Source organism: Mugil cephalus, chromosome 1 (genome assembly GCF_022458985.1).
Source record: "Mugil cephalus isolate CIBA_MC_2020 chromosome 1, CIBA_Mcephalus_1.1, whole genome shotgun sequence".
Taxonomy (NCBI): Eukaryota; Metazoa; Chordata; class Actinopteri; order Mugiliformes; family Mugilidae; genus Mugil; species Mugil cephalus.
In genome coordinates this window covers 6,789,629-6,911,524 of record NC_061770.1, presented here as the reverse complement: position 1 = coordinate 6,911,524, position 121,896 = coordinate 6,789,629, and the positions used below count along the sequence as shown (strand labels likewise).

The 121,896-nt window shown below is 43.2% G+C and overlaps 5 protein-coding genes, 1 long non-coding RNA gene and 1 other non-coding gene across 17 annotated transcripts in view; 5 read left to right on the top strand and 2 right to left on the bottom strand.

Annotated features, from left to right (window-relative positions):
* Positions 1-235: 235 nt before the first annotated feature.
* klhl21 (kelch-like family member 21) lies at positions 236-13,547 on the top strand. Of its 3 annotated transcripts, none has more exons than XM_047572548.1 (5): positions 236-392; positions 5,704-6,787; positions 8,480-8,885; positions 9,574-9,646; positions 10,798-13,547. In XM_047572548.1, the coding sequence occupies exons 2-5, from the start codon at positions 5,761-5,763 to the stop codon at positions 11,125-11,127; spliced, it is 1,836 nt and encodes a 611-aa protein (XP_047428504.1). In that variant the 5' UTR covers positions 236-392; positions 5,704-5,760; the 3' UTR covers positions 11,128-13,547. The 3 variants fall into 3 exon arrangements, with proteins under 3 accessions (XP_047428504.1, XP_047428511.1, XP_047428496.1); XM_047572555.1 differs by lacking the exon at positions 236-392 and adding an exon at positions 2,978-3,053; XM_047572540.1 differs by lacking the exon at positions 236-392 and adding an exon at positions 4,961-5,109.
* A 181-nt stretch (positions 13,548-13,728) lies between these two features.
* On the bottom strand, positions 13,729-21,196 carry zbtb48 (zinc finger and BTB domain containing 48). Its single transcript, XM_047572565.1, has 11 exons — positions 21,054-21,196; positions 18,787-19,544; positions 18,379-18,689; positions 18,203-18,308; positions 18,035-18,127; positions 17,867-17,953; positions 17,614-17,768; positions 17,127-17,263; positions 16,527-16,691; positions 16,356-16,444; positions 13,729-15,108 (listed from the first exon to the last, which is right to left on the bottom strand). The coding sequence occupies exons 2-10, from the start codon at positions 19,465-19,467 to the stop codon at positions 16,356-16,358; spliced, it is 1,824 nt and encodes a 607-aa protein (XP_047428521.1). The 5' UTR covers positions 19,468-19,544; positions 21,054-21,196; the 3' UTR covers positions 13,729-15,108.
* Positions 15,581-15,653, top strand: trnar-ccu. The gene has a single exon. It is a non-coding gene; the product is annotated as a tRNA-Arg (tRNA).
* nol9 (nucleolar protein 9) lies at positions 21,103-29,037 on the top strand. Of its 3 annotated transcripts, none has more exons than XM_047572519.1 (13): positions 21,103-21,212; positions 22,071-22,588; positions 22,710-22,920; positions 23,046-23,176; positions 23,268-23,403; positions 24,390-24,486; positions 24,652-24,749; positions 25,926-26,093; positions 26,175-26,427; positions 26,509-26,623; positions 26,985-27,159; positions 27,931-28,064; positions 28,140-29,037. In XM_047572519.1, the coding sequence occupies exons 2-13, from the start codon at positions 22,124-22,126 to the stop codon at positions 28,257-28,259; spliced, it is 2,103 nt and encodes a 700-aa protein (XP_047428475.1). In that variant the 5' UTR covers positions 21,103-21,212; positions 22,071-22,123; the 3' UTR covers positions 28,260-29,037. The 3 variants fall into 3 exon arrangements, with proteins under 3 accessions (XP_047428475.1, XP_047428466.1, XP_047428484.1); XM_047572510.1 differs by lacking the exon at positions 21,103-21,212 and adding an exon at positions 21,267-21,673; XM_047572528.1 differs by lacking the exon at positions 21,103-21,212 and adding an exon at positions 21,809-21,930.
* Positions 29,038-31,577: 2,540 nt separating this feature from the next.
* On the top strand, positions 31,578-96,426 carry plekhg5b (pleckstrin homology domain containing, family G (with RhoGef domain) member 5b). Of its 6 annotated transcripts, none has more exons than XM_047572435.1 (21): positions 31,578-32,274; positions 52,302-52,378; positions 73,693-73,834; positions 74,724-74,823; positions 75,044-75,104; positions 75,311-75,402; positions 75,483-75,619; positions 77,479-77,645; positions 88,480-88,671; positions 89,786-89,956; positions 90,770-90,865; positions 91,154-91,354; positions 91,635-91,745; positions 91,837-91,986; positions 92,068-92,205; positions 92,291-92,410; positions 92,567-92,699; positions 92,827-92,942; positions 93,045-93,199; positions 93,703-94,773; positions 95,085-96,426. In XM_047572435.1, the coding sequence occupies exons 1-21, from the start codon at positions 32,193-32,195 to the stop codon at positions 95,092-95,094; spliced, it is 3,522 nt and encodes a 1,173-aa protein (XP_047428391.1). In that variant the 5' UTR covers positions 31,578-32,192; the 3' UTR covers positions 95,095-96,426. The 6 variants fall into 6 exon arrangements, with proteins under 6 accessions (XP_047428391.1, XP_047428382.1, XP_047428402.1 ...); XM_047572426.1 differs by lacking the exon at positions 31,578-32,274 and adding an exon at positions 42,220-42,996; XM_047572446.1 differs by lacking the exons at positions 31,578-32,274; positions 52,302-52,378 and adding an exon at positions 61,932-62,200.
* Positions 63,289-72,422, bottom strand: LOC124998403. Its single transcript, XR_007111055.1, has 2 exons — positions 70,653-72,422; positions 63,289-64,070 (listed from the first exon to the last, which is right to left on the bottom strand). It is a non-coding gene; the product is annotated as an uncharacterized LOC124998403 (long non-coding RNA).
* Positions 96,427-102,457: 6,031 nt separating the features above from the next.
* The window catches only part of LOC124998357 (ankyrin repeat domain-containing protein SOWAHB), a 21,075-nt gene continuing 1,636 nt past the window's right edge, over positions 102,458-121,896 (top strand). Inside the window, exons 1-12 of one of the 2 annotated variants that reach the window (XM_047572695.1) lie at positions 102,459-102,823; positions 106,606-106,667; positions 108,182-108,379; positions 109,027-109,113; positions 113,676-113,732; positions 114,050-114,151; positions 116,191-116,203; positions 119,025-119,029; positions 119,496-119,582; positions 120,833-120,835; positions 121,244-121,246; positions 121,456-121,528. In XM_047572695.1, coding sequence (XP_047428651.1) covers positions 102,691-102,823; positions 106,606-106,667; positions 108,182-108,379; positions 109,027-109,113; positions 113,676-113,732; positions 114,050-114,151; positions 116,191-116,203; positions 119,025-119,029; positions 119,496-119,582; positions 120,833-120,835; positions 121,244-121,246; positions 121,456-121,528 — 823 coding nt within the window. In that variant the 5' untranslated portion in view covers positions 102,459-102,690. Of the gene's footprint in view, positions 102,824-106,605; positions 106,668-108,181; positions 108,380-109,026; positions 109,114-113,675; positions 113,733-114,049; positions 114,152-116,190; positions 116,204-119,024; positions 119,030-119,495; positions 119,583-120,832; positions 120,836-121,243; positions 121,247-121,455; positions 121,529-121,896 lie in introns of both variants that reach the window. The other variant, XM_047572704.1, reaches the window with a different exon arrangement.

Sequence of the window (121,896 nt, the reverse complement as noted above, 5' to 3'; positions counted from 1 at the left end):
AGAACGATGTATTATAATTTTGTGATGTGACCTTTACGTGTCCTCGGAAGACTTATTATCTGCTCCCAGAGGTAGTAGGTAAATGGCATACAAAATCAAATTTAGTAAAGGGTGAATTGTTATTATTAATATTATTATAGTCATAGTTGTGGTAGTAGTGGCGACACTGTGGTCGGTGGAGAAGTAAAGTTTTAAGATTGTCTTGGTTTTCAGTTTGGTGGAGTATTTACGACAGCACGTGAAGGCAGCATTCCTTACAGTCCAGGCTGTCATGGCGCAGAGACCGAGGCCAGACACATCAGCGGCATCAAACTTTAATTTCGGCTCAATTTGTACGATGCTGACATTTTATGCTCTCTAAGCTCATCGTCGTCCCGTCAGGACGCGTATTGGTAAGTTGTCTGCATGGGAGCTGATCTGTTTTTGAAGGTTGTTGTTTGCTCTGGTCGCAGGACGGTAAAAGGTTAGCTGGAAAATAACGTCAAAAAGCTTCGCATAAATGGGACTTTTATGCTCTGGGCGCGTTTTTAACATGTGACAAGACTCATAATGCATCAAAATATTGTTTTAAATGCTGACTGCATGCCATTATAAACACGTCGACGAGCCAATAAACACGTATAACGTTCATTAGCCGGGCTAAAGTTGCTAACAGTTTTCAGTCAGTAAACATTAGCTTTGACTGACTCTATATTTGTGTGTTTGGTTCTAAAATTGTGTGTGAGGTACGATCTAAAACTAGCTGCTGCACTTGTACATGAACACCATGGCCAAGCAAGGCTTTGAAGAGGGAAGAGTGACTTGAGGACTGCGGACACGTAAGGCTGGGTCCAAAAGGTCCAAATATTTATAATATCTTCCAACTGTAAGTCTTGTTGCAGGAGAAGAGTTAGTTGGAGGAATGCAGAGACAGATGAAAGAACACTGCTGGGTGATTGAAATGATCCGTGGTGGTAATGGCTGAGTCATAAGACGGAAAGAAACCTTCTGGGTGGCACTGGAATTCTTTCTGCCTCACACAGGCTAGTTATTCATTGGATAACATCTGGATTTAATTCACAAAATGTCCCACAGTACAGTAGTGGGATATGGTGAGAAGAGCTCATTTATTTAAGTTATGGTAGTAACACAACAGCATAAAAACACGTTAATCCAACTAAAAGTGCTACAGAATGCACTAAAACATTAAATAAGTTGTTTAATTTAAAACGGCATGAGTTAGAGTTATCGTTATATACTTGTTAGTTTGACTTTTCACACAGGCAACATTTACATGGACATTGATATTCCACTGATAACAAAGACAAAATGCTTCATGTCACCACCTCAGTCAGAACAGACCGGTCTGATCAGCAAGATCTTTGGTCGTTCATTCATTAGGAAAGAAATAGCAACTGGTAACTATTTAATGGCTCGATCCAACCATTTCTGCACGCATTCCTTGTGCACATCTTTGACCCATGTAGGAATAAACATCAGGTGATGTAATGAGTTCCCAGGACAGAAACACGGAGGTAGCTATTCAGTGAGTTAGAGAACAAGTGTTTGGAAAGATGAACGGAGCCAGAACTGATGTCAGCAACAACACTGACGACACGTCCCTGTGTGAATACGTGTCGTGGTAATATTCTTTTGAATGAACTCAGTGTTGTTAATTAAGTTGAATTAATCTTCTTTGAGCAGTTTTGATGCTCCGCAGCCGCCCAGTGTCCAGAGCCACTTTGTTAATAAAGTTCTGCTGTGAATCATATTGATGACTTGTAAACACATATATCTTAACTTTTATTCTCTGATCACCATCGTGGAGATAACTATGCCTGTGAAGTAATTACATACAAAATCAGTCAAAAATCTTTCATTCATTCATTTTGGTTTAAAAATCTGGATATCAGTGGATTTATTAATAGCATAAATAGAGTATAAAGGATTCCTTAATATTCTCTAAAGCTAACAGCACACTTTTGCGTGGACTAACCTAGAACTTAATCACTCCTTCACCGCCTCTCATCTGAGTGTCGGTGTTACTGGTGGCCACGTGTTGGCCTCCCTCTGTAGAGAAGCAGGTTAGTGTGATGTGGTTGCCTTTTTATGGCCACGACAGGCTCAGCTGTGGAGGATCAGGGGTTTATCTCGCTCCACTCTGGTGGCTGCCCGGAGCGACAGCAGAGAGAGCAGCTGCCTTCGCGTGGCTGTTAGCCTGCTGGTTGCTGGTCAGCACCAAACTAGGAACTGGGTCATGATGTTGATGGATGGATGGCTTTATTTTTTGCAAAAAAGCCTTCCTTATATGCCTCTTTCCAAATTCTTTGTCGTGTGTTAATCTTTTTGCCAGTCAAAGTAGCATAACCGTAACACATGCAAACTAAGATATTAAATACATAGTTGCAAAGGTTGGGGCCAAGTCTCGTGCTCATAGTTAGTGTTTTGTACTGCATACATCAATAAAAATGATAGATTATTTTTTAGTATTTGATTGCATGCTGTCAGGAGACATTGGGCACCTATTAAAGGGACATTTTTGTTTAAAAAAAAATGTTGTGCTAAAGGAATTTATTTATTTATTTGTTGATTTTTTTAGTTTGTTTTGTTTGATTTTTCTGTAATGAGAGTCTGTGCAGTGTTGACCGATGGGTTAAGTTAAGGTAAATGCTGACTTAACTTAACAGTTAAGTTGACCTAAGGTCGCCCGGTTATAAATGAGAGAGGCGAGAAGCTACTTTAAGTGACGTAGTTGTTTGCACAGAGGAGCAGTTCTGCTCTTGATACTGACATGACAGAAATGCAAAACAGTGTTGAAGCCACTATGTAAATTGTCTGTGGTGCTAATTGCAAGTTTGCACCAGCAAGGGGCGACGCTGGCACTGAAACCTGGAGATGAGAATACACTGTGCCTGGACTGGCCTATAAACCGAATCTGTTTTTTTCTTTCGTGCTCTGCTCACATCCACAAAGCAGCCACCAGAAAAACATCCCCTCACTGGAGAGTGCGACTCCTGGAAGCCACAGAGTCGGGTGAAGCTGTCGTTTTGTTTCCTTTGCTTCCATTTTTCAGGGTATGGAGAGGTTGCATGATTACTCCACTACTGTACTTCAGGTTTAAATGCCTCAGCAACTATATGAGGGACTGTCACAAAACAACGATATTTACAGTTTTCTTACTTTCATATAGGTGTTTTGAGATCAAAATGCCACTGAGTTTTAGCTATATGTCTATTTTGTCAGTGTTTTCCAAATGATGAATCAAAGTGAATCTGATAAAAACTTTTAAAAAAAACTTTTTACACATTAGTGGATATGAGCAGAATCTCTAAACTACTTTTGATGATCGTTCAAGGTTTTGACCTCTTAGTCATCTGACTAACAGCCTTGTCCCTCTCTGGGTGTTTTGTTTTTGTCCTGAACATTACTGCAGGTCATAACTTCAGGTATGGGGCGGACAGGCCAGTGTTATTCACTCATACACTGCCCTCTCTGTTCTCTCCATTTGTTTCAACACCTTCAGTGCTTCCCTCTCTCCCTCCCGTAGAGAGTATGAATTTCTTTCAGCTATTCTTAGAACTGGTTGGTAAACACTGCGGTTGTAGGTTGCTCAATGCTCCCGGCCGTCGGAGTACAAAGCCGCCGTTAACAGATCTGTGTTTATGTTTATGCGTTGTTAGCAATCTTAAGTGATGTAGATAAAGATGAGATGTGACATGTTTTAAGCCTTTGTAGTTGAACATGGTGGGACTGAGAAATTACACATTCGATCCACTGAAAGGAAATCTCATGAGTTCTGTGTAAGGGAATCCCACCATCCCCTCAAACTTAAAGAGAATCACTTACACTGAAATTAGGAAGACAAATACTTTCTGTGGAGGTCTGGGTTTTGAGGCCCCGTCTGCCCTTCAGAGAGCAGTTCGATCCCTCACAGAGTTATTTGGACGGCTGCATTGTTGAACCCCGGTGTGGAATGTGCGCTAAACCCTTTGGCCAGTGCACCAGAGGCTTTATTACAACCTTTAAACAAATCTCTGTAAGGAGATACTCGCATATTTTAAGACAGAACGATCGTCCCCAGATATTGACAAGTAGATCACATGGACATTTAATCCAGGTTGCTACTAACGGCACCGACGTCTGTTCTTGTTCTCCCGGTGATTGGAGTGGAATAACTGGAACTGAATCCCAGTACAACCCTTAAAATAAACTTTACTTCTCAGAAAGCAGCGATTAGAAAAACACATTACGTGACTGCCACAAGTAAAAAAAAAAAACCAAACATGTTACACTACAGTAAATCCATTAGTCACATTAATAATTTCAATATTTATTAAACTGACGGATGTTTACAGATTATTTTCTCAATAATTGATGTCTTTGGGCTAAAACTTCTGGGTAATGGTGAGAAATTAGTCAGAGAAACAGTCAGAGTCCAAAAGCCCAGAACCAAATATAAAGTTCTGGTCACTATGTTGTGAATAAACTCATTCAAACATTTAGTCCATCAAAGCTATCAGCTCTCTGATGCTCTACCGCAGTGTAATTCATTTTACACTTAAAGTATTTAGCCAGGACAAATTAAACCTTTAAGTCAGTGACAAATAGTTTCGTCGAAGTCTCTTTCCACCTGATGGTGACTGTATAGGAAAAGTCAGTGGACCAAAGTCAGTAGGAGTCAGACTCTTGCGCACCAGTTTCCCTCGGGATAAATCTATCTAATTATGTCTCGGTCCGGTAAACAGACTTCTGAATATCAGAAACACAGGAGGCTATATTTTGATCTGCTGCATGCTGAAGGTGGTGAGGAGGCCCAGGCTCAGCTGGTTCTTCTCTCAGAGACTACTTACTCACTGTGACTAACCACAGAGACATACCATCAGAGGGGTTGTGCTCCCCACTCAGCGTCAGCCCGCTGCGCGTTAGGTGTTCTCCCTAAAATCCCCCTCCCCTGTCTGGAAATGGACACTGCTAGTGTATTTATAGCCCCGGCGCACAAGCATGCTTTCTTTCTTAAACAGCAGTGGGGAGCTGGTCATATTCACCAGTGCTGCTCTGCCATTCGTATATATTGTAGACAGCTGCACGCCGTGGCTTTACACGTGAACCGTGCCTGAAGGGGCTCGTCAGGTAGGAGAAAAAACTCAAATATGGGCCTTTTTTTACAGGCTGAAGTGTGACTTTGTTGTGTTCTGGTGCTTTAATGCTTTATCGTATAATTTCTAAAATAAAACTGCTTGCTAGTGAATTAAGTTTGGTCGGTTTCCTGTAGACTGTTCATCTGTCACTGAGGTTCTGGAAATGCAGTTCAAACTTTTCTTTTGTGTTTTGTAATTGATAGGATGGTTTAGACTCTACTGTGAACCTAGAATGTTGTTAAAGCTGTTAGCATGTTTATCTTTATAGACAAATGTGCCTGTCAAGTCAGTTGAGTGGACATCTTTAACTCTTCTGATGATCAGTAAATATCAAGTGAATTTTCATGCGTAATGTCATAGTCCTTGTGGGAAATTATTTGATGAATTTTACCTTACATGGCAGACAACAAATTAACTTTATCTTTTTTACTGTCGATCTATCAAACAAGAAAAATCTTTTAACATTTAATAAGCCAAACTGTCATTTTGAAGTATCAATCAAGATTGATTTAGGAAATAATAATATGTTGCAGCCGTACTTGGTACCATGTTTAATGTATGTTTCTGGTGGTGTTATGTTTTTCAGATGAAAACGGCATTCTGAGCCAACCACCTGAAACTGAAACACAGCGAGAGAGGAGCGATGGAAAAGCCAGTCCTGCAGACGCAGCCGTCCACCCTGCCGTTTTTTGACACGGCCCACGCCTTCAACCTGCTGCGGGGAATCCACGAACTCCGGGCGGAGCGCAAGTTTTTTGACGTGACGCTGTGCGCGGAGGGCCGCGAGTTCCACTGCCACCGCACGGTGTTGGCCGCCGCCAGCACCTACTTCCGGGCGATGTTTGCGGGGACGCTGAGAGAGAGCGCCATGGACCGAGTGGTTCTGCACGAGGTCTCAGCGGAGCTTCTGGGTCTGCTGGTGGACTTCTGCTACACAGGACGGGTCACCGTCACTCAGGATAACGTGGACCTCCTGCTGAAGACGGCTGATCTTTTTCAGTTCCCCTCGGTCAAAGAGGCCTGCTGTGCTTTTCTGGAGCAGCGGTTGGACGTTTCAAACTGCTTAGAGATCCAAGACTTTGCAGAAGCCTACGCTTGTAGAGAACTGGCAAACAGCGCGCGCCGCTTCGTCCTCAAAAACATAATGGAGCTGGCTAAAGGGATGGACTTTGAGCGGTTGCCGTGGAAGCGCCTCCTTGAGTTTGTGTCCGACGATGACCTTTGCGTGGACAAGGAGGAGACGGTTTACCAAATTGCAGTGCGCTGGGTGAAGGCTGATCTCCAGCGGCGCTTGCACTACTGGCCCGAGCTCCTCCAGCAGGTCCGACTCCCCTTCGTCAGGAGGTTCTTTCTGCTGGCCCACGTGGAGAGCGACCCGCTCGTCTACCTGTCGCCCACCTGCCTCCGGATGGTGAACGAGGCCCGCAGCTTTCAGTCCTGCGAGTACGACCGCCACGACAGGCCCTGCCACCGCATGCGGCCGCGGCCGTCCACTGGGTTGGCGGAGATCCTGGTGGTGGTCGGAGGCTGCGACCAGGACTGCGACGAGCTGGTCACCGTGGACTGTTACAACCCTCAGACTGGACAGTGGCGCTACCTGGCTGAATTCCCCGACCACCTTGGAGGGGGTTACAGCATAGCCGCCCTCGGAAGCGATATGTATGTCACAGGTAAGTTGTTTGAAGGCGTTCAACAAAGAGCACAAAGAGTATACATTATTATTTAAAATGATTTCAGTGATCCGTTAAAGGACACTGTATTTGAATTACCGTAACTCACAATGGTTTGCGATATTGACAGTTCAAAATGTGGCTGGACACTGGGGAGTTGTGCTTTTGTCTGGAAGACCTTCATGACATCTCAAATGTATAACTAACTTAGCTTTCACCAACAAATTCCTCCAAACAACTCCCTTCCTTGGTCTCCCCAGTCTTGCGTCGCTCCCCTGCAGCCAACAGCCGCGGTGCGTCATCATTACCGTAATGGCAACGTTTTTTCCAGAAAGCGCAACTTCTCACTATTGTGATTTTTAGGTCTTAAATGGTTAATAAAAAAAAAAAGCTAATCACATTCATGCTTTAATAGATGAATTGATTGGTTCTGCTAAAAAGAGTGGATGCTGTAAATACACAAATCAAAGTACAATTGACTCATCGTTACTCATGATTATATGGTGTAAATTACGAGAGTCTGAAATAGAGTTGTCTCATGTCCCAGTTAGAGTTCAGCTTCATCACAGACCACAGACGCGGTCACATTAGCTGCGCTTCAGCTTGACTGCAGTGAGATTTCCAGGCAGTAGATTTCCATTCCTGCTTCTTCATCTTATGAAACGGACGCCAGGCTGTGCTTATAAATAAACTGCAGGCGCTTTGGCTACTGTGTGAACAAGGCAAAGAGAGGCAGGACATGATGTACTGCCAGGATAACAGTGGTGTCATCATCATCATCATCATCATCACCACCATTATCACCAGTGGACTGGCCTCGTCTGTGAAGCGTGTTTTCATTGAGAAGCCGTGTTAAACCCTCGCTTTTAGGCTGTGACGCTGTCTGCTAGACGCTGATGGTGACCCATAATTTTAGTAGCGCCAGCTCACTGACCAAAATAACTGGCGCTTATGGTTACATAATGTCGACCGGCACATTGAGTTTTTGTAACCTTACCTTTTGAGTCATATCTGACTTATTAGATAGTTATTAGGTAGTTGGTGTTAGTGCCACTTCAAATTTAAATGAAAAATACATTGAATGTTTCAGTCACGAGTGAAATTGACTCATGGATAACACCAGGAATTCATTGAAGGGTTTCTTAGTTGTAGTTGCTTTTATTTATTGTTGTCTTTACACGTAGAAAACAAAGTTCATGTATATCTGATGCGACGGTGCAATGCTGCTATATCCAGTGCACATTGTACACGTCGCACCCTTCCAAACAGGCATGATGTACACCGCTTGATTATGTCATTACACGCTTCTAAATACTAGTCTTATCGGTTTGTGGAAAATGTGTAATTACACTGCAAAACCAATCACTCTGGGGAGCCATTGCGAGCTGACTGAGACCAGCCTCTGTAACTCTCTCAGCGCGGTGTATTTGTTCTGGCATAGTATGATTGCTGTGTTCTCACCAGCCCAAAGAAACCAGCCTGGTGGAGAAACACTTGCTTTCGTGTTTAACAGCGATATGCTAATCAACAAACAGACATGGGGCGTGTAGACTGAGGAGGGGATTTCATTATAAACCCCGGAGGAGTTGAGTAGAAACTATTTGTCTTTGTAGTGTTCACCGGGATGCTGAGCACCTACCTGCACACACACATCCTCGCTGCGCGGTTAAACTTCACGTCTGCGTCCTTCAGGTGGCTCTGACGGCTCTCGTCTGTACGACGGCGTGTGGCGCTACAAGTCCAGCGTGAACGAGTGGACCGAGGCGGCGCCCATGCTGAAGGCCCGCGAGTACCACAGCTCGTGCGTCCTGAAAGGTCAGCTCTACGTGGTGGCGTCGGACAGCACCGAACGCTACGACCAAGCTCTGGATTGCTGGGAGGCCCTGCCGGCCATGCTGCACCCCATGGACAACTGCTCCACCACCGCCTGCAGTGGACGCCTCTACGCTATAGGCTCTCTGACTGGGGAGGACACCATGGCCGTCCAGTGCTACGACTCGGACACCAACCGATGGACCATGGTCAACTGCGGACAGCTGCCTCCGTGGTCCTTCACGCCGAAAACAGTGACCCTTAATGGACTCATCTACTTTGTCAGGTGAGAATTCAGTCATTTATCGTAACCTAGACTTTAATGATCCATAAGGGAAACTACTTGGTCGTAGTAGTTTAGTTGTTACAGAAAGATGAGCTGTTACACATCTGGATAAAGTTTTTATATAAAAGAAGTTCTGTAGCGTTCACTATGGGAGCCGAGCTGAATCAATTCTGCTGGAGAACGAGCTCCTCTGTCCCTGTAGTGTTTGGTGTAGTGGATGGGATGGATTGTCAATAATGGAGAGCAGTTTATCCAGTGTCCTCTTGTCCCTCACTGGGACGAATATCTCCAACTCTCTGCCAATCACATGTCCAGCCTTTTGTACATCTTCCTTACACTGCTGACACCTGCAGTTACTAAAAGCTTAGTTATTTGTTCTTTTTCTTCATGTCTCTTTGTGTCGTGATTCCTGATGCATCATAATAATCCTGCAATACACTATATTACATGGCATCTTTAGGTAGATTATTCTTAAAAGGACAAAATGACTTCATACCACATAGATTTATCAGTCTGAATACTAATTATGTTGCTTATAGATGTCTTTAGATATAGAACACCTCAGTATTTTGGAAGTAATTGAGGATTTGCGCATTTTTAAGAGCATTTTATTTCCAGTTCAAAGGTGACATTTGAAGGTGGTGGTGTTTTGGCGGTGACTTCAAATTCTGTCTCTTTCTATTTGCAGGGATGACTCAGCCGAGGTCGATGTTTATAATCCTCAAAAGAACGAGTGGGATAAAATTAGCCCGATGACCCAGGTTTGTATTTCACATCAGGTGCTGTTGTGCTGGCCAGCGTGCTTTATTAGCCATCATTTGTCATCACTAATGGCGAAGTTATTCAAATGCAGTGCACTTCATCAGTGACAGATTCCAACATTATCTTCTGTTATTCCTTCATCCATCATCTGTCATCACTTAATCTCGATAAGGTCACAGGGAGATATTTGTTGTTGTTTTAAACTTTATTTTTATTAAACAAAGGAACACAATACACAACATTCATTGACAACATCACAGAGCATGTATGACAGTGTGAAAAATACTGGGTCCCAGAAAGCTGAATAATAATGAGTGGAAAATAAACAAATAAGTGGACAGTTAAGACATCACCGCATAGTGTGGGTCCCCCTCAGTTAAAGAGGGATGTTGCTATAGGTAACCACCTCCTCGCAAAGACAGTTAAAGCTCCATACACCTCCCTCAGCCTCTGTTTCCATTGTCCCACTGTAGGTGGCTGTGGATTACTCCAGTATTTGGTTATTTTTCACCACATTTGTGTGCGACTTTTATTTATCTATCTATTATACAAATAAAACTGTATTTCTCTGCCTTATATGATAACTAAGTGTGCCACCTGTATTGACCAGGACAATGGTTGGTCCAGGGCTTGTGTGTCAATGGGACTCAATTTAAATTATTTTCTCCTTTTATACTTTAATAAGTGTTTTATTGTGATTAATTTTGGAATTCAACACACAAACCAAATAATATCTTGTTTTTTAAACTTAAGAATTTATGTTTAGGATAAAAACAAAAGTAGAGAGCGAGGGACGTTCTCTTTGAAATAGGCCAAATGGGCCGGACTTCGTTGTTATGTTGAATGGTGTGACGAGGAAGTCGCTGACTCCCTGTGCAGCAAATGCAGATCAGACTGAAAATCCTGCCAAATTTTCTGGAGCTGTCATAACATGAGTCACTTGTTTAAACAAGATGAAGCTCTCTGGGCTCACTAGCAAAGTGAATCAAGCTAACAAGTATATTCTTGACATCAAAATAAAGTTTGGGCCGTCCGCTTGTTTTTTTTTTTCATTCCCGCTGACTTACTTGATCGTTTTACTTTTTGTCTTGGGTTTCTAATGAATATGTGCCGTGACATCACATATATTAAAGTGTAATTGTTTTTCCAGGTTCACGTTGGTGGCAGTGTGGCAGCCCTGGGCGGTAAATTGTACGTGTCCGGGGGCTACGACAACACGTTCGAGCTGTCGGACGTGGTGGAGGCCTACGACCCGACCATCCGCACCTGGACCCTGGCTGGACGGCTCCCTCAGCCGACCTTCTGGCACGGCAGCGTCAGCATATTCCGCCAGTTCATGCCCCTCGTGTCCAGTGCGTTCGAAACCGCCGACACGCCCGAGTTGCACAGCATTCACCTGCACCGGCACCAGCGCCACCAAGCACTGCATAATCTCAACAACAATCTCAATCAGAACCAGGATGTGAACCCGGCGCACTGAGGCTCGGCCTCAAAGCCCTCGTCACACGTAACGAGTCTGTTCTCCCTCGTCGTGCCGTCAGTAGTTTACTGTGAATTTACCTCATCACAATGCTGAAGCTGTAAGGGAGGAGAGGAGACTGAGCTCGGTGTGATCTGCTTGACTGTCGTGCAGTGATGATCAGTCGCAGCTGTTGAAAGGCCCCGGGACCAGATGCATAAAAACGACTTAAACTGTGTGTGTGCGCAGAGGTAGAAATATGCATATACGTTGTTTTCATCGGGTTTGTAAAGCTGCACACACAGCTGCCTGTTTGGTTTTTGGAAGTGGCCACAAAAGCCTCGTTTCCACAAATCATAGGTGGACAAACAGTGGAAACCCCTTAAACGTTACGTAACGTATAGTTATATACTAGGGACTTTTTTCTGTGAGGAAGAAGCACAGTTTCACAGACTTTCTTGGTCTTCTTGGGCAGTAGTAAACAGCCATGATGGTGCATATTCCTCTTTTTACTGGTATATGTATGTTTGTAGTTTTTTGTGCACACATACCGTTTAAATACATCTGGTCCCTGGTGTTTCTTAGCCCCATTGTGGACTAAACTATCGACTTGGGGGACAGTCCCAGCTGGTCCCTGAGAAAAGCTACAGGAAGCAGCCGCTAGTCACCAGGAGGTTAACTCTAATAATCCATACTTGCAGTCCAGCTTTCTATAGTCCACCTTTGTGTCACTTGTTGTCAACAAGTTAGATCCGTTCTTGTCAGACTGATGATGAGCTCATCGCTGCCCCCTGCAGCCTGAAGAAGCAGAAAAGTCCCAGTGAAACTTGGGTTGTTGGGAACCTTTGCATGTATTTAGAAAAACTGGATACCTGACTGCAGATGACTCAGCTACAGTTTTAAGTTAACAATATTAAGAGTACAGTCTGATTTCATTTCTATGGGCGGTTTCACAGATACTTGCTCTTGATAGCACATGAGGAAGAATGCTTATTGGCAGTTTTTAGCAGTACCAAACTCCTACCGCCTCCTAATTTTAGACCTGGTATCATTTAAGCAGATGGGTGATATAAATATTCGTACATGCAGTTGCAGTGAACGGATTACTCACCAATAGACCAGGCTTTAAACGTGTTTATTTCTGCAGCAAAGTTGGACATTTTACAAAGGAGGTCTGTGGGGATTGACTCACCTTTGCAGCCATGTTCCACTAGTCATTAGAGCATCTTCAGTTTTTAGTACTTCTTCACTGAAATCATTTTAAGTTCTCTTTATACTGTATATCCATGTCAAAGCAGCAGCTTTGCTTGAAGTTGTTTCTTCGGGTGGTCACCAGGGGCAGCAGTGAGCCCATTACACACTTGAACAGTGACACAAAGCCGAATTGTTTTTAAACGCCGTAATTTGTTGATAAGAGAGAGGCGATAAGCTTTTCTGAGGGAACCATCTGGGACTGTCACCTGCACAGAGGATGGGAGAGTCGGCAGCAGGTGTTTCTTTATTTGGATATCTGTGTGTTTCTTTTAAAAATCAAACTCAGCGAATTCAAATTTAAAGGCTTCAAAGGGAAACTCCACCACGTCGAAGTCCGTTTACAAGTTTTGAAGAGTCTTAATGCGTATGGGGAAGAGGTTGTTGAGGCTCTAAACCAGATGAAATGGCAGCAGCTCACGGATACATGAGCCACCACCGGCATAACAAACCGGACCTGAACTGTGTGTGGGTTGTGGCTGTAATAATTTCATACAAAGAAAGGATGGGAAACAAAAGATCTCTCCCTTTTTTTCTATGTCAATTTCGGCCCGAGTTCAGTCTACATCGGTGGAGTTTAATAATTTATTAGACATAAGCAGCAATGATCCGTTTACATTCCAAAAAACGACGACAATCACGACGAACCACTGATATCCAGCACAGACACACACCTGTACAGCGAGAGAGGACGGGTTGAATCTCACCAGGAGAAGTAGTTGCGCTGAGTAAATTCCTGTCAGCATGGTAGAACTCAATGTGATGTCAACTTACTCTAGTGCTCATTAGGCCGTACAACATCTCCTCCTCACACTCCTGACCCTTAAACTGAGCTTTTATATCCGCCGGTCGAATGTGCATGAAGAAGTTCTCCTTTAAAAATCTATATTTATGAATGTTTTTGCTGTTTATTTATGGGTATATTTGTGCAGTGGTTGCTTATGACGTCCCTGCCTGTCCCGCTGCGAGACGATCAGTGGCGCTTGGTAAATGCTGGTGAGGAGGCGGCAGTCACAACTGGAAGTGCAAAACAATCTCAGTGTGCTCTCGTGTACGGTTACTCTTGCTTTAATGGAAATATAATTTTTGAGTGTTTCTATGCTCCTGTTAACGCAGCACTGTTTTCTTAGTTTTCATCCAAGTTTGTGATGTTGAACCCGTTTTGTAAATACAGTTTATTCTTAACCCTTTGTGCTGTTTCGTGTGTAATGCTTCCAGTACGGTAGAAACAAATGAAAGCCCAGGTAGGCTGTATTTGATTAGCTGTACGCAAGGCTCCAACAAATATCTGTTTACTGACAATCAATGGACAGTGAATGCACCACACTGGACACATTTAGTTTTTGTAGCAAGAGGAAGCTAATGAGTCCATTTGAATGAAAAGAAAAACCTTTAATGTGTGTGTAACATACAAATAATAATTTTTGTAATAAGAAAGCCCACATTACGTTGGTCTGCAATCTATCAGAATACATGTGTTCATCAGACAAAACCATTTCCTTTCTAGTTTTATTCCAACATATCGTATTGCTCACTTACTCATGCTCACTCTGCATTCTTCACTTCCACTTCAGATATTTGATGAAACAAGATATCTTGTGTTAAAAAAACACGTTTACACCTATTTATCCTGCAGCCTTCCAAAAAACTCCATCCAAAATGACTCTTACAGGATAAACAATTTACACTTGCTCTAATAGCTTTAGAATAAATTGGAATTATCTTTTCAACACGTGCAAAGCGAACGTATTAAGAAGCATTCTGCGTTCTTAGTTGCTATTACTTGTGCAGTCCAGGAGCTCTGCCAGTATTTCTACTTTTTCTTCCTCTTGCAACACTTTTCAACCCAACATTGCTCCACCAACCTCAGTAATAAACCTGCTGTCAACAAAAATTAAGAATGTTAAGGCTCTTCCGTATGTTAGCAACAGAGCTGTCTGGTTGGATTGTGAAGATAAATGTCAAACTAATGCCTTCAGCAACAAAGAGTCACACTCAGCTCCAGCTGCTGTAGGCACATTCATTAAATTAGGCTTAATAAAACCAGATAGGAATTATTATTTCTCATTCAAGCATGCAGTTTAATTACTACATTTGCTTTCCTTGCGTATGTGGAAATTCAACAGTATCTGGCTCTGATGCAGGTTCTTTAAAATCAGATCCGGAAGCCCACATGCTTTACGCCTCGCCATCATTTACACCAAGAATTAATCATGCGGTCTGAATCTGGCTTTGGATCAGCAGCCTCTAAATAAATAGCATTGGTTCCATGTTGAAAGGAGGGAGGCGGTTCTGCTCACATCCTGTGGTCCTCAGTCCTCAGGTCTTACCATCTGATAAATTCCCGACGATTCCCCCCATGTCCATCGTGGCCTCGTAGGCCTCGCTGACCAGCTGCGTTACCTCCGGCACAGAGAAACCCTCTGGATCCGCCTCGACGTGTCCCAGGTTCTGGTTGGACCCCACCTCCTCCATCAGAGGAGCGCCCGTCTCGATCACCACCCTCACTATGCAGCCGGGGGCGAGGGCTGTGGAGGGGGCGGACTCCGGGTTTGTGGAGCTGCGCACGACATCCGCCTCGGCGACATAGTCTGTCTCATCGGCGTTCAGCGAGGCCTCTGCTGCTTGAGCAGCTTCACTCTCTCCAGGACTTCCATCCACGTCCTGCACGATCACGTTCCTCAGCTTCCTTTGCCGTGGGTTGTAGTTCTCGGTGCGTTTGTGGATCTGACTGTGTCGTCGCAGGTGTGCCTGGAGGGGAAAATGTAAAGGTAGTATTCAGCCAAGGTAGTGAGCACAAAATTAATTCGAATACTTAGAATCAATTAAATAGAATTAAGTGGAAAGACAAAATAAACTTCCCAGTTTCTCAGGCAAGACATTTAGTTTTGTGAATAGAAATGTGATTTAGACTTTTGGAGGTACAAATCAAACATCTTTACTATACTAAACCAACATTATTTTCAAGTTTAAGCTTCCATGACAAAGTAAAACAGGTTCATTTGGAGAGCTCAGTGTGTGTCAAGAGTTGTCAAATAGTCTGACGTACAAAACATATTTTTGAAATACAAAAGAGTTACTGATTCTGTCTTGTTAAATGTAACTAATTGTGTTTGTTTCTTTTTCACAACAGTCTGCTACACTGAAATAATAGTTTTCGCTCAGGATGCCACCAGGTAAATAATGTTATTTTTGATCTGTGACTCATCTCAACACATTCAGAGCCCCAGTGGCCTAATGGATAAGGCACTGGCCTCCTAAGCCAGGGATTGTGGGTTCGAATCCCATCTGGGGTGCTCTCCAGCAGAGTGGCGCAGCGGAAGCGTGCTGGGCCCATAACCCAGAGGTCGATGGATCGAAACCATCCTCTGCTACATTAACTTTTCTCCCAGACAAAACTGGGGACTAAAAGAGTTACAGACAACAGCACGCACACTCATAGTGAGAATTGATTTGACTGTTTTATGGCTCCTATTTAAACATAATCTCTCTGGTGTATAGAATCATTTCTGTGGTAGGTCAGAACAGCGTTCTACAGAAGTAGACGTGAAACTTAATTGATTTGAATATTATCAAGTTAACACTTCATTTTCTTTGTAAAATGTTCAAAATAGTAAGACATGACTGTTGTAGTTTCCCAGAATCATTGCAAATTACTTTCTTTTTTTTTTAAGAAAGTTACTGCCATGTTTTGTGACACACACAGGATGTTTGAGGATTCTGATTCGGGAACGGGCCTCTTTTTGTTGTTGGCCTAAACAGTGGATCAGACCATGGCCCCTTAAACCAGCGCTTGTGAGTTTTTGTATCTTTGTCAGCATGAAGCAGAGTGGTGCAGCGGAAGCGTGCTGGGCCCATAACCCAGAGGTCGATGGATCGAAACCATCCTCTGCTACATTAACTTTTCTGGCAAACCACCTGCATATCAGTGTGTTTGGACCTGTTGACCTCTCTGTCTCTACCTCTGACTGGGCCGTTTCTGTCAGATCTGAACCAACCTATCGGGTGAACATGTAGCCGCAGTCCTTGCACTCGAACTTCCTCATCCCTTTGTGACGCCGCAGGTGGACGCGCAGTTGCTCCCTCGCTGTTGAAGAAAAGAAAAAAAAAAAACAGTTTTCCTCTCGGTACATTTTATTTGAAGCATAGTCGGCAGCGGTTCGTTTTACCTTTGAAGGTTTTGCCGCATATGTGACAGCAGTGTGGACGGCCTTCCTCGTGCTTGCTGGCCTTGTGGCGTACGAGGGCACCCTTCTCCGTGAAGCGCTGCTCGCAGACATCACAGCCGAAGGGACGCTCGCCGGTGTGCGTCCGGTGGTGTTTATCCAGACTGGCTGGTGTAGAAATACAGACATTAACACTCCAAGTAATATCTGCTTGGAGTGTGATGCTGGGACTGCCCGGAGAACTTTTTTTAACTGCTCAGTGTTAGAAACGGGCCCATGGTTTTCATCCTGCTATTATGGCTCTTGTATTTTGAAGCATTCTCTAAAATGTGTGGGTGTAAACAGGAAGTACTCCAACTGACCAGCTTATTAGTGATACTGACAACTGACATGCAAAACATGCAAACAGAGTTTAAAGCTGAGCCGGTGAGTTGGACAGTACTAGATATGTGCGTAAACAAACTATAGATATTCAAATGCAACATTTTCATGTTCTGAAGTGCTAAGGAACGTCTTTATTTCTATGAGTTCTAAGGAGAATTCGGGCTGTTTATTGGTGATGCTAACTTTGATTTGTGTTGAGAGCGTAACCAGTCTAATTACCTTGCGTCCTGAAGGTCTTCCCACAGAGGTGACACTGGTAAGGTCTCTCACCACTGTGTATGCGCAGATGCATGTTGAGGTTGTTCTTCTGAGAGAAGGCGTGGCCACACAGGTTGCATACGAAGGGCCGCTCGTTTCTGTGAGACAGATCAGAGGGAAGATGAAATTCCCAGAGTCCCACTTTAATCATCTGTTTGACAAATGATGTGTTTCTCAAGGTCAGATCCTGCATTAGAGGAGCCGATCACAAGTATCCAGCCTTAAGAATGTGCAAACACCTAGCTAAGCCAGGGACTGTGTGTCCTGTGTGTGGTGTCTGCTACACCTTAATGTGACCGAGGACGCAGCATGAACACTTAACGTGTCCCAGACCTTCTTAGGCGCGTTCACACCTGTACTTAAAGATGACCACTTGTTATTGGACCGGTCTGAACAAGGCCCTGCAGTACTGTAATAATAATAAAAAATAAAAAAAAAAACGCTCAACCTGTGAATAGCTTTGATGTGCATTTGGAGGCCGTTTCTGCTCGACGCTCGATGGCCACACTCCTCGCACACGAACGGCTTTTCACCTCGATGTTTGGCTGCTTCGTGCACTCGCAGCTCCGTCCGAGTTAAGAAGGTCTTCGGGCACTGTGGACACTAAGAAAAGAATCGAAGGCACAGTCTCAAACCTTAGTGTTCGAAAGTAACTGATTTTTTTTTTTCTTTGAAAGCTAAATGTGGGCTAAAGTACTCACTGCATGAGGCTTCGGATAACCATGAACCTTCATCATGTGGATTGTCAAGTTCTTCTTGTACATGAACTGCTCAGGACACGTTGAACACTGAAAAAAATATCCACAGTGACATGGACGTTCAAAAAATGCAAATGTAATTTACACTCACCCGTGTTTGTGCGGCTGTACCTTGTGAGGCATGTCCCCTGTGTGGGACACAACGTGCATACGCAGCTCTTCCTTCGTAGTAAAGGTGGAGGAGCACGTCGGGCAGGCGTACGTCTGGAATCACAACAGTACAGTCGCTGAGGATCCTCGAAGCTAACGACAGCCGAAGCACGTCTTCTCTTCACTCACCTGTACTCTTGTGCAGTCTCTGACCTCATGCACCAAAAGGTTCTCCTTCCTGAAGTACCTCTTCCCACATTTAAGGCAACCGAACGGCCTCTCCCCTGTGTGCCGCCTGTGGAAGGGACCAGTTAGTGGCTGTTCCTTCAACGGCAAATTTGATGAAAGACGATGAAGCCTTGTACCTGTTGTGGACTTTGAGGTAGTATTTGCTCTTGAAGGATTTGTTGCAGATGGGACACTGCACCGAGTCGTTCTTGGGGTCTTCCTCCGCAGCCTCACCCTTCATGTTCTTGTTTGTTTTAGCCTGGGCCTTGCGCTTCTGTGTCGACGAAGTGGATGCTGGCGGTGATGCTGGCTCCGCGGTGGGCACATACTCCTCATCGGTGTCTTCAGTGATCCCCTCAAAGTCGCCCACGTCTTCTTCTTCTGCAGCTTCTTCTCCGGCCACCTGGCTGGCACCACTGTTGTTTATGTCTATATGCAGCTCTGGTACCTACAAGCGTCACAAGACAAGGTTAATAATAGCCACTATATTCTCTATAATCATTTGCCTCGTCGGTGTAATTCATTTTAATGTTCATGTATTCTACCTCAACTTGCAGATCTGGGTTTTGGTCCTCCACACTGACTTCACCGCTTTCTTTCTCCAGAACATTTGCGGCCTCCTTGCTGTCAGAGATGTGGCTCTCGTCAATAGTGACCAGTCTCCTGGGGCCCTTCACCACTCGGCCAGAGCGCGTGGTTGTGGTGGTGGTGGTGGTGGTGGTGTTAGTAGCTGTGGTCAAAGAGCCAGCGGCAGGATCAAAACTGGACTCATTTTTTGTGACAGCGAGCAAGCTCTCCTCTTTAACTACAGCTGCCTCTGACTTCCTAGGTCTCCCTCTTTTACGCTTCGCGGGCACAGCGTCCACGGAGGTTTCCCTGAACTGCTGACAGAGTGCGAGAGCTTCGGGCACGCACAGGCTGCTCGCCGCGTGCTGCACCTTGTCCAGGTTGTCAGGCTCCAGCTTCAGTTCTCCAGTGTAGATGAAGTTCAGGAGCAGCTCCAGGCCGTCGTTGGGGCATCCTTGCAGGCAGAACTCCATGCAAGGGGCAGAGGTCACGCTGGACTGCTGGAGGAGCTCGCTGAAGCAGGCGAGGATGTTGCGATGGGCGAGGTAGACCACTCCACCTCCCACATTCAGCACTGCATCACAGAACCTGCCTACTGCCCTCTGCTCGTTCAGGGAGGAGAGGATGCGCTGTGCGTGTTTGCTCTCTGCTGCAGGCATCCCTCCGACTTCACGGTAGACTGAACTATATGAGTTTGGTTGGTTGTTTGGTCATTTGGTCAGAAACACTAGGAGCACTAAAAAAAGGAATACATGATAGATCTCAGACTTAATCACAGGCAGGAGTCAGAATAAACAAGAGGGCACTGTCGTGGTTTCTCACACTCTAATATCTTCTGATTACTTTTTAATCTGTTTTATGTGTTAGACGTTCAGTTTGCTACCATGTTTTCACAAAGCAGAGCGACAAATACTCACATGCGCCAAGAGTAAATTGAATCAAAGGCATATAAGGACACTTTGTGCCTTGGGAAACTGGTATTTGCATTCTTCTTTTATGATTTGTCATGGATCATACAATGGACAAGGCACTGTCGTCCTAAGTTGCGTCCTATGAGTCCCTGCAAAAGTTTGGTTTTACTGGGATTCACTGGGAAACTGGGAAACCGTGATGTGCATTTTTCTTCAGTACAGATTAAACAATGGGATTAAACCTCTTAACGAGGGGTTGTGAGTTCCCTTGCATGTAAAGAGCATGAAGCAGAGTGTCGCAGCAGAAGCATGCTGGGCCCATAACCCAGAGGTCGATGGATCGAAACCATCCTCTGTTACATTAACTTTTTTCTTATAGCAAAACTGCATATTTTGGAGTTTGATCAGACAAAACAGTATGCTAAAATATTTCCAGAAATCATAATAACAATAATCTCTATGTATTCCCAAAATGCTTCAATCCAACTCACTTTGGGTTTCTGTTGCAAAAAAAAAAAGAAAGAAAAAAAAAGTATCTATGTGGCCAAAACCCCAAGGAAATTCAGTTTACTGCCATATATATGACCGAAGAGGTTTTGGCTTCTGTTCTAATAATGAGTCTGTATGCTACATAATACATAATTAATCCATAAATAAGATGAGGTAAATAGTCTCTTTAAATACAAAACAAAATACAGACATATGGGCCTCCATAACAACAGGTTAGTTTATTCACTTTTCATTTGAAAAATCCAAATATGTCATGTTTCCATCTCCTCATAGGTGATTCACTACTCTTCTTTGTTAATAAGTGTTATTTATTGTTAGTAATTTATTGACCTGGATTATTGACTGGACAGCATTTATGTTGTGAAGGCTTCATTTAAGGACAACATTTTCATTTATGTGACAAAATATCTACAAATGATACCTCAATGAAAACAATCAGCAACATCAGTAATCAGATGATATAACACATAACAACCCATGTATGCAATTTTTCTGCATTGTCTAATTTTATTTTGTTGTTTTATTTTCCTGGTTATACATAGATACGTTTACTTAAGTAGCATTTTAAAAGTAGAACATTTTATTGCTCCCAATGTAAAGATTTAAATACTTCTTCCACCACTGCACAATGTGTAAAGCTGCAAACACTAATAATGATTTTGAATGTGTACATTAGACTTACCTAAATATCTTAATAACACGTCTATAAATCAAGTGATCGACTTACTTAAAACTAACTGTGCCGATATTACAAATAAAACCAGAATGCATTCAAGTGCACTTTTCAAATGGTCGTGTTTCATGAAATTATTGCAAACCCTTACCTACTTGCGCACTTCGACGTTTATTTCCTAGCACATATCTTTAAAGACGCTCCCTTAGCGCGGTACGCACCAGACAGCCGCACGGGGACTGGCATCTGCAGTATCGATACAAACTGATTATTTACTCCTAATGTTTGGACAAGCTACTTCTGATCAGACGTAAATGCATTAGATTAAATAAAAATAGCAAAGCTTAGCTATCTGCGCCTTGTTTTCGTTTCTTGTAGGCCCCTAAAAACTCGACTGGTCGCTTTTACAGGATGTGACGTTGTTTAAGCGACAGAACTTCGGAGCATTTTTTGTTGTCCAATATTAAAAACTAATATTCACAAAAATAACACTACGCTTTCTAAAAGCAAAATAGCCATTTCTACATTAGTAACTGTGTGCTATTTTTAATTTAAAGTCACAAAGGTATAAACGCAATTAAAATTGGTTAAATACTTATTCGTAAATAATGAAACTAAGGTAAACCCTATGATCGACCATCCACAGGCGGCGTTGGTTTCACATGTATGCTAGCCTGCTAGCTTGTTAACACACTGTGTAAACAGCTGACCAGCTCCTTGGACACAGTTTCGCAAATTATAAACGCCTCTCATTTAGTAGAGCCGTTGAAGGTGAGGTCTAGACTGCCGCACCGCTTTCTTCTGTAGCAGGGGGCACGTGTTTTGTTTGTTTGCTAGCAGCTACCGCTAGTTTCTGGTAAAGGCTGCGCTAGGTGACGTTAGCCCTGATAGCTTCAAGTTTGTATTGTTGTCAGACTGTGGGTTTGGTGAATGTATTCATTACTCAGATGTTGAGAAATTTGATTGTTAAATGAACGTGTGTAGTGTTTTTACTTGTTAACGCGATAAGCTTGGCTTTCATGCACTTGGTACGTGGTTATGAAGTGAGGTTAGCTACAGCCGAAAATCAATAGCAGCATCATGTGTGCATGGTTTTGTTGTTGTACGCTGTTCTTTGTGATGAAATGTGCCTTTTCAGATGCAAACATTGCTGCCCTTCTCTTTGCAGGCTCCCCCTTTGATCCCCAAGCTCCCACGTGAGTGATTCTTGATCCGAGGATCATGAAGGTGAACAAAACCACGCAGGTCAAAGGTAAATCTCAAAAGTGGAAGGACGTGAGGGGCAAACGCTCCAGGACCCCCATCACCTCCACTGATCTGAACTCGAGTCCTGTCGCAGCCACGGTGATAAAGGAGCATCAGATCTCTGTAAAGAAAAAACCCTCGGTGAAAAGGCTGAAAAATAAAGCAAAGTGTGTCTCTGACACCAAGGTAATCCGCCCCGAGTCTGGAGTAAAGAAGTCACACAGTCAAGCTAATGGGAGTTCAGTATTTACTGTGGACAATGAGTCAGATGACTCTCAGGACTGGAAGGAGTATTCACAGTCCGTTTGTGGGAACGGTGTGGAGGTTTCACGTAAAACGAAAGACTTCCACCCGGGTAGACTGGAGGGAGAGGCTCTCCATCTGTGTGCGCAGAGGACGGATGGACAAAACCGTGTGGTGCTTGTCATGCAGAAAGATCAGGTATGCTTCAGGACAGGTTTAGTCAAATCAATAGATTTAGCAACAAAGAAGCACATGTAAACCATGTTTTCGCATTGTAGTCCATTTCTCTTAAGCATTGCATTACATCACTTTCCTGCAGACGCTGTGTTTCCGTGGGAAGTGCTTCTTGACGTGTCTGTATGGACGTATAGAAGTGATGGGATTCACCATTGAAGGTGGCCAGCAGTCGTATCCACTCTTCTCCCCAGCTTCACATTGCCCACTGACCATTAGGACTTTGGAAAACTCTGAAATCTCCGGAGATGAGAGAGCAGGAGCTTTTCACATTCTCCAAAAGTATCTTCCAGCAGGTGAAAAGTTCACCTTGATCAATTATTAGTTATACACGACTGACACGACGCTGCTCTGCTTTTAACAAAAACCTTTTAACTTTTAAAATCTGTTTTTGGGATTCCCTTTAATGTATTTTTTGCAGCATCGCGGAAGAAGTTGCAAAAAAAGATAATCTCTCACTCATCCATCATCCTGCTGGAGCCCATGGAGACGCCCCTCACACGGTTCCTGTCGAGCTTCACGGACCTGAGTGAATTGTTCAACCCTCCCGTGGTAAGTTGGCCGATAATTTCACCACACCATGCAGTGTTCAGTGAACGGTAACCTAATCTTGAAATGCCTTGTCCTCCTTGCATGTTTGTAGAGTGAATTAATGTCAGCCGTTCTCGACACTCCACTCAACGGTTTGGGTATGATACCCCTGGCCAGCACAATCGAGGGCCTGAAAATATCAAAGAGCTGCAGAGAGGCACTAAACACTGTGGTCAGCGCCTGCAGAAGTAAGCCCCTTTCAGACACACATGTTGTTACATAAATGCAATTTGACATGTCGGTCACATGACAAAAACCACTTCACCTTTATCTGAATATGTTAAATGTTTCAAAACGCATTCTAATACTCTGAAAACAGTTTACTCAACACCAGCAGCAAACGTTTCAGTTTTCATAGTTAGTAGAAGCATATCTTGTTCTGTCTCTTGTTCTGTCATATCTTGTCGCCCCGGGGGAGTTGTGGACTATTTTTGATGCACTGTACACCCTCCATGGGTTAAAGATTAAAGAGTCTATCCCAGCACACCCTGGACAAGTGGCCTATCTATCACAGGACTAACACACACAATCATTCATTCTTTCATGCACACCTGTGGCCGCTTTATAACCAGAATGTTACTACTACAACTGATAACATGTAAATATATAACCCCTGTAACTCATTTATTAATTTTATTCACACAGCCAAGTTTACATCCTCCATGGGATTGTCTCATTTATTTATAGCACAGTTTTGTGTATTGTTTTTGTTTCTTTAAAACTGTCTTATTTTCTACGTCATGCTGCTCATGTGTGCTCTAAATTGCCCCTTAAAAGTTTTCTGAATATCACACATTGCAGTGCGGAGCAGTGGAAAGAAGCCAGGACACCTATTAAAGGAGAAAACACCTATTAAATATATTACATACAATAAAAACCTACTAGAAATCAATGTTTTAGGAAGGGATGTTAATATGTAGCTTCTCTGATCTAAAGGGACACCCAGACACACATGGAGTCAATAAGTCCTGATGTGCTGTCATTTAGAGCAAGCATGTTTAATGTTTTAATTGGGGTCACGAGTCCTTAAATACGGAACATAATGGACAGTTGTGACAATGTTCTTAGTTTGAGTACTGTAGTAAAGTGACCTTAGCTGGAAACATTTAGCTTCCAGGGCACTGCAGTAACAAACCGGAAAACCTAAACTAGGGGCTATGACTTTCATTCACAGGAGACATTGATGGCTCTGCAGTTATCCTTGTATATGGGAGCAAGAACGTGGGCAAATCAACGTTCATTCGCGTCCTCATCAATACTTTACTCAATCAGTGAGTTCTCATATGTCTTCTCTTCATTTGTACATATATACAAGAGTATATGCAGATATTTTCCACTGTTCTTATACGCTGAAGATTTTTTTGTCATCATTTTTTTTGTTCCTTCTTACAGTTTGCTGTGTTCCAGGATAATGTTTTGTTCTGTTTCTCCTGCAGTACCACTAGTGTAGACTACTTGGAGGGTGACCTGGGTCAAACAGAATTCACTCCAGCTGGTTGTCTGTCTATGCTGACTGTCAGACAACCTCTTTTGGGTAGGTTTCAATCCACTCGTTGCTTCACGCCTTTGTTTTTTGCTTGATTACATTTCTGGCTGAATTCTTATATTTGGTCCTCGTGGGTGTAAATTTTAGAGTGGCTTAATTTATATTTCTTCAGCCTGATTTAAATAATTACATGGATACATGGTAACAAAAATGACCTGATTAGATAAATTTGTGTACATGCCCCAAAATATCAACCACCAGAGAACATGTCTGTGTTTCTATCCACTGTGTAGTGTTGTGTTTGCTGGAAATACGACAGGAGATGTTTTATCCAAACACTGAATCCATTCATCATGAGAAAATGACCAAGACACATTTCAGTAGAAGTGCGCGCATCAATTTCTGTTTCTGAGTGTGTCAGTCATTAATCGTCAATAATCATCAACTCTTAAGGTCTCCAAAAATAATGTTGTCACCCAATTTTTACTTCATGTTGGACAACCACATGTCAGAATAATGTATTTATTCTGAGTGTTTACATGGTTATTAGGCACTAATATTTTAGTTTTTTGAACACATGATCAGATGATTACACCAGCCCTCACAATCTGAAGTACCTCCTCCTGGCCAATCTATTCTGGCTGACATGGTTGAATTGCATTTTTATTCCGATTATTAGTGGAATAGTATAGTCCGTAGGTAGTGTTAATCTGTAGCTGGAGGCGGCAGTTACTCAGTTTGCAGACTAGAACCTGGGAAGAATTCAGCTGTGTCCAAAGGGACTGTTAATGACACATTATATCTTGTTTGTTAAATACAAAGTAGAAAAAAATAACATTTTATGGAGGATTATGTTCTGAGATACATCTTAACATCCTTCCAGTCACTTCCTACTGTGTGCTGGTTTCCATATTAGAAAAGTCTGGTGCAGCTTGAAGTTTTTAAACAAACTGTAGGTTTTTGTCCAGAAGGTAATAAGTGAATTCATAGAGGTGCCTTCAAGATGCTAGGAGGCAGATTTAGTTTCCTTTGGACAGATCTGTTTCTTGTATTTATGCTAAACTAACAAGCTGCTGACTCTAGCTTCTTATACAAGTACTGACTACTAATCTTCTAGAAAACCATTTGCTGTATTTAACTATTCAGTTGAGTGTAAATATAAAATGTGAGAAGATGTGAGAAAGGTTGAAGGGATTAGTAGACTTATACTGCGTTATTTTTCAGGTCCTCCTTTCACACATCAGCACACTCCAGACCACATGATCTACTACGGTCAGTCGTCATGCGAGTCGGACTTAGACCGCTACCTGGAATGTCTTAAGTCCTTGTGGCGTAGACGCTCCCAGAGCCAAGAGTCTCCCATCATCATCAACACCATGGGCTGGGTCAAAGGTCAGCTCAGACTCTCCTCCGTGACATTATAAACACAACGTCAAATCTGTACTCTCCCTCTGAACTTGAGTCTGTCCTCAGGTTTTGGATTACAGGTGCTGGTGGACATGATCCGCTTCTTCCCCGTCTCACACGTCATCCAGCTCGGCCACAGCGGCACCACCCAGTGTCCCGGCCTCACTCCTGAATTTGTGAGGACGGCGCAGGGATGCCAGACGCACCCGCCTGCCCAGAGCGCACTAGACGAGTTAACAGAGAGCCACAGTCCACCCAGGAGCTACTCTCACCTTGTGGTGCAATCAGAGTTTCAAGGAGTGGCACGTCAAGGAACAGCGTAAGCACAGAACTCTCTAGTTTTAACGTACAGTATTAAAGCTTCCTTTATGTCACTGTTCTGTGATGATGTGTTTGACAGGAAACATCAGCGCAGCAATGAACACAGAGAGCTGTCTCTGCTGGCTTATCTGAGTCAGCTGCAGTCTCCTGAGCTTGGACCAGTTAGACCTTTGAACAGCCTCATCCCGTACCAGGTAACATCAGTGTTACATGAACATGTAATGATCGCAGGTTTTTCAGAATTTTTAATTCATGGCAAGTTAAAAACTCACAGTAATAGACAATTGGAATTTTAAGCATGCACAGGTGTTGAGGAAGCGTAAACATATCCTTCTTACCCTGACATTTAAAGACACTTTGACATGTTGGAATATGGGCTAATATTTTCTTTATAGTTCGATTAGATGAGGAGAGGGAGAGTGAGCAGGAAAACAGCTCCACAGTTTTAGGTTCAGCATGCCACCAGTCAAACTACGAAATTATCTTGATTACACTTGTTGACAACAGAGAACTATTATTTATAATGACCTAATGATTCTCCCGCTGAACCCACAGGTGCCTAACACAGCGGTGGCTCTAGGTGTGATCCACTGCGAAGTGATGCCCAATCACATGTTTTATGCGGCCAATGCCAGTCTGGTGGGACTCTGCTGCCTGGCAGAGAAAGTCGCAAGCAGGGGGGGTCCAGTCCTGCTGTCCCAGGCTCCCATCTGCCCGTGTGTGGGCTTTGGTACGTGCCTGAATTTTATGGTTGACTTTGCTTTACTGAATCATTCTTTGGACGTGGTAAAATAATTCTAATTGCAAAATGAGCATTTTTTTAAACCTTCTCTAACCTTCCCAATATGTTGAACGAGTTTCCTGAAGCTGTCAAATACAGAATTGATAGAGTACACTGATCAGCCATAACATTAAAACCACTGGCCAGAGAAGTCCTGGCATTCATGTGGATGTTACTAAGACATGTAGCACCCACCTAGACCCCCCACCCCATAGCAATGACACTACTTGATGGCAGCAGCCACCCCCAGTAGGATGTAGCCTGACACAGGCACACACACAAATGGTTTAGGAAAAACACAAAAATCATGAAGAACACCACAAGGCGTTCAAATACACTAGATCCAAACTGATCAAGTGTCTGTGGGATGAACCACAGAGGCCCCTCCCCTCAACCCATAGGACCCACAGACCCCCACTAACAACATTCTGTTACTTGACACCACAGGACACCCTCAGGACACCATGTCCATTCTCTGATGAGACACAAAGGAGACCTACACAGTATTAGCAGGGTGGTCATAATGTAATGCCTGATCAGTGCATTAAATTATAAGTGGGGAAAAAAAATGAGTTTTTACATGAGGCTTTCTTGTTATGAATGAAATATTATTCCGAATATTAGTGAAATACTGTAAATGTATAATTTTCATTTGCTTAAAAACGACCCTCAATTGCTTATTTTTAAAATTTGCCTCATTTTCCGGTTAACGTCCTCCAGGTGTGCTTCGAGGTATCGACGTGGCACGAGGTCTGTACTTTTTATTGACGCCCGTAGATCCAACCGTCCTTCGGAAAGTGAACTGCCTCCTCTTGGGAGCGATTTCGTTGCCTTCATGCATCCTCACAACACAGGTGAGATGCCAGCTTATACGCAACACTCTCCAAATGCCAATACAGCATGTAACAGTATGTCTGTCTCTGTTTCAGCCTGGCTTTGACGGGGAGATGCCCTATGTCACTGCAGACTACAGCTTTGATCTGACCGGTGCAGGAAAGCTGCGAGTCTACAAGGGATTGGCGAGGCCCAGTCAAGCGGGGGTGCAGTGACATTTCTAAGCAGAATCTGTTAATGCCCATTTCTTGGCTGGTGTGTTACTACTAAACCAGTCAGCACTGGCCTTTGAATGTACAGAACTGAGGTTAAGCTGGGACAGTTTTTTAAAAGAAAAAAAAAAATCCATGACTGTGCAGGTGGAGATGGCTGCCATCCTCTTACAGGATTTCCTTTTTGAAAACCCTGGGTGTTCTCATCGTGTCTTACAACCTGCTACTGTACATACATTTGGTGGTGCTGTGAAGGAGTTTTGTGTTTTCTGTCTGATGGACGATAATATAATACATTGCCTTGTAGTTAAAACTCTTGTTTGATGTCTCTTCTTTGCGGGCGACATTCCAAAACAAAACACCTGCCAGACTTCTGTTCAGATTTCTTGCCTTCAGCTATGTCTAGAACCCATAATCTTATCTTTGTACAGATTTCAACTAGACTATGTCAATTTTAACTGCCACAGTATTCCCTATGGTCCATGTATTTTTTACAGTTGTATTTAAGGATAAAATGTCCGCTTCCAACACTTGCCACACTTATATTATACAATAGATTTGAGAAGAGGGCTAGGTGGGGCAAGGAGGACATTTTTTTCTTGGGTCAGTATTGTGTTTGTTTTCCAGTCAAAGGTTTTAGTGAAATGTCTCAATTTGTTATTGTTCTGCTTTACATTTTGTCAAAGGGACGCCACAGTGTTACAGCACTTAAAGCTCATTCACGCAGTGTTTCATCTTCTGTTGTGGGATTTTAAAGATAAAAATAAAGAGCTTGTTTCTAGGTTCTAGTTTTTCTCCTCAAGGGGGCGGCAGACATTTAAATTGTGGTTTTGCTTTGAACAAGAGCAGATGTTTGCTTCCCAAATGTCTCAAGGGCAGAAAAACTGCAATAAAAACTGTCAAGACTTCAGCCTGCACTACTAAAGATTCATAATGGTTCAGAGGCATATCAAGACCAATTTAAGAACCAGAGTGGAACGACTCGTCAGCGCATGCAGAGTGTCCTTTACATTATCAGACTGCAGGGGTTGAAGGAGGACTTGGTTGTAAACAGCCTCCCATTCAGCTGAGAATTGCTAATTTGTTAAGTGGGCTGTTTTAACATCCCCTCTCTGCCCCCTCGCTCTTCTTTGTTTGCTACTCGCCGCCTCTTTATTGAGGGTGGGAGCAAACACAAACACAGCACGGAGCATTTTGGCAGAGTCATTGTTTTGGCTTTGTCAGGTCAGATGTTGTCCCAGGGACCTCGTACAAACCAAAGAGAAATCCCTCTGTAGAGGTGCCATGAGACAGTTTACATGGAGCTGATGTGAAACACAATTCAATATATATTTATATGCAGTATATTTTTTACATGCCCAACATTTCAATTCCCAGCTTCTCAGTTGTGCAGATTTGCAGTTTTTATTTGACATCTGTGATGATAAAAGTTTTAATTCTGGGGTTTTGGACTGAAGATCGTGTTTAAAGATATTATCTTAGTTTGAGAAAAAAGAACTTTACACAATAAATAATTACTTCAATATCAGTTTTTAAAATAACTGGCACAAATAATCCTTAGTTGCAGCTCTGAGACGATACAATAATTTAAGCGTTGTTCGTGGGATGCTATTGGCAATATCATGAGGCTCTTTGATCTGGTTAAAGCTTGGAACAAAATTACACAAAACTATTAAAGGCACCTGCCAAGAGGCAAAGCCAAGCAGAAATCTCAGTTGTGTAGCCCTACTTTAGTTGTAAGCTTTGTGTTGGCAGTGAATACTTTGCTTCTCTCAAGTAATCTGTGCCACACGTTTGGGATGTCTGATCATCTGCTGCCTGAAATGGCAACTGTGCTACTAAACCCTAAAAATGCAGAGGCAGCATGCCGTTTTTATAAGCACTCACATCCCTGTTTATTTCAAAAGGTTTAGACAATATTTAAGGCTATTTCGACATATCGTGTTTGTAAAAAATAATATATTGTCACCATGGTTGGATTAATGTCCCAGTAGGCCACATAGAACAAAAATACCATGTTCCTCCAGCTTTGTGTGCATAACTGACAGCAGGTTTACTGTCTGATTTAATTTGGGGAAAGGCACCAGGAACATCATGCACTGAAATAATGGAAGAATTGGAGCGTGTATATCCTAAAAACAAAAAACAAAAAAACAAGCCGAAGCCAGGACAAGTGGATTTGCAGGGTTTTGTGGAGAAGTAGATGTTTTAGTTCTTAAAGACCGGTGGGGAATTGGGGTTTAAAGTGGAACTTTTGTGGGCACTGCTGTATCTTAAAATACAGGTATTCCAGGTCTTTACTGGGATTGAGGAAGTCAACACTCAAGCCAAACTTTGGTTCACTAGTGTTATTTTGTCAAATTCATTGTTTATATATTAGCCTCCAATTATTCTCCTTCTTAGGAGTGAAAATTCAAACACTGATGCTGAAAACTAATTTTAGTTCATTTTTATGTTATTATATGTTAAAAAGCAACAGTCTCAACAGACAGCTAGCCAGCTAATGGGAATAACTCAACAAACGAACTACTTTTGTTGTACATTATTATAATTTATGTTACAGTCACGTGCATAATTAAGATGTTGTCTTGTATTTCCATTCAGCACACATTTAAATTATGTTTACATTTTTAAAAGTAATACTAAACTATAGTTAGCTAGCTAACAGGACTTCTTGTAACACAAGAACATGCTAAGCTACTTTATTTTCCACAATCAACTCTGGTGAGTTTATGCAATTTTTTGTAGCAGGTATTTATGTAACATTGATGTACATGTTAAATGTACATGTTTTTTTTAATGTTGTTGTACTGTAGTAAAACAGCTGCCACAATTAACATGTCAACTAAATTTTCAGCTTACATTAGCTAGCTGTGGATATAAAATATACTATCAGTCATGCTGTTTGACAAGATTTGGATTTAGTTTTGCAGGAGATAAAACCTGATTGTTGTTGTTTTCATGTTTTTTGTTTTTTTCGTTTCGGAAACTGGAGTGATTAAATCTTCCACTGTAATTGTGTAAATGTGATCCACAGAGAACAGAAAGCATGACGAGGGGCCTCTGGGGGTCTGTGAACACGGGCATTCAACTTCTTTCGTGGCCTTGCAGTGTCCCATATACTTCAGTGGTGCATTCTGGAATTAATCCTTTTGATGTGTAATGATAACAACCTGGCATTGTGAACAATTCGTTCACCTTCTCTGTCTGAAAGTTGTGCGTCCAAAATCAGCCCAAAAACTGAATGAGTTCTGCTCAGTGCCGGTGAACTCTGGCGCCTCTAGCGGCGACGGTCCCTCACCGGAGAGAGAAACTGCAGCGGCTCTTTGTAGGTCCAGGTTGTCTGAATGAATGGAGGGGAACCCTTGGTTGATCGTAGCAGGCGGTGGACAACTTCGGCTGCTCGTCGTGTAAAGTTGCTAGACGGATATCCATCCACGGATCTGTAGCTTTTAAGGCCCTGGAGAAGGGGGTTTCCTCGTAAATCGTATCCCTGCAGCGAGCGAGCTTCACCAACAAACATTTTTCAGTGGACGCCGAGGAGATTTCTTTTTGTGTGCAGCCAGCCAGCAGCAACAGGTTATTTACAGCCCAGCCCTGCGTCCAGCCTGCAGTCGTGCCTAAGCGGCTGCTGGATCGGTGTAAACTTTTTGTTGTTTGTATAGAGGGATGCGTGCTTTTTTTGCCCACCGTTTTCCGTGCATTCACCGTGTGATGTGAGCTGCTGCAACTGTTCCTCGCCACCGACCAGACCCCACAGCCTGAGCGTTTTCAGAGGAGGGCGACTGCGGGGATTGGGAAGAAAATGACATAGAGGAGAGTGCTAATCAAACATATCTGGCTTGTTAGATCTGAGCCGGCCTCACCGACAGACCAACCAACCTGAGAGGAGCTGGTGTTGGCGGAGGGTCTTTCGACAAGAGGTTGCGTGCATAGATGGTGCCAAACAAGTGGACCATGAATTCAGTTCTGCACAAATCTCCACCGAGGAGCTGGCTTGGGCTCAGATTACGACTCAGTAAGTAACAGTTCATGAGGTCAGCTATTGATCACCCCTCTCTATTTATGCTGAAGTTTACTCTTGACACGATTAAAGTGGATCACCTGCATGCTTTAAGAAAGCACCTTGAGAAAGTCTGAATTGTGAGAGCTTAGATAGGAAAAGGGAACAGAGCAGCTCTCCTGACTTTGATCCCCAGGAACCAGTTCTTTGTTTCATGCTTTCCTCCAGTCATCAAAGTTAATAGCTGGATTTGGCAAGTGACCTGAGCAATTATCCCAGCTGGAGGCAGGGATATTTTAGTCAGACAGGACGGTACACTCTGATCCGAAGCCCTCCACTTGATGGAGGGCTGGAGGACAACTCCGTGTACACTCAGGTGATGGATATAACCTCTTGTAAATCTCCTGCTATTACTATTTATTGCCTTTTCCTTTCACTCCTCCACTTTTTCCCCACTCACAATTTCGATCTGTCCCGACTTTTATTTTAGCAGTATGACCACATCTGACTATTTTCATCTGCAAATCATTGTCTCAGTTGGCCACATATAATATGTTTACAGACACTGAAGACCGAAGAAAGTTCATCTTTTGGTTTAAGACAAATCGCCTAAACAACTACAGACTCAAAGAATGTGTTGTCGATCAGTACTCACTGGTTATGTGTGCATGGAAAATACTTTGTCAACCTGAGTGAAGTAAGACTCTGGACGCTGAATAAAGCGAAAACTATCAAAAGAAAATACCTTTTTTTTTTTTTCTGACGTGCGCAAAGTGGTTCTCTCCTCAAATGTAGCAAAAGAAAAATGCACCTTCTGCAACTTCATTGACAGCTGTGAACTGAGTAGAAGGAGACTGACCTACGTTTTCATCATTGTGGCTCACGTTGATTCTGGTTTTTGTTCACCCTTTCAAACATTTGTTTGAGCAACTATCGCCATGTTTCTCTCCCTCCTGGAAACTCGCCACCAGATGTGTACCGAACGTGGGGCAAATATGCAAAGAACAAATGTATTTATTTCAACCAGAGAGAAACGATCTGATCAAGTATTTACATAGTTATTAGCCACTAATATATATTTATTTGTTATTCTTATTCTGAATGGTTTAGACCACCTATATGATTGGAACAATCTGTTCTGACTCAGGCGGTTTCATGTGACGGTTAATGGAATATTAGTGTCCACATAAACAAAGCAGTTGACTACTTGTTCCAACTCTGATCTTTCCCTCTCTTTCTCGTACATATACTTTCCATGCTCATGTGTGATGTACGCCGGTTCATGCGTTCATGCCTTAAGTGAAGTAAGCATGGCGTTAAAGTTTAGCTGCCTTAATTGGTTGAGTCTGGAACCCTTCAGTGTTCCAGGCCACCGGAGTCTTAAGCCTGTCTTAAACACACTGGTCTAATCTGGGAACAGATGTCTTGTCTGGTCTCTGTCCTCCACTGAAAAACAAACAAAACAAAAAAAAAACTGACGAGAAATATCAGCTGTGTTCCCAGTGATTCACCGTTGCCGTGTTAAAAAGTCACAACAAAAGGAAGGCCATGTGATCATCTGGTTTTAATGGAAGCTACGATGAATGGTGTAGTCTAACTCTTTATTTTGGACACTTGATCCCCAAATAATCACAATTTTTAAAGCTTTGATCTGAAGTTTAAATATTAGCTTTTGTGTTGTTTTTTTTTCTATAGTTGGTTTTCGATGATCAAAAAGCAGCAAATCAGTGAATAATCAATCATTCGGTCTCACTGATAAATGTTCAGTCTGCCATTTGACGCCACTGTCCAAAAGACTACAAAGTCCACTTAGTGACTTTAAGGACTTATCGTCCATGTAGATTTCAAAGATGAGGTTCAAAGTTTGTTGCTGAGCAGCAACTAATCTTTGGAGCTGCTTTAGCTCATATGTCATGATCTTTAGTGTGGCGTTTTCATTAAGTTTTCTCTCGCGACATGAAACTGACCTTTGTTTTGCTTGTGATTGGCCTGCTGACCGACCAACCAGAGGACTCCTACCTACAGTTACAGTGCTAACCTAGTAATGGTTAGACAAACTAATCCAGCTCTAAACTCTGTTGTCAGTAAGGAAGAGTAAAACCGAGAGCTAAAAGTCTCAGTCAGTAGAGACCTTCCTGTGCTACCATAATACATAATGTTTTGTTACTTACCCAGTAGTTCTCTGCCTATTGTCCGTCACTTCCACAGACAGCAAATGAGGCTTCGCTTTTTTCTCACAAACCTGTCGCATGTAGCATTTATACATGTAGCCGTACATTTCACACCATGCACACAACACTCCACTGCTGCTCCCTTTTAGAAAGTATGAGTAATATGAGTCAAGTAATGCTGGCTAGTGTAGCGGTAACGTGAAGACGAGACAGCGTTACTAATGCCAGTAGCACACACTGCTAGCAGTTTTCAGTTTTTTGTACAGATGTTTCCTCAGCTGTACACACAGAACTGGATTGAAAGTTTGTCATGATTTTGAATAATCACCCATGCTACTTTTAATGCTTATTTAATATCCAAGTTTTCCACGTGTTTCTGTGAGTGTACGCGCACATGGCTAGTGTTTGTCAAAGCTAGCAACGGTAACATAGGAAGGTGGAACCTGGGTCAATTGCAGAAGCTCAAACTCGTTAAAGCCTTTTAAGGACGTCTGGGGCCCTGCTGGCTTTGAAGAGGAAGCCCATTCTTTACTTCAGAAGCCGTTTTGGAGCTTTTGTTCGTACCACATGATCTTCATCTGCATGTGGAGCTGTATGTGAACACCTGAGGAGTTCTTTTCCTCTGTGGTTCACAGGCTGATTGGGAAACAATGGCAGAGAAAAAAGGTCTGTCACGTCACATGATCTTCATCTACAGCTTGAGTTTCCCCAGGTCGTACTCTCAAGGAAAAGCAATAGATAGAACATCTGTACAGTACTAAACAGTTCCAGAAAAACAACTAAATGGACCGCATGGTGAGATTATTTTTTGTCAGCGGAGTTGTGGGGGTTTTAATCCGAAAAAGCTGCAGAGCTCTGAGAGAACATGTGGACCGTTGAGTCTTTTCTGATGCAGGGCTAGAGCCCAAGTAGACGTGTGTAGTTTGTGTGCATATCTCAGTGTGCGTGTGTGTTCGTGATTTTGGCTTGGCTCGTGGCTTGTTACAGTTTAAACTTCCTTCTTCTGACTGTCTTTCCATTGTTCCATTGTCATTTCCTTTCTCTTTTCCCCTCTTTGCATGTCTGCTTCTTCCTGATGCCAACCCAGGGCACTGTTTGCTCTGCTTTATTGTTTTTTCCCCCTCTCTCATCTTCTACTGTTCAGCAATAATTATAATTATTCTAGATTTGCATGCAACGCTGGATTCTGATTTTCTGCATGAGAACATTCGCCTGCTTTGAGAAGGCCCTGCGCTGCTTTTGATGTCACTAAAACTACATAGTCAGTAATAATTCGTGGTTCTGGTGGTAAATTTGATTTAACTTCTAAATTTTTGAAATGCCTAAAAGTGATTTTTGTACCACAGTAAATAATGGTCACTATTGCTTCAATGTAGATTTTTTTTCCCTTGTTGAATGTGTAATAAACATGGTGTTATTTGTCTGTGACAGAAAACGTATTTCCTTCCTCCTATCTCATAATTTCTGCACTGTGTTTCCTGCATGTGGATTTAACCACAGCAGTGGAGTTCATAAAGGGCCCCGGATACTGGGACCTTTTCATTGAATTTTCTACATATGTGTATGGAAATTTCACCTCAAGGTTCCTACCTACTAGTGCCGTCCTTGTTACCTCGTGCTCCGCTAGCCTTTACTCCCTGATACGTTTTCTGATATAGTTTTTGATTCAAAGCTCAACGGTTTTACATGACTACAACGTCAAAATCTTCTTGGTATACTTGTCGTTTTTTTTTTTTTTGTCAACATGCTGAATTGTCTGAAAAGCCGTAGACAGGGCTCCACCTAGTGGCAACGTTGCAGAACACACTCCAAAAACTAGGGCCATGTGGTTCGGGTGAACCGGCCAATCGCTGACCGTCAGTGTGGTGTGTCATTTCTTCATTTTATCAACTGGGTTTCAAAAGGGGCTGCAAAATTTGACCAAACTACCCCAACAATTCTTCAGTTTAACTCGAATGTCAAGAAAAAAGAATACATTTTAGTTACAAGGGTCTGTAGACAACATTTTGGATTGTTGAACAACTACAGTGAATATAAACTGTCTATGTAGAGCAGGTTTTTTTAAAAAAAGAAATATAATAAAGATGTATCATATACCTTTTATTTCAAAAAATCCAACCTAAGCAATGTCTCTAAAAAAAACAATGTGACTGGATAAACATAAATAAACCAAATTATTTAACATCTATCTAATACATTTAACTCCATTTTGCATCAATTGGCCACAACATTAAAACCACTGAAAGGAGAAGTAAATGACACCTTGTGACAATTCAAGTCACTCAGTCACAACTGTTTTGGAGACTCGAGAGATCGACACACTATTAGGAAGATGGTCATAATGTTATGCCTGATCTGTGGGTATATTATTACAATGTTGCTGTTTGTATTTACACATGAGGTCATTGTCTTGATCATGCGCACAGCTGGAGACTTATTTTCCTTCCGCTCTCCTCTCACGCATCTTTTCCCATCTTTCGTTTCTCTTACAAAGAGCCCCCAGAACACTTGGAAGCGGCTCATAGTGAACAGAAGCTGATACTGTTCTTATTCTCTTTAGCTCCAGCTCTTCTTACACTTATTCACGGCACTTTGTATAGTTTTTGTCCTTGTTTTATGCTCTACAGCTGCAGCATGTTTCTTCGGTTGACATTTCAGATGGTGTATTGCATTTTGCCTTGAGGTGGATCCTGCCCCACTGTGCTGTTTTGCTTCCTCATACACATACGAACTGTTGGACTCTGATTTGCATTTTCATTCAGTTTGCAGATTAACCTACTCCAGACCTGGGTTACTGGTCATTGTTCTGTGTTCCACTTTTCGTTTTTTAATTCATGAACATGTATAATAATTAACTATAATTTAACTTCTGTTAAAACCCCCCTCCAGTGCTGTTAGAGACTCATCGTGTAGTGAATGAAGCTACCGTGAGACGCTTTCCTTCAAACTGTGCTGTGGATAATTAGAGAGTCTACGTTAAGGTCGCACACACACATACACCTTCTTTAACCAGACACATAAATGCAAATGTTTATCTCTGAATGTGTCCTTCCACACGTATAACCTCCACCCTGGCTAAATGACTGTTTATGCATATTGCAGCCTTCCACTTGACAATAACTGTACTTTTAGGGAATAAGTGTTTTTGATTCCCATCGACTCTGTTATTGGGCTCTCCAAAGTAGCCCCCCCTCTGCAATTTCAACCAGATTGTTTCAATTATGGGATTATTCATATCAACAAGTTGAAGAGCGGTTGTTTGTCCCTCTGGGGTCCTGGTTTAAAGATGGACTGTTAAATTACACGATGTCTCACAGTGATTCACATCAACACATCAACTCCTGCAACAAAACTCCCATGGCTAATAAACTGTCACTTTTTAGCTTTAGCTGTGTAATGTCTTGCACAATTTAAATGAATTGATTTGTGATTATGAACTGTTGAAAAAGTCAAAAGTGTTTCAGCCCCGATTCCTCAAAGTCCAGCATCATCAGATGTCATTTAAAATAAAATGAAAAGCAAATTCCCACACCAAATTGGACTAAGCTTAGTTCCAGACTGTTTTTTGCCATTGGTCAGCTAATCTATTCATTATTTCAGCTCTTCGTTACACTCATACATATATATTCTAGTATTGTCATTGTTAGCGTGTTGGCATGCTGACAGGTGTATTCAGCTCAAAGCGCCTCGGTCCCTCAGATCTGAGCACCCACACTGTTCGGCGTCTCACAGCCGTCTGTATGTCAGCAACTGAAAGGAGAGCAGCCTGAGAAATTGTCTTCACCAAGGTGACTGACTGAGAAATGTGCAGGCTAAATATAGTTAGTAGATTGAGTAGATTATTTCTGTACTGATATTTTTATTGATTAGAGCGCAGGGGAAGCTACACCGCTTACCAGTAACTCAAAATAGAAGAAAGCTTAGGCGTCCGGGGGATCTTATCCGTGTCTCTGCGTCCCTGTGATCAAGTAAGCGATGCACGTCGGAAAATGGTTTCCATCTCAGGACAGTTAGCAGCAATACTGTAGTTGTGCAGGTTATAAAATGACCAGGCTGTAAATATGTTTTATGATAGAAATGCTGTTTTCCTGATATATGTTTTTGAAGTGAGTAATGCTTCCGTTTCATTTGCATTTTGAAGCACTGACACAGAGAACTATAAACTAGTTTGCCGGTGAAGGGTTAACCTCGGCCTGTTTGATGGGCCACCTTGCTAAATATAACCCCAGACTCCTCCACATGGGCACGCACAAGCCTTAAACTGCGCTCCCTCTGTCAACACTCCGGCTCACACACTTTTTTCCTCCCACAGTGCACACACTCCGGCAGGCTCATTTACAGTCTTGTCGTACTGCAGCCCCTCGCACGCTCATTTCTCAACACACCATTAATACTTAAGTGAGTGTGATTCGGTTGAGAAGCCAGCGCGTTCGGGCTCAGCACACTTGGGGGTGGAGGGGGGGGGCTGCTGTTGTTTCTGTCTGCTAAAATAAATTACAGGTAGATGAGTTTTAGTGTGTAGAGTAATTCAAAATTTTTAACTAGACAACCTATGCTATATTCAGAGAAAGGCGAGACATTTTGGAAAGTGTGCTTGTTGCTGAGAGTTTGTTGAGAAGATTGACACTGCTCTCAGGAGCCAGGAGATGCTTAGCTTAGCATGAAAACGGTAAACATTTCAACGGACTTTGTCCAAAAGTATCAGACTACTATACCTCTAAGACTCATTGACCATAGAAAAATCTAAAAATAAGGAGAAGTTGTGGTTTTATGTGGAATCATGACTAGCAGAAGGCTGCTGTAACTTTCTGGTCATCACAACTTTCCAAGGAACCAATAGAGACTGCACAACTTAGGGATTGTGAAACCTAGTGTGTCATATTTTATTTAAACTTGTGGACAAATGTGGACAGCTGTTGCTCAAGTGGTAGAATTGGCCTAATCACAAAGCTGATGGTTATATCCCAAGTTCCTTCACATGCTGTAGTGTCCTTGGACGAAGACCCAAACGTTGCTCCAATGCAAGGCACCTAGAGAAGCATATCTGCTGTTAGTGTGTTGGTTGTTTGTGAATGGGTAAATGAGGAACACTGAACTGAAACAGTGTCTTCTGAGGGCGTCCTTTGGGGTCTGGCAACAGAATGTTGTTAGTGGGTCCCATGGGTTGAAGGGAGGGATTTCTGTGGATCAGACTTGCTCCAATGCATCCTACAGATGCATTATCAGGTTGGGATGTAGAGTCAGGTCAACACATTGTGTTGGTTTTCAAGTCATTTCAGTTTTTTCTAAACTATTTTTGTGTGTGCGTCTGTGCATCCTGCTGGGGATGGCTGCTGCCATCAAGGAGTCTCATAACTATGCGGAGGGGGTGCCTGGTCTGGTCTAGGTGGGCGCTACATGTCTAAGTAACATCCACATGAATACCAGGTTGCTATTTACCTCAGTGGTTTTAATGTTGTGGCTGATTGGTGTACTAAGGACATACTGGTCTACATCCTCCAATAATATTTATACTACCAGAAGACTGGCTTGATTCTAGACGAGGGCTGCTTTTTAAATGCGACATACCAAGTTAGCACAGTTGTAGCACTAATCTACGGTTATCAACTTTACATGATGCTAATCCTTCACTTGCATTTTATATACTTTATAATTCAAGCAAATACTAATTTGGAACATCTAGTCTATTGATTTTATATAAGCTACTATAACCTCTGTTTGTCATGAGTAGTGCCGCTCAGCATACAAAACTTGTTGTATAATGTCCTCTGTGTTTCTGGAGGAGCTTTTGTTATGTCTGCAGAAAAAAGCCTGATGATTTTATAGCGATTACATCAGAGTTGTTATTACTTGGACTTGTGACCTGACTTTTGTTTTTGTGAGGAGCCATACAGCTGTAGGGTTTGAAAGATAAAAAGGTTTTTGAGGTCGTTTGGGAGATTTACCCATACTTGTGTTTTTAAAAGTGGTCTTTTTAAGACCCCAATGTTTTTAAAGTGAAACTGCTGATACAGTATATCCCTTTAAGATTTGAAAATGATTCAGAGAGCGAGGTGTGAAATGGTGGTACGATACAGTAGATATTATTGTTCCTAAAAGAAGTAGATTCACCTACTTTGACTGAACTTGAACATTGCCACCTTGTACACCCTGTACCTCCATAAATCTGCCTTAAGCTTGGTCCACAAGTAAAGAGAGTCGCTCGTTGTCTGTCCCTTTGTACTTAATAGTTGATTTCTAGGTGATGTTACAGGCAGTGGTCGCCCGAGTAACCCTTGGGTTTATTTCCCGTCCCAAATGTTGAATGAAACAAGCATTGTCCTATACTTAAAGAAAATATCGACGCTGATCCACTCTTCAAGCATGCACAGGAAATTTAGTGCTAGTAACTTCAGTTGTGGATTGTATTCATTGTGGTTGGCTTGGAGCTTTGTGTTTATTCCAGCTGTATCAGATGCTCTCATTTGTCATCACCTCAGTTGCTTTTCCTTAACCTTGAGATTAGTTCAACTCGCCTACTTGGCGTGTCCCAAAATATTTTCACCTATTATAGCTACAACTCACTGAATTTTATTAATGCGGTCTCTTGACATCACATGGCTGCTAGTCCCTTCCTGTGTGGACGCCCCTTTGGACTCTCACAGTGGAACAAATGTGTGTTTTCGTTGTAATGGGGCCATAAATATTCTCCGTGTGAGATCAGATCAAAAATGCTTTTGTATATCAGTACTCGTCCCTTAATGGAACAGGTATTCTCTGGCTTTGATATGGCCAAACGACGTGTCTCTGTATTAAGCGCTGCTCTGATTGATGGTGATGAAAGTGAGGCTGTCTAATATGTCCTCTTTGTTTCTCTAGTAGGTGGAAATTGGCCTTTGTATTTGCAGCCCGGTTCTCATGCTGCACGACTGCTCTCTTCATTAAAAGGGAAGCTGCGTGCTCAAAGCTGCTACAGATTATTACCATATGTCTGCAAAGCCCAAAGCTGAGCAGCTAACCGGCTCCCATCCTACCCTCTAATTTCTTATCCCAAAATTGGACATGTGGGTCGCTATGTGTGACAACGTCCCTCCCTTCCCCCGGCCGGCGCAGTACATTCTCACAGTATTTCTTCTCCCATTTTAGATGCATAATAGCAGTGCATCAGTCTTCTAGGCAACACTTGGGAAATATTATGCCTTGACTTGGGATATGGGATATCTGGCTGCATGTTGTTTTAACCCTTCAGCTGTTTTTCTAAGATATTGGAGAAGTGAAGTGCATTGTCTCGGTTAAGGATTTTGTAACAAGATGCCTTTTGCTCGTTTTCCATATTCAAGAGGCCATGTGTGCATGATTGTACCTCCACAGAAATAACTGAGCTCATTCTCTACAGAGCTGGTGCATTCATAAAAGCGAATAAATCTTCCGGGAGACATAAAGGGCGCGGGCACTAATTAATGCAGAAAAATGTCGGCCTTTTACAGTTTGAGCAAAACATAAAGAAAGTCCACTCTGGATGTAGGAGGAGGCTTAAAAGAGATCTTTGTGTCACACAGTCCGAAAGCCATTGGCCCAGATTGCCAGTCCCAGCATGCATCTCACCTCTCCATGAATACAACACTTGTCTAATGGAGTGGGCAGAAAGCCCCCCTATGGCCAGGAGATCCTACACACGGCTTCAACATGAGCAGCTTGACTCACACACAAGTTTTGTACAGTTGAAGAAACTTTGCAATGGATAATATCGAGGCTCAGAGAAGACAGCAGCAAAGGAAGAGCTATTTGGCCCTGGGGATGACGTTGCAGCACCTTTTCACACTAGGGCATCTGTAATTTGGTCAGGAATAGCTTAGTTAAATGGATTAGAAGAGGGAAACATTTGCTGCTTGACAGCTCCTTGTGGGTGGTTTTCGGTGAATGATTAGTGGATGACCTAAAAATCTAGCGGATCAACTGGGAGAGACACTGAACAGAAGGTTCACAGACATGTATTGCTGTTTGACTTGTGGACAGAAGAAGGATCAGTTTCGGTATCGCTTGTTGCCTGCAAGGCTTGGCTGTTAAAACCTGGATGGCAGCGGTAAAGCTTATTCCACTTGTAGAATCGATGCTATTGTCCCCTGGAGATGTAATGGACTGTACTTGAGCGAGTTCTGTTTGCTCACTTGGTCTGCCCCTGAGGTACGATCAAACTCAGAAGGTTCAAAGCAAGTTTAGTCAGTTGCGAGCTGGATGAGGTAATTGTGCAGGAGGAGATTTTGAATGAACATATTGAGTTTAAAGAGTTGGCTGGCAAGAGTAATCTTTAAAGATGGTTGATGGGAAGGGTGTGAAGGTCAGATTGTTATGTTATGTTCCGAGGCATAGCCGACTGGTTAGGCTTAAGAGTTCTGTTTTTGAGTAGTAATTTTGACATTTATAATCCTCACTACAAAGTGGTAGCTGCTTGAAGAAGCGACAATGTTCCTGTACTGGAAGAAGCGTGGTGCCTATGAGCTGGAGGCTGCGCCACCGTCACTCAGTCAAGTGGGAATGGAGCGCTACTCTTGGTCGTCATCCCTGGACGTCATCCAGGATCTCTGTGGTAAGCTGAGGAATGAGGTGGATCACCTGACTAAGGTTTGGATGTGTGTTTGTGTGCTTGTGGCTTCCCCGTAATCAAACAGGACACTGGGTATTGGATTGGTTTCTGCCCCTCAGTCCATTTTAATCAGGATTATTTGGAGTGAATCTAATGTGGCATGTTTAAAACATGCTTTGAAGGAGTTCATAACAAAAAGTAAATAGAGAAATGAGATCATTAACATTTCAAACCTGTGTTGGCTAGTTTGCTACAACTGATCACGCTATTTTAAACTCACACACGCACATATGTGGAATTATGACAATTGTTACATTTGGAAATTTTAAGCCTTTTGCATTATATAACTGTGACTCAAATTTGTTTTGATAGACAGCCAAAATAAGGAAAGTTCCCTTCTGTGTCCAAAATACATGGACTTATCAGTTTCTCAAAATACATATTGCCGTATGTTGAGATATCACCTCCTTTACAAACGTGTACTACGTGCAGTAGGACATTGAACCAAGTTTGTAATTGCTAATAAAAGTACTTGGGCCTCAAATGTATCTTTTGTTGATAATTAGCAGAAATTGGCTTGCATCACACTAAGACCTGCTAAACTTCAGCACATTAGCTTTGTCATTGTGCTTATGTTAGCATGCTTTAGTTAGCATTTAGCTTAAAACAGCACTAAACAGCTGGCTAATAATGAATTAGTCTTAGTGACAATCATTTTACATGTGATCTGTGCATTTAATGAACATTTTAAAGGAAAAAAATGGGAATACTGTATGTTTTTCAGTCCTTTTCCATCAAGTCTCCTCCTTATTTATGTGCCACGACTCTGGAAACGCTTCATCAAGAGTTTACCTTGTTGTACACAACGCGAGTGCAAGCACATGACTCGGTTCAGTTGCATTTTCAGCTAAGTATTTCAGCCCCATCATGGAAAGGTTTTCTTTCCATTGCTCTGTTCTGCTGTGGAAAGCACTCAGTGACCTGGCATGAAGACAGCCACACATGAGGTAGTAGAGAGGGAAAGAGCGGATGAGACTAACTGCACGGATGAAATATTTACCACTGAAGAAGTGCATAGCTGAACTGAAACGCTTCCCTGTCTCCTCTCAGTGCTTTTTTGATGTGGCACAGGGGCACTTGCTTTCCGCTGTGCCGCCCGATTTATGCCATTAGTGAAAGGGAAGTGATAACACAGGGCTGCGGAGGAATGTTCTTCATCCTGTGCTCTCTGCCAGCCAGCCTCTTGGAAACCCAACTACTTTCTGGTCAGCTCGCCTGCTGAGGCAAACCTGCTTGGCAGAGAATGTGAGAGGGAATGGGAACAGCGAGGCTTTGATCCTCGCCGTTTGGCCATCTCTGCAATTAAGACCTGAGCTTCTACCGAAAACATTTTTCATTTCTGTTTTGGGCTCAGCTTTTCAGCGTTAAAATATTGTGCGCGTCCTCATAAAGGAATCCAGCATTGGAGCCTTTTATCAGATGTAAATCATTCTGACCTTCCTGTTGTTTTTGAACGTTAAAAATGAAACTAAGAATCTACATGAACGCTACTGTGTGAGGGTGTACCAGGGCAAAGTGGTGCTGGTGGTTTCTACTAACGTGTCACATTTTAATGCTAACATGCTAATGTGAAGCAGGTGTATTTACCATCTTAGTTTAGCACAATAACATTTCCTGATAAGAACGTCTGAGTCAGACTGTCAGACTTGACAGAAGAAGATGATTGTAGGGTGGCGACAGTTATTATGGGTCATGTGTGAACAAAATGCCCACCCAGTAGTTATGAAGATGTTTCATTCAGAATTCAGCCTATTGACACCTATTGACTCTAGATTTGGTGGTTGCACAAGTACAAATGAGAAACTGTACCCGCCTAGCTGAAATAGGAAAGTTTTGTAATGGAAAAGACTGAGTAAGTTGTCCCATAGGATTTAAGTTCTCATGTAAATTTTGTCACATGCCCACAGCTGCAGGAGTCTTTTCAGATGTCCACACAGGCCCAAACTTGTGACTGTGCATGCTGTCTGCACTAAATGCACTGGAGGTTTGCTTTGTGGGCTGCCTATTCAGATTAAACAATTGCATAAACCATTTTTTGTCTGACTTTTTAATGTTGTTACATAATACACTAAACAAAGGGGCTAGTCTCCATGCTGTCATGAGGTAGCTGTCGTGTTTTTGTAGCGCGCCTCTCTCTGATCGTAGTATCACTCTGCAAAGCTGTCTTCTTTCGCTGGTTTTAATGACTACAGCCTCTGACAGTGAGTAACTTGTGTCGTTTTGTAATCGTTGTGTCATTTTTTGACTTGGGTATGAAGATGGTCAAAGGTTTTCTGAAGCGCTGTTTTTAGTTTAAAAAAGAGCAAAGAGGTGGAGTGGAGCTGAGGCCCTGGCTTTATGCAGAACTTTAAGCCTTCCTACAATCAAAACTTCTGTTTATGTAAATATTCACCGTATGCACTGTTGTCACGAAGGGAGGAATCAGCTGCAGAGATCAAAACCATTTTCTGTACTAGACTGACAAGGAGGATTAGGAGCGTTGACTCGCATTTGGTGGTAAGTGGTAATTTGAGGAACTGCATTTCTTTCCTTGTTGGCTTGGTTGTCCACCACCGGAGGTTGCAGCTTGATTCCCTCCCAGCTCACCTCTTCTATGCTAAGTACGCCCTGGCATTCCTCAGGTCATACTCAGCCACGGGTTCCAGTAACAGCATAACATACCTCTGTTTTGCTTGATGTTAAGCACCCATGTAAAGCCCATAAAAAGAAATCCTGACACAAAAGGCCACACTATTACATAACAATAACTCATACTTAACCAGTTACTGTACTTTCTGACTTCAATGCCCCCAAAAATTCAAGCTATGCACTAATCCCCTCATGACACTTCTTAAAAACGGTGACAGACTTTTAGGCTAATGCTCTGCTTTGATGTAAAAGTTGTGTAACGCAGGTCGCCAAGCGTGCATGGAGAGACTTTGAGGAGTGTTTTGTTTTTTTGTTCAATAACTTTATAATGAGTCAGCAGAGTAAATAAGACATTTGTATTTTTCCGTCTTGTAAACTAAAAATTGTTGATTGCTCCTGCACCCCGTCATTGGAACAGTTTACACTTGTTGTTCTGAGGTTTTCGGTTTTATACACAGCGAGCCTGTGCTTGCTCATGTGTGGTGGACGAGGGAGAAAGATGGAGGGAGGGGGCTGGAAAGTGTGTGATCCACATGTGTGTGTTTTAACCACTATGGGGGTAAAACAACATTAAGCAGAAGCGCCGTGTTCTGCCCCCACTGCCACTGAAGCCTCAGCATTAGAAACAGCTGCAACCTGCTTGTGTTTTAATGTCTGCTCACCAGGCCCAGACTAATCCACCTGTAGACGAATATAGTGGGGTTTCAGTATCAAAGCTCTGGGCTGTTATTCGTTGAGCACAACCCTTTGGTCTTCACTAGCCATGACTGAAATGTGAACTTAGACATTAACTAAAAAGGCAACGAATAACAGGCACGATAGTAGATTGCTACCACTGACATATCTGTGCTTACTGATATTGAGAAACTCTTAGCTTACCTTACCGATCCTAGTCATGTGGGTCTTAGGTGGGCACAGATGTTCCTATAAAAACTCCCCGCCAGCCAGTTAGAACAGAAGAAGCTACTTGGATGAGCGTTGACACGTCTTAAAGGACCCAAACAATTCCAGATGCCTTTGTTTCTGCTTTTTGTTATTTGGACTTAGCTTTGCGTGACTGTTTCTTTGCTGAGCTTCGTGCATCCAACAGAAGCTCCAGGAGGCCAGCTAGCAGTTGTCCTTCAACTCTGTATGGGTTGTTATAAAATTTATTGACCATTCAGAGGAGTATTCTTGTTCCCATTTAATGCACCAAATAAGTACATTTCGCCAGAAGATGAACTGTTCCATTCATGTTAGCTTCTGCTGACGCAAATAGCAATTTTAAAGGTACAGCAAGTCTTCAGTTCTATGGGCATTGAATGGATACAGCTTTTCCATTCAGACATTTGATATGCAAAAGTAAATGCAATGAGAAATGTATGTACTTTAGCATGTCCCATAGCGTCTTTAACTTAGCCATCTAACTAATGATACCAGGAGTCCCCCTTAGATTTTACTTTTCTTTTTAGGATCCTTTTAAGGATGCAAAGGCAATAATATTCTTAAAGTTTCTCCTAATTATGTGCGGGATCTGATAATCTTCCAGACGGGGACAGGACCAAATCATATGTGTCATGTTTGATGGCGTCATGTGGCATCTCTTGCTATCATCGGTTTTGGAGAGTTTGGAATTGGTAAAATAAATACAGTGGACAGCCTTTAATTGTATCAAATTAAGCCTGGAGCAAGATGCACTGTTATTTGCTCGAGTTAATGCAGAGTCCCAGTCACTGTCATCTTGAATTTGACATTTTTGTAGCTTTATAGCCTCGAGCTGTAACATTCTGAGCAAACCACACAGAGTTATGTTTTGAAGCTCCATCTCTTATCCACAATATGTTACCTTTTCTGTCCACGGCCCTGCGTGTGCTGATACGGCTATTTCTTTGCCAGCTTTCGCCTCTCATCTCAACATCCACCTGCCTCCCATCTGTGTTCGTCTCCCAGGGCTCTCTTCATAACTATCTCCTGGCAAGGACAGGAGTATGTGACATGGGGGGGGCCCTAAAAAACATAATGTGCAGACGAAGAGAAGTCAAAGCCTGAACAAACACAAGAAGAAGCTCGGCCCTTTCTCCGTGTGCCACGATGAGACCTCACCAAACAGAAGCATTCTTAGCATTCCTCTAAAAAAAAGAAAAAAGAACTTGGAGAAGGCTTACGGTTAAACGCGTTCTCAGCTCAGCCTCTCCCCACGTTTATTGTGGTGATGCTTCTAGTTACCTAGTATGACTAAAGCACTGTGTACAATATGAAGTGGTTTGAGTGGTGGTTGAGTATTCTGCATTTAAAACTGTATTTAACTTTCATCCTAAATAACCATTAGATAAACCCTTGTCTTCACCAGCATTTGTCCAAGCTGTGACTAAGCAGAGCAGGCCTGTCAAGCTTTGGGACTTCAGTAAGAATGACACCACATGTCTTAATGATTCAGTGGATATGAAGATCTTTTTTTAGTCTTTACAGGGACTACCTCAAGTGTAATTAATGGCTTTAACAGCTTGTTTGTCTGCTCTAATGTAATCCGCTAATGTTACCAAGTCTGCCTAAGTAGCTTTCTATCTACGCTGGTAATCTGGTTTACCACCGAGGAGTTCATGATGAAGATGCGACATACGTTAGTTTGCTTACATGGCCTGTAAGGTTATGATGTACAAGCGCCCTGTTTACAATCCACCGTGTAGTATTTCCCCTCTGTGTCGAAGCCAGTTCTGGGATTCGATGTGATTTGTTTCCCGGGTCTGGATGTTGTCAGAGTCCTGAGTAACTGCACCGTCGCTTTATTAGATCTGTGAAAATGCATACTCTATCAGCCACTGCCAAAATATTTAGTCACACACAGTTGACAGCCTTTTTCTCGTCAAATGTTAAAAAAACAAAACAAAAAAAAAACACACACAACTTACAAAGTGTGTGAAGAAGTAGGACTTAGCCAAGCAGTGTTAATAGGCTTCAGCTGGAATAAAACAAACCTTGTATATCTTCCTAACAAGCTCTACTGTGCAGTCCAAAAGCAGCACTGCTCACTTTTAATGAGCGAGACCAAATGTTGGATGTACCAGATCAGTGGCAGCACAGTTGTATCTGCGCTCGTTGTCCAGTGGCAAGTGTGTTGTTTAAAAAGAAATTGTCTTGCATATTTAAACTTGACTCACAACTTGTTAAAGTTTATTAACTGCAAATACCCACAGTAAATTACATGTCCAGAGGCTTCTTGAGGGCTGTAACAAATGACTATTTTTACTACTATTGTTTTGAGCTTAACGTCTTCTCTGTTTTTTATAGTGGTTTAATTTATTTGATAAAAACATACTAAATTATCTTAACTGCATTGCAATTTGACATTCGTAAGGGATTCTAGTATTTAATTTACAATAATATAATCAGTTGAGACAAATATAAAAATGATATGAAAAATGAAATATCTTTGCTCGTCTTCATTTGTCAGATAAACGACCAATCGCATCAAGAGAACGACAAGAAACTGCAAGTTGAACAAGAGAAAATGCAACAGATATTCACTTTAAAACATCCTTCAAAGTAGCATTATGGTTCCAAAACGAGGACAGGGGTATTTAAGAGGGAGGAAGCTTACAACATATTGCTTGTTTAAGTGTGAATTATTCAACGTGAGCTCTGCTGCTTTGGTTTATTTATGAGTACCTAATGGGTCTTTGCCCCTGACAGGGACTCTGAGCAGGCCAGCACTGAGCTGTGCGTGCGGATGGGATGCACCACTGTCTATCTCGTGTGCAACCTCATTGTCTGCTGTCACGTGTGCTCGTGTATAGTGTGTGCTTGTGTTTGCTTTTGGCTTAATCAGCAGTGCTGAGTTCAGAAATTCCAGTTCATCAGAGAGAGAAAGAGGTAGAGTCAGCAAGATACGAGCAAGTAAGAGAGAAGATGGAGGTTCAGCGGACAATGGATTGATTCCACAATAATACAGGATGGCCAAGTAGTAAAAAGAGGCATAAGAAGAAGCCATAGGGCAATAGATTAAATTAGACATAATGGACCAGCTAGGGCTGTCACTGAAAGAGACACCACATGTCATCCATGTAGCCACATTGGTCTGACTTATTAGCATGAAAAACCTAAAGACAAGAATTGTTGTTGTGGTATTAAATCCAGAAAAAACTTTAGTAGAACCAAATTGTGTCCATAGATTACTTTCCTATCTTCTCTGCTGTGATTATCTGTATGCAAAAAGATTTCAACCCACTTTACTACAGTGCAAGCACGGCCTAATGCTTCTATTTTCACAGATTTTGTTATCTCCTGACATTTTTTGGGAGATGGGGGCACTGCAGACAAGTTATGAATACAACACTAACACACAACGGTGAATCAATCTGCCAGACACGGAGAACAATAGATGACCTTGTGTCAAATTTGGAGTCATATTTCTGCCTACCTGATGGAATTAAATGCATTATGTAATCGAGTTTTAGCACCTTTTTGGACTCCACCATCCACCGAGGGACAAATCAGGCTGTGTAGCTGGAACATGCTCCGTTGTATTCACTTGCTATTTGCTAACTCTGCCTATCTTATCATTGGATAATCACCACGCAGCGTAAAATGGACTTTTCTCGCTTTCTTGAAACAGCTGCAAAGTTGTGCCTCCCCCCCAAAAAAGAATGAGCTTGGCATGCCTCAACCAGAACAATAAAGGTACATATTGCTACACCAAAAGTGCAAGCTGAAAGATGTTAAAACCCATTTAGAGATGGGAGGAGCTGCAGGTATGAGGAAAATCCTTTCACAATTTGTATCAATAATTTTGTCTGTGGTTGGACGAGATCTGGTTGATTTCCAGTAAAACCTGACTTCTAAACATTGAGAAGAACTGGGGTCTTCTTATTTTTACTCCCCCACCACACCAATGAGGCCGAGTAACATTCGTCTAGTGGAAAGCTGTGAAGTCTCGTTGTGGTGAAGAAGCTTCTGCCTCTTTGGGAAATACTCCATAAAAGCTGGAGGCTCCCCGTGCAGCCTGCTGCTCGTAAACCCTGGGGGAACCATTAGCCTGAGGCCCGCTGGCAGAGGCCGCAGTCGGAGCTGAGAGCGCGTCTCGGCCTGCGCCCAGCTCAGCTGAGACACAGGACAGACTAATCCCTTTTTTTTCTCTTTTCCCGGAAGGTGGTGGAAGTTTGACAAAATATACTCGATGGGATTGCTGACAGCTCATGCGTGCGGCGTAGGTCTCAATCTGTTTTGTTCACCACTTTGCTCCAGACTGAAATATCCCAGCAATTATTATCAGATAGATTTGAATGGAAATATGTACGGGGCCTCATGGTCCCTAGAGGATGGCTTCTAATGATTGTGACTAAAATGACTGGTTTCCAGTTAAATACCTTGATAACCACTGGATAGATTGGCAGGAAGTGACTTTCCTGTCTGTTCATATCCTTCTAAAGAGGAATTCAGTTAATTATGAAAACTCATATTTCTTTTCGCGAGAGTTGCTAACGCGGCTGTAGACTCTTGTTTTCACTGCCATCGAGCGTATTCATTGTGGACGAGTTGACCCTTCCCTTCCCAGTGGGGAGGCCGCCGGCTCTGTGGTATGCACCAATTACAGTGTTTTTCCCTGTTCCCCACGAGCACCCGTGACCTGCGACTTTAGCTGGAGCCAAGTGGATGACTCAAGGTGATTTGTTTCCGTGCGCCAGCTCAGGGCAGGGCTTCAGCACTTTAACCGGTTCACTCATGATGACAAATCATTGCTTGAAGCTGACCTTAAAAGTTCTGGAGCAGCAGCCCTCATCTGATACTGATGATTTAATAGCACTATTTCATTTGTGACATTACGATGAATTTGTTATCCAAGATTGCTGGAAAGGCCTTTCTCCAAACTCCTGTCGTTCTTGGAAATTGGAAACTTTTTGCAACAGGCACCTTTACGGTCTATCCCAACCCCCCTCAGGCTCCCCCTGCACCCCTTCCTTGATCTCACTCTCTTTCTTCTTCCTGCACGTGTGTTCTGTGTTTTTCTCATTAGGCAGACAGATAAATATTGGTGCGCTCGGGGTCTCTGTTATGATATCTTTATCGTGTGTGTACATGGAGAAGAAGTAGATGTAAACACTGCCTTTTATCATCCCCCCAATGCAGCGCTGGCCAGCCAGTCAAGTAGATTTCAGAGGTTTATTTGACAACCATGATTTGTTATTGTGCAGTAGAGTGCAGCAAGCTTACCCACGATGAGTGCACTTTCGTCCAAAAACCAGAATGGGCCTTCCTCTCATTTGCTCTATTTTCTTCCTGTTTCTTTGGTCGTTATTCAGTTCTCTCTGATCTCCTCTCAAAAACAAACCCCACCCTCTTCCCTCTGTTTACCTTTTCTTCAAGAAATCTCTTTAACTAGACTGGTCTTTTCTTTTTCTTTCATTTTATTACTCCTCAGCCTCTGTTACTGTATGAGAGTGTTTCTTGCACTCATAGCCACTCTTTTTTTTTCTCGCTCCATCCTTATGTAAACACAGGCCCTGACTTTAGCCTCAGTGTCGACAATATGTTTTTACAGCGTTACCAAGAAAGGTGTGTTAATGGACATGAAGCAGCCTGGGTGGCTGGTCTGGTGTCTTAGTGATAAAGAGAGATGTCAAATTGACCTGTGTGTTCTGTTTCAGATGACAAACCCGTGCAGGAGGAGGACGGGGTGGTGTGCCAGCACCCCGAGTGTCCTGACCGCCGGAGGGCCTCTAAGGTAAGGCCCACACACTTTATGGACACACTTTATTTTTGCCATAATGTCACACAACAGGTTTAAGAGACCTGCTTTTTGGACGATGCTTATTGGCTTTGTGAGGGAGAGTAAGATTAAAATTAAAATGTGGGGTTACAGCCAGCAGGCAGTTAGCTCAACAGTAGGAAACAGTGTGCCTCGTCCAAATGTAACAAAATCCACCCGACAGATGTGTAAAATGCAACTGAGTCTGCTGGTTCCTGACAACCACCTCCTGGCCAAGAAAAGCCCATTAAAACAAGTTTTATTTTTGCGTCGATTATTTAAATGCTGCTAGGTGCTTGATGCTACTTTGGACATAGCAAGGTTAGCTGTTTCTCTGCTAGTGTTTTACTAACCTTAAAGACTGCAGACTGGAGCCTTATACTTAATTAACAGACATAAGAAAGTAGTCCAATGTTATACGCTAACAAAATCTAGAAAAGGAGGAGTTTGGGGTGGATGGAGGGGCCGGAAAAAGCCTGCCTGACATGGGAGACCGCTGTTTGTCTCCCACTTCCTACTGACAGTCAGACTGGTTTCTTTCAACCACGACCATGATGGTTGGTTTCTCTGTCCTCAACCAACAGGGTATGATTTTAACCATGATGACAGAAGTCCTCTTACATTAAGAGAGTAGCAATTTTAACCTCCAAGTACTCGACTCAAACCATGATTGTAACACAAACCGAGTCGTATTTGTTCCTAAGCTCCACCATGGATGCCTTTATTTTTGCAGCGCTGATTTGTAATGGCTTCGGAAAGAATAGGCGAATAATGGCGTCTCGCTGTCGGGGGCGACTGATAAGAAAAGGCCTTTGTGCATAATTCTGAGGGGAATTACAAACAATGCAGTAGACTTACTGTGCAGTTACTTGGCCAATGCTTTAAACTCATCAAACTGCTTTTCACATGTATACAAACTACAACTTACACACACACACACACACACACACACACACACACACACACACACACACACACACACACAAAACATTTCAAAATGAACATGCACACCCTGACTCCCTATTGGTCCACCTAAGCTTTCTGCTGAATGCAGCCAGACACTATTTTGTCTCTCTTGTGTTGCGCTGTGAAAGGTGAAGCAGAGTGGCAAAGCTGCTTTTCTTCTCTTAGGTGTTAAAAGGGGCGTGAGTCTCGGGGCCCTGTGTCTGGTCACCAGACTGTGAAATGAATTATTCCTTTGAAGCCACTGGTTTCTGAAAAACGGGAGTTTGGCCAGAAGACCGAGGCAAACCGACATAGTGTCTGGTCTGTCGGTGGGTCTGGGTTGTTTTGGTTTGTCTGCTGTGCCCCGACGTCTCCCTCCTGCCATTAGAGCTGAGCATGAGACGGATTTTCCCATTGAACCGAGATGTTGTCTCCGGCTGTCCCCCTCTGTGGAAACAATAGAAAGGGAAGATGACAAAGAGAAAAGATGCTGAATTCGGACAGCCTACGGAGAGAGAGATTGTTATATATAGTTTTTCTCCATGGCAACTGAGAATAATAAAGTTAGGGGAGGAAGAAGAAGAAGAAGAGGAAGAGGAAGAGCGCCAAAGTCCTTAACCTGACCTGTCATTGCTTTCGCTCCCTGGTCTCCAGGGACTCCACTCCTCTTTTTCCTGACAGATAAATCACTTGAGACTATCTGGTCCCTCTCTCATGACAAAGTCTCTCCTGTTGTCGGGATTTTTGAAGGCTTTCTCCTTGGTCAGGGTCAGGGTTGATGTTCTTATGTAAGGGGATTAGACTTGTGTCCCAGTGTGGACTGGGACAGGTTGACTGCAGTTACAGGGTGGGCAGCATTTGTAACTCTTGTGAGTAAGATGAATACCAACAGTGACTTCAGCTGTTATTCTGCCAAGGATTTCACGTTCAAACCATTTCATTAAAGATACATTTAAGGCTGTTCAGAGGTCTTCAGATGGAGGAAATTAGACCTGCATTAGATGACTGATGATCTGTGTCTGTGAGAGGCAATATAACAGCAAAACACAGTCCACATGTTATGACTTTTAAAGGGGTGTACAGTCACTTTGTTAGAGCTGGGACAGCTGCCTGACAGACAGTGGCAGTGAGAGCAGTGAGAGTGATCACAACAGAAAAACCAACCAAAACAATCAGCTGGAAGAGGAGCTCCGTAGAGCTGGAGGACAAGAATTGTCCACATTTAAAGCTGTTCACTAATTCACCCGTCGACCAACGTCATGTCTCTTCTTGCCACATCTGTGCTAGTCACTTCTTGTGTGTACTATGACTATTACTGTGACTATTGTAGGAGGTGATCAATCAGCAGTATTTGTATACACATATTTATATGTTGTTAATATAAAATACAGATTATTACTATTTACTCATTGAAATAGAAAAACATGAAGAACATCATAATGTGTTGACCTGGCCTCCAAATTCACTAGATCCCAAATCGATCAAGAATCTGTGGGAGGATTCATAGAGGCCCCTCCCCTCAACACATAGGACCCAAACATCCTGTTTACAGACAACACAGGACACCCTCAGAAGATCCATGTCCATTCTCTGATGAATCACAACTGTTTTGGAGGCACAAGGGAGACTTACACAATATTAGGAAGGTGGTCATAATGTTATGCCTGGTCGGTATATGTCTGCACTTTTATAACAAAGATTGTATTTCTGTTAAGTTCAAAAAAGCCTCAATACATCCACTTGATTCAATAAACATGATAAGTTTATACGTTTAAAAAAAATGCCAGTAAGACTCATGGTGTTGAATGAAAGACATTCAGTGTAAATATGACATTTTCATGTGAGTCAGTAGGTTTCAGACCTCGCATCGTTGAATCATGGTGGATCAGTGTTGCTTCTTTCTTGCTTGACCCCCCTGCGTTACTTCCTGTTAAGAGGTGTATACCGAGATGTCACAATTCTTGATATTTCTTGTCATTTTATCATTTTGATCTGTGAATAAGAACACGGAAAAGATGAGTCAAGTTCATTTTGTCATCTCCAGACGACGAAAAATACATTTTATTGTGAAGTGTAAGAGTTTGTGATGCTCTTCGTTTATCTCAGTCTTTTTGCCTGTTGCTCAATAGTTACACATGTGTTGTGTGTAACAAGCTCTGGACAGCAGGGGGCAATGTCATAGCAACCCTGACCTGGAGGACTCTGTGCAGACTGAGGGAGGAGAATGAACAGCAGAGTAGAGTAAGTCGTGAGAGGCAGATTTTTTTTTTTTTGGACGAATTTGAACATAAATATATCCCTCGACTTTCACCCACTCCACCCACTGGGCCGATTTAGGCAGATCAAAGAAAGAATTTTTACTTAGAAAACGTGAAATAGTCCAACTTTTATATTTCACATTAAGAGTTTTCGAAAGCACTCAGAATAGTGTCTTTATATCCCAGTGGCTTGGCAACATGGCACAGAGCAGGCACAAACATCTTAGGCCACTCCTGTGCTGCATTTAAACCGACTTATTCCTGCCTGTTTTTTAGTCTCCTCCTGCCGTATATCATCCCTCCGTGGGACTGCGTGTGTTCTAGTCACAGCATGACCGGCCTTCACCGAAAAGAGTCCGCCGGCACCGTCGTTTACTGAAGTCACACCAGGTGTCAGCCTGTGCTTGTATGGCTGAAGCTCAGCTCTGTCACAACAGCATTCAAAGGTTCCTAAGAGGGTTTCAGATAGTCCGACACATGTGCTTCCAAGAGGTTTTAGCTGGAGCGTTTGGGTACTTTACTGTGGGCTTCTTTAAGTCGGAGGGATTTGAAATCAGCCTGCAAGCCTCCTACAGACAGATGATGTTCAATCCAGGGTTATTTCTTGGCTGAGGTGGTGAGATTCATTTCAGATTACACTGGTTAGCACTTTATGCCAGTCTCAGCTTGCTCCCTGGATCCAGACTCCCACATAGAAGAGCTCATTATCTCAGATCGCTCGCTCCTCCCACCTTTGCTCCTGTCCCAGTCTCCCTCGTTTCCCTCCCTCCCTCCCTCATCTTTGACAGGACTAGACAAGATGACTCGCAAGGTGTGGGTTGCCTTGGCAGCGGGCCCCTCCCTGTCTAAACAGCTGGAAGCACAGGGATACTGTGAGGAAAGTTGGGGTTTTGGCAGAGACCGAGAGGATGAGTAAATGTCGCCTGGCTCGGTTTCTGTAAACGCATTTTCGTCCATCTCTTTCGGCGCACGTTGTCAATCCATGCAAATAAACGGTGAAAGTTCATGTGAGGCTAAAAACTAAATACGCGCAAAGTGCAGTGGAAACAGTCTTAGTGGTACGTCATGACTCACATGCGGACTGGAGAATCGGGACCACCAGCTGTTTATCCGAACAACCCAACCAACAGTAGTAGATGTGCCCTTCTTGATATTCTGTTAAATGAATTTGACATATGAACAGAAACCTGATGTGTGCTTTATGAAGTCACCCACTGTCATCCTCATTGTGTTTTCGGTTGTCTTCCGTTCTGTCTTTTGTCCTCCCTCTCTTTTGTTCCCATTCACTCACGCATTATGAGTAATCCTCATAATACATCCTTTGCTGATGTTTTCGGGGAATTAATATATTAGTCAGACTAGCACAGACCCCTGTAATATAGCTCACAGAGAATACCCTTGGTTGACTCATTCAGCCTGCTTTATTTTATAGTTGTCAGACAGTTTTGTTTTTCCGTGCACATATACAAACACAGATGGACACTGCCTTAGACTTGCTTTCAGTTCCACTCATCTGTTCGGTCGAAAAATCTCACCTAACTGACAGTGACAGAGACCTGCTAAGGCTGCTAAGTAAACACTCTTATTGGGCTGAATGCCCACTTTCTGTATCTGTCAAGGGGCTGAAGGCAGCAGGGGATTACAGAAGGTGCCATTTCCTGGTAGAGATGGATTAAGGTTTATGTGTCGTACAATTGCTCTTAACAACTTACCACATGCCTGAATGTAGTCCGTCCTGCAGCCAGCAACGATTCACTTATTGTACAAAGAAGTTACTCGACTGACTTGCAGTCTATATAGACGTTGAATTGATTTTCAGGGGAAAATGTAAAAGGATGTGACCTCATCTGTCACAGTAAAGATCTCGGAAAGTTTACTTAATGAAGTAATGCAAGCCCTCTAATGGAAATCTGAAATGCTCTGATGGCTCCAGAGTCCTCTGGACTTCAGGGGAACTGAGGAAAAGTTACCTAATCACATTTCAACGTGAAACCGACTTCTGGTGTTAATTTGTTTATTAAAGGAAGGGGGAGTGTGCATGTTCTTTCCCAGCGTTTTATACTCCAGCTTCACATTCACAGACAAACACATTCACACCCAGATGCTTTGTAGAACTGCTTCTAGAGAGGCAAAGAGTTGGGGCTTGATTATCAGCTACACATTTTTGCCACCAATAACGACTTCAGTCAAACTACTGGAGCATTCATTCTTGACTAGAATTTAAGCTATTTTTAACTTTTACTCTTCTAGCTACCTGCTGGAACTGGCAAGATCTTCTGCTACAGATTTGATACTCTACCACAAGTCAACACAGTTCTCTTTATAGTCAATTTTAATATATTTACAGGATGCCATTCTGCCATAAGTGGTTATCACGTCCACCACCAATTAGAAACTCCAATCGTGCTCCTTAGTTTAGGTAAGGAGTGGCACTTTGGTAGAGCATGCAGGAGGAAGGATTGATAAAACAGCAACACACCCACTTGCTCATTGCGAATGACCTGCTTTGTTCTCACATATGCTGAATAGGACTGTGCACAAAAGTTACACGTATGAGCCGGTGGGGTAAAGTTATTTTAATGTCCTGTCCGTTGGACATTTGCATTCTCTTCATCCTCCTGTCTGTTACAGTTCTCTGTTCCATACGTCTGGGCATTTTAGTATCACAGAATATAAACAAAAGCTTTAACATCAAAACTCCAGAGCTTTCCTTTTATATTGTCTTTAATATAGTCTACAGGTGATGTTTTGTGAGGATAATGAAGCATTCATTTCTTCAGTTCTCCTCGTGCTTTACCCTGTTATCATTTCCTGCTCTCTAGCGGACTTGTATCTACAAAGTTTGTTGGATTTCAAAGTGTCCAACTGGTTTATTTCTGGGCAACATCACACTTCCCCAGTGTTTCAGCATGAATCTATGACCAGCACAGAATTAAAAAATTAGAGTAACTGGAATTTTCATCACCGTGCGATTCATTGTTAATCATCTCTGGTCCGTGATTCAAGTTGAAATGGTTGAGCAATCGGTATGAAGTGTATTTTTCTTATCTAAACACAACATTAGGTTAATCTTCATTTTGGTTCAGTGGTAAACTTATGACGTAGGCTGTGTCACCAGACATCAAGTAAACAGTTCTACTTGGTGGAAAAGAATCATCTGCATTACTTCATCTTTTCTGTAGAAAGAACACAGAAATGTCTGCTCTGTGTTGGGTCATTACTCAGAGCCGTGTTTGTGTGGACGTTTCCCTCCTTTGGAGTGAGTCTGTGGTGGCGTGGCTGCAGCAGCTCTGTGTTGACACAGACCTGATCAGCTGTGGACCACCAGGTAGACCCCTGTGTCTTCCACCTGGCTCTGTTTTCGCATTCTGCGGGATGATTTATTTCAGAGAGAGAGAATGACGACTATGACCCAGCGATTCAGACCACGCAGACCTGAACATCCTGGAGAAGCCAGTAAAAAATTATCCGCTAAGACGACTATTCCAGCATCTCAGCGGCAGACGGGAGGAGACTGAACAGGGGCTGAAGAGGGCTGGCTCTGTTGTGGTCTGTTCTCTTGAGCCTGTGGAGGTGGTGGTTGATTGGAAGATGTCATCCCTGATAGAAAACTGATCCCAGCCCCTCTGTGGCTGTATAATAGAACTGGGCAGCATCTTCAGCAGCCCACTACTTAACCCTTGCTGTGTGAAGGAGTGATACCACAGGTCCTTCCTTCCTGCTGCTGCTGTGAAGTTGTACCCAGTAGACCACATTCGTGTAACTGCTATTGTGTTTGATTTCCTATTTTCGTATTATTTGATGTTTTACTTTTTTATCTCCTGTTTGCCTTGTCCTCTGGGCTGTTTGCTCCTGTGACACTGCATATTTCCCCATCGTGGGACAATTACAAAAAGGTTTATCTTGCCTAGCAAAGTGAAAGTCAGATTGCAAGGATGACCTGTCATCTTCCTTTCCTGACACCATGCAGATCCGGAAACATGCCTGTTATGATTGATTGATTGACCAACGGATAGTTTACGTTGGAAATTGCACAAGGCTGTCCATCAAGGTTAGTAGAAAGGAATCTGTTAGACAGGCATCCAGCAATAACAAACACACTGGACACTGATTTATGTGTCCCCGTCCATACAGTGTCTGCCCGCGAATACAAACACTAGAAAGGGGGTGAACCAGTGACGGCAATTCAACCCCCCAGGAGCATCCCAGTCAGGAAGCAGCATCGCATCAGACAGGGGAATAACAGGAAGAGGTACCTGGCTGATGCGCCAATGGAAACAGCCTTTTATGGGCTGACCAATTTAGCCAGGGTTCAAAGACTTAGGAGAAGGCCTCCAGCGAGGAGATTGGTTGAGAAAACAACCCCTCACCAACTCCGGCTGAAGAGCTTCTCAAGGCAAACCCCACTAATTGTTGGTTGTGAGTGTGTGGAGGACATAAACAACCGCTGCTTAAATGCTGTCAGAGTGGCAGCCTGAACAGCTTAGTTAGAGAGGCGATAATAAGCTTTGAAATCTCCAATTTAAAATGTGTTATTATGGCTGTGGCAGCATGTAACACGCGCTCCCTCAATTGCTCTCAACTGAAGCCCGCCACGAAACCATGGAACTTCCAGCGGGATCACGGGTGAAAAACTTCCCTTTAATCCTTTCCCTTTTCCTACGCATCTTTTTCTCACACGACTCACTCATCCTTGTTATCTTAATGCTCACATTTCCCTTTGTTTTTCCCCTTTATCTATCCGCTCCCTTGAAGACTTGGCAAAAGTCTGAGCGTGTGGTCATTGAGGGGTTAATGCTAAGGTCAGGCATCAAGGGAAGGTCACTCATGTTCACCAACCCCCATCTCTGCCTCCAATAATGCCAGTGCCATTGGGGTCTAATCCTTCAGGGTAATTGCATCGCTGCTGTCCACTCTTTTAAATATAGCATCCCCTAATTAAAGCTGACAGTGGGGGGTGGCGGGGCAGACAAGGATTCAACAGGTCGCCTTGTTTTGAAGACACCGGACGAGAAGAGGTGGGGTTCGGGTATTAAGACCTACCCACCGCCCCCCCCCGCACTTTTCTTGTCCCGAGCATGTGGCCCCCTGCCTCGGGGGTCCGAATAGTTTTTTTGTGAGCTAGCTAATTGCGGGGGATTTAAACGTGGCTCATCTCGGATTAACCTGAATGACAAAAGAACAGAGAGTTGAGTGTTTGTGGTCAGCGCAACAGACTGTAACAGGACATTTAGGCTATAAATCACACTCGCCGTTACGTCACACAGAGCAGTTCTCACCCACACAGCCTGCATCACACCAGGGATGCAATGAATGACTACTTTCATTAAGACCATCGATCATTTGTTTAGTCAATAGAATGTCACTGTGTCACACAGTCCAAGGCTGTGACCAGCAGCTCAAAGTAAAACAAATACAGGTGTGAGAAACTGGTCAGATTTTTAGTTCTAACGTTAAAAAAAATGCTAGTCCCACCTCTGCTGTAATGCAATGGAAAACCGTCCCTGCCTCCAGACTCGTTTCCTGGCAAACACCCATATCTGTCACACTCCACACACCTCCGGATTGTTGTGCAATCACGAGCAGATTATCCTCTCAATTGAATCTGCGAAAAACACACGTCAGAACTTATCAGTGCCGAAAGTGATGCCTGTAAAGTTGCTAGTTTTATCCGACCAGTGGCTCAAAACCAAAACGCATTCTTATCGTATGGGCTATATAAACAAGCGGCAAACCCTGCTGAGATTCTCAAATCACAGTTAATTATATTTTCAGACCTTGTGCCAGTGTTTTCACAGGAGAGGAGTAATGTGATGAATGAGCTTGTAATTAAGCAACTTCAACAAAGATAAGTGAATTGACATGAAACAATTAGGAACTATTTGGTCTTAATTCTTCACCACTTCACGCATGGATTGTCAGATTTTTTCCATTACTGATTCATGATTTTTTAAAATCAAAACTAATTCAGTCTGAGATGCGGGAGTAGCGAGTGGGTGTTTTAGAAAACTGTGAATGTTGACAGATTTACTTCCTATTGTTTCCCCTGATCAGCACTTTAGAGAGAAGCTAAGCTCAACTCCCTCATTTGACCCCCTGTCCTTGAAGAGTCAAAGTTCATATGAAGCTCTAAATCAGGCTGACGATCGAGAGTATCGTTGTTTTTTTTTTCTTGCTCTTTCAGAGAACGCATTAAATTTCGGTGTTAGTTTACATGAGTCAGCCTCGGATGTCTATGAGCTCGTGGGAGGGTGATGGAGAAGATGGGCGGGGGCTGATTATTTCTGTCTGGGCGTGCATGTGTCTTACCAGTAGACTGCTGTAGTAAACAGAGTGAAAGCCTCCCAGCTCTGTCACGTTGTTTCGATCCCGCCGTCTGTCACATTAACTGCGCCTGGTGTGTTCACCCCGAAGCTCGGCATTATTTTAGGAACTCAGAAACAAAGTACAGAGCAGGTTCGATCGCGGCTGGGACTAAAACTTTCAATACCTGCTGTCCTTTGGACCTGGGAGATATTGATCACTGTTTCTGCTGAAAGTCAAGGAGCTTACTTCTTCTGGGAAGTGGATTTTTTCTATGGCAAGTAAATTTAATGTAAGGAAAGTTTTCTCTCAGATTCTACCATGAAATGGCTTCTATTAATTAAGATGTGTTCGGTAAATGTGTTGCGTCCTGTTTTTAGCATGTGTTCTGTCAGTTTTCATTCATTATCTTTTGAGTGGAGTAGAGTAGAGTGGTGACTGTTTCCACTATTATCCAGTCCATTGATGGGTTTGATATGGTGACAGACAAGAATGAGCAGCAAAAATCTACAATCACATGTTTGGTTTCGTTGCTTGACAAATGATCAAAATGTTCAGTTGATTACGAGCATACAGACCATCAGTGATGGTTTTATTTTTCTCTTTCCTCTGTCTGGTGTGGAGCTGTGAAGAAAGCGTGTGTTCAAATTTTCACAGACCACCTCTTCAAGCCTGTTTTCCTCCTATGTCTGCATATTTCACATCTGCTTCTTATATCAACAGAGCAGTGTACCCCCTGGCACCCACCGGCGTACTGTGCTTTTCCATATTCCAAATTGGAAGTGGTTTCCAAATGATCAATTTCCAAGTCATATTTGGAACAGCTTGCGTCCAAATCGGCGGTAGTTCTAATTTGACTTGGAATACCCAGTTCCTTTTTTTTTTTTTTTTCGCCCTTCTTGCTTCCTCCTTTTTTGGTCTTGTTCACCGCCCTTCTTGTCTGTCTCTCCTTCTTCTCCTGCCCCGAAGCTGTGGATAGGAAGGCTGGTTGCGTCACAGTACAGCCAGCGCTGCCTGAGACAGCACTCTGTACACTTGACTTTATTGAAGCGAGAGAGAGCAGCTGCCGGTGAGTGCTGTTATTCTCATGTGTGTTGTGTTGATCATCCTCAGTTGAATGGTGTCGACCCTTGCTTTGTTTGGGTCCGGGAGGATTTAACGGTGTCTTTCTCCTGAAGCTCGAGTGTGTTGTTTTCCTCTGTGACGACACTGTGACAGTGGCATGTGTCATTTGGGTGTCATGTAAATATTTGACTGTGCTGCAGGGTTTGGGGTCAGCCGTGTTTCCGCTGAAGTCTGCCTGAAAACAAACAACATTTTAATGTGTTTAGCTCTCACTTTAGCCTTCTTCTAAACATATAAAGCAGTTGAGATGTCTTGTTGCTCGTAATTGTTCTGCTGCGCTGGAAAAAAAAAAAAAGAGTCTGCATCCAGTCCTTCAGTAGGAAAATGAGTTATTTTCGCTGCATGTTGAAACATACCTTTGTCTGGAATGCATGGACTACTTTAAAAAAAAGAAGTTATAGTATTTCCTGTGAGCATGTTTGTTCCTGAGTTACTTTTCTGTGGCAGTTGCTTTCACTTGGAGCTCCTGTGTGCAGACACATGGACCCTAGGGCAGTATCTGAGATTGTTTGTATGGCACTCCGCTCTATGTGGTAGAGACAAAGAAAGAAAAGACAAAGGAAACGTGACAAAGGAAATGTGACATAAAGTGCAGCGCTGTCCACAGTAGTTTGAGTCAACACCCTTCCATTTGCATGGCCACATACTGCCAGAAGTAATACAAATCGTGTTTGGATTAATTAAATCCTCTTTCTTCCTGTATGCACGTCAAAATGGTACTGATGTGTTATGAAATTGGAGCACTTCTTCTGAGAGTGTACTTGTAATCTGGGAAAAACCACTCCTCTTCCATCATGTGTCACTGTGCAGAGGAGGATGACGTTATGAAACACTGTGTACACTTATGGTAATCTATCAGGTGTTCAAATACTGTAAAAACAGAAATAGGTCACACAAACTGATCTGGACTTTCTTACATTAGTCTGATGGGCTGGATGTGGTGTGCTTTCCGTGGGGCTCTCAGATTTCCTCATCTGGAGGCGCTTGGTGAGAGTCTGAAGGCTCAGAAACGCAGTTGGTCAAGTGATCATTCAAACCTATTCCAAAGAAGAAAACAAGCAAGAACGGTAATATGATTACCCAAACTGTTGTAAACATCCACCACAGTTTACAGACTGACATCCTGCTTCAACTTGGGTCTGCTGTAGTCCTGTGTTGGATCATTACCAATATTACAGCGCTCCACATAAACTGTTTGATAAATGACCCCTGACTAAACCATTTGCTGTGAACAGTAGTCATCCGTTTAAAGATCAGCAACCATATCTAGACACAGGAGGTCCGTCATGCCTGAATATGGACCTCTGATAAGAACGTTGTTCTACATCACAGGTTCAAGAGGTGGATTAAACAGCGTTTGTGCTTCTTCTTCTACTTCTGAGCTGAAGAAGATGGATGAGTGGGGAACCGTATGCATGAAAACTCACATCCCAGTTGTCTTTATATTTAGCTTTGTTTGTAGATATTCTATGAATCTTCACAGATAAAACTGGACACTTTTGCGTGGTGTCCAGCACTGTTGGTACTAATCGATACCCTTTGACCTGATTCAGCAATACACAAATATTTTCACAACTACATGATCATCTAGAGCAGCGGTGTGAAACTCATTTTAGTTCGGAGGCCACATGCAGCCCGATCTGATCTCAAGGGAGTCTGGCCTGTGACATAACAGAATAATAACCTATAAATTAAAATGTTTACATTTAGTGAACTATACTTTAACAAAACATTTTATTATCTGACATTTCTGAAGAAGAGTAAGTGTGATTTCGGGGCATCGGTGCCATCTACTGTTTAGTTCCTGGGTCTCAGCGTTGTGTTGTACCTGAAACTCTTACTAAAAGGGTGTGAACCCTAGTGGACAAACTAGGAATAGCACTTACTTTTATGGAACTTTATCGCACTTTGCAAATTCATCCATGGGCCAGACTGGATGCTGTGACGGGCCTAGTTTTGGACCCTGGGCCATATGTTTTGATTTGGGAGAGGCAAGCACTGTACGTCGATTTGTTGCTTCTCCCTTTTGAATGACAAATACACACTACCACCACCTGCTGGTGTGGAGAGTTATTCCCTCTTGTACAGGTGCAAAACGTAGGTGCCAGCTGGCTGTTGGGTGTAATGTCTGAGGTGTGTTCAAGTTCGACGTCATGAGGCAATCTGCTGCAGTTCTTTGACGGTGACTTGGTGTGCTTGGGGCCTTAGACTCCGTTTTATAGCTTTATGGCATGTATTTTCCCATCATGTGGTGTGTCTATCTACTGTTGTATTCATCTCTTCCTTTCTGTAAATTGTCCTTGGGTGACTTGAAAGGCGCTTCTTAAATAAAATGTAATAAAATAATAATAATAATAATAATAATAATAATAATAATAATAATAATAATAATTATTGTTATTATTATTATTATTATCATATGGTGATAATCAGATCATAATTCACACTTACGGTCCCGGTAAACTTGGCAGGGGTAGGGAAAGCATCCAAAAGGAGGTAAAATAAGTTTAACCTTTCAGGGTATCAGTTGATTTAATATAAATCATTACACACTCCTGCTTTCTTGGTTTTATTTTCCCTCACGTATACCGGCCTTGAAGTGCTTCGGCCATTGTCAAACACTCCTCCTTCTTACATATGAAGCCTGCTAGTGAATGAATACTATCACCAGAATTTATCACTGCGGTCCCTTTTATGAACGTACTTAACGCATGTTTGGATAATACACACGTATACACACACACACAGAGTCACGCACACACTTTGCTCTCTCCTGGAAGGATGCAGTACAACAAGTGCCTCTGTTTGAGTAGATCCATATGTGTGCAAGGCGTCAGGACTGCACTATACCACAGTCGGTAGAGAGAGAGAGAGAGTCGGTTAATAGGGAACAGGCATGCAGACAGGCGGGTAGTCTTGTTGCATAAAGGCCGCAGTAAAACCCAGGGCCTGGTTCTAACCCGCCGCCTCCTCGTCCAGCCAGAGGACAGATGGCAGCAGAAGAAAGCGAGCGGTGGTGGCTCTCTCCCATGCCACTCCTCAACAGATGCATCGTTTATTTATTGAATAATAAATCGGACCCGGGCCAGGCCTGCCTAGACTCTCACTTTGATCTCCCGCAGCCTCACTCTGTGCTGTTTTCAATCCCACCTACTGGGTCCCAGCTAATGGCAACCCAGCGTAATGTTTAAGAACGTAGGCCCTCTTCAGAACACAAAGGGGGCCCTATGGGGTTGTGTGATCTGCTCCCAGGAGGACAAGGACAACTGGCTAGGTATCCAAAAAGGCGTGCAGCTGAATTTGACCTGAGTCAGTCTCTGTCAGCGCTGCTTGATGAAAAGCACACACTTGTTCTACAGGCATTTGACTCTTTAAACCTTTTCTTTGACAATCCATCATTCCTACTGCAGTAGCTGATATTGTATTTTTAGCTCATAAGCAAAGTCCTTGCAGAACAGCTGCAAGCAGCATGGTAAGAGGCTGGAGAAAAAGTCTAACTGGTCAAAGATGAGGGATGAACCTCATATTCTGATGGGTGTGGAGTTGGTTTAGTCATTTATATAATGATAATGGTATTATACAAGGCCATAGGACTGGACTGTGGTCATTGCTGATCCTGAATATTTTTTATACATCCTTATATATTCATTTCATATCTGTTTCTATGTAATGATGCTACTGGACACAGGACGAATAAAGAATGTATACAACACTCAACTGAGGAAACTTTTCTTTTACCATAAAAAGTGTTTTTAATAATAAAATATACATATAAAAATAAATACACAAACAAAGTAGGTATTGGTTGACCTGTTATGATTGTTTTCCTTAAAATGTTCTGTTATAGATGTGGAGACACTTGACCTTGTGTCCAAACTAATTAGATTTTCCACCACCGATGTTAGTTTGATAGCAGCTCAGTTCTGTCTAAATCATGACATTTTTAAACTGGCCATCCCTAATGTACCTAACAGGATGTGAAAATGTTGCTCGGGTTCGGATAGAGTTGCTCTTGTTGTATTCACCAATAGACAATAGAATTTACACAACAGTGCAGCAATAAATCCGAACTGCATGTGCGTTGTGTGTTGGGTGTTTTGTTTGAAATTGGTTTCATGATATAATATCGTGATTGAGCCTTCTCAACCTTATACATTCTACGGTACATTTGTGTTTGCGGTGTACGGCGGCGGCGTATGCACACAGGTCGAAGGTCAGCGCACTTGCATGACAGACTGTGAAAATGAGACAATAACTGTCTTTGTTTCAGCCGTAGACTATGAACCATTGATGATGCGTGCTTGCGTCTACGTTTTGGATTATCTTTGACTAGTTCGACTTTCTAGACAGTGTGAGTTGGTCCGACCAAAGTCTGTCTGGATGTCTGACTTCACTGCACTCGTGCTGCGTGAACAAGACCGTGCATGACTGTTGCTGGTCTAGTGCGAACCAATCATTTGTGTGCGTGGGTGTATTTATTGGGATGCACTTGAGCGCTTTTCTTTTTGCGTGTGCGGAAAAAGAAAAAGAGAAATGACAAGGCGGGGGTGGGTGTGTGTGATGGGGGGAGGAGGGGGGCTTGGGGGTGGGACTCCTCCTTCCTCCTTCTTTTCCATGACTGATGAACAGCCGCGTTAATGCAATCATAGCTTAGCGCTGAGGAGAGTATCTACCAGTTGCCAAATCAGTGATAGCTTGCATGTCAGGACAGGACCTTAAAGCAGCCCTTTTCTGTGGGAGTGGAGTGATGGGGAGCATTAAAGTTGGCCCATGTAATTAAACACACTGTAGCTGGATGTCACCCACAGTCTCAACAAAGACTGAAGTGCAGAGAGACATTTTAAACTCTGACAGAAGGTTGGCCCAAACAATACATTTTGTGCTCAACTTCACCAAACAGCAGTATCCGTTATCCACAATGTGAGGCGACGGTGTTGCGTGTATATTCGGGTTAGCTCTGATTTTATGTGCTCCATAATGTGTGTGCGTGTGTGTGTGGAGGTCGGTGATGGCCGCTTGGAACAATGATAGGGAGTTGAGTTTGCTCTATGGGTGTGGGCACCTCCATGACAAACAGCTGTGTGTGTGTGTGTGCTACAGAAGAGCCGTTATGTGTGGGAACTCCTGTTTTCCCAATATGCCAATAAAAGATAAGATTTGTTTTTATTCTTCGGCCGTTTGTTTTTCTGTGCGACGCGGTGAGTTTATGCGTTGGTCATACAGTAAAGTCTACCTCGGCGGTCTTGCGCTTCCCGGCCCGATACATACACACTCTTAACGCAAAAATAACATTTATGAAACGTTTTATCTCAGGCACACTTCTCTTCCTGCTCGCCCATGCTATGCTGCGTTTAAAGGGGCTCGTGCTTACGGGTTCTGGAGGAGTGTCCACGTGTATGGGCACCCTCTTGTGGTTCTCATTACCACTCAGTGGGAAAATCTACTGACAGGTTTGCGAGCTGTTGAAACAGTGGATGCTAAGAGTTTTCTCTGCATTTTTATAATATATCTGACGAAAATGTTCTCAACAGCTTCATCCTTTGCATACGTTGAGTTGCCCGGCTGTTAGCTTGCTAATCTGTTAGCCTCTGGTGGATCCTAGGGGCCAACAGTTGCCTAGCAACTACGCGCAGCTTGAGATTGAAGCATTTTGTCTACACTGCATCCCATGTTGTAACCACATGTTCAGTTTGAAGGCATTAATACTAATAATTATTAGCCACATCTGGTTTTCCAAGATATTTTTTCTTGAGCCTTTTACCACCCCTCCATATTTTGTAGTCGGCAAAATATCTGAGCAGAAAACGGAGCTTGTTATTTTTTGCTGCTGCTTTGAACTGGTAAAATAAGACAAATATTCAAGCGACTGTTGCCAATTACTTTTAAACTGAACTTTTTAGCCGCTGTTGTGAGGTTAGTGCACCTCCTGGGAATGTCTCATCCACTGCGTGGAACTTATCCTGCATGGTTCAGGGAAACGGCTGTGCTCTTTAATAGTGGAGACGTATGTTTGCCTAACCAACCAATTAGTCCTTAAAGAGTTTGTAAGTGTGGTGTTAGTTTTGTCAAGAGACAACAAAGGAAGGTTGTTGTACTCTGTGACTTCAAACCAGATGGAAACATCCAGGCCTGAGAAATGAAGCTGCAGTTCCTCAAATGTAAACTTGAGGCTGGCCTCATGGACCTCCACGTTAAAATGCTCAAGTTTGCACCAGAATAAACGTAATGTTTGCTGCCTTGTACAAAAGACCATAGAAGAAATCTTACTCTACATTTTCTAGAACTTATTTAAACCTAATTTAGAGGTTGTCTTGATTTAGGTGGAGTCAAGGTTTCAAGACGGCACCGCCCACAAACACCACACTGAGCTTTAAACTTGCTCTTAAGGAGGGTTTGCTCAGCTTTGTATAAAACCAGTCCCTCGATTGATGAGACTGGAAAAGCCACACTCGTTTCAAGGAAGATGATGGGTGCAGAATCTCTTCAGAGGATGACCTTAGAGCAGCACAGATATACACTCTTACATTTTTCTATACAAGCTATGTGAAAGTGTCAATCACATGGCGGGGAGGGATGAGAGGGTTGTTGAAGTCTGTGGAAAAAAATGAGGACAAACCTCACACAAATACGAGTCAGTGGTACCTCTTCCCTGCAGAAGACTGGCTAATATTTTCAGGAAGTGCACATCACATCAGGTTTTAATCTTATCAGTATATTTAAGTATTGGGACTTCTTATCTTTGAGTAAGTAGGTGTAAAAAAAAAAAAAAAAAAATCTTTATAGCTTCAGTTATTTATGTATCAATTCTAAAGACATCAACCTCCAACCCTTTGTTTTATTCCACAAACATTACAAGTCGTTCTTCATCTCTCATGGGATACATGTTGTGAGAGAATCCATAGCCTGCGGCTCTTAGAACCCCTCCTTTAAACGTGATGCAAACACACACAGTGATATTACATAAGTGCTAGGTGTGCTCTGGCAGGACACGCTGTTCCGGAGGAGGGCTGAGTGAGGCCGGAGGGGATGGGGGGAGGGGGGTGCGCGGTTATTTAGCAAACGTACATACAAGAGTGTAGTTTTGACTTTTGCAAAACCAGTAAGAGCATTACTGAGCAGAATCTCTTCAAAGCAGCTCTGTGATGGATGGGCCTCCTATCGCACTGAGTCACGTCTGTAATCTGGGTTTGAATTTATCTGCGGCCTTTCCCTCAGTGCGTCATATAATTCCATACACAAAGACTTATTACCAGCAGATTGTCCGGCTCGCGGGGATGTGGCAGGCTGTCCAGACTTATTTTAAATTGCCCTCAGGAGACAGAATTGTGATGGTGGTCAGGTGAAAGCAGCCAAATTAAACTCTCTGGCTGTTGCTCTCAACCCACAAGCTCAGTCCTTAATTATAAATCACGTTTAAGACACTTGAATCCGAGCCTAAAATAACTCTACTCCTATTTATTGTCTTTAGAGTCGGCTGCGTGAAATAGTCTGTTCTGTCCTGAAGTAAATCAAACTCTCAGCGTTAGCAGCGGGTACGCCGTGTGCTGTAAAGTGTGTCGACGCAGCCGTGAGGTGTCGTGCACGGAGGATTAAGTGTTAAGGTCGTAATCCTGACTCACCCCAGGAGACTCCCATCATCTTCCTTGAAACAAGTACAGCCTCATTACAGCTGAGCGGCTGCGGTGCTGCTCATCGATGACACAACCTTGGAGCGGACATGCCTGCGTTAGGAAGTCCATAAATGTATGCGGGGGGAGATTTGCAGGATGTGTGGAAACAACGGTGCATAAGCAGGTGCCACGTGGCACTGGATGTGCCAAGCTAAGGCGAGGGCCACCGCGGGGCCCGCCGTTTGTGTTCTCAGCTGTCGAGGAGAGGCGATGAAGGTGGGGCCGTGTGTGTGTGTGCTTGTGTGTGCGTGTGCTTGTGTGTGCGCATGCAACATTTTCATCTACAGTCATGCTCCCCCGGACCCCCTCGCTAATCCGGGCAGATCTGAGAGCAGGCATGCACGGGGGACACGCGACACACGACTCACATGACACATGTGGTGTCGCACGCACACACGCACTCGTAGTATGAGTCACGCGTGTCTTCCTCTCAGCTGTCCCGCACCTTCACCTTCACGCTGCTCCTCTTTCTCTGATCCTGCCCCAGAAAGGCCGGATAGTGAAAGTCGGGCCGACCTCGTCCCCAGTTATTAATCACCCATCTCATTGGTAGGAATGTTCAGTATTAGAAAAATCTCTGCTGCTCACATCCGCATCTCTGTTGGGCCCCATATCTTCAGGTATCTGTGCTCTGCGTGTGAGATCACAAGCTTTTCTAGGTTTATAAGAATTTTTTCCATTTGCTGTTTTTTTTAATTTTTTTTTATATTTTTTTTTTTGTTCACTTGCAAAGCCTTTCTTAGCCCTGTGATGCTCTCGTTTGTCTTGGCTAAGGCAACGCATTTTTTTTCAGCTGCTTTCGTTTCATCAGGAATGCGAACGGCACGACTTGATAGTTAGGAGAGCTCACCTTTCTGGGCTATTGTCTAAATATGGCATCTGATTCGCTCACATGTCTCCGGCTCGGCTGTCCGCCGTCCCACCTCGTGGAGAATTTACCACCTCAGCGTCAGTGAACATTTGACTCAGCCGTGAAAAATTGCACGTACAGGCGTTGTGATATCGACTTCAGAGAAGCATAAGCAGGTGATGTTGTAACAGATTCCTGTGACTTGTTTGCGGTCGCCTAGTGTTCAGTAGTGGTCAGTGACTCAGCCCGGAGGAGGGGGGTGTTTGTACCTGCAACTTGATGACATCAACTGCAATGATTGAGAAATGTCTTAATCCATTTATTTTTCTCAGTCCTCCTTTACTACGGTCAACACACCTAAACCACAATATTGGGTGACGGAGTACAACATTGGCATTTATAATGTCAACATCTGCCAGGTTTTGTCCACATGAACTAATGGCAACTGCTCCACCAGTTAGTTGCTAACTTGTCTTAAATGCTGTTCAAACTGAGACTGATTATAGCTACTTCCCCTTATTTTGTTCAGGCTCATAGCTCATTTGCTGCCTCCTGCCTCCATCTCTTTCTATTTAAAACTCGTCTCTGGTTGGGGGCTCTGCCTGGGCATACTGACCCTGGGTGTATGAGAGGAAGGGAGGAGTCTCTGCTGCTGGTGGCAGAGGACGGAGAAGAAAGGAACAGAGAATAAATAAAGAAGGGAAGACCCTGGCTCTTGGAGCTTGGAGAGTAGGGCTGTTTAATCTCTGTAGGACCGTCAGATGGCTTTGACAGAGCACAGGCACCAATTAGGCCGCAAGATTAGGGGGGCTTTGTACTTCTGAAAAGCTTCTGGACGGACCTTTTTATTCTTCCTTCCTGCCTTGGGTTTATATCTTCACTGGGACTCCTCACCCTCCCTTGACCTTATCCCTCCCCCCCCCCCCCCCCCCCGTACTGTCCTCTCCACCAGCCCTACGACCTGCTCTTTAAAATCTGCGATTATACCTGGCTAGACACTGAGAGGAGTGGATTAATAAGGCAGCCTGTCAGTGTGGGTTGACAGGGGCTCGTTGCAGATTGAGGTAGCAAGCCAGCACGGTGGCTAGTTGGATGTTTGTTGGGGTCCTGGATATGGAGCCAACCTGCAAAGACTCCCATCTGCACAACTTGACGGTAGAGTACTGAGGCTGTGGGGGCACGTTTGTGGTTCTGAGTTGCTTGACTGCTCTTAAACTCTGTTGTATATAGTACATAGCTGTGGATATTAGTGTGTTCCAACGATGCAGTTACCTAAAACATACCTATATAATAGACATAGCGTCTGCCTATTTTACCTCTGTTCTTGTTTACATGAATGCTAAACCGGCTAGGTTGTGTCTCTGATCTACGCTGTGTGCATATTTACACACACGTGCACAGACACACTGCTCCTCCTTAGTACATGGAAACAATGACAGGAAGTACATTAGCGGGACCTCCATTGTATCTCCCCATACGTCCCCGCTTCCTGAGCTGGGTGGGTGTGGGTGCTGGTGAGGGGGCAGGGGGGAGGCACAGCAGAGTTAGACGTACATAGACGAGTCCCGTGGTGTTGAGGTGAGGGAGAGAGAGACAGGGGAAGGGGGGGGCACATGTCTGGGCCGGGACAGACAGAGAGATCCTTAATCCTGCAGCCTTCTGCTGCATGTGGCCTCAGCCATGGAGCTTTTGGAGCTCTGGAGCCTGGGCGCCCCCCCCCCCCCCCCCCCCCCCCCCCCCCCCCCCCCAGTTGCTGACTTGTGGTCAGTTTCATTGTTTCACCTCTCAGGATCCAATTTTGGGTTATGTCATGGTGGGCTGGTCCCAGATCAGCTCGTGAGGTGAAAAGCTGACTTTAAGTCAATTAGTTGTTGTCCCACAGAGGGGGACAGATGGTGGGAAGGTGGGAGTTACCAAACCTCAGGAATGCCCTCTGTGGCCATTTAATTGTGGCAGAAACAATAGTCAGGCCAGGAGCTGTTTATTCTAAATGTGTGTGACTGTTTTGCCCTTTTCACTGCGGCCCAGTCCTTTAAATTGTTTGTGTATTTTAATACACAGCCTTTGTTTACATGGCAGTTGTGTAGATCTGACTTTCTCTCTTGCTCTTTCCCCGTCTGTATTTGTCTCCCTGTTTAGGTTTGCCACCACCCAGACTGCCAAGACCTGAATAGCAAAAGCCCCCTTCACCTGTGTGAGTCATGTGACTCACGCTGCCATTCAGAGAACACAGACAACATGCACTTTGACCGGCACCCCCGATTCGACTTACAGCCACAAGGTAAACTTCTTTATTTGGTATTCCCCGCTCTGACAGTGATGATGTCAGCTCCATTACCTCATTACAGGACTCCACTGTGTAAATATCGAGGACACAGAGTTTTTATTGATGTCTAAATAAGGTGTTACGTGGCTTAACATTTTCTTTCCCATGTGTTTCTTGTCAAATTCTGAATTTCAATGTGATCATTCATGTCTGAAAAATCCTCATTGTTATTGACACTAAAAGGTTGTTTCATACAATCAAATCTGTGGCAGCTGTTGCAACCAGTGGTTAACTCTGTAGCTTCAGCGCAATAGTACAAACAGTACTTATTATTCTTCCATGCTGACTAGACTTCCATCCAGGGATACTGCAGGAAGATGTCACCCACAATCGTCAGATCTCTGATCGGTTGATTGTTTGTAGAAACTGGCAGTAACGGCCACCGGTGGCTCCAGAGCCACAGAACTATCTGAATCACTGAACAAATGGCAGTGGGTGGAATTTCAGGCTTGTGCTCACTACCCATGCAGAGTAGTGTTTGGAGTTTTTTGTTTTTTTTTCCTGCCCACGCTGTGAGATATGCATCCATGAGATTTCTGCTTTCACCCCTATAATACAGTCAGTAGTTCCTGTTGATTGCAGCAATAACTTAGAAAATAAAGCCTTATTATTTATTCAACAGCTTGCTTTAAGTAGACCTGCATTTGTGTGGGTAACAGGTTTGAGACAGATTTATTCAGGACACCTCCAAAGCTATTTGAATTAATGCTAAATTATAATAATTCATGGCCACACATTATTCCAAGTGTTTTCTTTTGTAATGCACGGGACCAAATTCATGGTGAACATTAACCGAGTTGTGATCCAACAGAGGGAATAACCGCTGTGTTTTCTTAACCTTTAGCCTCCATCCTGGCTCGGAACGTGTCCACGCGCTCCTGTCCCCCACGCACCAGCCCCCACTCTGACCTGGAGGAAGAGGATGAGGGGAGCAATGACCGCGGGTCAGTAACCCTTTGTTCCGTCATGCTAGTGTTCATGTGTGCCTCCGGACCGTCAGTCTTTTCGCACCGGAGGCTAAAATACAGGCGTGATATGTGTGTCTCTTGACGTCTTCTCATCCTCGTTTCTCGTTTCCTCATTTTCACATTTGATAAGGCGAACGCGTCTCATGGTATGGGTTCTTCTACGACGTATGGTAACGTATGTGTGACTGTTTTGCAGGGAGCGTAAAACAGTGGGCATAAAGTTGGTGAAAAAGAAGCCGCGGAGACGACACACTGATGTAAGTCCCACTCCATGCAGCCGTAGCTTCAGTTGTGTAGGAAAGTTGTGAAATCCAGCAGCCATGATATAACATGGTGATATCTGCTAGGTTGTTTGTTGTCTGAGCCAGGCTGTGTAGTGAGAAGGAGCCCCCCTGTGGATCTCCTGAGCGCATACATAAAGCCCCACCTGAGTAAACTTGCAGCATGTCTGTCCTCCCCACAGGACCCCAGTAAGGAGTGCTTCAGCCTCAAGTTTGACCTCAATGTGGACATTAACACAGAAATCGTACCTGCTATGAAAAAGAAAACGCTGAGGTGAGCGGAGAGGAGCGACGCACACTTAAAGCCGTGATTACCTTTATTTTTCTGTGTCTGAATTATTTTCTTGTTTCCAGAGAGGTTCTGGGTCCAGTGTTTGACAGGAACGGTATTGAGTTGTCCCGGGTCGAGTTGTTCCTGGACCAGTCCAATACGCCACTGTCTCTGAACTTCGAGGCCTACAGATTTGGAGGACACTACCTCAAAGTTAAAGGTAAAAATACTCCCAGAATGAGTCCCAACTTTGTCATGTTCTAAACGATCCGTGGTACTTTTATTTGTGATACCACGACTGATTCATCTCTGCCAAGCAGATGAAACTGGGTCTCTCTCATTGAGAAAATGAAATTTGATTTGCAGCACAGTTCAGTCAGACAGCCAATGCTTTGAAAACAGTAGTAAGGAACATAAAATCAAATAGATTTATTAAAAAGTTCCTCTAAATTCAGTGCCATAACATAATTTTACCTTTCCGTTTCCCCACCCTGCTCCAGTCCAGTGTCTTATGATCAGTCCATATGTTTGTTATATATTTATCTGTCCCTTAAGGTATTGCAGAAATTCTCACTCACTGATCTTTTAACTGAGCTGACAACATTTTGTATTTTAATATTTCCAAGTTGCCTCCTCTTCCAATCAGTGTCTAGAGTTCGGTAGCAAGAAACATCTTGTTTTACATTTACTGCATCATGTGTTTCAATTCTGGTATCAAGTTATACATCATGCAAATAAGATTAAGTGCTCGGCCCATTTTCATCTTTAGCCATAAATCATAATAAGTTACAGTAGACATCCACCAGCCCTTTTCAGTAACAAGAAAAGTCAAAGATAAGACTGATTCACTGCGGAAGAAAAAAAAACTGTTACGTTTAACCAGGAATGTGTTTGATTGTCTCCTATATTTTCCAGGTGTGTAATGTACCTCAAAAATGAATTTTCTTGAAATTTAGTTTTTCTGATTAAACGATAAGATTCATTCAGTTATTGGTACATGAAGTAGCCTCAGGAAAACAATGACCATAACCTTCAGATTGCAAGGACACAGTAAAATGAGCCACAGAAATAACTGGCTCTTTGACTTGTTCTTAGAAAGCCGTGCATTTTATGTAACAACGTTCTTATCGCTGTGCTTTTAACAATGGCACCATGATTCAGATGGTGTAGGCCTGTTTCCTCTCACATTCGTGTCTCTGACTAGAAGGAGAAATAAGTGGACGGTATCCTTGTGATCACAGCCACAAATGAAAATGCGTCGCTGATCTGCTCGGTTATGCTTCAGGAGTGTTATTACAATTTTCATGAATTTAAATGACAAAGCCGCAGCACAGTGTCTCAGTGTCCCCGTTCCTTTGTCTTCTCCAGCAGAAACCCTGAAGGGCAGCCATTATCTGCAGAAACACTTGTTGAGGTTTATGGATTCAAGGCCCATTAAAAGCCGTCATAAAAAAAGATTCAGTGCCATGAATAATTGCGTTTCTTTTGAAACTGTCACCCCGCCGAGTCACACCTCTTGACCGCAGTCTGGAGCTACGTTAACTTGGAAACACACAGGGGTCAAGGATAAACAGCCCAGCAGCTGTTCAGTCACATGTAGTCTGAGGGTCTGTGTTGCTCTATATTCTAAACACTTCGTCACCTCAACTCCTTTTGTACCAAGCTCCATGATGAATTTAAGCTTCTTTCATCTCATAGTTTTCCTTTAATCCTTTTTTTTGCACACTCACTTCTCTGATTATGTCATTTTCAGTCAGAGCACGCAGCTTCTAACAGCATGCGACAAACAACTAGACATTTAACTTGGGCATCAGACCAGAGCAGAGCTCAAAGAGATGCTGGAGTATTCACCAGGTGGTTGCATAAGGCATTTCTGTTCTGACTGGGCTATTGTTCTGCTTATTTTCCAGAATACTAGTGTCCGTGGTGATGTAGCTAGTGTTGTGATCATCAGTTGCTTTAAGGTGCCCCTAAGTGACCAGAGAACATTGTTTTGGGCCTCAGTTAAAGTCAAAATACATTCGGACATGGCTCTGGGCTGAAATGAATCCATTAGTAACAATTTCCTACTTTATACAGCACGACCAGGTGATGAGTTGAAGGTGGAGCAGGGCGTGAAGGACATGCGGTCACTCAGCCTGCCCAACATGAAGCCCTCCGGAGGCCAGAGCCCCTACATCGTCACTCCAGGCGGCGCGAAGATGGAGCACGGATCGCTGGGACGACGTGAAAACATAGATTTGTTGGTGAGTCACGTCTGGATGAAACAGCGTAACAAACATCATTTCATAATAGATACACTTCATGTGACGCTGCAGCTCTTAACATATAAAACTGTCTTTTACACTCATCAGACCAAAACACACCTGTTTAAAGCACACACAAACAAGACACTCCCTTAGACTTATTGTTTTGCCACACCCTTAACTATTTCCATAACCTTCCCTTCCTCCAGTCCCATAATGCCTTGGGCCACTGTAGTATCTCATGGTAATCTCATCATGACTTCATTGTCTTCCATTACCGCTATATGCCGGGCAGAATCCTGGGAACGTATTTGTCCTCTGCCAGCTGCATGTACGTACGTGTCACGGTGCCTGCTGCTGCCGACTGAACCGCTGGATCTTATTTGGTGATGAGTTCATTCAGGAACACTCTCTGCCACTTCAGCGCTTCCTGTGGTTACAGGAAGAGGTGGTTGTGTTAGTGATGAAAGATGCTAAGAGGCTGGCGGACGCCTGCAGGATTTTGATCCACTTGGAGTTTTTAAATAGGGCAGGCAGTCATCAGGTTCACGGTGTGACGTATAATGACTTGAAAACATGGCCTTGTAGCTTTTAAATAATTGCCACTTTCGACAAACATTATTAACAAGCTTTAGCTACACTACAACCACCAAGTGTGGTTAATACTGCTATGGTTTTAGGATATCCATCTACTCTGCAGTTCTACAAAGTGCAGCATGACTCTGAACATTTCTGGCAATGCATTTCAGGCAGTTTGTCCAAGTAGTGTTACCATCATACATGCACAAATAGACGGTTGTTCCTGTAGTGACAGGCAGCAGAACCGACCAATAAAGATGGTTGACACTGAACAGTGCGTTGGCCCTCTCCATGGGAATAGTCGACCGACATAAAGTATTATGCACACTCTGCAGGAAAGAGTTTTCTTTTCCCCGAAGCACTTCCAGCTTAAAATACCACATTAACGCCAAGCATACGTTGGGGATTCTGCTAGCACTTCGGCTAATGCGTCGCACAGCTTGAGACAAACCGAGACAAAAACAAGCTGCCGTGCAAATGTCTGGCCACTCCTGCAACCACTGTTCCATGTGAGAGATCGTTCTCAGTTGCAGGCAACACTGTAAATAAGAAGCATTCAGCTCTCCTCTCGGACAATGTCAACAAGTTAGTCTGTCTTCGTAGCTGCTTAAAGAGGAGGAACAGGGTCACATTAATGTGGATAAATGTGTGTTTAAAAAAAAAGAGACAAAAAGTAGTTTCAAGTTGTTTTGTTGAAACTGTTGTTTAATCAACACGTTAAGGGCATGCATATTCCCTTCCTTCTTGAGTCTGTTTGCTCATGCAAAATGAAACGCGATTAAAAAAGATTGGAAAATTAATTAAATTTAATCGTGATTAATCGTAATTAATCTGCAGCAACCCTGTGATTAATCTGATTTAATCATCATGTATATGAATATATATATATATAATGTGCGCTGTGCAGTTAATAGCTGCTGAGGTTGGTTTATTTAAGTGTACTAAGCAGTGACAAACCTAGGAAGACCCATGTCCGGTCTCTAATGAATCACCACTGTTTTATAGGCACAAGGGAGACCTACACAATATTAGGAAGGTGGTCATATTGTTGATCGGTGTACTTCCTCTCAGCCTAGGATTGTTATGGAGAAAATAGGCTATGTCTCTATGTAACAATTTTCACTAAAACCATAGCGGTTACATAACAACTTCCATGTCATCATTAGCAGTCATATTGCCTTGAACGGTTGTATTGTGTTTGCTCTGCAGTTCACCTTCTCATGGCGTGAGCATAACACTGCACGTACTGTAGCTGCTGTTGTGTTGCTGTATTTACTCATGTTTACACGGTTTTAGCTCACGAAATGCTCCTTTATGTGCATCAGACCAGTCATTGGTTTTTCATTGCCCTTAAGGCAAGTCAGGGCCTTCATAAAGGTGAGTTAGAATTTGTATATGCACTGTCAACATATGTCATTGTTGCTTTGGGCCTGAAAACAAGTAGAGGCATCTGTGGAGCCAAGACACTAAGGTTTAGTCATTAAGCTGAGACATAAACACAGCAGGTTGCTGAGGAAAGCTGAGATTTAGTCATACAGTGACCTGTTGCACTTTACTTTGTTCCATCCAACCACCGACAAAGTAATTCCTATTGAGGTATTTAGCCAAAGAATTTCAGTGTGCTCACGCTGCAGGTATTGACTTGAAAGTTTTATTGGTAGCGAGCGTGGAAAGCGTAATGCCGGTGCAGTCCTCAGGGGGGCAGTAATGGGCTACTCCTGAATGTTATGTTAGTGCAGCTGTGGCATTCCTCATCAGCAGTTAAAGAACTGCAGCGTAACATGCTTAAACAATTACGCCCTGTCTCAACAATGTAAATGGAGAAAATGTCAGTATAATTGTCGCTGCATTGTTAAACTATTCCATGATAACGTTTAATGTGTTATTTGGACCACGATAGCAGTCATAAACCCTGAGCTCATTTTATTATATTGGTACTTTAGCTCTGCAGCAGATTCCCTGTGATGTATTTCTGGTGGCTGTTAGTGTTTTATGAAAGCTGTTTGGAAGACAAAGGCTCTGGTTGGACATGTGGACACTGAGTACAGCACTTGAGTTTCTATGGCAGCAGCTTTGGCGCTCTCCATTAAACACATGCCTGCTTTTTATGGCATCACTGACTATGCTCAGAGAAGTTCAGATATTTGCCCAGTGACCGGATTCATAGCTTGGCACAGCAGCAGTTTGTGCCAGTCTTCAGGTGGTAAAAAAAAAAAAAAAGAACTGTGAGATCCTGTTAGTTTGGTATGAACTTCTTATTTAATTTGAATGTGGGTATTTTAAGTTGTTGTTGCATTTTATAGTGATAGGGCGCAGAGAACTCTGATGATGTGGATCGATTATTTTACGACCGGGATCATCGTCAGAGCTGTCTCATTGGTCCAAGCTGTATTCCAATCCTCCTGATAGCAGGCCTGCCTGTCTGTGCCAAGCACAAATTGCATAATGTCTGAATAATCTATCGCTTTACCCTTCATTCTATCTGCATTAAGATTATCTTTGATACGGACCTGAAACCGCCATCGTGACGCGCCCTGCAATTATGGAAAACACAGATAGGATTAAATAAAATTCAACAAAACTCCAGCCAATTCGTAAGTCATCTGTCTGACCAACTGCTGCCACATAGCTATACAAAACTAAAACTCTGAAAGGCCCTCTTCTTCACATGTAGCTGTGACTCATTTGGTAAACTGAAGTCATTAATCCCAAGTGGCAGAGTTCAGGATGTTTTTGCTCGCTATTCATTCGTCGGATTTGAGCCAAAGCGAAACTTTATGCTCAGGGGAACATGCTAAATATTCGTGTTTTGTGCAGCAGCTCTGTCATGCATGGGTCATACAGAACGCGTTATCTTCTTCTTTCCAGTAAACAGAAACCGAGACCTTTATCATTTTATAGTAGTCATAAAGATAGCTCAAGAGTCGGGACCTTGTGACTGTCAGTAACCATGTACAGTACACTGACATAACACGCACCCATCAGTTACCATAGTGAATAACAGTGAGGACCTGTAATCTAGTCTGTCCCTTCTCCTCATGTGTAACAGGGAGAAGTCTATAAACGTATTTAAGCCAGAGGTTGCAAATCACACTGACTAGGCTCACGTTACACTGTGCAGTTGGATGGTTTTGGCTCTCCCAGGAATTTAGTGTCTAGTAATGGATCCTCCATATGTGTGTCAGTTTTCTGGCCTCCCACAATGCACTCTTCCCTTACTTCACTCTGTTCTGTGGGAGGACTTTTGTGAACTTCTGGTCAGATCTCCCTCATTAGATGGTTTAAATACCGTTGAACTTTTCATTTTAAGTAGACAGCCTGTAATGTTTCAATTCAGATTTAAATCTGAATGATTAAATAAGTTTTATCTGAGCTAAATTATTTCACTGCTGTTCACACAAGACTTGACCGGTTTTCTTGTGAAGTTAAATAAAAAACAAAACAAAACAGGGTTCATTTAACCCAAAATCCCCAAAATGATTGAGATGATCTAAACAGTATTGTTTAGAAATGTTGTATTAAATGACTGTTGTCATTCTTGAAGTAGCCCATAGAAAGAAAACATCAAGCAAGCAGTAATACCAACAATTCTTTGTGGAAATATTTTAATTAGTTTTTTGACTGATGAGTAATAAATAAGAAAATAGTGACCAGTAATGGCCAGGATTAAATTTAAGAGTACTTCTCATGCCAGGCCTCACTTTTTTAGGTCAACGTTAAATCTAAGGAGTTTGGATTTCTTTTGTTAAATTAAATATTATACATATGTATTACAAAAAATCTACTGAAACATAAGTGCCGTGCACTGTTGAAGATGTGTAACGTATTTGCAATAATTTCAACACCTCTCTAGTCTCAGGCTCCAAGGTGTGACGATGTGTATGATTAAACCCAGTATCTTCTGGTTGGTTTATCCTTAAGACGTCACCTTTGGTTTTAGATTCTCATCTCATCTTCTACTACCACTTACATTCACTAGGGTCGTGGGGGTTGCTGAAGCCTATTCCAGCCATCATTGCGTGAGAGGTGGGATGCTTTAGCTTCTGACATTCGTAAATAATAATAAATGAATCAGTGATACTGAGTGAAAAGTTGAACGGCGTCCATATAACCCCCAGAAACATGCGGATGTGCCCCGGGGTTTGTCTGTAACAAACAGTAGAGACGGTTGTGTCATAACAGACGGGGGCTGTGTTCTGAGGAAATACTGCAAGAAAGGCCCTCAGGGCTGAAAACCAGGTAGAGCGCACACGTTTGACACCAAGAAAGGGAGCGGTGTGTTTGTATTCACACATCCCCACTGGATTTTAACTAGAGTGTATTCACGTAGCTCACCTCATACAGTGCCCTCAGTGTAGACAGCAGACGTTTAGCTGGAACAATTATCCTTCTTTATTTCATCTTAGACTGAGTCATACGTACGTGCTTTCACCCTGCATTGCACAACTGTGGATGTTAATGTGTGGAGTTTCTCATCCAGTAGCCACCTCTCCTCTCTGCGTCTTATAGCTCACAATGGAAACAATTGCCGATTAACACCGAGATCATTAAGAATGACAATAGCTGAATGAGCGTCAGTCACATGGGGCGTCATTGAAGCATTGGATCTGACGCATTGAACTGAAATACAAGGTGTCTCTCAGAACAGTCGGTATAGTTTGTTAATGGAGTGAGAAGTGTCAGTGATTGACTTGACAGACCTCGATGTTACACGTTTGTTTTCTGTGCTGTTTGGTTTCATCGCTGATATAAAGTTAACACAGTGAAATTATCTGCTAAATGCCTGTGATGTATTGATTTATTCATCTGCAATTTCTTTTCAAACTAAAATGCCAAGTTTTCACGCAAAAGATCATTTTGAATATTTTTCTTACATTTTTGTTGTTCTTTTTGTTCTTTTTTTTAAGGCAAAGCTGATCGTTTTTTACATTGCATTTAAAATATTTTCCGTACATTGTTTTTGAGATATACAGTATGACTTTCTGATCTAATCTCTCATTTGGGGAGACACTGCTTTATTTAATTGTACATAAATGAAATATTAACTATACACATAAACATCAACAAAACGAAAAAATAAACAAAAACAGCAAAACATTTGACCTTTTTTGACATTTTTATAGACTGATTGATTAAAAGAAGTAATTGACAGATTAAACAACAATGAAAGCAATCATTTAATCCATCTGTATACAGCCGTCCTGCCTGAACCACAATAGATCTAATTTTAGAGTTTATTGTTATCGTAGGATCCAGCTCGTCCAGTCGGTCTGCGTGAAGAATTTAACTGACTCACTTGTTTACTAGCACGCTCTTGAATTATACTCATTATACCAGGCATTAGGACACTATTATTTATTTCTACATATGACGTGGGAGGAGCCACAGGTCGAGAAGGTTGAGGAGGTGTGTGTTCTGGAAAGACAAAGAACTTCCCCTGATGGCTGAAGGTGGAGGTTACTGCAGCACACACACCTTTATGACTGATAATTGTGTGACCGTTGGTCTGGAGTACACAGTACTGCAGGATCAGGACGGCAGTCAGAAACACTGCACTTCTGTGATCCTGAAAATGGGTTCTTCTACGTGACTTTTGGAATTACCTCTGAGCTTTTTTGACTACTCAGACATTTTTGATTTTCAAACTGACATTTGGGGGATATTTATTTTTTTAATTTTTTTTTAAAACTTCTGTGGAAAATGGTTCGTTTTGGTTTGTCAACTTGGCGCAGCTGGGACCTGCTGCATGTGGACGCGGAGATTCCCGAGTCGCCTCCTCCTGACATGCCCCAGACGCCAACTGACTGTCAGGTGAGAGGTTTGCTGACATTTCATGTGCAGCCCAAGGCTGATCATATGTGATGTGTTTTAGACCTGCAACCATTGGTAATTAGTAATGTTTAAAGCAAAAAGGCTGAAAAGCTTTTGGCTCTAAGGTCTAAAATGTGACGAATAGATCCTGTTCTTTCTCGAACACAATCAGAAAGAATATATTTGAGCTTTAAACTCTTTTTCTATACAAAAAACATCTCATCTCGTTCCGTAGGAAACTATAATTGTGTTTTTCTCTTTAATCCCCAGTGAAGTAATGGTTAGTTGCAGGCCTTATATGGCTAAGACTGATTTAGTTTCATTTTAGACAAATACAGAGATATTGGACATTCACTCTTGCCTTAGTTGTCATTAAAGTCATATCCTCTGCAGGAAGGAACACGGTGAAAATGTTTCTGTTAGGACGGCTGGGACGTCATTACGTCTGCTGATAGAATGAGTAGTGGGAGGATTGTTCTCATTGTGTTTGTATACTGTCATGTCTCACCTCAGGCTGAAAGCGTCAAAGCTTCTGTTTGCTCCACTGTTGTTGCGCTCATCCGGCCCTCGTTATTACTTCTGCAGTGGCCGTGAAACATTCGTCGCGTGCTGACCACAAGGGGTTTCTTTTAGTTTCTATTTCCGCATTATGCACATGGTGGTGTGTGTGTCCGCGCGCACATGGGTTGGTGCGTGTCCGAGCTAGCAGGAAGGTCAGTGTCGCGCTGTTTTCCCATCGTTAATCAAGCTACCTGATCAAGGGGAGCTCTTATCAGTTGGCTAACATAAAGGTAGTAGCAGGAGGAAAGGGGGGCTGCAGGAGAAGAAAGGGTGGTGTAGCTCTGCCCTCTTTGTCAAAGAAAAAAGTATTTTTAATACAATCCCCCTCCCATTTAAAGATTTTTTTCTCTTTTTCAGGCCAAGGTTAAAGCTACAAGCCTCAGTGATAAGATAAGGCCGTGAGCGGCAGTGTTGATATCATTAACCTAACTGTCCCCCCACTAGACACACAAGCTGCACAAGTGGCAGCTCAGGACCGTTGAGACTGACAAGTTTACACAGCAGCCATAAGAGAAGCCTTGTAAACATAATTAGTTAGGCAGACATGAATAGAGCGGCTTCATGGTCGCTGTGAGGGTCTATTGGCTCAGGCTGAAGAATTAGTGGTCATTACCTGCAAATGATGAGAATATTCACGACTGCAACGTACATTTTTTTTCTATCTGAGAAGTATAAATACTCATCTCAACTTCTCAACACCTAATAAAATGTATGCACCGACCAGGCAGAACATTATGACCACCTTCCTAATGTTGTGTAGGTCTCCCTTGTGCCTCCAAAACAGTAGTGACTCATCTGATAATGGACACGGATCTTCTGTGGGTGTCCTGTCGGTCCTATGGGTTGAGGGGAGGGGCCTCTGTGGATCATCCCACAGATACTTGATTATTTTGGGACCTTGTGAATTTGGAGGCCAGGTCAACACCAACACCAACATCCACATGAATACCAGGTCCAAGAGTTTCCCAGCAGAACGTTGAATTGTCACAGTGGTTTAAATGTTATTTACTTTTCCTGTCAGTGGTCTTAATGTTGTGGCCGATCGGTGTATGAGTGTGCAAACCATCAGTGGATTATAACAGTTAAGTTTCTGTGGAATTGCTAGTTCCTTCTCTAGACAGTTGTCAGACGTTTCTGGAGGAGGAGGAGGAGGTTTGCGCTTGCTTTTGTGCTTATCTCGTGGAATAAGCAGCCGATTAAATGTGCTGAAACAAGCAACCAGGCAAAGGGTATTTCCCGCTTGACCATTATTAGGGAATATCTTTCCTTGTTTTGGTCAACTGGCGTGACATTGTTCTAAGGTCAAAACAGTGATTGAAGATAACATAAAGAATAGTGGCTTTAAAAGATTGAGGAATAATTTAAGTGCCCCTCCTTCGTTTTCTTGGTTTATTTTGGTTAATTGCTTGTTAATTGCTCATGCAGAAAAACTGGGTGGTTACATTATTTCAACTTGTGCGCTGCCTTTTGAGATTGACCTAAAGAGAATCTGGCATCCAGGATGAATGTTTGATCCAGGGAGCTCCCCGCAAGCTGTCACACTGACCCCACCTCCAGATATTCAGATCAGCCTCCTCTGGTGCCTCCTCTTTCCTGCTCAGCACAATGAAGCTGGACCCTCCTGGTTGCTATGACTTCAGGCCAGTGTCCGTGTGAAATGCAAGCAAGCTGGGAGCCTCAGTGAGTAGGTTTCACCGCTGACTGTTTGGACAGCAGGAAAGGACCCAGAGACGTCCCGGCTCAAAGAGAGGCCGGGGTCTGGCACTGCAGGACGTGGCGGGCAACCCGGATTCGGGACGCTTCAAGACCGCGTGAAGTTCATGTGGAAATAACGCCCTGGTGTTACAGCGGCCGCTCGGCTTCTTAGACCGGCTCGCCGTCATAGCTCTGAGCGGCGAGGACGCCGTGGATGTGTTTCTCCCAGTGGAAGTGGAGCGAGGGAGGAAGCTAGAGGTTGAGAGAGAGCAGCAGCTGGCTCCAGAATGGGCTACGATCCATGAACCCAACTGAAGGATTAGGATGGTTTTTGTTACTTTTGACATGCCTCTGGCTTCAATGGTGAGCACTGTTAATATGGTGGGAAAGTGCTGATAGCTTTTTATCCCCGGGTGCTTTTAATTACAGCTTCCTGGCCTTGTTGTCATGTTTAAATGTTTGTCTTAGTTTTAGTCATATGTGATTTTTATTCACTGTTTCTCTCTTTACCTACTTAAATGTGTTGCCCTGTGCTGCGAAACATCTACTAACCATATTTCGGTTCACCCAGTTGTGTTCAGTTTGAAACTCAGAGTCCAGACTTTCCCTGTTTGTCCATGGGGACTTCACACTTCCTAACACCTGCATCCTTGACCAGCTGGCCCCGAAACCAACACAGAAAAGTCCCTAAATGGGTTCAGGCTGGTTTCTCTTTCACTGAAGTGACACTGAAGTCTCCTCCTTCACTCAAGTTCTTGTTGTAAAGCCAGTTAGGTCGCTGTTCTCTCTGGGCATCATTTCTTGTCAGATAAAAGGACTAAAAGCTGCTTGACAAACCCGAGGACCCCCCACTCAGTTATGCAACTCTGTCCAGGCCACTCGTGCCCCTCAAGTGGCTCCACAAAGGTCTGGGGACATTCTTCCTAAAATGGGAATGTGTGTAATGCAGAACGATATAACCAGAGCTCTTCATAATATTTACATTTCATTTTTTAACATATACATGCCACAAGCTATATACTGCGATGAGTCTCCGTCAGCGCGGTTCATGGGGGTTGTTTACAAAGATTTTTTTTTCCTCCATGTATTCAAATCTTGACTGAAGTGGGGGTTTTAGTTTGATTTACTTACAAACATCTCTGGACAAATAGACCGCCGCGACTCTGATGATGAAAAGAGGACCTGAAACATGTTATTACACCGTGGAAATTAATAATTTAGACGAGTGCATATTTGAGCCCAAATTGCTTTCAATTTCTCACACGTGTGAATTGGATGTTTTTCATAAATGAAGACGCATGAACTCCTCACCCGTGGTAGTAAACCGCTTTAATTCACCATTTCTGAAATTTTATTGATATTTTTGCACAACTGGCATTGAGAACTATTTCCCAGCTGCAGCTTTGAGCAGAAACATGAGAATCTGACTAGACTGTGGACCGCTGCGTTGCATTGACCTAAAAACCTTGGTGTTTGTGTTCCTGTGTTTGTGTTGTGTGGGTGAGGTGATCAGTAAAAGAATTTCGTCGGAATGACCGGTCAGTTTCAGCAACAGTGTCAGTGTCCAGGAATGTACGTTTGTTGTTGCTTGTCGCCGTGTTTGAAGTGGGGGGTCGTCGGCCTGGCTTACTGCGACTCCCCACCAGCAGATTCCTCGGCACTGACACTCCAACGGCAAAAACAACTGCTTCCTCAGATACCGAGGTGGCCCCTGTTTGTTTGCTTTGCAGCAGCTCGTAAAGTGGACAGAGATTGCATGAGTGAGGGTGCGCGGCAGGGCCTGCTGACAGGGTAACAATTGACGGGGAACAATGGCCAGACTCTGGTCGTCTGTTCTTATGGAACAACGTCCCTCCTGCTCCTTGTGATGTAATGAGCATTCACTTCGAGGAAGTGGCAGTTCTTCCCTCTCCTGTTTGTTTCCGAGCGTTAGGGTGGCTTTAACGGTCCTGCTGATGTCATCCCTCGCACAGAATTCCCCTCTGATTTCCTGTTTGTCCTGTCTTTGTGAATTTCTCTCATTCTGTCATTGTCTCCCTCAATGCCATCTGATGGGAAACATTTTATTTACCAGTGACATCAAGAGTCCCTCATGCCATTCTTTCGTCTTCTGTTGTGTACCTTTACGCTGTTCAGCATGGGAATTTTATTTACACTTCCACTATATTTACTCCTCTGTGCCTCACAGGGTCAGGCGCGACGGAGGAAGAACATAACGGAGTTCCTGGGGGAGACGAATATTCCAACCCCGGATGCTCTGGGACAGATCGGTGGCTCCCTGCCCAGCGTTGGGGCCGGGCCCGACAGCTGGAAGAACCGCGCTGCCAGCCGCTTCAGTGGCTTCTTCAGCTCCAACGCTGGAGCAGGGCCCTTCGGCAAGGTAACCAAGCAGACAAAAATACACACAAGATTGTGCGTGCGTGCTGTTTCAAGGAAGGCAGTGCACTTTACTTTGGCTACAGAACAGGGATTGTGGTGGGCATTTTTTTTTCTTTTTTTTTTGCCCAGACTTGTCTCAGATTAAGAAAACATTAAAAAACCAAACAGAACAGTAGCAAGCGGGAGCAGTGGGAGGAGGTCAGAAGGCCGTGTCCTGCGAGTCCCCGGTGAAGTCATTTCCCTTCAGAGTCTCCTGACTTGTTGGCTCACATAGTTTCCTCCCAGCAGCTCTGGAAATAAGCCGTCTTACAGGATGTGCTCAGTTCTGTCCAACGAAAAAGGCTTAAAGAAGCTGTCTGTCTTAGGATTGCAAACAGACTGGAACAGCTAACCTGTTCTAATGAAAACTGTCCCTGCAGCGCGCATTAAAGCTCACCAATTCCTTTAACGTCTGTATCAGATGTTCTGGGTCAACTCTGGCTCTAATGAAGCACATGCATACACCCACACACACATGCTCCCATTGTATCCCCGCCTCTGAGGTCACATCCTGCACAGTAGCAGATGTCAGACAGAGACGGTATCTGTCAGTCACCTGTCAGTGCCGGGCTCCTCTCTATTCAGCCCGTTTGTCCCCCATCACCCTTTCAGGGCCAGAGATCCTGCACCGGGACCTGGACCTCTGGCACCCTCCATTACTCCAGGGTTAAACACCTGCCAGTCACTTTGCCCCAATACTTTTCCATGAAGACCCGATCTCTGAACATTTTACTCCTTAAAGCTGCTGTACAGTTTCTCCTTTTTTGGCTGCAGAAAGCATAAAATCCTCCCTTGTGTTGCAGCTCTCACCCCCACTCCCCTGTCCCCTATTGTTAAAGTGGTCCCAATGCACAGGGCTCATTTTCATAACTACGTAAGGCCTGCCAGCTCAAACAAAGACATGAATAGCAGTCGGCTGCTGGATTTAGGCACAAGTAATAACGGGATTAGTATGCTAATAATACACGGATTCCTCTTTACTTACAGTTTGAATGCAACAATAAACAGCCACGGAGAAACTTCTGGCTACTGTCTCTTTTTGGTGTTAACTTCTAACGGTTCTGGTTCTGTGACAGGAGCTGGATCGTCTGGAGCAGCTCCAGAGCAAGCTCCACTCCTACACGGAGTTCGGGCTGCCCAAGGTACCACGGCAGCTCTACTTCCATCAGGACTCCTGGGAGCAGAGTGAAGAAGAGACCTGCCTGTCCCTGGAGGACAGCTGGCAGACGCTACTGGATGGACCAGAGGTACAGAGCACGAGGGCCAAACACACGCACACACACAATGAAAGGTTTTACTATGGTAATTTATTTGTTCATCCTCTTTCAACAAAAGCAAAAGGACAAATTAAATAGTCAAAAAGCATTGGTACAACGCAGTTCAACGACATAACCTAAACCATGATTATTTTACAGACTGTTCTAGAAGAGAAAGCTGCAGTAAAATGACAAATCATCATACTGCCTTATCACTGTTGATGTAGACAAACTTTCTCTGGCATGCACATACCCTACATGCATGTATCTTCCTGGTACACACCTGTCTTTTACTTCCTCGTTTGGCAATCTTTGTTTCTCTTACCCTGTTGCATGATTTCCCGGAATAACCCTCACAAAGCACCTTACAAAGCACTGTAGTGTTACACTGCAGCAATGCAATGCAAATGTAAATGATAACACCTGTAAGGCCCATCACTGGTTAATGAGTAAATGGCTGGTCAGAGGAGCTCACAGATCAGCTCATATGGTCACTGATCCGACAAACAACGCTCAATTAATCAAGCCAGAAACTGGAAAATATCCGAACTTTGTCAAAAAAGTTATTTAAAATTCCATAATGCCTAACATAAGTGGCAAAAGCCTCCATATAATATTCCAGTCTTAAACGTATACACACAGTGTGAACATATTATCAAAGTGTTGAATTAAAAGCCTGAAAGATCCTCAGCTCAGATCAAATCACTGGTGAAACCCATCACCCAGTAAATGATGTGCTTTTTAAGATAAATCTGTGAATTTATTTGTTCTAATAGTCAACCATTTGTATTTGTGTTTGTGCAGGAGTTGACAAGGCGACAGTTCCACCAACAGGAGGCGATCTGGGAGCTGCTGCACACCGAGGCTACCTACATAAAGAAACTCAGGGTCATAACTGATGTAAGTGCAGAAAGATATTGCACTTTCCCGACATGAGCACTAAAATTACACGCCGTTACACATCTGGTTGTTATGTAAGAAGAACTGGCTTCCGTACAATCAGAGATAAGATGCCTCGACCAGAGAGTACATGAGACTGGCCTTTATCACTAGACTAATAAAGTGTTATAAAAACCAAGGCTCAAGGCAGATCATTTTCCCATTTAATGCCTGAACATTATATGATTATGTATGAATTAGAAGAACCTAAAGTTCAGAGGCTTACTCATGGTGTGTCTCTCTTTCCAGCTGTTCCTGTGTGGGCTGCTGAACCTGCAGGAGAGCGGCCTGCTGACGGAGGTGGAGCCCGCCAAGCTCTTCAGCAACATCCAGGAGATAGTCTGCCTCCACACGACCCTGTGGAACGAGGTCATGCTGCCTGTGCTGGAGAAGGCCAGGCAGGCCCGGGCCCTGCTCAACCCCACTGATCTCCACCACGGCTTCAGGACGGTCAGTTTCAGATCAATTGTGAATGATAAACTTTGGACTTATCAGTAATCTATGACCCCATATACAGCACTACAGTTTCATTTGTGTCTCTGCCAGACAAACAAACAAGTTAATTTATTATATGAACCAGATCTTCTCGAAGCTTAAAATTTAACTCAAACACTGAGTCTTGGAGATTATGTTGAACACATTACTCTTCTTTAGACTCAGCTCAAGTCAATATGTTTTGACTCATGCTGGCGTAGCAATCTCTCTGACTCACGTCTTTATGTGTGTTTAGTTTGGCTCCAGGTTCCAGCCCTACATCCGCTACTGCATGGAGGAGGAGGCCTGCATGGAGTACATGCGCACGCTTCTCAGGGACAATGAGCTCTTCAGGACATACGTCACGGTCGGTGTCTCTCTGCTGGACCCCTCACTCGTCCTTAAGTGTGCTTTTATATTTGTTGTGCTTGACTTCCTGTTTTTGTGACCCAATGCAGTGGGCAGAGACCAATAAGCAGTGTAACCGCCTGAAGCTGGCCGACATGTTGGCAAAGCCTCACCAGAGGCTGACCAAATATCCCCTCCTGCTGAAGAGCGTCCTCAAAAAGACGGACGAGCAGCCAGCACGCGAGGCTGTCAACAGCATGGTAGGCCAAACTCCCTTAACTGGCCTTTATTCTGTGGCTGCTTGCTGCCAGCGATCTAAACACGTACTTCTGTGATTTAAGGTGGCAGCAGTGGAGGGCTTCATCAACAGCGTGGACTCCCAGATGAGACAGCGTCAGGAACAACAAAAGCTGGCCACCATCTCTGCCCGTATAGACTCTTACGAGGCTGTAGAGGGCAGCAGTGAAGAGGTGGAGAAGGTAAGATTTACGAGGATCCGGTTCCTTCAGATGAGTCTTCATGTAGGATTCGGCTTTCAAGCTTTTGTCTTTTCCCTCTTTTAAGATCCTCAAGGAGTACAACCGCTTTGACCTCATGGCTCCCATGAGAGGAATATCTCCAGAGGAGACTCGACAGCTGCATCTGGAGGGAGCGCTGAGGATGAAAGAGGGCAAAGACAGTAGGGTAAGAAAGTCACACGACAATAAGCTCTTATCTTTAGACTCAGTTTACCAGTCACACCTGGTTTCTTTCTCACGCTTTATTCGCCTCACATTTCACATAAAACGGATCGTCTGTGAAACGTTACAAGTGTCAGAAATGGATTTACTTCCCCCACAGATGGAGGTCTACTGCTTCCTGTTCACTGACCTGCTGCTAATAACCAAGCCAGTCAAAAGAGTGGAGAAAGTCAAAATCATCCGCCAGCCGCTCCTCATTCACAATGTGGTGTGTAAAGAGCTCAAAGACACGGGTGAGTGCTCTGAGGCTTGAATATTCAGACGTTCGGTTCATCAAATGTTTCACATTATCTGTCTATTCATTAAATTTACTTTATCAGTCGAGTAATACTGACATGTTGAACTTTGTCATTTCACCAGGCTCATTCATTCTCATCTACCTCAATGAGTTCAAGAGTGCAGTGGCAGCCTACACTTTCCAGGCCAACAGCGCCCCCCAGGGGCGAAGCTGGATAGATGCAATCTGCAACGTCCAGGTTGGAGATCCTCTTCCCATCAGATCAGACTCTTTCCATGAGTTTGCAATTTATATTTTGTTGTTTTCAAATGTTTGTACTGATGGAATGATTACACTTCAGAACCAGCTGCAGAGGCTTCGCACTGAGGAGGACCTGCGGCGGAAGAACAGCCTGAAGACGTGTGTGGAGCGTGAGGTAGAGGAGGAGGAGGAAGATGAGAGCAGCTCCACCACAAGTTCCCCGTGCCTGAGGCACAAGGACCAGCAGAACTCCAGGTATGCACCACTCAACTGTGGAGGAGAACTCATTTAAAGAGGAAATCAAATCAAAAAAGCCTAAAAGAAAGCCTCAAATCTCTGGATGAATCCTCCTGTTACTAAATTTAGACCTGCTTTAAATGACTTTCTTTTCGAGGTGATCTGAAAAGACTGAAATGTACATTTAATGACTCTATGCTAAGTGAAGCCTACTGCTTACTGACTGTACCTTTATGCTGAACAGACTCTGGTCCTGTTGCTATATTTGAGAGAATTTTAGGCTAAGTCAAATATACAGTGTTAATAGGTTAGTTGTTGTGTTTCCAGGCGACAGACTAAACTGATGTTATTGTTCTTCTTCTGTTTTGTTGATGTATCCAAAGCAGCGTGGACTGTTTATTGGCCTTATGAAGCATTCAACTCCAGAGTGACTTGAATGCACCATAAAATGTTGAATATTTAACTCTCACACGAGTTTTATGTTGCTGAAGGGTAACCATCGTTCGAACCTCTTGTTTCAGTCAATCAGACGGTTCCACGGAGACCCTGTCTGTGATGGACGTCGACGAACCAGGAGAACACCCAGAGACTCCTGTCTCCAACATAAACCTCGGGGGAACCTTTAGTAAAGACTCTGATTGTGACGCCCCTCTCTCCGAAAGCTCCGAGACCACGAGTTCCCTCAGCGTCCACTCCAGTATTTACTCTGAGCACAATCAGGGGATGGGGCCTGACGCCGAGGAGTTGGACCCACAGTGTCGCTCTCTGTCCATGGACAGCGCCTACGGTACCCTCTCCCCCGAGTCCCTCCTGAGAGAACTGCAGCCACAGGCTGGCCAGAGTGAAGGAGAAGAGACGGAGGAAGAAGAGGGAGACAGAGAAGGTCAGGAGGCAGAGCGGGAAGAGGCACAAATAGACGAGGAGGAAGAGGTGGAGGAGGTGGAGGAGGAGGAGGAGGAGGAGGAGGAGGAGGAGGAGGAGGATACCTCACGGGGGTCTCAGCAGTCCGTAGTCCAGTCCTCTAAACCCCGTCGGCGACCTCACGTTCAGTCACGAGTCCACTGCCTCCAGAACTTTTCCTCTCTGACCTTATCCCGCTCTGAGGACAACCTCCTGCAGCACTTCCACGGTAGAACCCCCATCTGCCACATACACTCACACAGCTCCGAGGAGCCGGACCAATCGCAGAGTTCAGACATGGACGCGTTGTCGCTGGCACACAGCAAGAGCCTCTCGGAGCTGGGCCAGGACTCCGTGGAGCTGTTCTCCGGTGACCTCGACCAGTCTGACGACTGCTTGACCATCACCGTGCCCTCGGACAAACTCAGCGCCACCCTGAGGAGGGCGCAGGCCAGGCAAGGCCAAAAAGCCGGACCGTGCGAGGAGAACGACTGCCTGGGCAACGGCTCGGACGGAGAAACTGCTCCATTCGCCTGCGCAGATAAGAAACAGGAGTCGGTGGTGACGGGCGATTCAGGGGAAGCTTCGCCCAAGAAGAGGAAATCTCCAAACCAGCAGCACAAGAAGCTGACGCTAGCTCAGCTCTACAAGATACGCACCACACTCGTCCTCAACTCCACACTGACAGCATCGTAAGTCACTGCTTCTGTAACCAGCCTTCAATGCATTTAAAGCAACTTTGTTCGTAGAAGATGTTAGATGAGAGCAAAGCTAAATATGAAGCTGCAGCAGGCTAAACATTCTCCATAAAACTAAAACTATGGATGGTGATATCTTTGCTTAGAGCCAGACTAGTTTGCTGTCAGTCTAGCGCTAGGTTAAGCTAACTGACCGCTCGCTGTAGCTTCGTTAAATAACTAATTCAAGTGTATTTCTCCAAAAACTCTTATAGTTTGTGCTAGAGTGAATATGTATTAATGCTTGTTTCTTTTTCCTTCTCCAGAGAGGTATAACGATGAACACACGACCAGTGGCACGAGGACATTGAGAGGAACAACACTTGTTTCATGAGGATGGACTGAACTTCTTGACACACAAATGCACTCTCTCTCTAACTGTCCTCTCCCTTCCTGTTGCTTTTTGGACAGTGACTGCACCATTTTTACATTTGAACAATGATTTCTTTTTTTTTTCTTTCTTTCTTTCTTTCCCTTTGCCGTTGCATTGGTTTCTGAATTTTTCAAATGGAAGGGAGAGGCAGAGAGACATTAACTGATTGCACTTTGCAACAGAAGTAGCATTATGGGAGGAGGGGTGTGGCCGGGACCTTAAGGTGGACTTGTGGAGTCTGCACGGGGTGGAGCTGAATCCTGCACCCTTTTCCCTCTCCGGAGGCGACGAGAGGGACACCAAAGGCTCTCTATACACACGATTAAAAAAAAAGATGAAAGCACCTAGGACGACCTCCTGATACTTTACTACTCCTGGTTTGCTTTCAACAAAAGAAAAGAATTGCACAGTTCTGTTTGTTAAGTAAAATAATCACTAAAGAGTGAATTTACATTTACAGTCACATGATGAATTTGTTGTTTGTGTACAGATGTGTTTGTGTGTTTGTGTGTGTGTGTGTGTGTGTGTGTGTGTGCGAGATGAATGAATGTCTGTGTTGGATTCCTGACTGAACCAAAACTGATTCCCGTTTCTTGTGTAACGCACCCAAAGATGGAAGACCTGTGTAGGGCAGAAGAAGCGCGCCCAAAGACAACCCAGCCAATCACGATTCAGCTCATGAACCAGCCGCTTTACTCTTAAACCTTTAGGTTGATATGTCGAACTAACGAGAAGGGGGTTTGTAAAGGCGACGACTGAATATGGGAGACTGAAGCTGCCCGTGGAACGTAAACGTATGAAAACCACGTATCCAGCTGGTTCCTTCAAAGGAAGGAGGTCGTGTCTCTTTATGATTAAATGAGGATGTGGAATGAAAAGGGTTTGGGGTGAATGAGTGAATCTGCAGAGCTTTCACCGGGAGACTAAAACAAACTCAGCGTTTCAGATCAGTGATTATTAACCTTACTCCAAACATTGTCCAAAAAAATAACTGTTTACTTTAGTTTATGTGTAATATTTATTATGCCTGCTCTATTTTATATATATACATATATATATAAGATATTGTTTATATTGTTTGCTTCTATGATTTGTATTTTTTTGTCAATGTAGTCTTAATTTTTATTTTTTTTTCTTCGCCAGGCATTAATGTGCTATGAACCAAAATCATGTGTTTCCTCTTTCAGGAATGACTTTAAAGTGTCTTACAAAATAAATAAAAAATTCTAAAAATACTTCACAATCCCTCTGTTAATGGTTTAATCCGATGTGATGGAGTGCGTCGAGGTGAGAGGCTGGATCTGAACGACGTGGCATTAACGTGAACTGCTCCTACCGCTGCCGTGGACCCAGCGCAGGCAGACGGCAGGTGGCGAGACGGCGTTTAGGGAGGTGAGGGCGAATTACACCAGGCAGGTCATGACCTACGCTGCAGTATTTGGTTGCGTCGTGGTTTTAGCTGAACCAGATCAGCTGAGTGGTAGAGGAAGCTGTACCGTGCACTTTTAACTTTTAGAAGCCACACCACATTTTGAAAAATACACCATTACATGATGCGCCAGTAGAGCGTTACACTGGATTTGTTTATTACTGGGTTAGCTGCAGCTACAGAGGAGCAGATTTTCTATCATTAACCCACAAATAATAAAGCACAAGTTTTTTTAAAAAAAGAATTGATATTTTTAGTACATATTGCACATACTTTCATGGCTAATTACAAAAATAGTTTATAGTATTACATATATGACTTATGTTTCCAGAATATGTGTCCATTTAGAATCACAAGTCTGATTCATCCAGTTTCCAATGCCCGAATGACCCGTGCTCATCCGGCCAAGCGTCATGCTGCTCAGGAAGGAGACGCGCTCTGTCTCCTAGAGATCAATGTACTTTGGCACAGATCGTAGTACAGTCCCAGGACAGGAAATGATATGAAAACAGGACCAACATATCTACATCCACAGTAACAAAACGCTGCTACGTCAAAACCGTCATAAAAAAGGACAGACTACAGTTTCCAGCTGTATGTTTATGTACATACATAACGTGTGCAGTGTAGTGCGGCTACAAAGTATTTCTCAGATTATCTCAGATTTCTGCACAAAAACGACTCAAAGCATCAGCAGAAGTAGACGAGAGAACCCAATCAGATAAATGAAACCGAAATGTGAGGCCTTTGTATTTGTTTATTCAAGTAAATGAATAACAGGTTCATTTGGTCAGAATGACCTCACAGATGTTATACGGCTCATTCTCCTGAAAAAACAAATACCAAATTGTTAAACTGGGTTCCCTTCAGGACTTGTGTGAGAGCCCGCTGGAGCTTTGAGTCATTTTCACGCAGGAATGTAGGAAATTCCAAGTGGTGCAAATATTTATTAGCACGTTACATATACACGTGTAGTCAGGTGTGTGCACACGCACACAACCTTATATACACATAAATTTGCTGAAACTACTTTTTCCAGATTTTTTCCCCCCGTCATCTTGTAGTGAAGGGAAAAGGAAGAAAAAAGGAGCCCTGAGAGTCCGTCACAAGATCATCACACTAATCAGTGAAACTAATCTGGGAATCACAGGATTAGACTGCAGCTGACAACGTACACAGTAAACAATTTTTAACTTGACCTCCAACAGCAACACGAATTAATAAGCATGCAGTGAATTTTGATTATATATTGGCCACTTCAGTTTGATTCCACTGATAAATGTAGTTGACTTATTTTTTTTATATCATTTTGGCACTGTTACTTTTACTCAAGGAAAGGATCTGAGCACCACTGTATAACATAAATGTTATAATAAATGTAGGGGAGTAAGGAGGATAAAGCAAAGGACTGGAAAATATCTCAATCTTGCTGGTGCAGTTTTAAATGGCTGTGACACCATGATAGTATATTATTATCATAACGGTTTGACTATTCCAATACTTTAGACATTAAAATGTCTATATATGTGTTAAAAACTGGAATGAAGCATGTAACAGATCTTCTAAATGTTGCTTAAACTCAGATGTTGAAGTAAACTGCTCAGTTTAGTTTCTGAGAATCCCGATCACATACTGAGTACAGCCGTCTGTCTGTCTTTGTGTCCGTCTCTGCGTCTGGCGCGACCGTCTGCTGAAGTTCAACCGAGTCAAATCTCTGCTGTAAAGTGTCCAACACGCGGGACGTCAGAGTGGGTCCTGATGGCCCGCTGGAACGCCGTGGCCAGTGTGTATTTACAGGTGATTATATCAGCTAATCGGTGGATTACAGCATGTTGAGTCCACACAAGCCCCTAAGCTGCAGGGGGAAGACAGCGCGGCCCTGTGGGATTTTGTATTTAATCTGGAACACAGCGGCCCCTCCCGTTCTCACATCTGGCCCGCTGGGATTTAATGTTGTAATCCTCGATTTTAAAACAATTTTATTATGCTCCACCGCTGATACGCGGGACTTTAATTATTAAAATGCAGCTTTCTATTTTAGCAATGAAGTAATTACACGTCCCTGTTCTATTAGCTTCTGCTAAGCATGTAAGGAGACTGCGTCACAGTCAGCTTTAGGTAGCGCAGGACGGCTGCAGGTTAAAAAGAAGCTACCCCGAGCTCATGGAGCATTTAAACCACCACTGACAAAGGATCAAATGAACGTGCTACAATGAAAAGATATATAAATACATATATATAAAAAGCACGAGTAATAAACCCAGTTCTGGTTTCCCAGTAAAACCAGTGACATATAAACACACACATATCTGAGATGCAGGCTGCATGCAGCTGGGGCAGTGGAGGGTTAACACCACTCGCTGTGGCAGATGTCAAAAACCATGCTGTAAAAAATGTCCGATTAACACAAAGGGGCACTTTGGCAAATCCTGATTATAGGAGCACTTTCATTTATTAAACTCTACCAATCCCCTGTACTCTTTCTGAGCATGGATTAAAACCAGGTAGACACCATTGTCTACCTAAACAATCCCTCTTTAAGCTCTAGCTGTTTCCCGGTGCCCTGGCCAGGCCGGGCTGGCTGGCTGGCTGGCTGGTTGCCTGCCTGTAATCTCAGTAGAGGCTTATAGGTCACTACTACCACTACACATTCCCATTCATCAACATCATCCCCTTTACAGGGACGAGGTGATTGGATTTGGGGCATGTTTTACAGGGGCAGAGAGAAGGGAACAGCGGACTGAAGCGTGTTTACAAGCGCTCCGCTGTGAAAAGGCTCGTGGACGAGTGGCGGCCATATGGAATGGATAACCCCCCGGGAACATCTGCCCTCCGTCACAGCCACACACCGCCGTCAGACCGGTGGCTGTGACCTTCACATGGTGCGCAGGAACATCTGGCCCCCTGCGCTCCCACAGAATGCCCACAGCGTGGACAGGGCTCAAATAATACCACAAAGTCTCACAAATCAAGCAGCATCTAGCCTCCGACTGGCTCCCTGGGTGCTACACATGTAGCAGCCTACTACTCTGTGAAATATTTCCCCATGTGACATCAATACCGTATGAATTATCTTTATTTTATTACATAAATGCCCTATGATGACAACTTTTCAGACTCAACTTTTCACACAGTCTTCCACAATACACATGTTCGTCTTCACCGTCCGGTGCAAAACATCTTAATGCTCAACTAGATCTCAGAAAAAGCACAGATTTTGCAGATGATCTATCATCTCATCAATAGTTTTAGTGTTGGAGCCGCTGGAGGTAGAATTAGAGTTAGATGTAGTTTAATCCTGTGGTTCCCTCTGATGATCACAATGTCTTAAAACCTGATCGCTCACATGGTTCAAAATGTACATTTATTAATATTTATTTTTCACTGATTTAGATTTGTAAAGACTTTAAAGACTGGCTTCTTTGATTTAGCTGATAATACTATACTAATACTAGCTTGTCATTACTGCATTGGTTCTTTTATCTTTGGTTCTCTTTTAGTAACTTGAGTACACGTCTGTTTGGACCCCTTCATTAGACAGTCTTTGTCTGTTGGTCGGGGGGAAAATCTCAGACAGTAGACGTGATGACTGTGTCGCCAGCTGCTCTCCCGTGGCATAAATTCATTCCACAAAGACGTGACATATGCTGGAGGATCAAATGTCTTTATCCTCCTGAAACTTGTGTTGTTTTCTAAATTGAAAGAGCATAAGGTCCCACTTTCGCCCGACAATATAAAACTGCTCACCTCAATAATTGTATCAGCGCATAAGGAGCTTACCGTAATTACAATATTGTCTTCTTAAGGCCGCGGCGGCCGAGAACACGAAACACAAATCAGTCATTTCTAAAATTAAATGGAGACCCGTTCAAAGAGATGCAACGCCACAGGAGGAGAGAGGGATTAACGTGTAAGTCGGGCACATTTAATATTTACGGCCAAATCGCACAATTAATCTGACAGTGTGTTCTGTGTTTAATACCTGAGCTGACTGTGGGGTGGAGGAGACAGGTTTACAACTGTGACCCAAATGTAACCCATCACACAGAGTATGTACTTCAACCAACAACAACTTTTAGTTTAGAGGCAGTTTGATTTGATTTAGCTCCACTGAGTAGACTAATGTCAATTGTTGCTCCTGTGTTCTAAAACCAATTTTGTTATGTTTTATGTCATTTCTCTTTTCTTCAGAAGTGACACCTCTCTTTTTTTCAGTGCCAGATGCACGACCATCGAGTTTCCTGTTTTTATCATCTGAAATATATTTCCTGCTTTCGAGCGGTTTGATGTCTAGAAGCTACAGAAGCCGTTCTTTACGACTGGGTGGCTGCAGATGTCCTTTCACATGTGTAAATTCTGCAAGAAGTCTTACTAAACTCTAGAAAAGACATCACACCCACCTCGATGCCCACAATTACTGGCAACAAAGGCCGGCTGTGACGTTGCCTCACGCTGCAAAAACAGCCCTACTAGAAAGAAGCAAAATATTCTTATATTCGCTCAAATCATCTTGTATGAAGAAAAAAAAAATCTGACAATGGGTGAAGCTTTTTGTTTGTTTGACATGAACTCTTAAAATAAGTACAAAGTTCTTGTCTCTGGACAAAATATAAGACGTAGATGTAGAAAGGATACAAGGATCTTTTGCTTTCGCGAAATTCCTTTTTTTTTTTTTGCATAGCATGTCGCCTGTGTCTGAACCAAAAAGTTGAGTTGAACTACGCACTTGAACACACCACAAACATTATAGGCAACAAGTAACTAGCTGGTACTTTCAGATCATGTGGAAATCCTGCAGAAAATGACTCTCCACACCAGCAAGTGGCAGTAGCCTGTATTCACCTTTCAAAAGGCAAAGAGTTGGGACTGATGATATAGCATTTAGTCTCTCCTGAATCATGGAGATCAACTTCATTTCCAGCGTTTTCCTTTGGTTTCTTTCGTCACTGCCTTCCCTCTTCTTTTACATCTGTTCTGAACTACCAATTCAGCGAACTCAGTCAGTCACAAAACACAACCAGGGGTCCGGCAAGTATCGACAGTAGCTGACAACCTGGGAAATATTGGGCCCCAGGCGCTCTCAGGTAGCTGAGACCATTCAGCCTGAGAGACATATTTTATTATAGATAGATTGATAGACTGTCTTATGTAACATGGTTTGGTTATATTGGTTGATTCACGTATCCTCGTTTTTGTTTGCTGTGTGCAAATTATTGTGCAACGCAGGTTTTAAAAGCTCCTTTCTTTTACAAATAACCTTATCACTGTATTATTATATGAGCTATTACGTCACTTTCACCTCACACACAGTTAGGCTTGTGCGTTTGCACACCTCCTCACACTGAGAAACATCCAAACAAGACCAGAGTGATATTACACACCACTATTTATAACCTAAGTTGTGACATTGACATATCAATCTGCAACTGGTCTGGAACCACCATCTGGTGTATCTTTGGAAGGGACTTACACCGATCAGGCATAACATTATGACCACTGACAGGAGAAGTGAATGACATTGACAATCTTGTGACAATACAATGTTCTCCCGGGGGAACCTTTGGACCTGGCATTTGGATGTTACGGTAGCACCCACATTATTTTGCCATTTTCTTGTAACCAGTAAAATGCTGCAGAAGCACGAAAGCATCAATACTAACGATACTAACGTTGCGACATTTGTGCAGGAACCGCGCTTCTCTTAATTTCTATCATTTTAAATCAGTTTCCCTCACACTACGATACTTCTACTTTCAGTACAGTGCGTGTGCCAGTCACGAGGTGTGTGACAGCACTTTTCCCGCAGTAAATGATGTGAATGCTTCCTGCGCCGCTGAGCTCCGAGGCTGGAGTGTGTGAGGAGGAAGACGTTTAAAGGGTTAACAGGAGGAGGCGCAGCAGCGGTCAGCTCGTCTGGGTGGAGTGAAGTTTAGATATGTACTGTAACAAATTAGCCAGGACGAGAGCTTCATGGAAGAGTGAACAAATCCCGAAAGAGTAGAAAATATCCGCGGACAGCCGGGGAGAGACACGCAGGGCCGCTAAAAGACGCTCCAAACGCCGCGCTGAGATGAGTGATGTGAGCGAAGAGTCGCTGCTGGATTATTTCTACTCGGCCGGAGGCAACTCAGGCAGAGTGAAAAATGCAGATATACTGAGGACATTTAAGCCTTTTATTGGGCACAGTGACACTCAATTGCGTGGTAAGTAGCGAGTGGGTTCCGTCGTGGATTTAGCTATTGAGTGGAGCCATGAGGCCCGTGAGCCGGGGACGTGAAATGTGATGCGGCGCTGCGCATCTTTACAGCTGTGTGATGGGAAATTATCAAGTGACCTCGTGTTTGGAGGACAGTCCTCGTATTTAGACTGATGTGGATACTGTATTTTAAACCCCACGGTGAGCTTTCGCGGCAGATTCCACGTCCTTGCATTGTTTTAACGCAGACATCTGGTTTGCATTAAAAGCCTCCTAAGAGTTTCAAGCAGGAATTGTGTCATTTCCTCCCAGAGGCCAGTTAAACCCAGGACCTGAACCAAGGCATCACCAACACAAGCCACCATTCAGTGTCACATGAAGTCCCTGCAGCTCCTCGTACAGAGCTCGGGAAGAATTAGGACTATTTTGCACCATTTGAGTCCAGGATCACTCCCCTCTCTGTGTATTTGTTCCTCTCTCCCCCACTGGCTCCACAGATGATTACGCAATCGGTGTCCTGAATCATTACAAACATCACAATTCTTCTCATATTTGACAGTTGTTGGGAAATGTCTTTGGGAGTGATGTTTTGCAACTTCCCTAGGTACGCCAAGTTAAAACTGTGAATCCCATTAAAAAGACTGGATATAGAACTTTTGGGAGGAGAAACAACACAATTTAGAGAGGAAAACAGAACTGCAAGCAATGTTGCATTTCATACAGTGATTTCTAGAAGTCAATTAAACGCAAAAAAAAAAAAAAAAAAAAAGATGCCACAGAGTTTGCGTTTAGATCAAATCACTCGAAGAAACAAGAAACTAACCAGAAAAAGGAACATTAGCAGGCAGTTACCAGATAGAAAGTCCTAGATAGATATATTTCTATAGCTGGAACTATGAAGTCTTTAGATTAACGTGAGCACCTGCTTAATTGATGTTGTGCCGTCATGTTTCAACAGCAGCTCAGAACAGTTAAACCAAATACTGACTCTAGTAGAGGGCCTTTCACATTTTTACACTACTGTAGGTTCTGCTACATGCTTGGACAAGTAGGGAGTATAAATTTGGTGCTAGGTGCTAGTAAATCCTACATGCGGGCCATTTAAGGAAAAAACAATCACCTAGTACACATCTCCAATCCCAGCCATGCTCCTGCGGTCCACCAGTCTGCTGACATGAACACAATTTTGTTTTTTAGTGAAATTAGGTGACTTTAACCTGTAATTACCACTTTTGGCCACAGAGGCCGCTGTATATCAAAGCTAACATCATCTAAGGAAACTAAACTGTAATAAACAACGTTGCAGCCTCAAAATGAAGATAATGCTAAATCGACGTCTCGTCTATAGAAACGTTTCAACAAATGTCATTAAATAAATGTGTCCTAAACAAACCGGTCTCCTGAAGAGACTTTCTTCTATGTGTATAGGTAGAACTTTTGGAACTACATCTTCATTTGCAAAGTAAATTCACACATACGCAGGAATTTAACTGCCGGCTACAGGAGGAACATTGACCTATGAAACAAGGACAACCAACACAAACAGAGATCCGTAACGTAAACCTTGACTGTTGGATATACAGCACACTCACAGATAGATATACCGTATAAATAATCGACGCAGCAGGACGGACTGTTTCTGCAGATTGTAAACATTTAGCGCAAAGCGTGCAGGCACTGCTGATCTAAATATTTAGTATAAGCAATGAATTAAGTTTCTTCCCAGAAAGGCTTATCTGTGCCATGCTTACATGAGCCACTTGGAGCCACTTATCATGCCTGAAAGCTATAGCGCAGTGTATTAGATTAGCAATGTAGCATTTTATAGCTTATAAATTAAGTTTTATTTGCATCAATGAGACTGATTTATTCTTATAAAAAAGTGTGCAGCTTCAATTTATTTAATAATAGGATTTACTGCAGCAGTTGTTAAACTGTCAGCATAGTATAAGAGCATGCCTCATTATGAGCCTTAAAATGTAAACAATCCATAAATGACCAATAATAAAAAACAAATTTTGTGCATTTTTAGTTTCAGCCAAGCCCCAAATAATCTTGCACTGAAGTATTATCCCTCCACTAAGCGGTGCCTTTACCTTTGGCCCAGTCTGAAATACAAACATATTTCAACCTCCTCAAATGATTATCCAGAGTGACCTTGTATAGCAGTCGTCCAGATGCTATGTCAGCGCTGCAGTTGTTGACAGAGGTTTAGTGGGCCGCCTTGATACCCAGCCATCTGACATGGCTGTCCAATTAGAGAAGTGCTTCCCACACATTTAAAGTCTGTCATAGCATGTGGCCGTGGCTTTCCATGTCATAATTGTGATGATAGTGTTTTAATCATAATTAAGTCCACATGCATGACTGGATGCGGAGCTCTAATGGGGGCGCTTTTTTCATCAGATCCCAAATAACTGGAGCATGGAGGGAGGTGTAGAGGTGTTTGGGGCAGAGGGGGCAGGAGGTGCATGTACGTGTGTGTGTGTGTTTGTGCAGACTCCTGGCTAATAAATAACTAGTATACTCTGTTAGTCACTATGCTCAGCAAGGAATTCTTTTGTTGAGACAAATGTAAGTGGTGGCTTCCTTTGGATTTCCTGTTGTTGAGCTGTGCATCTGTCTCGGTTCAAATGTGCTTTCCGTCTGCGTCAGGAAGAGGAAACACCGCAATTGTCCTGAGCTGCATGCCCCGCATACACCTAGGCATGAATGGAATACCTACAGCATGCTGTGCTCCAGTAGGCGTCCCTGCTGCCTGATAACCAGCTCTTAATCACACATTCTGCACAAGTCCAGCATCTGCTCTCTGGTGTATACAAAACAGAGAGCTCTTTATCTGATGAGCTCTACCAGCTATCTGTACCAGTGGAAGTTTGTTTGTTTCCCACAGGAAACATTTGCCGTGGTGGCTCAGGTTTTTGCCCGGAGGGAGATCTGTTTGGATCTTTTGCTCCGGCTAGAGGGAAACCCATTTCCTCTGAAGATTATAGAAGTAACGGTTGTTTTTGTGGTGTGAACCACATGTAGCTTAGTCAGCCAGACTGGGGCAGACCTCCTTCCTCTTATCTCATTTCAGATTAAGTAACAACAACAACATCAGCAGCTTGTCCAACGCACTGCAGCTCACAAACCGCACTGTTTTTCTGTGTTTTTGACTGTAATATGTGCAGTAGGAGTAACAAGTCAAATCACTCTAAATCACCAGGTATTTGTGATGTGAAAAAACAAACAAACAACCTGTGTAACAATGCTGCAAAGCAAAGGGACTGGGACACGTTTCAGATAGAAAAAGACAGACATAGAATAGAGACAGTGCAGGGTCCTTAAACTGTGCTGCTGCTGCTGTGACACTGCAAATGTGTGAAAAACGAAAGGATCACCTTATCTTTTATTACAGGAGCAGCCAGTAAGTAAGAGCTGCAGCTCATTTAATGCAGTGGTGTGACTCTTCATTGACTCTTAATCAGTTTTCGCATCAAACTTGGAGGGATGCCCTGTTCTTGATTACGTGACTGCTGTGCCATATTTTCTCCATGACTACTATTTTTGATGACTATCTTTGCTCTGTTCCATGACACACCTAAAGTACTGGAATTGTTTTGGAGCCTTCATCTGCTTAACAAACACAAAATACAGACATCAAGTGTTAGGATGCACATAACTCATTACAATTAACTGGTGACACTTTTTGGGTCTGCTTGAGCATGAACAGAAAAAAAGCCGTTCAAGTTGTTTAGAGGCTATATTTAGTTTGCAGTTTTTCACCTCAAATATTTTCCCTTGCAGCTAAATACAGAGAGGAATTCAAGCTCATCATCGACAGGATCGCTGTGGTGAAGTCCGAGAACGTGAGTTAAACTGTTTAAAATATTTTTTTACCTTTTCTGGAAAAAAGCTGTGCTCGCCCTGATTTGCCGCTCATATTTCTACACTGAGGAATAAAGGGTAAAGGTTCACTTAAGCTGCTGTTACTGAACAAGGAGATGTCCAGTCTGATTGTACCCACTGGTTTCCTCCCCAAGAGACGACAGCTGCAGATTGAAAGTTTCTGGAAACTATGTGTGGTTTATTTTTATATGCTGACTAAATGTCAGAGAGTACGCGGGTATTATTTATGATTGGTTGTGAAAACTGACTCTCACATCTCTCTGTTGAGGATGACAATATAGTGACAGGGCAGAACACAATAAGCTTAGCTCTGTGTCCAATGCTAAGAGAAATCTAGGCTAACGTGGACACAGCAACTCAAGAAGACAATTGTAAACTTAATTACAGGTTTAAGTGGAGTTACTATTTGTCTATAATTAAATAGGCAATGTATGAAATATTAATCAAGGAGCAGGCAAGACACTGTAATACCTCTGGACCGAGAGTCAACCTCCGGGCTGCCAAAAACTGCAGTTCCTCAAATGGCCACTTGAGGCCGACTCCAAAAGCCAGTCAATCCCCATAGATCTCCATGTTTTGTCCTGTTTGTCTTTTCTCTAACAGAAATAAACATGTTTCCACCCTGGTCCAAAAATGGTTTGGGGTCTCTACAGCTAATTTCTGATAACTGTACAGGGTATTTTATTTTATATAACTCATCTGTTTAAATGATATAATAATAATGATTATAAGTCTTTAGAAATCCTATGTCTTCCTCTATAAATACATTCAACACTCTGGACAAAACCAAGGCAGCCATTTCTCTTTGTTTTATTCTTCAAGCTGAGTAATTGAGTCTACTATCAGTGATTGTATTAAGGGCTGTATGTAATATATTGTGTATTTCCTGAGTAGTAATTCCCTTGGTTAGCTTACCATTAACCGTGACTTGTACTTTTAAAGTTTTATTTAATGCATGTAATCACATATTTTGCTATGAAATCCTTGAATGAAGAAATCACTTTTAATAATTAAGTGCAGACCTGATCAAAGACATTATCTGCTGTTAATTCCAGCAGATAATGTTAATCTTGACTATAAATATATATACTCATAGGGGGTGTATGTTAATGTGTAGACAGGAGAAGACACCTTTACAACCTTTATAGCTTTCATTGGCATTCTTTATGAAAGACACAGGGCTGCAACTAATAAATGTCATCAATTCGTGTGCCAATAACTTCTGTCTGACCAGCAGTCCAAAATCTATACATATTCAATGTACACAAAACTACAAATCAGCAAATCCTTACAGCTAATCATTTAGCTCAGTTCAGCCCTACTGAAAAGGAAGTTTAATGTTGGAGAGTGGCAAAAATATACGGGAAACTGTATCTGCTGTCTTTTACTTAGACCAAACAGCAAGCATCAGTAAATTCAGACACGACTGTATGAAAAGCAGATTAAAAAACATGTTGTTCTGTTTCCGTCTCAGGGCGAGAAGTATCTTATCCTGAAGAAGAAATACAGACAGCTGCTGAATGAGCGAGAGGGCAAACATCACGGGACAGACGGAGGCCGATGTCTGAGCCCGGCCAGGACGACAACAGCCGCCGTGCAGTGGGAGGCGGCGACCGACCCGACATCCCCCCACACCGGCGAACCCCAAGATGAGCCGATGCCATGCACAGAGGTGAATTTAAAATCGGGATTCTGAGTTAAATGTTAAACGTGTGACAAGCAAGCATGATTCAGCAACTACACGGGCGGCTAAAATGCAACTTGCTGAATGTGCGATGTGCGTCTACTCTTTATGTGGACGACACATACATGCGCCTAAACAAGGCCCTCTTTGTTGGTGCCCTTTCTCTGCCAGCGTGTGTCAGCGTTTAATGACAGAAGAACACTGTGAGAGAGAAATAAAAAGCTCTGTAGCTGGGTTCAATCTAAACTCGCCTTTATTAGAAGAAAGAGAAGGTCAAAGGGCTTATGTCTTTACATAAAGAGCAGAGCTGTTTGAAACTAATGCATAGAAGCTTTTGCCAGTTGTGGAAATAAACATCATGCGCTGGTTTAAAGCAGAGTAATCCCCTTAATGTACTTCTACATATTGTTCCTACAGTGAACCTGTGGACTTAATCCTAGACTTGGAGGATGTGATGTATGTTATGTCCTCACATATGATTTATTCAAACAGGCTGTAAAACAAACATTATCCGTCCACACCCAGACGGTGGAGGTCGGAAAAGAGCGAGCCAAGTGCTAATGACGGCTGAATGTTTGATCTGTGGAGGCTCAGCTCACGCTGTGATACTTCATGTCTGTTCTGTTCTCCTGTAGGAACAGCCACATCCTGCCATCCAGGTCCAGGAATCGTCAGGGCACAGCAACGGGGAGGATGAGCTGGACAGAGATTCGGGGTCAAAGGTGAGTCCAGGCTGCTACGTACTGACACAAAGCAGCAGCAGCAGCAGCACAGGTACTTTCCACCCACGTACTGTACATTATGTTCATTCTTACCAGGAAATGTGTGCTGTCTTGAGCTGCCACCTCCAGAGGCTGAAAAATGAAGCCAATTTCCAAAGAGCCCCTGCAGTTCCTCTAGTGGCCACTACTTGAGGCTGACTCCAAAGGAGTCGCTCTCTACAGACCTCCATGTTTAAATGTCCAGATACACAGCAGAATAGTTCATTTCTCCATTCATAAAAACTAGATTTTGTGCAAGTCATCTATTTAAATGATATCAAGTGACAAAATTTTAAATAAATAATAAGGGTATGGTGGATTTGAGTAGATGCCCATGCTTTTTGCCTCAGGGTACTCGTTCACCTCAACTCTGCCACTTCTTTTGAATCAGATGGAGCGTCAGGCTTTGGTTATTCTCAGTGGCGGCCTATGACCATCTATACTCCTGCACTGCTGTGTTTCCGTCATTCTGTTATAATGAAGCTAAAACACTATTTGGCAGCTACTCAACTGTGAGCTTGTCTGCGAACTATTTATTTTTTTTAATCTTTTTTATTCACGTATATAAACATAGATACATACACACACACGCACATATACATACTATCCACACACACCAGGTGCACAATCTGCCAAGAAAAAGAAAGGAAAAGAAAGGAAAAAAGAAAAAACATATCTCTGTGCACTTTTAAAAATTCCGGGTGGCTCGTGTTTGGGTTGAAGTTAATAAATGCGTATCAACAGTTTCTTCTCTTCAAATCAACACAGTCGAGGATTTGTTTGTCTCCTAGGATATGAGGAAATAGATTTTGAAAACATTCACAGTTATTCTTGTTTACATTCCTGCAAAGTGTATACACAGTGATGGCTCCACGGCCTACACCCTGAATCCAACACACAACCATAAATCTAGCTGTGGATGGAGTCAGGACGGTTACTGCCTGAGACATCACGCTGGGCTTTCAAACCGCTCTACAGGGGATCCTATGGGTGATGTCCCAGAGGGATCATTCATCTTTATAAACAATCAGTGGTATTGTCTGTGAGGCTGGGTCGTTTCTTTTTCCGGCAAAACAGGGCACGTGGTTCTATCAAGTCCATGAATCAGGAACATGAGCAGACCGACAGGAAATGTCAAAATACAATTGATTCAATAATCTAACCAAAGATGTCAGTAAGTAAATGCTTCTCAAATACATTTAGATTTTGGATTAAAAAAAAACAAAACATAATTTGCCGCTTCCCTCGTATGTTTCAGATGGAGATGAGATCAGAAAATCGTTGAACAACACAATATGTGAGATGGGAGGGTGAGCCAAGTCAAGGATGAGGTCCTGTGATTGATCAGTGATTACAAGCTTGAGGAACTTGGCCTTCACCTTAGTCCTTTCTCTGGGGTTTTGGGTCTTAAGCATCTAGAGACAGTTTTTATCATTGAATTACTTGTGTAATGTCCAAGTGGTCCCTTTATAATAGAGCAGGTAACTGATTCAACAATTAAAGCCACATATTTGTGAGTGTTTATAAACAGACTGATCTTCAACGTTATCACTGCTGATAACACTCCTTCCCCCAGAGTCATGACGCCTCAAGTCTGAAATCTGGTTGTACGTAAACTGAAAGGTCAGAAAAGAGACAAAAAAGTTAAGAAATAAAGATTAAGTAGCTCAAACATGACGCAATTTCTGCTTCTGCTTGTGTTGGTAATGTGAACACACATATGACCAAACCTACTGAAAACACAGACAGAGCCTTGCTAGACTCTATCTGTAATAACTGCACTTGAACCACCAGCATCTCAGTCCAGATAGAATCTAAAAGGCTTCATGTCAACATGAAACATGATATGAATAAAAACAAAAAAATCTGGTTAAACAGCATCTTAGATTTCATAGTGTATGTGGTCTCGCATGTCAAACGCCCTTTTAAAGAGTTTGTTAGTTTGTTTTTATGCTCTTTTACATCTGAAGAGGATTCACTAGTAGTGTAAATCTAACATTCCCAATAAAAGCTCATTTTAGTTTCTAATGCAGGTCATTTCTGTGGAATTTCTGTTGGAGGAATAACAAAAACACCCAGATCCCAGTTCAGTGCCTTCACTGCATTTACCCACCAGGTGGTGCTAAGTAAATTACCTGGATCTGTAACCCACACTGTTTTGAATGTGAGTGGGAGGAGAACCAGTTGGGGGAGAGTCTGCATTTAAATCAAGCCGCTTGTTGTTATGCTAAACAGCAACATGTTGGACCTCATTAGAAAGATAATAATCATTTGTGCCCATTAAAGAGATAAATAAAAAGAAATACCTGGCCTGGCTGCCCCAATGACCTCCCTTCACAGAGGAAAGATGAAACATGTTGGCAGCGCATTAATACAGTCAGATTAAGTGTGTTTATCTAAGGTATTAGTGAGTACATTGAACTTTACATTCTGTGTTGACTTTTGTTTTATATGGCAGGAGCTAGCTGGCAAGTTCACCGCAGTGACATAAACTGTTTTTATAAAAACACATGAGGTTATCGGCTGCTTCCTAAAGTTTCCTAAAGTTGGACAGGATTCCTAACTCAGAATACGATGCCCCAAATGCAGGATGAAGTATGTCGATCACTTACTTAAGTTTAAGTTCAAATTATCTGTGGGAACTTCAGAGGGAAACATCAGTGCCTGGTGGAGCTGTTGAAGACTCACAGACAGCTCAGAAATTGCTTGTCGGGATTTCTTCAACAATGGCTGTTTTTTTTGTAGCAACCACTTTCAAGGAAGTTACTTAACCTGTATTTGGTGCATGTGCTTTCAGTCCATTGTGAGAATGACTCTGAGTACTCATTGAGGTTTTGACTAAAGACTAAGTCCTTTGAGGTGCCTCACTGGTTAAAAACTAAAATATTACTTCACCAGACTTATACTACAGTGTACTGCCAGCAACTGCTACAAGTATTCCACTAGTACTCAGAGTAATAGCCTGATATCTGTAAATATGTCTCATGTAACCACCGCATTCAGAGCAGACTGGACTGATCAGACTGAAATAGGTGGTGTAAATCTATGATAATCCATTCATTAGGGAAATATTAGCTCCTAATAACCATGTAAACACTTGAGGAAGTAAGTACTGGAATAAACACATTCTCTCCACATCTTAGGCCCATGTGGGGTGAACATCAAGTGATGTGACAAGGTTTCAGGAGGGACAGAATGAGGAGCAATGCTGGAAATGTGAATCCCTCTTCTTCCATCTTCTATTAAATGAATTCAGTGCTGTCAAAAAAAATATTCCTTTTTGAATATATTTCTGGCGTATTGAATGCTCCACAGTGGAGAGAGCCACTCACCAGTAAAGTTTGACTCAAATTTATGTTTTGAGGAATATAAGCACAGATGTATCTTTTTATGCAGCTGCCACATAAACACTTAAGTTTCACTGGTCAGAAATATTTCCATCAGGCTCAAGAAATATATTGTATTGTGATACAATCCTGTGAAATTAATATAGAGGAGATGAGAGTATAACATTTCCACCTGAAATGAGTGGAAGTACTGAAGGTACTGAAGGAAACAAATAAAAACAGGAATAAATAGTACAAGCACCTCAAGTACTTAAGTCCAGCACTATACTCAGTTACTTTAAATTGAATTACCTTGAAGGCCACCTTAGAATCAGTTTTAGGTATCAGAGCAGTTTCCCTTCTCTATTATTCTCTTATATTATACTCTAAAAAACTTTATGCACTAAACCACAGGCTCTGATAATGCGTATTCTCTACTTTCTCTATTTTATATCACTGTAGACTGAATATATGTGGACACATCTGAAGTGGTCATCTTGAGCTAATCTTCAGACTGTTCAGAGCCACAATGAGAGTTCATGAAAACCACGTGAAGTGCTGTAGGGAACACTCTCTCTCTCTCTCTCCAGTCGATCTACTTCATGCCCAACAATATTATTTTGCTTTTTCTGGCATGTGACTTTTGGTGGAGTCCAGCAATAACAGACAAGAGTGGAATAGGCTGCATAAACACCATCCCTCCACTTTGCATGTTCAGCACGCTGACGTCTAAGTGACATGAAAGAGCCGAGTGTTTTGACTCCATGTCTAGGTAATCTGAGAACAATTTACAGTCAAGTCCTCCTCACATAAATCAGCCAGAGTGACACTTGTGCGCTCTGCTGGAAGGCCGCTGTGTTCGTTCCATTTTCCCCTGTAGAGCTGATTCAGGTTCTGACAAAAACACGTGGCCTGACTGTTGTTTTTTGGTTCGTTGTTAATTGGATTGTTATTCGTTACCTCTTGTGTGTGAAGCCGTCACCTCTGCCTCATTACCTCTATCTGTCTGACACCCTTTGGTCACGTCTCATCGGCTGGAAAACATCACACGAGTGTGACTGGTGTGTGAAAGCGGGTGTGTGTGTTCCCTGTGATGTTGGCTCATGCTGTGCAAGCGCTATGACTGATCCAGTGCAGTTAACTTGCGTTAGCATTGTGTCACCACTGAGTAATAATCTTCTGATTTCTGTGTTCCAGTCTGAGTCGGAGCAGGACGAGGAGTGCACCGGCAGTATGGGCTCCGCTGCTGTCGCCGTAAGTCTTTTTTTCTTGTTATTATTTCCTTTTGACATATTTTTACAAAGAAGATAAAACTTCTTAAATGTCAATTCCACGGAGATTGAGCTTCAGCTTTGTTGGTTTGGTCTTCGTGAATACACGTCCACTCTCCCTGACCTCGCTAAATAAATAACAGAAGTAAAACTGTTGAACTCTGTGCGGCGTCATCATGGGTGTCTCCCACAATGTGTCAGTTGGCTGTGACTCGGCCACTTGTGTAGGAAATGGATTAGAGGTTTGTGGCCTCAGCACTATCAAAAGAGCCTACAACAGGATGTGTGTCTGTGTGCTAGCTGGATCCTATAGAGAAAGAGTGGATCTACTCCGCTGCCGGCGCTCGAGTCCCTGACCTCTCTCAGCTGCTCAGACAGGACCCGTCGCTGGCCAACAAGAAGGTAGCGCTGGCCTCCACTCCAACACATGAAGCTTAGCTCCACTTTACTACAAACTGGATATTACCGTCACAGTCAATAATACCTTCTGCAAATGTGGCAATATCACTGCTACAAGGTTTGATGGGGCAAGAAACACAACAAGTGGAATAATCTTTTAGTAAAACACTCTCTCCAAAGTTATAGAGTATAACTGAATGTAAAATGACTTCCCTGAATGGAGAGACTCTTGAGAGATAGCTCCAAACCCCAAGGCAAAGGTCACATGACAGAAGCAGCCAAGTGGTCATGACGCTGTTACTATGTAGCCTTGCTAACTTATTAACTTGAATTCCGTTTAGAAGTAAATGACAAAGCTACCTGTGAGAAATCAGCAAAACAGCTCAGCTTTCTAATTAACTTGCTACATCTCTTTAGTCCTCGGTTCAGAGTAGCAAACGAGTATTATCCATCTAATCATTTCCTCGTAGGTTTTAGTCCATCAAAAAACTCTCCTGACGAGGAGAGGCATAGTCCGACATTTTTCATGTGGACACCTTGGGACAAAAATGTACAGTAGTTAATGGTGGAAGAATAATGTATATTTTTTGGTCTGGGTTGTACTGTACCATGAATTAGAGATGCTGTTGCTTTGTCAATTTAAAATATCCTTTCGCAAGCGAATGTGAGTTGCAGTAACTTAAACCACTCAGTGAACTACAACTCTGCTCTCCGTTGGGGGCTAAGCCAGTGACAGCGTTCTCACCTGTGCGCCCATGTGTGGCCGTTGTTCCGTAATTACACCACTAAATAGTACGTGCGCGTGCATGTGTGCGTCACACCGTAGTGACTGGAAATGGACGGGGTTAAATTTAATATAATAAGAGAGAAGACATCTGTGTTAGACCATCCGCACATCCGGTTTGCGGCACGCTTGTCTACGTGTATCACTGCTGTATCACTGCAACACGTAATCTATTATGTAGGTTTGTCACATGGCGCAGGAGTGACGTGTGACTTTTAACTAAGTGACACAAAGTGAAAGAAGAGGTGAAAACCAGTACTGCCTCCATCTGTCTACCTCATCTATTGAAAGTGAGTTTGGGGTGAATAATCTAACAGCTATGACAAACCACCACTTCCTTTTCTTAAACAGTTAGCTTGTAAATTGACAGTAATCCACGGTACATTTCAAATGGAATAAACATTATTTGTTTGTTGTAAGTTACAGCTGTACAGTCTTTTACCCTAATATGGTCCCATGGTGTCCACTGAAAGGGGCTAAAATATATAAACACATCAGAGATAACACTGGTTCATATTTGGCCTACGATACTTGTAGTTATAGGTTATAGTTAATTTGTCTGAACTTGCTGTTGAATAAATTTCCACTAGAGGACTGAAGGACCAGGGTCATTTTAAGACTTCTGCTCTGCGTATCAACTGGTCTGAGTCGGGTTATGCAGGTTACTGGTTAGTCAACCTTAAGATCGCACATACTGCTTCATTCATAAAATAATGTCCTGTGTATTGAGAACGAAACCAAAGTCATATTGGCTTCCTGATTCGTTTAAAAAAAGATTGCGCTTGATGCATAACGGGGATAATGCAAATAAGCAGTGGGCAGGAAAGAATGAGAGACTGTGTGAAGATAAAAATAAATCTCAAAAGCTGTTTTATGGAGGCTACTCGTTAAACTTGAACAAATAGCCATCTATCACCTTTTCACCTGCCATCAATCTTGTGCCGAGGCTTGAAAAGCAAACAGGAATAAGCATAGCTGGCTTTAAAGCTCCTGCTTCAGCTCCTGTGGTTCTGAAGTTCCTGGAACAGTTTCGACCAACCAGGATCACCTCTGTGTGTTTCTTTCCCTCTCAAACATCAGGAGTTGTTTCAGTGGCTACACTGTTGCACTAACTCATGATCAGAGCAACAGCGGTCCGAACCAAGTTGTAGTAAACTGGAATTCTTCTTCCGTTTAAGACAAAGTAAACAATCACTCAGTAAAATCCGAGTTCACTAATACATGTTTTTGTGTCTTGTGTGTTCCTTGCTCAAACCAGGACTTCACCTCCGTGAGTATTTGAGCCTTCTATAGCCTGCGTGCAACATGCTGTTGATCTTTTTATAATATTTGTCTAACTAAGCTTTTTGTGTTCTTGTTTTCACACGTGGCGGCTCATGCCTGCACCTGCTGTTCTCAGGGGGTACGTTTCATCCATCAAACTTCTATCTTCTCCGCAAAGTTCCCATCCAGCTTCTTCCTACAAATGTCTAGATGTATCCGCTGTGATTCCTCACTCCCCGACCGGCGTTGTGCTTGTGTAACTTTCACAAGCTCATGATTTCCCCAGTAATGGCATTCTGGGAAGCCCGTGTTAAAACATCCAGATCGCGCATTTCAAAGGTCCACTATCAAAAGGATTATGAAAGATAGCTTTTTAGCTCCTGTGCCCCCCTGACAACCCAAATCCTTTTATTTGTCTCCCTGTGCGCTTAAGAGATTTGAGCTCATGTTTGTTGTCCCTCCCCTGTGTCACAGTTCTCACACTGTCCTGTGGCCACGGCAGACCACCTTCTAAGAGTAGCCCTAAGCCTCTGCCATCTCCACCCGGACAAGATAGCACAGCCGCCATTGAAGTGTAGGGAGATGGGGAGGGGAGGGGGATTAAGGAGAGTCTTAATGCCCCACAAAGACTTCACCCACTTAAAGATAATCTGAAAGTAATAGAGCAGGCTGGGATTAATTGTAGAACAATGCTGGTTGTGTCCCTGGGAAGGTGCTAAGTCCCCCTCAGGCCTCTTTGATGTTCCCTTTAGCCTTCAGCCGTTGCCTGTTGAACAGAGGTGGAAGCTTTTCCAGAGATAACGTACGAAGATACAGAAAGATGTCTCCTCAAAGCCGGGAGTTATTATAGCTGATGTGTATCTGTCAAGGTTTGATTTAGCTCAGTAGAAAGTTCACAGCAGAGCCCGCTCCAGATCACATGTTTGACCAGGACCGAAGGGATTACTCTTCATCCTGGGAGGACTTAAGTGTTTCCTGCTCTGACCAAATGTTTGTGAGGATCAGGTGGATTAAAAAATATGCTCTTCAAACAGTGGAAGGTGACTTAAATGTAAGGACATAGCACAGGTCATCTCACCTAAATCCAGCACTTCTCACTCTTACCCCTGTTTCTCCTTCCATGCTCCTCGTGACGTGGGCCTCCGCTCCTGCTGTGACCGACTTCCTCTGCCACACAGTTTGTAAGTACATCATTAGCCCATCACTCCTCACCGTCTTCCTCTGCAGCCTAGGAGGTGTCAGGCACACAGGCCTTTGTGTCTCCTGTCGATGTCGGCCCTCTTTAGCCACCACTTCCTTCACTGGGGAGCACGTGGCGGGACCGAGCCGTCCCTGAGTGATCGGACAGGTGGGGGGGCCGCCTCGGCGTGCATGGAACAGAAACGAGAGGCGCAGGAGGGGAAGGCGCAGCATCCTGTTCAGCCTCGTCAGTCACTCCTGCCCTGCGGGAAACCTGCCGAGCCGCCTGTCAAACGGCCCTCCGGGCAATCCGTCTTTGGATGTGACAGTGGTCAGACAAAAGAGATGGAGAAACTCAGGCCAGACAGCATCTATCACAATCTGTCTGTCAGACCTGCCGCACACAGAGATGGGGCTGTATCATTTTCCTCATAGAGGAAATGTTTCCGTTACCAGCTCCTGGATGAACTGGTTGTGCTAGCACAGTTAGCGTCAGAGTTTATGAACTCAAGAGGGCAAGTTCAACAGTCAGTGCGTTTACATGCAGAGCTTAATTGAGCTATGCTCAAAATTCGACTTTCTCACTACAGTCCTTGTCCCAGTTTACATGCAGCGCAAGAAAATCGAATAACTGTCTTTCGAATAACTTTCACACTAGGTGGCGATACGTGTCTTTTCAGCGGGTTAATGCCACGTTAATACGGCCCGATTTCCGGGTGACCTATTAGGTGATATAATAAACGAGTCGTTCATGCGGCAGACCGGCGTTTCAAACAACAACCAGAAGGATAATACTACATTTTTTAATCTCGTACGTAATGTTCGCGTTACTTCTGGTGCAGGTAAGATCTGCGCTATCCCTCAGACGGTTCTTCTAGCAGCTCCATTCCTCTTCTTCTTCTAAGCCTGGCCATGAAAACTCAGATTCCAATCGCATTATCTGGGTGTCTCAATCGGACAATGAGAACTCCGATTTTAATCAGAGTAACGTGTTTACATGCATTTAAGTTCTCCTGTTATAGTCCGATTAAGGCAATAATTAGTTTTTTTCACGTGCATGTAAACGCACTGAATGAGCTACAGCCAGTTTGTATGACATTCAAGTCATAAAGCTGTCAAATTCCGTCTACAGTATTATTATTCTGAAAAGCATCCTGTGCAGGTGTGTATGCAGACAAAAATGCAGACAAATATAACTTATAGCTACACAAACGGGTTAAAAAAGAGAAAATACTTTCATATCCAGATGTTTAGAAAGGTCTTCGTTTAGAAATACCATAAGAACAGTACTGTAAGTAACTGTAAGGGCTATTTTCTTTTTGCCACAATGTAGCGTGCCAAAAACTTGGAAAAGTACTGGAAAAGTAGTGTACGTCTCATGTGACCCAACTTTAAAACGCTCCTCAGGCAGCACGTGTTCAGCTAACTGAGCTGAGGTCAAGGGGTTTTCATCCGCCCAGCAGTTAATATGTAATTATCAAATGGTCACCGTTTGATTTGCTCTGTTAAGGGTCGGACTGTAGAAGGGATGGATGTGGTTACTTAGCCGACATGTGCACCTACGCCGCTCTCACCTGTTGATAGCACATAATTACGCAGCTCAGAGTGAGCAGGAAAAGCAGAGGGGATCACAGTCAAACAGGTGGATATGGTTTGTGTTTGACTTGTGTTTGCAGTGTGCCTCGTATTCATTTTCACGTCTTGGCACACATTTGAGTTTGCACGAGGACATTTGGGTCTATCTGAGACTTCCATTCTCATGTTTCCCTTTTTGACGTGTGCTGACAGTGGAGCGGTGATGTCTGGGTGGGTCTCCCCTCTGCGGGTCACACTAACATCATCAATCTTCCCCCCCTGTGACAGGCGGCCGGGCCCCCCAACTGCGGGCACAGTGCTGTGTTGTTTTGTAATTAGGCTCCGTTAGATGGCAGGAAACCATCTCCCCATCCCTCCTTCTTACCATCCCTCCATCCGTCCACTCCCCTCTGTGCACAGCTGGCCCTGTGGCCTCAGACAGCCAATGAGAAGCAAACCCTGCTCAGGCATAACAACTTCTGATAATGCTGCGGCAATTGACGAGGCATATTGTATGACTAACACATCTCTCCTTATTGCAAACAGACAGCTCTGCACTGGGCCGCCAAACACGGCAACGAGGACATGGCCTCCCTGGTGGTTAATGCCGGGGCTGATGTCAACACCAAATCAGTGAGTGCACGCTTTCTCAATTATTTTAAAAGGGGCACTCGGACAAGTTCAAGCTTCACTTCAATAAATGATTTTGAGAAGAATGAATTTAGAAGAAAAAAAAGAAACTGAAGCTGCTGAGACAACCTGACTTTGGGCCCTAATGTTTGTCAAGCTCTATATAAGATGTGAGAGGACACATTTTGTTTGTAGAAGTACCATTTCTTTTTTCCAAAGACAATGACCGCATGGATAACATTTCGTCAACTGGATTAGACATCTAGACTTAACCGACTCACATCTGGCTTTGTTCATCTTTCAAACACTTGTTTGAACAGCTGGTGGTTTCAGTGTCTCCATGCTTCTGTTCCTCCTGCAAACTTGTCACCTGAGTTCAATCTGATTAAAAATTCCTTCTGATTGGTTCCGATCGGTGGAACACTAGAGGGTCACCACGAAACCCTACAATCATTGGGCAAAAACAAGGGCTACTATGTTAGAATACATTTAAATATTTGAGTGGGAAAAAATAAAGTGCAATCATGAGCACTTCACATTTTGATCAGAAACACAAAATCACAGACATGGAGAGTCTTTTAAGTACTGCAGTCAAGTAAAACAAAAGTACTATACAAAAATTGTATTTGTATTTTGTATTTATTTGTATGAGTTGAAGCTATCCTCTGATCATGAGCTTCAGTGAGTCACTGTCCTTGAGGACTTTTCTCACGGGCTTCTAGGATAAACTAAAGTGTGTTCTTGGGATCACAATGCAACCTTTTTTAATACACATTTTTTAACACAAAACCCCCACTAATTTATAGTTGCAAATAATTATTTGGTCTTGTTCACATCCATAAAACTTTTTTTTTTTTTTTTTTTTACCATTCATAGAATTGTGTCTGAACTAAAGGTGGCCCCATGATTAACTCACTAACTTGGTGGGAATTGCATCTGTTCAGAAACTGCTAAAAGAAATATTGACAGCAACCAACTTTTTTAACACACAGTTAAACACAAAGCATTCGGGTGTGAAAGGCCGAAATAAAGTCAGCGGTCATTCACGGCCTCTTAGTTCTCACCAAGCTGGAAACAACACCAGCGTGTGACGCAGGTATAACTTTCAAAAATTACGATTCAATCGACAAGACAACTTGAACTTTACGTGTAAAATGAGTGGAGTGCCCCTTTAATGCTCTGCACCTTCGCATTTTGCTTTAGTGAAACGTCCCGTGTCACTGACTTCTTCATGGTGCTCTTCTGTCTTGCAGCACGTGAGTAGCTGGGCTTTTATCGGGCACTGAAGGGTATGTACAGTTACTTGAAAGGAACAACAACAAATTGCAGCATGGCTGCCGTCCTCTTCTCTTGTAATGATGTAACGCTCCCAGATGATCTCTGTGAAGATCCAGCTGTGCAAATGTATTACAGCAGGTTATTTTTGGGGAGGGGGCTGCAGGAGTCCTCCTCTAATAAATCATGTCATGTCACGTTAATTGTTTCCCAAAACACTGTGTCTATGTGCTAGCATGCGCGGCTCTTTACAGCCATGCAATTTTCAGTGAATTACCAGGCAATTATGTTTTTATCATTATCTGGTGTTTCCATAACCTTTGCTAATTTGTATGTATTTTTTTCCCCCTCAACTTTCATTGGCTGTGTTTGGGCCTGGGAAACTCTAGGGGGTAGGTACTAAAGCCTTCAAGCACCTCGCTTTACAAAAACTACACTTTAAACTCCTCGGCCATTTACGTGTCAGTGGAGTGATGGCTGAGGGCGTGTTCGCATGCTAAGGTGTCTAGCAAGTGAAAGAGATTACCGAAGACCATCACAATACACATGTGCAGATCCCCTTTGTGCATATTTCCCTTTGCTCTCTTGTTTTCTTCTGCAGGGATACACACCTTTACACATTGCAGCGTTGCACGGGCATCAGCGCATTCTCGACCTGCTCGTAGGGACATATGGTAAAGAGCGCTTTCATTTAACATGCTGGTTGCAGAGACAGCGTCAAGCTAAATGCAAAGTTGTGACGCTGTCTCAACTAAAGTGTTGTTATTTTTAACCATAAAAAAAGTACATGACTTATTTTAGGAAACTGTTTCTCCTCTACTGACATTTGGCTAAGAAGATAAACCTCTTCTTTTTACCAATATAAATCCTTTCAATCAGTTTCAGAGTGACAGGAGGTTGTAACCCTGTGTACGTAGTTTGTCTCCCCATAGATCACAAGTTGTTTTTTTAAAGCCTTAGGTGTGAGGCGTCAGACAAGAGGATTATCTCCACCAGCCATGACTAGACTGAGTTTTCAGAGATTTCATTTTTGTCGTGTTAT

Excerpts from the sequence above, each read along its gene's own strand:
- zbtb48 (XM_047572565.1), bottom strand. The coding sequence starts at position 19,467 with ATGCCTGCAGCAGAGAGCAAACACGCACAGCGCATCCTCTCCTCCCTG. Across the intron at positions 18,309-18,378 it reads TACCTCAAAGTCCACAACAG|GCGGCACACAGGGGAGAGGC; the intron begins GTACAAGGCTTC and ends TCCCTTCCACAG. Across the intron at positions 17,954-18,034 it reads CAGGGGACATGCCTCACAAG|TGTTCAACGTGTCCTGAGCA; the intron begins GTACAGCCGCAC and ends TATTTTTTTCAG.
- klhl21 (XM_047572548.1), top strand. The coding sequence starts at position 5,761 with ATGGAAAAGCCAGTCCTGCAGACGCAGCCGTCCACCCTGCCGTTTTTT. Across the intron at positions 8,886-9,573 it reads GGACTCATCTACTTTGTCAG|GGATGACTCAGCCGAGGTCG; the intron begins GTGAGAATTCAG and ends TTCTATTTGCAG. Across the intron at positions 9,647-10,797 it reads AAATTAGCCCGATGACCCAG|GTTCACGTTGGTGGCAGTGT; the intron begins GTTTGTATTTCA and ends TTGTTTTTCCAG.
- plekhg5b (XM_047572426.1), top strand. The coding sequence starts at position 42,873 with ATGTTCCTGTACTGGAAGAAGCGTGGTGCCTATGAGCTGGAGGCTGCG. Across the intron at positions 75,105-75,310 it reads CGCGGAGACGACACACTGAT|GACCCCAGTAAGGAGTGCTT; the intron begins GTAAGTCCCACT and ends TCCTCCCCACAG. Across the intron at positions 92,206-92,290 it reads GCAGTGAAGAGGTGGAGAAG|ATCCTCAAGGAGTACAACCG; the intron begins GTAAGATTTACG and ends CCCTCTTTTAAG.
- nol9 (XM_047572519.1), top strand. The coding sequence starts at position 22,124 with ATGAAGGTGAACAAAACCACGCAGGTCAAAGGTAAATCTCAAAAGTGG. Across the intron at positions 24,487-24,651 it reads ATCAATACTTTACTCAATCA|TACCACTAGTGTAGACTACT; the intron begins GTGAGTTCTCAT and ends TTTCTCCTGCAG. Across the intron at positions 28,065-28,139 it reads CATGCATCCTCACAACACAG|CCTGGCTTTGACGGGGAGAT; the intron begins GTGAGATGCCAG and ends TCTCTGTTTCAG.